The sequence below is a fragment of the Cryptomeria japonica genome, chromosome 5 (assembly GCF_030272615.1).
Source record: "Cryptomeria japonica chromosome 5, Sugi_1.0, whole genome shotgun sequence".
Taxonomy (NCBI): Eukaryota; Viridiplantae; Streptophyta; class Pinopsida; order Cupressales; family Cupressaceae; genus Cryptomeria; species Cryptomeria japonica.
In genome coordinates this window covers 684,397,074-684,541,252 of record NC_081409.1, presented here as the reverse complement: position 1 = coordinate 684,541,252, position 144,179 = coordinate 684,397,074, and the positions used below count along the sequence as shown (strand labels likewise).

Sequence of the window (144,179 nt, the reverse complement as noted above, 5' to 3'; positions counted from 1 at the left end):
AATGCACTAAGGCGGGTGCTAAGCTAGGTGTGAAATTGTACCACCCTAGCAAGTGCGTCCAATTTACGACGCTACAACATTATAAACAGAGAGACACCATTTAACAACGCACCCATAAAATGAAATGATAAATAATGAAGGGGTTTTGAATAATTATAAACAATAATCATTTTTTTTTGCATTCACTGTAATGATTTCGGCATTATAAAAATAAAGAGATGCCATTTAACAATGCACCCATTAACCATTTAACACACACACACATGTGTGTGTGTGTGTGTATGCATATATGTAATGATAAATAATGAAGGGGTTTTGAACAATTATGAACAATAGTCAATTTTTTTCGCATTCACTGTAATGATTTTGGTATTATAAACAGAGAGACGCCATTTAACAGTGCACCCATAAAAGGAAATGATAAATAATGAAGGGGTTTCGAACAATTATGGACAATTATTAATTATTTTTGCATTCACTGTAATGATTTTGGCATTATAAACACAGAGACACCATTTAACAATGCACTCATAAAAAGAAATGATAAATAATGAAGGGGTTTCGAACAATTATGAACAATAATCAATTATTTTTGCATTCACTGTAATGATTTCGACATTATAAACAAAGAGACACCATTTAATAATGCACCCATAAAAAGAAATGATAAATAATGAAGGGGTTTCGAACAATTATGAACAATAATCAATTATTTTCACATTCACTGTAATGATTTCGACATTATAAACAGAGAGACACCATTTAACAGTGCACCCATAAAAGGAAATGATAAATAATGAAGGGGTTTCGAACAATTATGAACAATAATCAATTATTTTCATATTCACTGTAATGATTTCCGCATTATAAACAGAGAGACACCATTTAACAATGCACCCATAAAAAGAAATGATAAATAATGAAGGGGTTTCAAACAATTATGAACAATAATCAATTATTTTCACATTCACTGTAATGATTTCGACATTATAAACAAAGAGACACCATTTAACAACGCACCCATAAAAAGAAATGATAAATAATGAAGGGGTTTCGAACAATTATGAACAATAATCATTTTTTTTTGCATTCACTGTAATGATTTCGGCATTATGAACAAAGAGACACTATTATAAACAAAGAAACACCATTTAATAGTGCAACCAAAAAATGAAATGAAAAATAATGAAGGGGTTTCAAAGTAAATGAAGAGATATTCAATTGTTTTGCCATTCTCTGTCAGGATTTCGACATTATTAAACTATAACAGAGCATTGAAACAAAACCCTAAACCACATACAAAGAAATCATCATAAACAAAGCATAATGCAGTTGCGAAGGAGCAAAACCATCATTGGACATCCAATATGCAAGGAGGAAGTGTGACCGTTACCTAGGAGCAAGTCGACAAGGAGGTTGCAGAGGAGGTCGAGGTTGCAAGTGAAGAAGAGGTTGTAGAGGAGGCCGCCGACAGAGAGATGAGGTTGCGAGTGATGAAAATGCAACTAAAAATCTTCATTTCCCTAAGTTTTTAGGGCAAAAAAGATAGTGGAAGTTCATGCCATGTGGGGCCACCATACCTACGCGGGAAGGGGGTTATGGGTGGTCAAAATGTTTTTTGACCACCCATTTTAAACAATTTTTATATTCATAATATTTTTAATTATATGTATATGATAATTTTTTTAGGTTAATTATGTTTTATAAAAAGGTGAAAAATATATTACTTTTTAGGTATTTTATAAATGGATATTGGCCTTTTGGTGTGCGGGTATTGGTGCAAAAGAGGTCAAGTATTGGACGACACTTTGAAATGACCACTTTTTGACCTTTTGACACATAACAACCCCTAGAGATTGGATCGTTACTACCCAAAAGCCAGATCAATAGGTTTAAGAAGTTAAGTCGCATACAAAGACAACCAAAAAAAAAAATCAAAATTTGATGTATCATTTAGGATCTGTGGGTGCGCGAAGTAAGCTATGACAGCTACTGGTGCTCTTCCCCTAACATATTTCATAAAGGTAGTTTATTGTCATTTTTCATTTGTTTGGACACATGTCAATTGAGTGAATTTTATAACTTTTATATATTTTCTATTAACTAAAAATTGGTTTTAATAGTTTTTATCACAATATTAAAAATAAAAAATATATTTGGTTAAAAATGTAGTACGAGATGTTTATTGTATTTATTATGAGTATATATTTTTAAAAATATATATTTAAATACTTGTATTACACATAAGTACAATGATAAAATTGTAGGTGAGTATCTCCTTCAATTTATCGTATTTGAATTTATTTTTTTGTAAATTTTTTTGAATTTTATAGTTGTATGGACCAATGAGAAGAAAGAAAAATAATTTTTTATAATAATTTTAAATAAAAAATAAACGGCAACTATAAAAATTTTGTCCAACAATTTTAATTTTTTGGAATAAATGGTTAAACTAATAGAAAAATAATAAAATTGAATGAATGCAATAGCATCTTGCCTTGCAAGAACTTATAAGATGGAAATATTGATATTGAAATTTTATGTATTTTGTATGTATTATGTCACTGGAGAAATTATTAATCACTCTTGAAAAATCTTGAATATTATTGTAGTGACATTTAAAAGGGTATTTATAGTTCTCAAACAAAGCAAGTACGATTGTAAGAGTTGTTGATTGGGTAAATTATTTGTTTCATTGTCTTTTTATAAATTGGATACATTGAATGGAGACGCTATGTCATTTTATGTGCTATTGAACTAGTTTTATGCTATCAAAACATTGTCAAATTGAAGAGATAGATGAATTGTATTATATAGTATTTTTTTATCACTACAAACTTAAAGATATTTTAGGTTGTGAAATTTTTAATATGAATTTCAACATAATTCTTCAATATCACATAAACAATTAATGACATACTACTTTAATTAGTTAATTATATTTATTCACTTTTTATTTATATTTTCACATTTATCTTGTTTCTTAACTCTTGTATTAGAGCCTCAATTTTTAGTAGAGGGGTGATGGGTGACTTTTTTGGAAGTTCTATAATGAGAATACTTAATTTAGAGTTTTCTAGTGATGCAAGAGCATCCTTGGTTCTTGGCAATCTTGCATCAACCAAAAACATTTTCTTTCAGTTTGTTTCCTATTTTGCAGTTCAACATTTCTTTCCGCGTTTCTTTGCATTTGATCACCGGATCTCGTGGAGCTTGATTTTGATTGTGGACATGTTCATCTACCTTATCCTAAGTCCACGGGACGTTTGGATCTTTTTTCGGCAATTTATCACTTTCGAAATATGGGATAGTTTTCTAGCTCAGAGCACTGGAATCACCTGGACCTATTTTCTTTTGGCAAATCTTGTAGATTATTTCCGTAGCTTATGGAGCTCAAATTCATTGTTTCTAACATTCCTTGGCTTGTGGTGGACCTTCCCTTAGGTCCGCACTGCATTCTATGGATTTTCCAGAGGGATCTCTTTGGCGGAGGCCGACTTGGTTGTTTACATATTACGTCTTGATTCATCGACTATTGTTTCATCTTGGGCCAATGTAGATCATCCTTGATCATATAAATAAATGTAATCAATCATATAGAAGTGAGTGATTAGAACATAGAAGATAAATATGAAGGTTAGGAGGTTAGGAGTTGGCTCGCATTCTTGCTTGAGTCTGGATATTGTATTTGAGCATGTATGTAATCAGGTCAGTGCATCGAATCTTGCAAGCCCGCATGTTGCCAACAATTTGTAATTGATTTTCATGATATGATACAATCTGTTTCTGCATTGCCTCCATCACATTGAGTTATTTCTGTTGTGTAACTCTTGTTGCATGGTCTAGACTATTCTCCTTGAGGACTCTCCTATTGCGGCTGCGCCAAGTGGTATCATAGTGAGTTTTCGTTTTGGAGATTGCGGAGTCCTATAAGAATTTTGTTGTGGGGTGGCAGATTGCGGGTTTGGCCTGTAGTTGTAGAGGACTAGTGTAACGATGTCGCAAAGAGGAAATGTTAGAGGTGGTGGAGCATGTGGAAATGCAAACCCTCCCGTGATGGAAATTTTAAAAGGAATTTCAACCCGATTGAAGGCTGTTGAAATGGCCTAGAGAAGAGGTCGACGTGTTGAAGATGTGAGTGATGCTGAGAAAGAAGAAGTAGTTAGAGAACAAGGAGAAAATCCACCAACAAATGGCCTGAATGAAGAAAAGTTTATAAGAGAATTGTGTAGAGCGAGTACTAGACCACATTTCAACCCATCAGATTATGATGGCAGGTTGGATTCCGATGAATTACTAGATTGGATCACACAGATGAAAAAGTATTTTGATTTTGGAGTCACCGTTGAAGATAGGAGGGTAAGATATGCTTGCACTAAGTTGAAAGGACATGCATCTCTTTGGTGGGAACATTTGTAGGTAGATAGATATAGAAGAGGTAAAGAGAAGATTAAATCTTCAGAACAGATGGTTAACAAGTTAAAATTAAAGTTTATACACACTGATTATCAAGTGAATATGTTTCAGAAGTTGCAGAATTTGAAGCAGAAGGAATCTAGTGTGAAGGAGTATATTGAAGCATTCTACAAGTTGAATATCAGATCTGGACATATTGATGATGAGATTGAACAAGTTGCTAGGTAGCTGAATGGGTTGCGGATGTCTATAAATGATGAACTCAGTCTAATGAAGTTGTAGAGTGTTGAGGAAGCTTATCAATATGCTCTAAAAGCATAAGAGAATTTGAAAAAAAGACACGAGAAGAAGCAAAGAGGTAGAGGAGGAAGATTTCAGGGAGGAAGATTTCAAAGAGGAAGGACCTATACTAGAGGAAGAGGACCCAGTGCATATCAAAACAAAGACAAGGAAGCTAACAAAGATGGTAGTTCATACCGGAAGGATGACAAAAAAATTTACTGGAAAAGGGAACCTGAGGGTTACCGAAATGAGGGTTATGAAAAGGAAGACAAAAGACAGGATAAGAGAGTGTTTAAAGGAACCTTCTTTAAATGCAGAGGAGAAGGACATTGTGCTTTTGAATGCAAGAAGGCATAAAACAATAAGAGAGCAGCATTGGTGGAAGAACCTACTGGATCAGCTAACAGATCAGAAGATGGAGGATTGTTGGTGATGAGGATATTTTTGTGCCACACCGAAGATGATCGAGAGCCTTTACAAAGGAGGAATTTGTTCAAAACAAGATGTAAGGTAGTTGGTAAGTGTTGTAAAGTTATTATTGGTAGTGGTAGTTTTGATAACCTTGTTTCAGAGGAGATGGTGAATAAGCTAAATTTGTAGAGATTGAAGCACCCTAAGCCTTATCAGATAGCATGGATTCAAGATGGAAATAAGATACTAGTAAGTGAACAATGTTTGGTGAAATTGAAGATTGGATCTTATCATGATGAAGTTTTGTGTGATATTATGTTAATGTATATATCTCATATCGTGTTGGGTATACCCTGGTAGTTTGATAGACAGGCAATACATGATGGGAGGAAGAACATATACACTATTGTTGAAAATGGGATGCAACAGACCTTGTTGCCCTTGTAGGAGCCTCTGAAAAACTTAAGTTTGTACAAGTGCTAAAATTTGTTTGGTGGATGGAAGGAAATTCCTGGATGGGATGGGACATGAGAATGTGTGTTTTGCCTTAGTTCCTAAGAAGACTAACAATCCAAATCATGAAGGAGAACAACCAGAAGAAATAAAGGAGTTGCTAACAGAGTATGGAGACATCAATTCAGATAATGTACCTAATGGATTACCCCCTATGAGGAGTATCATTCATTGCATGGACTTGATTCCCGGAGCTAGTTTTCCTAATAAAGTAGCACACTGAATGACTCCAACAGAGAATGAGGAGCTGAATAGACAAGTATAGGATTTGTTGAGGAAAGGTTTGATTAGGAAAATTAGGAGTCCTTATGTAGTGCTAGCAGTATTATCACCTAAGAAGAATGAACAATGGAGGATGTGTACTGATTCCAAAGAAATAAATAAATCACAATGACGTACAGATTTCCCTTGCCTAGGATGGATGACATAATGGATTGTTTGAGTGGAGCCATATACTACACATAGATAGACTTGAAAAGTGGATACCATCATATCAAAATCAAAGAAGGAGATGAGTGGAAGACAACATTCAAGACAAATGAATTATTGTATGAATGGTTAGTGATGCCTTTTGGATTGACTAATGCACCGAGTACTTTCATGAGGTTGATGAATGAGATATTGAAGAAATTATTGGGTAAGTTTGTTATTGTGTATTTGGATGACATTTTGATTTTCAGTAAGAGCAAGGAAGAACATGTGTTGCATTTGAGACAAGTTTTGCAGAGGTTGAGAGAAGAGAAGTTGTTGATAAACATTAAGAAGTGCAATTTCATGAAGGAAGAGTTAGTCTATTTGGGATTTGTGATATCTGAAGATGGATTGAAGATTTATTCAGAGAAGGTAAGAGCATTTGTTTAATGGCCTACACCAAAAAGCATTGGAGAGGTAAGATCATTTCATGGATTGGCTAGCTTCTACTAGAAGTTTATCAGAAATTTCAGTTCAGTTTGTAGCCCTATGACATAAGCAATTAGAGGAGATAGAAAGGATTTCAAGTGGACAACCGGAGCAAATAAGAGATTTGAATTATTGAAACAAAAGGTGACAGAGCATCTTGTGTTGGCTTTATTGGGTTTTAGCAAAGTATTTCAAGTGGACTGCGATGCAAGTGGGAATGCAATTGGAGCAATGTTAAGTCAAGAAGGAAAACTGGTAGCTTATTTCAATGATAAGTTGAATGATGCAAGGAGGAGATATTCAGTGTATGATCAGGAATTCTATGCCATAGTTCAAGCATTGTTGAAATGGAAAAATCATTTGTTTCCTAAGGAGTTGGTGTTGTATACTGATTGTCAAGCTTTGCAATATTTTAATAGTAAGAGTAAGTTGATTAAGAGACATATGAGATGGGTAGAGTTCTTGCAGAGTTATATCTTTCTTTTGAAGCATAGAAGTGGAAATTTAAATAGAGTTACTGATGCATTAAGTAGAAGGAGGAATGTGCTAAGAGAGATGAGAGTGGAGGTATTGGGTTTTGAAGAATTGAAGAACTTGTATGAGGAAGACCTGGATTTTATAGAACCTTGGAAAGCTTGCAAGGAACTATTTATGGTGGATAGAAGTAAGTGGTTATATTATTTCATTCAAGATGAGATGTTGTTCGGAGGAGTTAAATTGTGTACACCTAGGAATTCTATGAGAGAGAATCTAATAAGGAGAAGAATAGTGGAGGATTAACCAGACACTTTGGCATTGACAAGACAATAGAATTGATTAGTGAGAATTACTTTTGGCCTCAGATTCATAAGAATGTCAGGAAATTTGTACAGAGCTATAGAATTAGTCAACTTGCAAAAGGTAGTAGTTAGAATGTTGGATTGTATAGGCCTTTGACAGTTCCAGAGAGACCTTGGGAGGACATAAGCATGGATTTTATACTTGGATTGCCTAAGAGGAAATGATTCTATATTTGTGGTGGTAGATAGGTTCTCAAAGATGACACATTTCATAACTTGTAAGAAGATAACAAATGTAGTACATGTTGCTGACCTATTTTTCAAGGAAGTGGTGAGATTACATGGATTACCTAAGAGAATAGTTTCAGACAAAGACAGTAAGTTTGTTGGATATTTTTGGAAGACACTTTGGAAGAAGATGAAGAAAAATTTGAAGTTTAGTTCTACTTTTCACCCACAAACTGATGGACAGACAAAATTAGTGAATAGGAGTTTGGGAAATTCGTTGAGATGCTTAGTCAAAGAGAAAACCGAAAGTTGGAACTTGATTCTTGCACAAGCAGAATTTGCCTATAATAATTCATTGAACATGAGTACCAGAAGAACACCTTTTAATATTGTTACTAGAGTACACCCTAGAGGCATGCCAAAATTGAGAGACATCAGTAATGAAGATATATGGAGTGCAAAAGAAGAAAAATTTGCAGAGCATATGAAGATAATACATACTCAGGTCAAATAACATTTTGAAGACATGAACATCAAGTATAACGAGAAAGTAGATGGAAAAAGGAGACAAGGAATTTGAATTTGGAGATGAAGTGATGTTGTATATGAGAAAAGAGATATTTCTAGTTGGAACCTATAATAAGTTGAAGATGAGGAAGTTTGGACCTTGTAAGATCTTGAAGAAATTCAGTTCTGGAAATGCATATGAAGTGGAGTTACTTGATACTTTGGAAATTTCACTTATATTCAAAATTGCAGACCTACATCAGTATCATGAGACAAAATTCAGTGAAGACAGTTTAGCAGACTTGGAGAAACAAATGCCCTAGAAGGAACTAGACTAAATTGAAGACATTTTGGATAGTAAGATTGGGCTTAGTACCCAGAACAACCAATACAGAGAGTATCTTGTGAAATGGAAAGGAAGACCAGTTGAAGATTCATCATGGATTTCTCTAGGATAGAGGTAGACTGTCTTGGTTTTCCTCTAACCCCAACAAAGTGAGGGACTCACTTTTTTTCAACAACACAAGATGTTTGATGCAGAAGCATCCCTAGTTCTTGGCAATCTTGCATCAACCAAAAATATTTTATTTAAGTTTATTTCTTGTTTTGCAGTTGAACATTTCTTTCTGCATTTCTTTACATTTGATCATTGGATCGTGTGGAGCTAGATTTTGATTGTGGACATGTTCATCTACCTTATCCTAAGTTCGTGAGACGTTTGGATCTTTTTTGGGTAAGTTATCGCTTTTGAAATCTGGGATATGACACCCTGTGCTTGATATGATGTAGAGGCCTCATGACCTGCACCCTGGAGAAACAAACATTCAATGTATCAACATGAAAACATAAATAGTCTAGGAGGATAACATGATAACTTAATAGTACAATATCTAGATACAAATTTTATTATACCCCAAAAGGTGTGCCAAGCTGTGTAGGTGTAGATGAAATATTGGCTCGAACATTAGGTGTACTCCTCATCTACATACACCAAACAATTTTAATCAAGCATTAAATTTTATTAAGAAAGTGAGCACTTAATTTATATATCACATACACACACATATGTATACTTGATCAAGATGATCATCCAAGCAAAGAAAACCAACATATGATATGATATGATCATTTGATGCAACAACAGGAAAATCTGAAGTGGATCCAGGATCTAGAGTAGGACCTACTCACATCTGATGACAACTCATACACAAATGTGGCATCGATCACGAAGTGGATGTCATGTGGAAGCTTGCTCATTGAGTTTACCCGAGAGGGCACTCAAAGCACCTAATGTGGAAATCAATGTTGTATGCTCCACATTTGCAGGAATAGTTGGAGCAACATGAGGAAATATTGGTGGATCTGGTAAGGGTGTAATAGTATGTGCCCCTAATCTATGTTGTGGCATGCCACCACCAACACCCTGGAATGACCTAATGTGAAAATAATTGGGTTTTATACCCAATATAAACTCACAGTATAATTTCTTCAAAAAACATTAAGGGACCTCATAACCACAATGTGGTGGATGACCAAAAACCATCCACCACCTATCCCAGAATTGTGTACTCATATGTGGATGCTCACACCACCTAATTTAATTTTTTTGGGGGTAGGAGGCATTTGTTCTCGTGTTCTAGGGTTAATAAAATATGGTAATAAATGTGCTTTGGTAATTTTAAGATCATTTATTTGCTTATTAGTGTATCCATCAACATAAAACTAACACAAATGCTCTCTCCATTTGTGGAATTGATCTAACTATGTATCAACAAATTGAATAGAGTCTACAACAGATTACCTTGAAGCTGCAAACTGTAGAAGATGAGGGGGGGGTGACAAGCTCATTTCAGATTGCATTAATATTTTGTTGTATCACCTCAAGGTTTTCATTTATTCTTTCTCTCAATCGAGCCTCATTTGATCTAGGGGTGGAGGTGGAGGTGGAGGTGGAGGTGGAGGTGGAGGTGGTGGTGGTGGTGGTGGTGGTGGTGGTGGTGGTGGTGGTGGTGGTGGTGGTGGTGGTGGTGGTGGAGGTGGAGGTGGAGGTGGAGGTGGAGATGGAGGGAGTTGAGGTGGGGGATTTTTAAGTAACAAATCATCTATGTCAAAGACATACATGACAAAGATAGCACCTGCATATATATAAATATACATGAATTATATAGAACTCTATGAACAAGAATCTATTTACATTAAAAAATTGCATTTATAAGTAAAACCATACATATACTTATTGAACTCAATATGAAATATAATATACTTATTGAATTGAAACATACATGTACTTATTGAATCTTTAAATCTAAAATTTGAGCACGAAAATTAATCAAAAAATTTCATTGAATCTTCATTTCTATTTTAAATTCAATAATAGATTCATTTCTTGTAAAATGCGTCAACTATTTTTTCATTTATTTTGATTTTGTTTTTTGTAAAAATTTACTAATAACTTGTAGGAATTTATGAGAGAGAGTCATCATCACCTTACATAAGATTCAAGCAAGAGTTTTATGCCTAAGATAATCAATTTGGTTTTATGTTATTTTCTTCTTCAACTCTTGAAGGAATGTGCAATTGTTATCACTCATAATTGATTTTGTGGAGGAGGTAACACTAGCACGAGTATTGACCAAGGCAAATCCCTATTAAGCACAATATTTTCCTCTATTTGGCGTGTTCAAGTGTAGATCATAGGGTCTTAGAATGTAGTAGTGGTGCAAATAGATAGAGGAGATAGTGAAAAGAGATAGTATTTCGAGAACCTAAAACCATAGGCCTATATCACCCAACACTAGTATCCTACTTAATTAGCCCTAGTTTTTTAGGATATATCGAAAATCACCTCTTGCTCTAGTCCATAATATTGGAATCTACAAAAACATGCTTTTAGACTCTACACAATTCCCAACACCTCCATCTTGTGCATTTAGCTCCACATTTATGTCACAAAGATTTTCTATACATTCTATTTCTATATCTTCTACTCTTTTTTTGTACTTCTATTGCATTTTTTTTAGCATTCAATTAAACTTGTTTAATTTATTTTATTTCATTCCATGTATTCAATCAATCCCCAATCACACCCAACACAACACAAAATAGGAAAAGATGTGGATCTAGGACAACACGTCTCTCTCTCTTGTGTACTAAATTCGAGCCCATTCACGCCTTCTTGTGGGTAAGTGCACCAAGATGGTGAACAAAAAAGTGGCCCCATGCAAAAAAAAAAATGAAATTTCTCATAACCTGTGCATGTTCTGGAAATTGAAAAACGTGCTAGGCTTGGAAACACCAAGCCTAGCCAAAAACAATAAGTTCCTCAAAACCCGTATGGGTTTTGAGGAACATTATATTTTATAATTAAAAATCAAAAGTGTATGGGTTTTTAGGAATATTATGTTTTTTAGAAACCCGCGGGTTATGCAGAACTAGAAGTTTTGGCCTTAGTTCTGCATAACCCATACAGGTTATGTAGAACTAGGAACCAAATAGGAAGTGGAGGAGAGAGAGAGAGAGAGAGAGAGAGAGAGAGAGAGAGAGAGAGAGAGAGAGAGAGAGAGAGAGAGAGAGAGAGAGAGAGATTAGGGGAAAGGGGGAGAGAGAAAGATTAGGGGAGTGGGGGAGAGAGAGATTAGGGGAGAGAGGGGGGAGGGGGAGAGATATTAGGGGAGAGAGGGGGGAGGGGGAGAGATATTAGGGGAGAGGGAGAGAGAGAGAGATTAGGGGAAAGGGGGAGAGAGAGAAATATTAGGGGAGAGGGGGAGAGAGAGAGCAGGAGAAGGAAAGGGTGAGAGAAATGAGGTAGAGAGAGAACGAGAAGGAGAAAAGGGTGAGAGACTCGATAGAGAGAGAAGTGTGAGGGGGAGAGAGATGAGATAGAACTCAAGGAGGATAATTATGGATTAGAATAGACATAGACGGTGATGGGAAAGGAAGATGAGAGAGAGAGAGGAAAAGAAGAGAGACATGCATGTATACAAACATATATACATATATCTATATAAATATATGTATATATAACTATAGATATGCATATATACATACATAAACACATATTATATATGTATGTCTATACATATGTGTAGTAAATGCTAAGTTTACAAGCATACATTATTTTGTCTTCATAACCCGTACGGGTTTTGTGAAACACAAAGTAATGGTTTTCATTCTACATAACCTGTACGAGTTATGTAGAATTGTGAATAGTACTTTTTGTTTTTCAAAACCCGTGCGGGTTATGGAGAAATGTGAATAGTAGTTATATAGAATTGTGAATAGTACTTTTTATTTTTCAAAACCTGTGCGGGTTGTGGAGAAATGTGAATAGTACTTTTTATTTTTCAAAACCCATGTGGGTTTTGAATTGGTAAGAGGGTTGGAAAATGACCTTAAGGTTGCAAGCCCATTTTCCCCCCATTTTTGTCTCTTTACACATTTTTTCATCTTCCAACATGATTTCTTGACTTCGTCGTCATCAGGTTTACAAATGATCAAGTGGGTATCTCTAAAATTATCACCATAATCTCACACGTCTTCTTAGTTTTCTGACCATATTTTTTTTCTATTTTTGGACAACATTAGCATATTAAACTTTAATTTTCTTTACCAGTGCCTTGACAGTCCTCATAGACATATGTCTACCATTTTTTTAATAACTTTTTATATACTTGACCAAATTCAAAATAAATTACATATTATTGTTCTCAACTAGATTCTATACACTTTTAAAAAAAGAAGTTTGCATTTTTTATTATTTTTATCCAAGTTATGCCCAGCGCACGAACAGATGCCAAATTTTTTAGGATGTGATCACTTCAAAAAATCATTAAAAAAAAAAAACTCAACGAAAAATTACAAAAAAATACCAAACTTCTATATCTCACTCTCACCTATCATACAACCAAAAGGTTTTGGAAAATACTAAATCTAACTATATATTTTGTATGGCGCACAAAAACAACTATGTTATGTTTTTCTAAAAAATCAAGAACAATTTTTCATGCGCAAGAGGTTGACCCTTTTAATCTTATCCAATTTTAAAAATCTTTCGTATTTTAGAAACTAGATTCAAAGCACTACAATTCTTATTCTTTTCTCAACTCCTAGTTTTTAGTGCACGACCCTCAAATATCTCTTTGAAGTTCAGGTTTACCTTTTTTTTTCACTTATACCTCCCTTTTTGTTCACCATCTTGATGCACTTACCCTTGTAAATGATGTGTATGTGAAAATGAGATTGATTTTAGGTTAATGTACATATTAGTTAGGTTCACTTTTGTTGCATACCATTTTGGTGAACCGAACTAAGCTTGCACTTGAAATCATTCTAATTTTTCTTATATATATTGTGGTGGTTTGTTAGATAGTTAAAAAATTGTGTACTTTGGTTAAGTATCTTAACTTGTATTTGTAAAAGATTATATTTAATTTATATTAAAAACAAAATTTAAACTTATTTGAAATTTTATTTGCATATTTGTCTTGTCATCACTTTCTTCCACTTGATTTCTTTTTAGGAGAACATGTGCGTCCAAAAACTAACACTTTCTTCTAAGTATCATGACCTAATTCTCATAATATAAAATTATTGCTAGAACAAGTTATCAACTAATGGCCTCCCATTCTTTGAGTAGCTCTAGTGTTTAGCCTAAATTTATTAATACCTAAATGGTTTAGGAATTTCAAGAATTCAAGCTTCCTTTTAAATTAATCCCACCTTTCTAACTTCATTGTTCCTTAGACATGGAACACTCTATGCTAAACTTTATTGAAGCTCGAATTCAAATCTAGATAAGTACTTTGCAAGATTCCAATTTTATTTTTTTTATCTTAGAATGATAGATTGAGGGCTCCTCTTATACAAAATCTAATCATATTTTTATCCAATGACTCACACAATGTACAGATGGTGGATACAAATGTTATGTCATCAACTAGTTCCACAATATTTGTTAACAATGTGTCTCTTCAGAACCAAACAAGGACATACGTGCATTCTTCTACTAAAAATCACAGTCATAATTAAGCTTCATTCTACAATTGCAATCTAATTTTTACTTGTCTATTTTTTTCCTTTCTATCGAGAATATGTTTAGAGACAATAGGGAACCATTATGATTATCCTCATAAGTTTGTACTTCTTTAGGTTGTTGAGAAACAATGTTAATAGGAGAAATGGCCAAGGTAATCCATGTGAATTTGTCACTATGTAACCAACTTAAAACTATTCTAGAATGATGTTGAGAAGAATTTGAATATTGGTAAGAGGACTGGGACGCACCATGTGCACTATGACCATTACCTTTTTCCTAACAATTGTGGGAATCATCACACTTATGGGTAATCTTGCATCTATCATGTCAATTCCTTGAATTAGGTGATTAGACCTTATTTGAAGGAGGGGAAGTCAATGTAATTTTAAGTATTATATAAGAGCTACTGATTCAATGGTCAATAAGAACTTGCAAGAGGGTCACCTTAAATGAAATTTTAATAGCTTTCAATTGTATCCACATCAACACATTAGAACATATCATATAATTAGAATACACAGAGAAATGAATAAATTAATAGTGCATCCAAATAAAGAATAAAAAATTTCTCTTTTTAAATACAAAATAAGAACTACAAAAATATACAAGACTTAGATATATTAAGAATAAATTTGGGACTAATCTCCTCTATGAAAAAAAAAATGTTGAGATCCAAAAGTCTTTAAATGAACCATGAATCTAATATATCAGGTTGTTGAGTCATAGGAAAGGCCTAAAAGGTTGCTTATGAGTTTCTACATGCACTAGATAATTAATTTTAATTTTTTTCACTATTTCCATCCTCTTATATTATCATACAAGTTAAAAACTCCTAGGGTTACTCTTAGTGAACTCAAGGGTTTGTATCCCTCTTTTTCCCATGTCTTTTGGTGTCAATAAAGTGAAGATGACTCCAATGGTGAGTGAAGAGTTAAGTAACACAAGGTTATTATCTGGCATCAATGTGAAGATCATTCGTGATGAGATAGTGTAGTTTAGAACAACAAAAATTGAATATATGTTTTTCACAAGTTTTGTTTTTGATTAAGTGAAAAGCAGGTTTTGAAGGGGCCCCAAAACCGTTTACAGAAAGATATAAAATAGATAAAACATTAAAGTCCAGCTAGATAGAGAAAAGCACAAAAAAGAGACAATTGGCAAAGACAAAAAACTAGAAAAAATTGAAAGAAACAAAAGGATGTCAGGGTATGTGCAGATTCATGGTGTGCCAAAACATGCCCTTAAGTGGCAATGAAATTTCAAAAAATCAGAGTTATGCAACTTCACATGAAAATTTGAATAAGTTATGAACATTATTTTTAAAATATGTAAGAAGAGAATCTATAGAAAATTGAATGTAGTTTCTAAGCTACTAGTTGTTTTTTGGAAAAAAAAAATCCTATTTGATGAAAATTTCAAATTTCAATGCAGTGGTACTAAAATTTCAAGAAAAAGATAAGAAGTAGGCGTATGTCTGACCACCCTAATCATAATCAAATCATAATTATTTTTTATAATATTTATAATATAAGTATTAGACTCATGTCCCGATGTGACACATTTTTTTATAATTTTTTATAAAGTAAATAATTATTTATGATTTTTTTACTACAACTTTTCAAAAATTTAGAAACTCCTACGTCTGACCACCTTAACTTGGTCAAAACCTTATGAAATTAATTTTTTTTTAATTTTTCCCTATAGTAGATGAAACATAGGATGTGACACATGTTTTGGATTAAAAAATGTTATACCATTTGAAAGTTATGAGTGTTTTTCAATCAGTCTATCAATCAAGACTTTTGTCAGAATTTAATTAGAAAATAAATTATAATTATTTATTAAAGTCGAAATAAGACAAGTCTTATATTGTTGGAAAGATGAGAATGTTCTTAAAAAACCCTTTTCATTTTTTCAATTTTGGCTATAAAAAAATTCGTCAGCAACCAGTGTAAAGTCTGGAAACTGAAGGAATACTAAAAGACATGTTTTTTCAATTGACTTTCTAGGTTGGTCACTTCGAAGCCAAATCCCAAAGCAAACCCGAGCCAAAATTTCAAATTTGTACAACAGAAATTAGATATCCGATTTTAATAAGTAAATTCAATAACTAAATTTGCACATAATTAATCTATTGTTTATTAATATATTAATATACAATATATTAGTATATGATATTAGGGAGAGGGAGAGGGGGGAGTGGGGGGAGAGAGAGAGAGAGAGAGAGAGAGAGAGAGAGGGTCATATTGTGTCCTATGACCCCTTAGGACACCATATGACCCCTAAAGTGTCAAATTTGTGTATGCAGTATTGGGTCATATTGTGTCCTGTGACCCCTTAGGATACCTTATGACACACTATGACCCATTAGGACACCATATGGTGTCGTTAGGGGTCATATGGTGTCTTAAGGGGTCATAGGATAGCATATGACCCCTAAGGACAACATATGACCCCTTATGACACTATATTGGGTTGTTATGGGTCCTATGGTGTCTTAAGGGGTCATATTGTGTCCTATGACCCCTAAGGACACCATATGACCCCTTATGACACCAAATTGTGTCGTTATGGGTCATATTGTGTCCTAATGGGTCATGTGACCCCTTAAGACACCATATGACCCCTTAAAACACACTATCACCCTTTACGACACTATACGGTGTCATTGTGGGTCATATGACCCCTTATGACACCATATGGTGTCGTTAGGGGTCATATGGTGTCCTAAGGGGTCATGGGATATCATATGCCCCCTAAGGACAACATATGACCCCTTATGATACCATATTGGGTCATTATGGGTCCTATGGTGTCCTGAGGGGTCATATTATGTCCTATGACCCCTTACGATACCAAATTGTGTCGTTATGGATTATATTGTGTCCTAAGGGGTCATATTATGTCATATGAACCCTGAAGACACCATATGACCCCTTAGGATACAATATGACCCTTTATTACACTATACACTATCGTTATGGGTCATATTGTGTCCTACGAAGTCATATTGGGTCCTATGTCCCCTTAAGACAACCAATGACCCCTTACAACACTAAATTGTGTTGTTATGGGTCATATTGTGTCCTAAGGGGTCATATTGTGTCATATGCCCCCTTAAGACACCATATGACCCTTTAGGACACAATATGACCCCTTATGACACCATATTGGGTCGTTATGGGTCCTAAGGGGTCATATGATTCCTCTCCTCTAATCTCTCTCTCCCCCTCTCCCCTAATCTCTCTCTCTCTCTCTCTCTCTCTCTCTCTCTCTCTCTCTCTCTCTCTCTCTCTCTTTCCCTCTCCCCAAATATATATCTCTCTCCCCCTCTCCCCTAATATTTCTCTCTCCCCCTTTCCCCTAATCCCTCTCTCTCTCCCTCTCCCTCTCCCTCTCCCCTAATCTCTCTCCCCCTCCCCCCTCTCTCCCCTAATCTCTCTCTCCCCCACTCCCCTAATCTTTCTCTCTCTCTAAAATAGGAGTACTCAAATCAGATATCCGATTATATCAGATATCTGATTTCTGCCACTTCCATTAATGTGGCAACAGTAAAAAAAAAGTAACAACGGGAATTATTTTTGGGACCCCAAATTTATACATTAAAATCGGATATCCGATTTTTGTAAATAAAAAAGAGCCTTGTGGGCCATTTTGTGGATTCCAATGGCCCACATTCTTCACATTTTGGTTTTTGTCTACAATCACAAATTTTCAGATAGGTTGAGACAAATTTGTGCTTTTGAGAGATTCTTAAAGTCAAATCTTACATTGTCAATCATTTAGGAGCATCTTTGTGGAGGCAAATGGGGAGTAGTAGTTGTCGGAAGTCTAAATGCAAAAGAAAGCTTTCAAATGACCAAATCGAAGTGTATAGAGAAAGAGATAGAGAGGGTCATAGGAGGAGAAGACAAGGTATGTTAAATATTGATAATGTTACTTCAAGTGAAGAGGAAATTGAGTTTGAAAATGTTGAACAAGCTTTTGAAAATGAAAATGTAGATTTTGAAAGTGAAAATGTTGAACATGTTGAAAATGTTGAAAGTGATAATGAAAATGCTCAACATGATGTGAGAATGGAAAGTGAAAATTTGGGAGTTGACAATGAAGGTGTCCATAATTTTGGTGCAAATATGATTTTTTTTGACATTGGAGGTGAAAATGTAGAAACTTTTGATATAGGAGGTGAACATCTGGGAAATTTTGACATTGGAGGTGAAAATGTGGAACACTTTGACATTGAAGGTGGAATTGCTCAACCAAGTGAACAATATGTAACACCTAATTACTTCATAAATGAAGACTCTCTTATGGATGAAAGAAAAATTCCAAATCCAAGACCTTCAAGAACCCCAAAATGGTTACTTGAAATTGATGAGAACATTATTGCGAATCTTGAAGGCAACAAGTCAACAAGAACCATTTAATTGTGGGCAACACAACTTTTTGACCAAAATTTTAGCAATAAGACATTGACCGAGCAATGCCAACTTTTTGTTCAATTGCTAAAGATGATAAAGATGAGATCATTGCTAAATAAATTGAAGATTCATATGAACAAGGAGATGGAGAGAAATTCTATTATTGTCAAAAATCTATTTAATGCTCTCAATTCTATTGGAAAGAATACCAAGGAAAGAGATAAGAGAGTTGCTCGAAGAGTGATTACAACCTCCTTATTAAGCCATCAATTGAGGAAGACTTGTCAAATGAGACAAACTTGTTTTGATTTGAACATAAACCATAAAAATTTGGATAGAGAACTTGTACGAAGACAAAAACTTGACGATCCACTTCAACATGATACATGGGCTTTTGGTGGGAGGCTTCCACATGCTGATAGAAAGTTGACTGACAATGTGAAGGAGGAAATTCAACAATTTTGGCACTCTAATTATAGAGTATCACCCAATGTAAAGGATGTTTTGAAATTAAGAATCGACAACCGAGACTGCACACTGCATCCCAAACATTTCTTGGAATCAAGCCAAACAATGTTGTACAAAAAAATTGTGAAGTACATCCAACTTTGCAAATATCATAAAGGGCCTTCGAATATTTGAAGCCATTTTATTGTGTACCTCTTAAGATTCGTAATACTTGTTGTTGCAAGTACCATGTGGAGTTTTCAATGTACCATGAACTTTTATGCCATATTCATTCTACGATGCATACTAATGAGATGTTGCAGTAGTGTGGTACAATGCTATTTCCGAGATCATCAAGAGACTTGCAAGATCTATTTTTATGCCCTAGAGATGATGGCTGCTATTTCTATAGAAATGATTGTTTGAATGAGAAATGCTCACAATGTGGTGGGTTGTCAAAGTTTATTTCATGTTTTCATGAGGGAAGCAAACGCGAGTTTGGAAATAATTATGTTGAGAAAAAAAGATATGAGACAATGAAATATACTTTGAAGAGTGGAGGTGAAGGTTCTAGATTGGAATTAGTCTCAAGAGAAGTAAGTGTTGCTGATTTTATTTTGGATTTTAAGGAAAATATTTTCTACAAGTATGCAAGGCACACCCATAGGTCTCAGTGGTTGGATCAACATTTCAGGATGTGTAAGAACTCTTTCCCTATTGGCATTATTGTATTGGTGGTTGATTTTGCAGAGAAGTATACATTGCAACCACAGAATGAGGTATAGTCTCAGTACTACAATTCAATAAAAATTGTTATTTTTGTTCACATTACATATAGACATGCTTTTGATAGTACAAAAGAGGACAGGAAGATAATCAGGGAGTATCATTTTTATATGAGTGATGATAGATCACACTCCTCCAAGTATGTGCAACATTCTTTCAAGATTTTTTTTGAGTTCTTGCATGAGAAAGATATTGCAATTGATCGACATCTCATATGGTCAGATAACTATATGGGTCAATTTAAGAATGCCCATATGTTTTATTGGTTGATTCGAATGCATGTAGAGAGGAGTATACCTCATATTGGTATTTTTTTGATGCAGGACATGGGAAGGGGGAGCATGATGGAGTAGGTGCTTGTTTGAAGAGAGCTCTAGTTAAGGAGAAATTGAGGATTTCAGGTGCAAATATCTCTTATTCATGTTCTATTGTTGATTGGTGTAGTTCAACATTGTCACATGGAGGTACTCTTGATTTCGTAGTGACCATATTCTTTTGGTTGGTTGAGGAGGGCACAGTGGGAGATAGATTGGATTGTCAAACAATTAAAGATTCTTCAAAGATGCATTCATTTCTTAGCTCATATGCAAGTACATAGACCATTTGGACATGAGTGTTGGCTTGTTTTTGTCAGAGTTGTGTTTGGTGTGATTGGGATCAGTGTGAGTCAAGTGAGTGGGTTGATACATGGGTTCCACAATATCTAACTCCTTTATCTCAAATAATATCCTTGTCAAACGATGACATGGAAAGTTCACTTGAGTGTGACCATCTATCAGACCTTGTACAACTAGGACATGTTTTTGTAGTTGTTGCACCATAAGGGAATGAAGAGAGATCAAAATATTGGTTGGCACGATGTGTATAGGGAAAATAGAAGCTAACACAACCAGTGACAAATGATGATGGGTTTACATATCCTATAGGTTCAGTTGTTGTTGTGGGAACTTGGTTGCGAGCATACATGATTAGAAAGAATGGCATACTTGCATTTGAAGACTATGAGAGACATAAAACCATTCTCATGTATTCACACCTTATTATAGCTACACATGTCAAGTTGTTGAAGCATCAATAAAAACCAGAGACCAAAGAGCTATGGATAGTGACTACTATTGATCATGAAGCAATGGTGTCTTATTTGTTTTATCATGCATTTCATTTCAAACAATGATCATTAAACCTTGATGTTCAAGTTTGTTACATGTTCATTAAGGATGTGTTCAAAATGCAGATCTATTGATGAACATTTTTTTTTTGCAACACGATTTTTTCCTTGCACATAATAGGTACACTCGATATAGTTCGAAGGGATGTATTTTGCAACACATCTTATTATCATGCATTTGATGAGCATTACAATTTTTGATAATAGACAACACTATTTGACAATTTTTTATGATATAATTATTGCAAAACCTTTATGTTCATGCAAGTCTTTTTGACGATATACAACACTATCACATTATGATTTTTGCATCAAAATAGTGGGTTCACTCGATATAATTCAAAGGGACGTATTTTTACGGTATATAATGCCACCTTTTTATTTATTATCATGCATTTCAATTAAGGTGATTGTCATAAAGCCTTTATGTTCATGCATGCATTTTATGTGTAGACTAATAATTCTTACAAATATAGGTTCATGCTAGATCATTCGTCGTTGACTATTTTACTCTTGGTGATGGTACATATTCCTTGGGGTTATCAATATTTAGCTACTTTTTAAGTTTTCTTTTCAAGAACTGGAAAAATTTATAGCCAAACACAACATTGTATGCTCTGTGTGCATTAATGAGATTAAATTTTGTGTGTAAACACTAAGTCCCTCACTTTGTCAATGTGAATTGATGTAACTTTGTTATGATGATATACAATGTCCATGAGAAAACTGGTTTAGTTATATTGATGATATATAATGTATATGTACATGAGTACATTGGTGTAGTTGTATTGATAATGATGAAAAATCATGTTTGCATATTCGTTGATGGATGTCACATGCAAGTGTAATGGTAATTATGTGTATATAATACATGAAAATATTGATGTTCATTATGTGTCTACAGTGTAATGCTTGTTTATCTATATTTTTTCATCTACTAAAAAAATACTGCCCTAATATAACCGTAGGGAATATTAAAAAATCGAGATAAGATTTTGTAGGAAGCCCTCTTGTGGCCATGTAGGTTCAACCAGATCATTCGCAGGTGCCACAGATTCTAAGTTAGGGCCCATCAAAGTTTAACAATTTTTAGCACTTAGGGCACTCAAGGGATGACGTCGGTAGGGTATGACCTCGAGCGTTCGACTGAGTGGGGGGGAGGGGAAATAGGAGCATGCATAGGGTAAGAATGCCTAAATGGACATGTCAAAATCGACGGTTCGTGATCACAATGAGAAAAATGAGAAATTGGCCACGCAACAACATTTGATTGAATGACACTAACGATTTTTTCACCAATTGAAAAAATGTTGCCTTAATAAAACCATAGAGTATCTTGAAAAACCAAGATAGGGTTTTGTAGGGACCCCTCTCCTAGCCCCGTAGGTTCAAATGGATCATTCATAGGTGCCACAGATTCTGAGTTAGGGTCCGTCAAAGTTTGACAATTTTTAGCACTTAGGGTGCTCAAGGGACGACGCCGGTAGGGTATGACCCCGAGGGTTCGACTGAGTGTGGGGGGCAAAATAGGAGCATACATAGGGTAAGAATTCCTAAATGGACATGTCGGAACCGATGGTTCATGATCACGATGAGAAAAACAAGAAATTAGCCACGCGACAACATTTGATTGAATAAGATTGATGATTTTTTCACCAACTAAAAAATGTTGCCCTAATAAAACCATAGGGAATATTGAAAAATTGAGACAAGATTTTGTAGGAACCCCTCCCATGGCCCTATAGGTTCAAACAGCTCATTCGCAAATGCCACGGATTCCGAGTTAGGGTCTGTCAAAGTTTGACAATTTTTATCACTTAGGGCGCTCAAGGGACGACGCTAGTAGGGTATGACCTCGTGTGTTCGACCAAGTGGGGGGGAAAATAGGAGCATGCATAGGGTAAGAATGCCTAATTGGACATGTCAGAACTGATGGTTCGTGATCATGACGAGAATAATGAGAAATTGGCCATACTACAACATTTGATTGAATGACACTAACAATTTTTTTGCCAATTGAAAAAATGCTTCTCTAATAAAATCATAGGGAATCTTGAAAAACCGAGATAGCCTTTTGTAAGGACCCCTCTCATGGCCCTGTAGGTTCAAACAGATCATTTGCATGTGTCATGGATTCCGAGTTAGCGCCCGTCAAAGTTTGACAATTTTTAGCACTTAGGGCGCTCAAGGGACGATGTTGGTAGGGTATGACCCCAAGCATTCAAACGAGTTGGGGGGGGGGAATATGAGCATGCATAGGGTAAGAATGCCTAATTGGACATATCAGAACTGATGGTTCGTGATCGCAACAAGCAGAACGAGAAATTAGCCACGCGACAACATTTGATTGAATGAGACTGGCGATTTTTTTACTAACTGAAAAAATGCCGCCCTAATAAAACCGTAGGGAATCTTGAAAAACTGAGATGAATAATTTCGACACATGAATCCCCCATTGACAACTTTTTACAACTTTTGAGCAATCTTGAGCAATTTTGCCAATATGAGTAACCTATGACTAGACATAACAAATATTGGTCTAGAAGACCTTATTACATAAAAAATGATTATATTTCACCTTATTTACATTGAGAATCCATCAAAACACTTGTCTTCCAAATTTGACCTCATGGAGGCCTGATGAGCAAGGAGGTCATTAAATTTGGCGAAGTTGCCAAAGGCAACCAAATTTAACACTTACGATTTAGATGAAATGAATTATATATAATCTGAAGATTATACAAACAACACTTACAATGAAATGAAATGAATTGTATTGTTAATTAAATAACCATTATTAACCATTGTTAATTATTGGATTGAAGATTAAAGTTTAAAATGATAACACCATGCATACATGAGCAACAATTTATATGGTCAAATATCAACTAATGTATATATGAAAATTTCAAATGATTACAAGTGTATGTCCATACACAAATATGGCAAAAACACCAACTCAAACAAAATGTATGTCTATATACGTGAATGTATGTCCATATATAAAATATACATGCCAACTAGACATGTAATAATCTCAAAACTATCTATAACATCCTAAGCTACTGATGGATCATCAAAATCAATCCTCTTTGCTGCATTGCTCGGCTCTAAAGGATCCTGCACAAGAAAAAATAAACCACGATTAAGATTAGTTATATTATATAGCTCACATTCGAAAAGTTAACATAAAAATGAACTATAATTGAACTATTCTTGTTTAACTCATCTCCGTGTTTTCTCTTTGGCTTTGGAGGACTCTTGATGTATGTCTTCGGTAGAGGAGGTATGTTTTCAATATTTTCATACACAACCTACATATGTTCACAAACATGACATTGATACAAGTTAGCATATAATTGTTACTAATAATAACATATTATATCTACTAAACACGAAATAAAATAAACACATGTACCCGAGGCATATCTTCTTCTTGTTCTTCTTCATCTTCAGGTATAGTGGATGTAGTCAACAAGGATGTCAAGCCAAGAATTTTTTGTACATATACACAACAAGTATGTGAAACTATCAATCTATGTATCAACATGTTTAATCATTATAAGTTATTTAAACTATTCATTCAAACATATTTGAATTTAATTACCTTTCCCTTGTATCTAGATGCACTACCTGATCTTGAATCGCATAGCCCCGCACTCACGCTACTTGTGCCCTACAAGAGTAAAATAAGATATACATGCAAGTTACTACAATGTGGTGATATCGGCTTTGGATATCTGGACATCCTTGATCTCCTTATAGGACAAGCCATCCACATATTTTTCCCTCATAGAATCTCACCACAAAAGAGCGACATTGTGCTCCTCAGTGATAGTTTCTATACTCTTTATTATGGATGTGAGGGGATCAAACATTGGGTTCAGGCGAGGGATCCTACAATAGACATTTGCAATCCCCCTCAATTGGTTCAAATTTTGTGCAATTAAATCCTGAATTGAGGGGGGGTTTGGCAAAGGAGGGTTTTGTGTAGGAGGGTTTGGTTGTTGTGGTTGTGGTTGATCAATGTTTTCACTATTATCTCCCATTTTTAACCTAATTGAATGTAAACAATTGAATTTAGTTAACAAATTTGAACAATTTTGTATTTGATTTAAAAAAACCTACTTTTCATGAAAAAAACATATTTTGAATGAAAAAACAAATAAAATTTTTAAAAAATGCAAAAATTTGAATGAAAATGATGAAAAACAATAAAAATCCTACCTTTTATTGGATTTTTTGCAAATTTGGGTCACAAAATTGGATATCAGGTCCAACTGAATATTGAATTTGCTTGAATTCACACAACCCATGGGTAAAAAATAACCCATGGGTTGTCATAGCCCTCTTTTATTGTCTCAGAGAAATCGGATATCCGATTTTTATAGTTAGATTATTTTAAAATAATAATATATTATTTAATATATTATTATATTATATAATATTATATTATATAATATTATATAATATGTAATATATAATATAATATTATATTATAATATATTATATATTATATATTATATATTATATATTATATAATATTATATTATATTATATATTACATATTATATAATATATAATATATAATTTATATTTTTAATTTAAAATTACCTATAAAAATCGGATATCCGATTTGCCTAGGCGTTTACCATGCCAAGGTGTACTGACATCTAGGCCAAGCAGAAAGTCAACACTGATTTTCGTGTTTTTAAGTGAGTGGAAAAGGCTATTTTTTTCACATTACCACTTTTTGCCCCCCCATGATCCTACACTAACCCGACATCACAAAAACACTTAAGGGACAACCACGAGCAATAGATCTAAGAAAAGTTTTTGATAAACTCTGCAGCTTCTTGCTCCAACTAGACCATTGGGGCAGCATCACTCTTCAGATCCTCCAGCTCCTTGGCTTGTTGGGTCATCTTCCTCGTACTTTCCCAAGTTCTTTTACCATAACTAGTCGCCCCCCCTTCAAGGGTCATAATCTTATCCTTGGTTATATCAATTGTATTCTTTTCTTGATGGATTTGTTCTAGTTTGTTGATCATAACACTGAAGCTATCGACAAAGGCTCTCAGAATTTTTTGGTTTTTTTCTCCAATTTTCTTCAGGGTATTCTCATGATTGAGTATCCGCTTCTCCAAATCATTTAATCTAGCTTCCACAACCTTAAATTGAGAGCCATACACACCAATGATAGCCTCTGCATTGCTGATGGCCTTTGTCAATTCATTCAGGTAGTTAGGTAGGGTGTTGAGCTTACCTATCCTAACAACTTCCAAGGTATCCACTTTCCTAGAGGATTACTCCTGCTTGTTCTTCAAATTGTCCATCTTCGAATAAACCCACTCAATAACCTTGTAAAACTCCATCAACCTAGTCTTCGCAGTTTACAGCATGGTGATAGGAGAATTTTTGTTGTCTTTGTTGAACTTAGGAAAGACAACAATATTATCCAGGGTCTCCACATTAGCATCAATGGCTTTATCATTGGGAGGCATAGTATCACCTTCTCTCACCGTCTTCCCTTATTCTTCAACATCACCTGTCCATTTATTAGGGTCTAGAGGAGTAGAATGGATATTTAATGTATCATTCCCCTTCTCTGGGATGATATCAATAATAACAGGGCTCCGATTATTTTTCTTCGTAGGTGGTGTGGTAACATAATCACTATCAATCTCCATCCCCTCATCATCTTCTTCAAACCAGTTGTCTTCCTCCCGAACCTTACTCCTATTTCCTTTAACCCCTTTTCCAGCTTTCTTTTTTCCAGACCTAGAAGCCATATCTTTATCCTTCCCCTTACCATAACCTTTAGCAGAGCTAACCCTATCACAACCGTCTTCCCACTCAGTATCAGACCCCTCGTCTTCACTGTCTTCTGAGTTCTCAAACTCATCTTTCAAATCCAAAAGATCAGTGATAGAATGCTACATAGAGGAGGCCTTGACATGGTTGTATAAGAGGAACGTTAACCCTTCATGCATGGGAGGGTTGCTGTTCGGATTTTCTCTAAAATCCTTTATGCTAGTGTTAAGGAGCTAAAAAGGTAGAAGGGTATAGACACCAGATCTTTATGATGAAAATGATTCAAGAGCACAAAGTGATAACCATAAACATGAGAGTATCTACCATCAAGAGTACCATATTGCATGACATCAAATAGAACCCATCTCCATACCTTCTTAATCACCTTCGGCGAGTAGTAGGTCTTGCTGGATTTCACCAACTTGGTTTTCTCAGACTCTTCCTTCAAGAATCGCTTGATGGTTGTCTCTGTAAAACTTTCTGCCTTCCATTGGCATGCCAGTGACTTTCGCGATCATCCCTTAATCAATTTCAACCTTTATTCCGCCTATGGTAATTTTTCCTTCCTTCCATTTCTTCTTGAAAATTTTGGTAAGGGTAGGGGTTTTCCCAACAATTCTCTCCATATACCCTGTCATCTTAGCCATCTCCAATATAGCCCACACTTTCGGCTTATCTTTCCTTTCATCATAGGAGAGCGACTCAATTCTTTTCCTATTACCTCCCAGAGCATCAACTGCCAGATTTTTCCCTTCCTTCACAATACAGAATAGGGCAAAAACAAAGATCAAAGTGCATAGTATGGAAGTCTTCAAAATAGAAATGGGCACCTAGAAAGTGTGCGGGGTCTTGTCCGCATTAAACGCTAGCTCAATCTTTGAGTGCCGCTCTTTCCGATTCATTATGGAAGATTTAATTGATAAGTACATTGTCATCATCCCTTATCACTCTCTCATTTCCATGCACTCTATCATAAATGAGGATGGAACAGGACTCATGAGGATGATCTAGCTCACCACTCCAGTTCATCGTATGATCAACGCAAACAACAATGTTGGTAGCCTAGTCAACCATAGTATTGGTTTCTCTATATTTATGAGAGATAACACACTTCTCGAAAGACTTAATTATCTCCTTTGATTGAGATATAATATTTTTAATGGTCCATGATGGGGAGGATAGACCCTTTAGGCATTTAACAATGTTATTAGAATCTCCCTCAAGCCAAAATTTATTAAATCCCAAAGATTTAGCAAGGGCAATAAGCTTCCATGGCCTTGACTAAGTGGTTGGTTTGGGATCCCATGGGGAATGCCACCGCCACAATACAATAGCCTGCTTCATTTCTTATCACTCTCCCACACCCAGTCAACCTTGGGTTTCCCTTGGCCGCCCCATCAAAATTAGCTTTGATCCAACTAGTTGAAGGAAAATACCACTTACTACTTTCTCTCTTGTCTTTTTTGTCACCTATGTCTATAGAAGCAAAAACATTCCAGTTTTTTAACAAATCCACTTTATCCTTGCTCCTAAAAAGAAGAGGCTTACCATCAGCTTTCAAATTTTCCATAATGACCTGCATAACTTTAGTAAATACCACTTCAGGAGAGGAGATAAACTCTCTGAATATCTTGTTGTTCCTTTCTTTCCAAATTCCCCAAACCACATGAGGCAAGATGAGGTCCCATAGAAGTTTGATGGAGTTGTTCAAGGGAAGGCATCTCGAATTAGTGAAACATTCTTGAATAGAAGCAGGAAAGACCCAATTTATATTCCATAGCTGCAAAATCTGTGACCAAATAGCATGAGAGAAGGGACAATGGATAGCTATATGGTTAACATTCTCTTCCTTATTATGGCAAAGGTAGCACCTATTGGGCAGATGGAAGCCTCTTTTGCAGATGTTATCAGTGTTGAGGATTTTCTTCTGCAAAAGGATCCAAAAAAATATATTGATCTTGGGAATAAGAACACAAATCCAAGCTTTAGACTAGCAAGGGGAAGGCTTAAGAGATTGGGACAACAAAAGAATGACAGAAGCCATCGAATAACTACCAGAAGAAGTACCCGCCCAAATTATTTTATCTTCAAGAAAAGGGTCCACCAAAACAAAATTAAGTGGAATCATAACAAGGTCAAGGGATGGGTCTATAGAGCTCAGATTCACCCAATGGTTATCCCTTTAGTAATCAACCACCTTAGTACCAAATCTGGCCTTGCACACAGGGATAAAGGGAGAAAAATAAACCTTATTGGAGAGGAGGGTCTCCATCAACCAAGTATCCTCCCAGAAATTGACTTTTCTGCCATTACCAATAGTCTATCATTTACCTATTCCAACAACCATTTTAGATTAAACAACGTTATTCCAAATTGTAGATCCAGAAGGGGCTTCATAGGAGTTGAAAAAATATGCTAGAGATGTCTGAGGTTGCATGCATTTGGCTTTCCAGATTTATTTCCATTCACTAATTTTCCCAAACGATCTCCAGATTTATTTGGTGAGAAGGGCTTTATTAATGGTTTTAATGTTTCTCAGACCAAGGCCACCCATTTTTTAGGTCTACAAACTTTGTCCCAGGCTATCAGGGAAATCCTTTTCCTCTCCTTGACCCTTGACCAGAGGAAGGACTTTTGAATCTTTTCAATAGCATCAACAAACTGGGTCAGAATTCTAAGCGGACTTAAAGAAAACATAGGTAAACTCTGGATGGAGGATTTTAATAATTGGATTTTCCCCGCTTGGCTCAAAAGGGCTCCTTTCCAGTCGGCTAATTTTTTGTGGAATCTACCCACCAAGCTACTCCAAAACATCTCAGGAGGCTTTCTGCACATAGGGAGACCCAAGTAGATAGAGGGGAGCAAGTTGACCCGACATTCCAAAATTCTAGCAATTCTTCCTTACCTATCTTCAGGAGTGTTGAGGAAGAAGAGGGAGCTTTTCATTCAGTTAATCAGTTGACCTGAGGCTTGGAAATAGTTATTCAGATTCAATTTTAGGGTCCTGGCTTCCTTGATAGTTGATACACCCATCAACATCGTGTCATCAATAAATCATTGATGGGAGCAGACCCTCTCAGCCGACGAAGGTCTGACACCTTTTAGTTGGCCTTTAGAAACAAGTTTGTTGATATATCTCCCAAACTTTCAGCCAAGATAATGAACAAAATAGGAGATATGGGATCCCCTTGTCCGAGACCCCTTGAAGACCTAAAGAAGGGGGTAGGAGAACCATTGACAATAACCAAAAATGAGGGAGTAGAGATTAGTTGGGAAATCAGCTGAATCACTCTCTCACCAAAACCAAAAGCTTTAAGAATTCTGAGAAGAAAACACCAGTCCACCCGATCATAAGCCTTCGACAGATCAAGTTTTATCAAGAAACCTTGGTTTTTGGAGACTTCCAGGGAGCGAATAACCTCATGGACTGAGATGATGGAGTCCAGAATCTGCCTTCCAAGAATGAAACCGGTATGTTGAGGAGAAATGATATCAGGAAGAATAGAAAGAAATCTAAGGGTGAGAACCTTAGATATAATCTTGTAACAGGAATTGCACAGACTAATCGGTCTAAAAAAACTCCATAGAATCAACACCCTAAGTTTTAGGGATAAGGACCAAAAGAGTGGCATTGATCTCTTTCAAAATCAACTTAGATCCACAAAATTCTTTAACACCCTTAACAATATCTTGGCTAATAATGTGCTAGAACAACTGAAAGAAGAACATTGGGAAGCCATCCGGACCAGGGGCTTTATTACCTTAAAAGGAAATGACCGCTTACTTGATCTCAACATCAGATGGAATAGCAGAGAGAAATTGATTGCGGTCTCTCCCAATCACATTTGGGATAGCAACAAGAAATAAATCTTGTGCACTTTTATCCAGATTGCAGTCAGCCGACAACAGAGACGAGAAGTAGGATCTAGCTTCCTTTCTAATTTCCTCTTCCTCAAAGGACAGGGTCCCCCCTATAGACATTTTTGAGATTCTATTGGCCGCCTTGTTTTTCATGGTCATCATATGAAAGCATCTTGTATTCTTATCTCCTTCCTTAAGCCACAGAGAACGGGAGCGTTGCTTCCAAAATATCTCTTCTTTTTTAATGATATCATGATATTTAGATTAAATCTCATTCTTAGAGGTGATAGAGATCTCATTGTACCCATTAGCTTGGATTTTGGCCTGAATATCTTTTAGATCAAGTTGCATCGCAACTTTAGAGGCAAAGATATCACCAAAAGCTTCCTTATTCCATCTCTTCACCTTTTCCTTCACATGCCTTAACTTTTTGGCCACACAGAACATGGCAGATCTCTCCACTGAAATATTCCACTAATCTTTAATAGCTTCCTCAAGCTTGGGGTGGCTCATCCACATTTTCTCAAATTTGAAGGGGAAATTTCTCCTCCCGTCTGCCACAAAATAAATCAGATAGTGATTCGAACCAATACGAGGAAGAACATTCAAAGAACAGAATTAATGATTGAACCAATCAGTAGAGATAAGGGCCCTGTCAAGTCTCACCTAGATAAGATCAAAGCCAGTTCTTCTATTAGCACCCTGCAGATCCACATCATGGAGTGTTTGATTATCCATGAAGTTCATCAAATCCATTCTACTCTCAAGCTGAGAAGGGATCCCCCCAAATTTCTCATTCTCCTTGAGAGGTGTGTTAAAGTCTCCCATCACTAGCCATCCTTTAGAATTGAATTGAGCTCTGATAGAATCTTTAACTTATTCCAGAATCTGCTTCTTCCAAGTTTTGAATTCGGGGCATAGATATTAGATAAAATCCAAGTAGTCCCATCTTTAATGTGATGAAATATAACAAACATCATATTATTGTCAGGCCAAACTTGATTCCCTTGGACATACTGAAGGTTCCAAAAGAGAACAATATCCCCAGAGGCACCATTCGAGCTACCTACAAAAGCCCCGCAGTTCTTAAACACTTTGTTTTTTCCACTTTATCCTTAGGCATTTTAGTCTCTTGAATTAGAACAATATCAGGTTTAGGATCCTTAACTAAGTTCTTGAGAATCTCCTGTTTATGTAGACCATTAAGTCCGTGAATGTTCGATGAAATAATCTTCATATTCGTTTAAAAGAGCATACCTCATGGATGGTCAAGTGGGTACCATCCACTATATTCTTGTTGGCTTCCAGCTCCCTCATTTGAGTAGTTGATCTCCTTCCTGGCGTTGCTGGGTTTGAACCCACATCAACTTTGGCCCTCCCCCTAGTTTTCACATGATTAGTTCGGGGTGTGGATTTAGAACCCTTTTTTCCTGCTCGCTTTCTCTTTGTGACATCATTGATCTAAATTTCATCATCCACGGGGTTCTAGGCAGGTGCTTTTTGCAAAGCATCAGATTTTCCTTCTTCATCTTCCCATTTAGAGCTTATATTGAGAAGAGAAGTTGTTGGTGATGACGAAAAAGTGGATTTTATGTACTCAACAGACTTTTGGGACTCAGAAGAGGAATTTCCTCCAAGGATATTGCATTGTTGGGCATCTTCAAAGCTGGGATAAGACTCCCCATTATTCGAATCCTTAGTAACAGAGTTCGAATCCTCCTTCACAAGTTTTGTTACCTACAAAATTTTGATCATATTTTCACTTATACATTTATTTGTAGGTTTACATGGAACATTTCTAGGTTATTTCGAAGGTTATTTGTATGTTTACATGGATTGTGTTTGAGATATATGTTTATGAATCCCATTTTATTGTTAAATCAAATCCTAGAATGATTAAGTATCCTAGAGTTTGTAGCAACCACAAATATTTATGCAAAGTAAATATTTAAAATGAAAGGATATCATGAAGGTTTATATGAATGTAAAATTATTATATTATACATATGTGAATGTAAACCCTAATTTATAAACCCTAATTCATGTAAACCCTAATTTATAAAAAAAACTTAAATAATACAAAATACAAGAAAATGAAAAAATGCCAAGTAGGTGATTAATTGCGCAGCTCAGATAGCAATAGGAGGTCGAAAATCAGTGCAAAAAATGGGGCCCCGTTCTAGTTCTTCCTTTTTCACTGCAACTTTGAAGGAGGAAAAATAAAATGGGGAAAATGCTTTTAAGAAATGGGGACTTGTTATGCTTACATATTAGGGCCCCATTATGGAATAGGTCACGGTCATAACAGGGCCCCGTTATGGAATGGGTCGCAGTCATAACTGGGCCCCGTTTTGTTTCTCCTTGGGGACCCGTTTATTTTTGCCTCGGGGCCCCAAAGAAAAATGGGAACCCGTTTTGAATAAAATGGGGGCCCGTTCTTGGCATCACGTCCCCGTTATGGAATGGGTCACGGTCATAACTGGGCCCCGTTTTGTTTCTCCTTGGGGACCCGTTTATTTTTGCCTCAGGGCCCCAAAGAAAAATGGGAACCCATTTTGAATAAAATGGGGGCCCGTTCTTGGCATCATGTTTCCCAATGCACACACTTCCCCCTAAGTGGGACTCATCTTCTTTCAATTAGTAATCTCTAGTCTCTATTTGTTTGTCTCTCTATCTTTGTCTCCCTCACCCCCTCTCTCTATATATCCTTATATCTCTATCTCTCTATCACTCCATTTTAACCATCTACCTCTCTCTCTCTTTGTGTCCCTCTTTATCTCCCTATCTCTCTATCTTTATTTCTCCCTATACCTTTCTATGTCTCACAATCTAAATTTCTCTCCCTCTCCCTCCCTCCCTTTATCCACATCTCTAACTCAATCTTCCTTTCCACCGTCTATTTATAGTCACATCTCACTCTCTCAATCCATCCTTCTCTTTCCCTCTTCATAGACCTTTGTATCTATATCTATTTGTCTCTCTAGCTCTATCTATCCATATTTTTCTTTCTATCTCTCCCTTTATCTCCATCTCATATCTCTCTATCCTTATATTTTTATTTTTATATTATCTCTCCCTCTCTCTATATTTATCTCTTCCATTTCTATGTATACATCTCTCGAGCTCTATCCCCTTCTCTCCACATCTCTCTCCTTCTCCATCTTCATCTCCATCTCCATCTCTATCTTCCTATCTATCTTTTTGCCCCCATCTCTATCTCCTTATCCCTCTCTCTATTTCTCTCTCTCCCTTTGAACTCATGTAATGCAAAAATGTATGCCATAAACAGAACAATTTTTTTTTCTAATTGACCCTCCACACCTATTCAACATACCTATTGTGCACTATAAGGTGCAATTGCTAGTATATATATTTATGTTAAAAATATAAATGTGAGGACTACAAAAAATAACTTAGTAAGATTATTCTACATTAATATTAATAATCTTATTAATATATTAATATTAATATGTACTAGAATAACTATATTAATATATCTATGCATAGTTTAATATAATATTTATGTTAAATATATTAAATCAAAGCTATTATTATAATTTATGTATTTATAATTTAGAATAATATGTTGATTCAATAATTTAGTGATGTGATGATGGAAAATTCTCAATGATGATGGATCATGAAGTGTGATCCCAATTGTTGATTCAAGAAATCCATAACCGAAATCTAAAAATAGTAATAATACGTATCTCATCGATTGTAAAAATCTATTAATATTAATGTTTCATCTTCTCTTTACTATTTACCAATAGAAGTGTAATCAATAATAGTTATTATTTTAATGCTTAGCTAACCATTTTACTCATAGCTTCGAAACTACCATAAAGGCCTTTACATATGCTCACTGCCTTTATTCATGAATGAATGAACAAATGAATGAAAGAATTTTAATGATGTCCACTAGATCAAGCCGTTTAAGAAACCAGAGCTCCAAAAACACATACTATTTCAAATTTTTCTGTAAATCAATTCTTTTATTGTGAATCTTGATCAAAAAATTCATAATTTTGTGAATCTTTGCCTCCTCAAAGACCAAGCTCTCCACCTTCAAATTGTGTTCCGCGAATATCCTCATAAACTAGGATGAGGATAATAGTCCATAGTGGTTGTCCAACGTGGAATTTGAGAAATTTTGTCACGTCTGAGAGAAAAAAGATTAACTACTTTCCCACGCCAATGAGATTTTGATGTGCTCCAACTTTATATATGTGGACAAAAATTGATCATTACAATTGACGGCTGTGAGAGACCATTATCGGATAGTATCAAGTTATATACTTATTTAGACGAGGAGACTGCAAAATTTGTCTACAAAAACGATGTGACGTGATTTTAATTTTCCTTGAAATGTCCTTGTCCGACAAGAAACGATTGACAGGCGAAATTAAAAATAAATAAATTAGTCACAAAATTTTCCACATTCCACGTTTAACTTATTATGATTATATTTAAAAAAATTAATTAATTAAAATATGTAAGTAATATTTTATTCAATAGAAGAAAACGTTTCCTTCACGTTGTCATTACGGTTTAACTAGTTATTCTATAATTAGACATATGAATTCAATTATTGTTGGCATTTTAGCTTGTGAGACAATGATGGTTATGATTCAAATACGAACTAATCAACGATAGAAGTAGGTTTTTGAATTTAATTCAAGTTGTGGCCATCCTTTAGTTAGTTGTTCAAAACTTGTGTATACACAATATAAATTACCATGAGTTTCTCAATTTTAATAATTATGTAATGAAAAATACTTGAATTTAAAACTATGCCTTTTTGATTTCAAAGAATTTGGAAAATCACAAGAATGGTGAAGTAATATCTATATATGAAATGTTGAACACATTATGAAAATAAGTGCATTTGTATTTCCTTGATAAAGAATATTATGGAAATGGGAATACAATTGCATGGATAAATTTTATGGGTCTTTTAACCATCTAAGTGTTAAGGAGATTTTTTTTTAACTATCTAATTACATAATAAAAAATAATTCACAATGGTTTTGAGCATGTATGAAATAAATTTTTAACCATCTAACCATATATCTTTGTTTATCATATGATCATAGTTTCCATCCTTTTTTCAATTGTATTCCCATGACATTGAGTAGAATATTGCACCTACACTTATGTTTAGAGTGGTTTTCATAATAGATAGTTGTTCAACATTTATATTATATTTTGAAGCTTAATTCCCAAACACAAAGAAACCCCAAATCAAGATTTACAACAAATTAAAATTAAGAATATAAACAAGCCCTAGACATTAAACTGCAGAGACAACCCAACAAAAAATAGTCCAATTTACCAAGAAATTAACATTTTCATTTTCATCACTCTCATGAAACCATTCTTTCAATTGCTTTTTAAACTCAACACAACATGGTTCTCTAAAAATGAAGTGTTCAATTTAATGCATTAAAAATATCTTTTGAGGGATTGAAATAGAGAGAAAAAAAAATGCATTATGTTTCAATTATGTTGTGTATTAAAAAATAAAGAATAAAGGGATAAAACATGGATTTTCTTAATATTTTTTTAATTATAATTGAGTTTTCTACACGTACATTCTTAGAAATATACACATATAATGAATTGATGTACGAATAGACCTTCTTACTCATCTTATTCATCAATTGAATCGGTATAGATTTTGTTGATTTTGGACAAGCTCTTTTGGCCTGTAGATAGTTGAATCATGTTATTGTTACTAGACTATCAATATCTTCTATGGACTTGTGAATTGATGCTAGATGAACATTAGCAATGTGTTCCATGAAATGAATAGCATCAATGACTACTATTTGAAGTAGGTCATGGATAAAAAACTCATTTAGGGTTTGAAGTTTCTAAGCATATTGGGCTTTGGGGTACACATATGAACCAACATTCTTAAATTTCTTATGACCTTCAATAATTTTTAGAGATTTTATGCATTCAAACCATAAAAAGCTCAAAATATGCTATTGAAACTATGGCAAGTGACTTAACTCAAGATTTTGCATGGATTGTGTCGTGCTATCAATGATGCCAATGACAATTTTAAAATATTATAAATATTGATAAGATAAAGTAGGTACCATGCAAGATTTGAGTATGATAACCATAGATGTTTGGTGCTTGCTATAGCTAATACAATTGAACCGATGAGAATTTGGTACTCTTGTAGAGATTGTCAAAACAAATGATGATTACTTGTCAAATATGTTGACTCATAGATATGTATAAAACTTGTCAATTATAGAAGTACATGTAGGTGGATAAAGAATAGGAGTTTTTAATACGCTCATGATATTTGAAGAAAATTATGCAACTAAATAGGAAATAACATCAAAGAGGAGATGAACATCCTTAATAGTGTCCTCCAAATTGGTAAGGTAGCACCCACTCAAGAAACAAACTTATATATAAAAATCATATATTCATTAAAATTAGCAGAAAGATTGAACATAAACTTAATGAATAAAAACTTGTAAAAAATGTAAACAATTATGTCGAGAGGCATCTACAATGATATCAAAATGTCCGTAAACAAAAGTTCATTTTTGAAACAATTTGACATGCAAATGACAGGTAATGCATGAAATATGCCATGTTTCAACTTTTGTGAGGGTGTTATTTTATTACTCCAAATAAAATATGTCATGTCCCCTCTTTAGTATGACATGACACTTTACGTGGATTTGCCTATTCCAGACTCTCGTAGGCAGATGGTTGTGATGAGAGAGTCATTTTGGCGTTTATTTGGTGATTGGATGGCTCATTATGCTCTTGGAGACATTATATTTATTATTACTTTTTATTTGGGGCCAAAATGTTATTGAGGTGCACTTTTTATTTTATGAAGTAACTTTTTATCTAAAAAGTGCAATGAGGCTTCTAGAAGATTCTATTATGGATACTTCTAGAAAGTCATGGATACTTCTAGAAAGACTAAGAGGCTTCTAGAAGATTCTATTATGGATACTTCTAGAAAGTTATGGATACTTCTAGAAAGACTAAGAGGCTTCTAGAAGATTCTATTATGTGTATAAATAGACCCCATGGGTCTCTCATTTGGCATCAAAGTCTATTTTCTCTAGTGCATCTACTTGAGCATTTGTGGAGCTTGAAGGTCTGCAAATATCATTGATCTTTGGGAACGATAACTCCCTTAGATTAGCATAACTGAGGAAGTGAAATATCTTCTGAAGGGTTGCGTTATTGGAGATGGTACTTAGCCATTTCATGTTGGATTTCAATTGAAGGTTGATTTGAGGGCTTGTATTTGGTGAATAAGGGTTTTGAATTCATCCCAGTTCAAAATTTGGTACTGCAGCCGCACAGTACGACCCAGGTACGGCCTGCAGCAAGGACAGTATGGTAGTGACAATAGGGCATTCTTGGGACAGTCCAGTCCTCCTTTCATCAACATTTCATAATCGGAGTTCAAGGAGCGATTTCCAGGTTCCATTGCATGGTTTTTGTTGTCAATTTTTATGATAGAAGTGCACAGTTGTAACAGTCATATATGTATTCAGAAAACAGTCCATTGTAATCAGACATTGCTATCTTGTAGTTGGATTGATATAGTAGAGAAGGTGCATTGCAAGGTCATTGTTCATGTGTGATAGTTTATACATTCTCTTGTCATAAATTCAGTGCTCATGTGTAAGAGTTTGTAATAGTCATACATTTTTAGAAAATTAGTCTACTGAACAATGCAATCAGAATTTGGGAAATTCATGATATATTAGCATTGAAGTCCTTGCATGAATATTTAGAGTTTCATTATTGTTTATTGTGTTACATTTCAATATTGGTATTGTTATCTGAATTGTACTTGATGCTCAAAACAACTATCATATTGAAACACTACATCACAAACAAAACAATTCAGTGCATGCCAAGTGTTTGACAAATTGTCTCAGTTCAGATTTGGGGTTTATTAGTGGCCTTTATAGTAAGGGTCATTACAGTGGTATCAGAGCGGTGTTCTTGCCATCCTGTTGGGTAAGAAACATTTATGCATCCATCAGCATTGGGGCATCACAGGTACTACACACGCAGAAGAGCAGCACTAGAGGGTGAAGAGGAGTATAGAAACATTCTTACCATGGGTGAAAGACAGTCACAGAGTCCACCTAGAGTTCCCAGGAATGAGGATGATGAGGCTAGGGACTTTTTCAGAACCATGGCTACTGGACAGCGGGAGATAGTCCAGTCATTGTGTGCTTTGACCACTATGATGGAGAGAGTGGTTCAACCCAGAGTTCAGGAGCAGGGTAGAGTTACACCTGATCATGACAATAGGAGTGTACCAGGTTCACAGGGTGCTCCTAGGCACAGGTCTTGGACAGCGGATAGACCTACTCGTCCTACTTTCCTTAGAGAAGAGGCTCAGGAGGCAGGAGAGGGCGATGTACAAGATGAGTTTCAGGATGATCTTAGAGCTGCTACTGCAGAGTGGCAGGCATTACCACCACATGTACGTGAGTTACTTAATTTTGATCATTACTTGAATCAGAGGAGAGAGCACATGAGGAGTACTCAGCAGAACAGGAGACCTAGAGGCCATGACAGTGAGTTGCAGCGAGCTGCTAGCAAGCTCACTTTACCTTCCTTTGATGGTAGTGGACGGATGACAGCACAGGCATGGATACATAAGTTGGATACCTTCTTAGCATTGAGGCCCATGTCGGAGATAGATGCCATCAGATACGCCACCTTGCATTTGGAGGGCGCAGCTCATGACTGGTGGTCACATGGTATGGTTACTTTACAGCACAACCAGGTGACTTCATACCAGGATTTTGTAGACAGATTGGTGGAGTGTTTTGATAGGAAGGATCCTGAGATATTCTTTCGTGATCTTGCACAGTTGAGACAGATAGGCAGCCTGGAGATGTATATCAGTGAGTTTCAACGGTTGTCAGTTATGGTACAGGATGTATCAGAAAGACGGTTGGTCATACTATTCACTGAGGGATTGTCTGAACCCCTCAAGGGTTGGATCAAGGCATTTGAACCATCGACATTACAGGAGGCCATGAGGAAAGCTCGCAGTATGGAGCTTACAGCACCTTCTAGCAAATTCATCCCTAGGAGTTCTACTTCTTTCAGAGATAATAAGAAGTTTGATAAGGAGAAAGGGAGGAAGGTTGATACCAAGGGGAAATCCACCACACCCTTGGATACTGAGGCACTTAATGACCTACACAGGAAGAAGCTATGCTTCTATTGCAAAGGTCCTTATGACAGGGATCATGATTGTTCGTTGAAGCCTAAGGGGAAGGCCAATAGAGTTATGTGGGCATATTATGAGGACTCAGATTTAGATAGCGCAGTACATGAGGAAGAGCACAGTGACACAGAGCCGGAGGTAGAGGCAGAGGCTACAGAGCCTAAGGATGAGCTGGAGTTACATTTGCAGCAGGCACGCTTGTCCAGTATCTAGCAGGAGGGGTCCTTTAGATTGCGTGGAGTTCTAGCAGGACAGAAGGTGATTGCCCTAGTTGACACAGGTGCTACGCACAATTTCATTGATGCACGATTGGTTGAGCACCGTGGCATTGAGACAGAGGAGTTTGAGGGTCTCCGAGTACAGGTTGCTGATGGTTACACTCTTAAGTGTAATAGGATGATTAGAAACATGCCTCTATGCTTGAACAATTATGAGTTTAAAGTGGATTACCATGTAGTTAACATGGGTGACCTAGACATTTTATTGGGGATGACTTGGTTACATTCATTGGGTGAGGTCACTCTCAGACTCAGAGACATGGAGATTAAGTTTGAGGTTGATGGGAGACAACATGTATTGAGGGCTATCAGAAATAGTGATGTTAGAACTATTTCTTTCAAGCGCATGGAGAGGTTGGTTAGACATGATGGGATTGGATGGGCAGCCATGTGTACTCTCATGCCTACACAGGAGGAGCATCAGAAGGCAAAGTATCACCCTAACATTCAGAGATTGAGAGAACGGTATGATAGGGTGTTCAGTGACATTCCACCTGGTGCACCACCTGACAGGGGAATAGAGCACATCATTGAGCTAGAGGAGGGTGCTAAACCCGTGATGATCACACCATACAGGCATCCTAAGAGACTCAAGGATGAGATTGAGAAAACCATCAAGGAGCTGCTTGAGATGGGGCATATTAGACCGAGCAAGTCTCCTTTTGCTTCTTCAGTAGTGTTGGTGAAGAAGAAGGATGGCTCGTTACGTATGTGCATTGACTATCGGGTGTTGAACAAGAGGACTATTAAGAATAGATACCCTATCCCACGGATTGATGAGCTGATAGATGAGCTTCATGGGGCATGCTACTTCAGCAAGATAGATTTGAGATCAGGATATCATCAGATCAAAGTTAGAGAGCAGGATGTGGAGAAGACGGCATTTAGATGTCATTGTGGACACTTTGAGTTTGTGGTCATGCCATTTGGGTTGACCAATGCACCAGCTACTTTTCAGTCTACGATGAATAAGGTCTTCCATCATCAGTTGAGGAGATTTGTATTGGTTTTCTTCAATGACATTTTGGTATACAGTAGATCATGGCAGGAACATCTTGAGCATCTGGAGACAGTATTAAGCATATTGCAGAAGGAATCCTTGTATGCCAAGGAGTCCAAGTGTGATTTGGGTATGACTGAGCTCTTATATTTAGGACATATTATCAGTGCAGAGGGAGTAAGGATGGATGCTGATAAGATCCGTGCTATAGTAGAGTGGCCTATTCCTGAGAACTTGACACAGTTGAGAGGGTTCCTGGGCCTATGTGGCTTCTACCGCAGATTCGTTAGTGGATACTCACAACATGCAGCCCCTATGACAGATTTGCTGAAGAAGGGGGCCTTTGATTGGACACCGGAGGCACAGACTTGCTTTGACAGGTTCAAGGAGATCATGACCTCATGCCCGGTGTTAGCCTTGCCTGATTTCTCAAAGCCATTTGAGCTTCAATGTGATGCATCCGGTGATGGTATAGGTGCTGTGTTGATGCAGGACAAGCACCCTATTGCATATGAGAGCAGGAAACTCCGTGGTCCAGAGAGATCTTTCAGCATCTATGACAAGGAGATGTTAGCCATCATGCACGCATTGGCTAAGTTTAGACAGTATCTAGTGGGTGGTAAGTTTTGTATTAAAATTGACCACAACAGTTTGAGGCATTTCCTTAGTCAAAGAGATCTCAACGATAGACAACAGAAGTGGGTGAGTAAGCTACAAGCTTACGATTTTGACATATCATATGTGAGAGGGACTCAGAATGTGGTAGCAGATGCATTGTCATGTAGACCACATCTCAGTGCATTGATTGAAATATCAGAGGATTGGAGACATATGATAGTGGCAGAGTATGCTAGAGACCCATGGGCGTCAGGGATAGTTGATGGGTCAGTTATTGATACCCGGTATACACTTGTAGATGATTTGATTATCTACAAGAGCAGGATATTTCTAGTCCCAAGATCGAAGGTGAAGCAATCTATATTAAGGGCTCTTCATGATTCACCTACAGTTGTTCACCCCGGGTACTTCAAGACATATAGACAGGTTCGGGAGCGGTTCACTTGGAAAGGGCTTAAGTCAGATGTTTTGCAGTATGTTCGTGAGTGCCCTATTTGTCAGCAGAACAAACAAGAGCACACCTTTCCAGCTGGGCTCCTACAGCCACTTCCCATTCCAGATCAGAAGTGGGAATGCATATCTATGGACTTCATTACGGGCTTGCCCAAGGCTCAAGGGCATGATTGCATCTACATAGTAGTGGATAGACTGACGAAGTATGCACACTTCTTTCCCATCACTACTACTTACACAGCAGTACAGGTAGCTGAGGTCTTCTTCAGAGGGGTCTTCAGATTGCATGGGATACCCCGCAACATAGTGAGTGACAGGGACAGTAGATTTTTGAGTCACTTTTGGCAAGAGGTATTCAAACTTTGTGGCACTGAACTTACACCTAGCACTAGTTATCACCCACAGACGGATGGACAGACGGAGATAGTGAACAAGTGGGTGGAAGGTTATCTGAGGAATTACGTGGTTGGTCAGCAGAGGGCATGGGTGAGATGGATTCATTTGTGTGAGTATTGTTATAATACCACATTCCACATGTCGATTCAAATGACACCTTTCAGAGCTCTATATGGGTATGATGCGCCTAGCTTCATTGATTTGCTGATGTCTGATGTTAGAGTTCCACGTGCCGAGGATTTGCTTCAGGAGAGCAAGGACATTGTTGATGCTCTCAAGGATAATATGGCCAGGGCATAGAATCAGTACAAGCAGTACGCAGATCAGAAGCGGATTGAGAGGAGTTTTGAGGTTGGTGATATGGTTTACCTCATGCTTCAGCCCTATAGACAGTCTACTCTTAAGAAGAGTGGGTCAGAAAAGCTTAAGCCGCGCTATTATGGGCCTTTTAGGATTATCAGGCGGGTAGGAGAGTTGGCTTATGAGCTTGAGCTTCCAGCAGATAGCAGGGTGCACAATGTGTTCCATGTGTCGCGCCTCAAGAAGGCATTAGGACAGCATGTTGTGCCTTCCATAGTGCTACCACCCTTGGATGATGAGGGGAAGTTGATATTGGTGCTAGAGTCTATTTTGGATAGTAGGGAGAAACAGCTCCGCAGGAGAGTTATCAGGGAGTATTTGGTGAAGTGGAGAGATCTTCCTGTTGAGGATGCCACTTGGGAGACTGAAGCCATTCTGCAGCATCCTGCATTGAGATTGCTTGAGGCCAAGCAATTTCAGGAAGGGCGGACTGTCATGTCCCCTCTTTAGTATGACATGACACTTTACGTGGATTTGCCTATTCCAGACTCTCGTAGGCAGATGGTTGTGATGAGAGAGTCATTTTGGCGTTTATTTGGTGATTGGATGGCTCATTATGCTCTTGGAGACATTATATTTATTATTACTTTTTATTTGGGGCCAAAATGTTATTGAGGTGCAATCTAAAAAGTGCAATGAGGCTTCTAGAAGATTCTATTATGGATACTTCTAGAAAGTCATGGATACTTCTAGAAAGACTAAGAGGCTTCTAGAAGATTATATTATGGATACTTCTAGAAAGTTATGGATACTTCTAGAAAGACTAAGAGGCTTCTAGAAGATTCTATTATGTGTATAAATAGACCCCATGGGTCTCTCATTTGGCATCGAAGTCTATTTTCTCTAGTGCATCTACTTGAGCATTTGTGGAACTTGAAGGTCTGCAAATATCATTGATCTTTGGGAACGATAACTCCCTTAGATTAGCATAACTGAGGAAGTGAAATATCTTCTGAAGGGTTGCGTTATTGGAGATGGTACTCAGCCATTTCATGTTGGATTTCAATTGAAGGTTGATTTGAGGGCTTGTATTTGGTGAATAAGGGTTTTGAATTCATCCCAGTTCAAAATTTGGTACTGCAGCCGCACAGTACGACCCAGGTACGGCCTGCAACAGGGACAGTACGGTAGTGACAACAGGGCATTCTTGGGACAGTCCAGTCCTCCTTTCATCAGCATTTCATAATCGGAGTTCAAGGAGCAATTTCCAGGTTCCATTGCATGGTTTTTGTTGTCAATTTTTATGATAGAAGTGCACAGTTGTAACAGTCATATATGTATTCAGAAAACAGTCCATTGTAATCAGACATTGCTATCTTGTAGTTGTATTGATATAGTAGAGAAGGTGCATTGCAAGGTCATTGTTCATGTGTGATAGTTTATACATTCTCTTGTCATAAATTCAGTGCTCGTGTAGGAGTTTGTAACAGTCATACATTTTTAGAAAATTAGTCTACTGAACAATGCAATCAGAATTTGGGAAATTCATGATATATTAGCATTGAAGTCCTTGCATGAATATTTAGAGTTTCATTATTGTTTATTGTGTTACATTTCAATATTGGTATTGTTATCTGAATTGTACTTGATGCTCAAAACAACTATCATATTGAAACACTACATCACAAACAAAACAATTCAGTGCATGCCAAGTGTTTGACAAATTGTCTCAGTTCAAATTTGGGGTTTATTAGTGGCCTTTATAGTAAGGGTCATTACAAAATAGAACCCTCGCCACTTGTCTTCAGCAAGATTCACAACTTTTTGCATATAGGACTTTAACGGATTTGTATTCTTGGTATTTAGTATTTTAGAAGAACATTTATTTTACAATGATTCTCTTTTATTATAAGATATCTCTTGGCATATTTTACATATATTTTTTAAATATAGATATACTAGTTATACAACTTTTAAAGTTGTAAATGTATGTTTAATTATTAAATTAATAAACTGAACAGTTTAAACAAAGCGCTCAATTAAAAACTAGTTACTGGAATTCCAGCTCGGATATGGAAGACAACCATCCACGTGAGCAATCCAAGGAAGACAACATTCCAAGTGGCAATTAAATCTTATCTAGAAGATCTTTCTTCTCTTCTCAATCTTTCCGTTCTCTTCCTCTGCAGCTTCCTTCTGATTTCGTGGAATTCTTCCCTTCTTATTAGTATGTATGGCTGCCCAGATGCAAGCAAGCTTCTATTCTTTAGCTACTAACATTCTTTCTTCTTTTCCAAGTACTGCAAATGGGGGATTTCTGCCATTACAATCCTCGGGCATCACAATTGCCCATTCGTGACAGAAAAAAATACGACGTTTTCTTGAGTTTTCGGGGTCCCGATGTGAGAAAAACCTTTGCGGATCATCTTTACCAATCTCTCTCCATTGCAGGATTGAATGTCTTTATAGACAGTGAGAAATTGGAAAAGGGTGAAGTAATTGGTATGAGTCTGCAGCAGGCCATTCAAAACTCTACAATCTATATACCCATATTTTCTCCTGATTATGCGACTTCAGTATGGTGCCTCAGGGAGGTCTCCCTGATGTGGCAAATGAAGTCCACAAACGCGCACATTATGATACCTCTCTTTTATAATGTGGAACCCTCACATGTCAGGCATGGAGGAGGCCCATATGCTAAGGCTTTTAATAAACATTGCACTCAAGGTCCGTATCGCCCAGAGGTGATCAAAGGCTGGAGAGATGTGCTGTGTGAAGTCTCTTATTTATCTGGGTGGTCTCTCGTAGAAACGTCCGCCGGGTATTTCTTGTCTTTCATTTCTGCTTTAAGTTTTTAAATCAGAGCCATCTAAGAAATATGAAATTTATGTGTTCTGGAATGTTGCAGGTACGAAGGGAAGCTTGTGAATCAAGTGGTGAAGGACGTTCTCCAGACATTGGATTTCGGAATGCTAGAGGTGGCCCAACACCCTGTGGGACTCATACCTCGCTGTGAGAAGGTGCTACAGTTGTTGAGATTGGGCGATGAGACAAGTGATAGGCTCACCCTTGGTATTTGGGGCATGGGTGGTCTGGGTAAAACCAACCTGTCAAAAGCCCTTTATAACGAGATCCGTCATCTCTTTGAAACTTCCTCTTTTGTATCTAATGTAAAACTTGAGGAATCCCGCAAGGGACCTATAAAATTGCAGCAACAGATCCTCAAGGATCTGTTGAAAACTAAGATAAAGCTGAATGATATTGATCATGGAAATATTGTAATGAGAACTCGTTTGGCTTCCATAAAAGCACTGGTGGTCTTGGATGATGTTGACAATGAGCGACAGTTAGATGCTCTAATGGGTGACTGGTTTGGGAAAGGTAGCAAAATCATCATTACAACCCGAGATAAACGTGTCTTGGAGGTGCGGCAAGTTGATGTGATTTACCCCATGAGAGGACTTGAGCATGCAGAAGCTCTGGAGCTATTCAGTTGGCATGCCTTTCGCAGAGAGCACCCGGAAAAAGGCTTTGAAAATATGACAGAGAGAATTGTGAAAACTTGTTCGGGTCTTCCTCTGTCTTTGAGAATTATAGGCACAGACCTATACAATAGAGATAAGACTAGGTATTGGCCTGAAGTCCTGCACAAACTTGAAAATGTCGGCCACGATGTTGCCTTTGAAACCCTCAAAATCAGTTACGATAATCTAGCCTCTGTAGAGCAACACATCTTCTTAGACATAGCCTGTTTCTTCGTTGAAAGTAAGAGTAGTGACTTCATTGAGAATAGGGCTTTCAGTACAGATTTCTATGTTAGATTCTGGAGTGCTTTTGGGTGTGAGTCTGTGTTTACAAGTCTTAAAACCCTTGAAGAGAAGGCACTCCTTGTAATTCACAAGCACAGACATATTGAGGCCATAGATGATGATGTGGATGAAGACGACTACAGGGGTCAGTACTTTTGGGAATTTTGTATGCATGATCAGATAAGAGACATGGGTAGACGAATAGTCCGAGAGGAATCCTGGAACAACCCAACCAAACGCAGTAGAGTTTGGCGGGAGGAGGACATACGTACTCTAATGACTGCCACGACCATCCAGGTACTGTTCATACTCTTTTACAAACTTTGTAGGAATAACTAGTTGTTTTTATGTTCCAAACGAGGTAAGCTCGAACAATTCCTAATTTCTCGTCAGTCTGGAAAAACGGATTTTTTTGGCTGTGCTTCATAAACTCCACTGGGTTGAAACGTTGCTGAGTGATGTCTTGCTTTCCATCTTAAACAGGAAAACTCAAATATAGAGGGCCTCGTGTGGAGAAAGCGCATGGAGCTTCAGCATTTAGACACTTTGGCACCATTGCAGAAATTAGGTTTCTTGCTATGGTGGGAATTGCAGGTAAAGACCGAGATAAAAAGACTACCTACAAATCTAAAATATCTGGTCTTATCCGAGTGTCAATTGAAGAACTACGATCCCCAGGTCAGTTACTCTCTTCTCAAGTTTTAGTGTAATAAGGACCAAAAAGCAGTATACAAATCATTCTTTGCTTTGTAGGAGTAATATTTTTGGCCATGATCTCATAATCTGACTTTTTGCTCTGATAGATGGCTGGAATAGAGAGCGGTAGTGACCATAATAGATCATCTGTCCTTTCCCCTGTTCTGCCTAAATCCATAGCCAAACTTATATATCTGAGATACCTTGATATGAGCGGTACTAAACAAAGTTGCCTTCCAAATGAAATCTGTGAGCTTCAATGCTTGGAAGAGTTATATTTAAGCAGATGCAGTTTACAGGCCCTGCCTGAAGCTTTTGGAAATCTTATCAAGCTAAAGACATTTGATGTTAGCAACAATTTCTTGTCAGAATTTCCACGAAGTTTTGAATACCTGAAGTCTTTAGTGAATCTAAAGATGGCCTGTAATGAACAACTTGTAGTATTCCCTGCTCTCCCAGAAGGCCTCATCAATCTCAATGCCAGAAGATGCTCAAAATTGCAAGCAATATATTTCGCCAATTATAATAAACTTTTGGAGACTCTTGATTTATCTCACTGTGAAAGTCTTACTCGACTTCAAACACTGCGCCCTTGGAAATCTTTGAGACATCGTAGACTAGACGGATGTAAGAAACTTGATAGATTGGACTCTCTTCCAGAATGCCTCAGATCTCTACACATTTCAGGATGCTTAAGATTGCAGGAAATCTTCTTCAATCCTTTTCCACCACCATCATCAATCCTTTTTCAGCAACTTTGTTTGCAGCCCTCAGATTTAACTTTCAACCGAGCTTTTTTTCTATCCTCAACTGTTAACCCACCTGTTGACCATCCCCTTGTTAACCGACCTATTTTATCATCCCTTGAAGGTGATGCTTTTAACCAACCTGTTTTCCAGTTCTTTGAAGATGATGCTGTTAACCGACCTGATTTCCTGTCCTTAACTTTTAAGCTTTTAACCCACTTATTGTCAAGTCCCTTGAGAATGGTGTTGTTAACCAACCTCTTTTCCAGTCCTTAACTTTTATTACACATCTTGTCCAGTCCCAACATTCTGTACACTCATCAACTTTTAACCCATCTGTTAATTATTCCCTTTCTCATTTACCCTCCCTTGAGGGTGATGCTTTTAACCAACCTGTTTTTCAGTCCTTTTAGGGATGATGCTTTGACTCTTCTTTCTCCGAAAAGAAAGAGCTATGCATGATAGGCTGTGACAGCATTGTTGTTGAAGGTACGCGTTTTCCGCGTTGGTATTTCTCTTCGATTTTTGAGTAGCATCCAAATTCAATAATTCTTCGCTTTCATATTTCCAAACAAAAGATACTGTTTTCTCAAAATAGTGAACTTAATCTCCAGATGTGTTTGAATGATAGGATTTTCGTCATTTGGAGCAATTGGACATGTCACTATCTTCTGAATCAGATGGTGAATCACAACATCTTGTAGGTCAAAAGAATCTCACAGTGCAAAGTTGCATTGTGTGTATCACTTTTCTTTTGGTTTGTGGAAGAAAGCGAGGAGACTGATCATCTTTCACAGGTGTGTGTGCTAATGACATATTTGGACGACGGCTATGGCTCTCAATGGAAGTCCCATCACGCATGAAAGGAGATTGCAGTGGAAAATTTATCATGTTAGTATTCATTTGGGATACAAATCATTTATTAAAGGAGGTACACTATGCGTTGTTCATACTCTCTACATGATCGATTGTTACAACGTGGGAGTGCAGTGTTCGTAAGGCAAGTGGACATTTTCTCCTGGAAGAAAATGCTACTTCTCAAAATGCCATTCAATTTTGGCAACAAAGCAAATTGTTCATTCAATGCCATCTTCATTAATGTCGATGGGATTGAAAGTCGAATTATTAAATTAAGTTTATTATAATAAAATTTGTTTATATATCATGTAGATTGTTGTATGTAAATATTGTGAGAAAAATAACAAGTGTGGAAAATTTGCAAAGAAGAACAATAGTACATAACACACAGATTTATGTGGAAAAACTTGATAAAAATATACTAGTAAAAAACCATGGGAAAATTTTGTCTTTGTATTGATTCTCAAGATTTACAGAGTTACAACAATCTCAAAACTATACATCAAAACATGACTTCGAGCAACCTAAAACAACCAAGTTGTAGAGTCCTACTTGAAGACAACTTACTAAATATAGTACGTATGACTTGCACAGCATGTAAAACACATGTCAAAATTACTATTTATAGAAAGGTTGTTAACAAAACTTTATATTTATAGTAAGTCACACAACTAGTGGGTACTCCATGATGACGCAACCACTACTAGCTAAGATAGCCATGCTGACTCAACCACTGCTAGCTAAGAGTCCAATTTGGACTTCACATTCCAACAAATATAAAATGATCTAAATTCAAATTCTTAATTTTATAGAATATCAAATATAAAAATATAATGAACAAATCACAATAAACTCATATTTATATATAAAGAAATCTTTGAAAAAAAGAGAGAAGAAAATCCACTAGTAATAGAGGCCAAAAGATATTATCACTCTAATATTTGAGTATAGGCCTAGAATTTGACGGCCACCCCTGCCTTCATATGAATTTTTTATGACGGTTTAATAATTCTAATGCCTTTCGTTTTACGTTTTTAAAAAAATGTTAAGTGTCAATTTTTTATAATTTGTGAATAGTTTAATATAAATTCTTTAAGCTTCACAGAATTGAAGTTCTAATAAAATTCAATTGCGATGAAAAAAAATAATTCCATCAAAAAACTTAAAAAAAATAAAAAGCAATGATAAATTAGTAATGCACTAAAAAAATCTTAAACTTGTAAGTTTTTAATTCACACCCAAAAATCTTGTTTATTATAAAAATAGAAACTATTTTAGATTTTTTTATTACAATATTTTCAAAAATCAGAAATGATTATATCTTATCATTTAATTGTTAGAAGTTTCTATATTGATATTTAAGACAATCTTATAAAAAATATTAAAAAATAAATTAACAAAGTTTCTAAATTTATATAAGAAAAAACATACTAAAAATTCATATAAAAAATAATATTAAATTAAAAACAATTATATCTTAATCTTACCATTTTCAAATATTCTAAATAAATTCATATATTTATAATAAACGTTGTAAAATAATATATATTACCTATTATAAATTTTTACGGCTTATTAATAATTGTAAGTGTCATATATACAGTTTGTGGAAAAAATAGTTGTCGATACATACAGTCCACTAATTTTATTAGTTGTAATATACGGTCTAAAAGTGCAAAAACGGCCATATAGCCTGTCAAATTCCAGGCCTGTTTGAGTATAACAAATGTTCTTCTTCAATGCTCAATAACCTATAAAAAAATAGTCTCTTAGATCTATGAACTACATTCTGAGTAATGAGTAAAATTTTACCCCAAAACACATATTTATAACCCTCCAATTTGGTTGCAAAAAATGAAAAGTCACAATCGGAAATGTGAAAATGAAGAGCTACATGTGTCCTTTGACCTTCCCAAACTCTCCCTCCAAAATACATTACCCCACTTGAGAAGATAAGCATACGACTTTTCACCTTTCCACTTTAGAATATGAACTATGATTTTATACCTCAAGCTAGGTACCCTATTTTGTGGGGAATTCAATAGTCACCTGATTATCCTCTCCTCTCCTAGACATCCCTTTGGAATAGATAAAAAATTCATAATTTATTTAATTTACAGTTGCCTTGTTAATCCCACTTTCTATGATGAATATATATACAATAATTTTTTAAGATAAATAATTATTTATCCTTTAATAGCTTACATGTCTATGTACACTTTTCAAAGATGTTAGAATATAAATTATAAATATTTTAACATAATATTAATGAAGTGAATGTTACTTTAATTCTAATAATCTCTCATTTACCATTTAGCTTGTAAATATATCCATTGAAAAATATTTATACACCAAATATTAGGTACATGGCCTTCTTAGACCAAGATAACTTTTTGGTTCTAGTAGGTTTTGGAAGTGAATCTATAATATCTTCTTGAGTGTCAACCTTCTTCATATTAATCTATTTGTTCACAACTATTTCTCACAAAAAGTGATATGGAAGATCAACATGCTTAGTTTGTGCATGATATAGAGTATTCTTAACTAAATAAATTACTAACTAATAGTTAGACCCAAATTCAATTTTCTTACAATCTAAATACATACCTACACTTAGTCTCTATAGTCATACAACCTTCTTAAACACATGAGTAGCAAACATATATTCAACCTCAATAGTAGATAAAACAATTGCGGGTTTCATCTTACCCATCCAACTTATCACACCAATGAATAATGTGGAAACACAACCACTTGTAGACCCTCTACTAAATAAGTCATTGGCCTAATCTGCATCCAAAAATCCTTGTATGTCCAATGTCTTGCTGACACCATTAGAACTATAATAAATCAAACAATATTTAAAAGTACTTGAAAATATTTAAACATCTATTTCACATAATCTTAATGTTCTCGACCCAATTTAGATATAAATCTACTCAAAATCCCACTGCTTGAGTAATATCTAGTCTCATGCATATCATTGCATACACAAGACTTCCAACAAAACTCACAAATGGGATACTATACATATTCTCTAAATCATCTTTGTTCTTAGGAAACATATCAAATATAAGATTCACAACAACAAGTAAATGAATACACATTGGATTATAATCCTTCATATTAGACCTTTGCAATAAACTATTTTAACCTAGTTACTTTTTGATAATCAAAGTGTTCTATTTTCTAGATCTTGCTTGATTTGCAATCAAGAATATATTGTGCTTGTTTGAGATGATTTATACCAAATTCACTTGAAAGTTGGACCTTGAGGAATAGGGATTCCTCCCTTGTCTAATCCCACCTTAGAAATATTGCTCCTTTAGTCATTGGGTCATGCTCTTCATGGTCATCCCTCACTATCCTTCCCTTGTTTGCTAGTGAGATTTCCTAATAAAGCTAAAATACCTTAATAAAAAATAAGGAACTTTAAAGTAATGAAGTGAGAGAATTTTAAAAAAGAATTCATATTTAAATATGAGATGTAATAATAAAAAAGATAAATCTAAAAATAAAGAATGAAATAAGAAATGTTTGAAGCAAACTAGGTTATGTAGGATTGATCAAGTTTACCGAAATGAAATTGTAATGTCATTTGGGTTAACCTAAGCTAAGAAAATATAAAGCATACATATAAGCACAAATAAGCTTAGGTCAACTAATGATAATTGGTGATGAATAACTTGGACAAGTGTATTTTCCATGTTAGGAAAGTAAATTCAAGGAAGATAGTAGTTAACTCTATAACCAAATAATATGTGCAAATCTAGAATATCACAAAAAACAAAACAAAAAAAGATTTTTGGTTTTGAATTAGGATGCTAGTGATATTCACTTTGGATTTTCTATTGGATTTGCACTTTGTTAGAGGGAAAGTTGACTAGTTCAAGAAAATATTGTGATAATAGATTAATCCTCCTTATTGAGATGCATTCTTACATATGATCAGATTCTACTCTTCTATTTCTTGGTGTGCCTTTGTGTTCTTTTCCTTTTGTGATTTCTACAAGATAGGTAGTATGTAAGAATAATTAGAAAGGATGTCATTGTATTACAAGGAGTAAGTTATCCTAGGTCAACCCCTAGAAATGTGAACAAAGTTAAAAAAGACAACAATCAATCTTTCTAAGATGATGTGTCCAAGTTCAATACTTTCTCTAGTTAGTATCTAGGTAGTAGAGCAATTCCATGCCTAATAATAAATTTCTAGTGCTCTTCAACTTGAATAGTTTTGATTATCATTTTGAATTAAGAAAGATTCTTTCGATTCTATTCATAAAAGAATAATGAAAATCTCATCAACATCTTAGAAAAAATCATTGAGATGATTATATTCTTCACAATTAATTTAACAAAATTCAATACTTTCCCATATGAATAGAATATTTAATTATATATAGATCATTTAGTTATATAAGACCGCAGAAACATGGTCTAAAATGACAGAAAAAACCACACACAAGAAGCTTCAGAGCATAAGATTGAACTGTGATGTTTCTTCAAGGTTTAACCGTTGAAATGAAATAAAATCTACCCTTCAACAGTTTCATCGTACACTATCGACATACAAATAGATGTGATGAGAACAGTCACAACACCGCTTTGGGCAAAGACTCCTTGTCTTAAAAGTTCGCTCAGCTCCACATCCTCCTTTACGGCCAAAGCAATATGCTTTCTTCCACCTCCATTCTCTAACTATGCTTATGCTTTTATTTCAAACAAATTCTCTGAGTATGCTTATACTTTTTATTTCAAACAAATTTAGATGCAATAGTAACTCAATTTATAGTAAACGAGGAAGTGCAAGTTTCGCTTACTATTGATCCGTGGGTCGCTGCTCTAACTAATAGAATGTTATCTTGCCTTCAAATTTCTTTCTTATCCGTAGAGGCTGAAATGGAATATATTTATGTCTAGATATAGAAATTGTATTCCCCCCCTGTACAACTGAGGCCTTGGTTTCTTCCACCCAATACTAATTTGAGCAAGGGCGAGCAGGAATTGACTTCAGTTGCACTAAAATTTTTAACCAATAGAATGTTATTTTCTTTTTTTCTTGGATAGTGCAGAAAGTGAACATTCTGTTTATAATTTTTATTAATCATTATATTTCAATATGTAGTCATTACATAAAATAAGGCAGGGCGTTATTTTTAAGAAATGTAAAATAGAAATTTATCAATCTATAATTAAAATTTGTAAGTGTGACTCATGTTTTGTAATTCAATTTTTGAATAATAATGAAGCTGTGTGTGTAAGCGTTGTGTCTGATAACTATTTGATTCTCCCAATACAAGCTCTGTCAAGCCGGTTGCATTGATGAATTAATAGTGTCATTCAGAGTTCTTGTAATGAAGTACATTTGAAGTTCTTGTTGCCATTATATTGTCTTTTTTTTCCTTTACATTCTTGGTTTTTTTTTACAGGAAGTTTGTTATGGGTTTAAAGGTCTTTTTTTATAGGAAGTTTGTTATGGGCTTGATGTTGGCAATTGACACTCTGCTGGTTAAGTTTCATTATATTGTCATTGATGGCAACATGTTTTTGGGTTCAGGCTTCATATGGTATACCAGCAGGCACTTCACAAACTCTACACTGACATCAGCAGGATAGAAGATTTCTTTGGTCACCGACAATACAGGCCGACACGGTATGATAAATGATATTGGTACTGAAGGTCAACACATCTTGGATCCGGCATCGGCAACTTGTTTAATGCTTATTCATTTATGTTATGAGGTTGACATGTATTATGTAATTATATATATCCTTGTAAGCCGACATAAGGCATAAATTTGTATAAGGTATATATAGGATATGCATAGATAGAAAAATGAATGGAATGTATAAGGTTATGGACGTAATGTAATGCGAAATATATCAGAGAGACTATGTATGTGAGGAATTCATTGTTAGGGTTATTCTAGTACTGAGGTTTTGACCGGAATAGACAGAGCTTAAACCGGAACTATATTCTGGCATAGGAGATGCTATACTGAGCAATTCACTATTCTTCGGATTGTAGTATGGATTATTATGTAGTTAGTGAGACTCCTTTTGTGATGAGCAGTGTGCTCTAGGCTGTAATCCTTCCTGCAAGTGCAAGCCTTAACATATATTGTAATATCTCTTCATATGGTCAGTGAATTGATATTGTGGGTCAAAAATCCCACTGTGGTTTTTCCTAATTGAGGTTTTCCATGTATAAATCTGTGTGTTATGGTTCTCATTTATATGTTTGGCTTATTGGTTGCATTACTTTTTTCAATTCTGTCTATACCAGTATATCGGTTGGTGTATGCATGTTTTGTTAAAGCTAAAATCTTTTATTCCGATATAACACTGATTCACCACCCCCCACCCCGCCCCCCCTCTCAGTGTTTTTGGTTTCCAACAATTGGTATCAGAGCCTTGTGCCTCAGAGGAAGTTTAACAGCTTGAGGAAGATCTTGAAACCAGAATCATTGAATATGGCTTTTGAGAAACAGCTTGAGATGGCACTTGAAGATTATGATGCTGAAAGATTGAAGAACTTAAAGTTACAAGATGAGTTGAATTCTGCTAAATAATTTATTCTTGTCCTACAAGAGATATTCTCATTTGTTCAAGCTAGGAGGAAGGAGCTTTTGCAAAATCAAGATGATGAAGATGCACTTAAGGAACAATGTCAGAAATTAAGTTAGGAGAACATGGTTATGAAGAATGAAATGCAAACTATGAGTATCGGGTTATCCAAGGATATTGAGGACAAAAAGAAAAAGGAAGAAAATCTTGTTGTATCCCCGAAGAACATATTTGAAGAATGTGATAGGTTGACTCATAAAAATGAGATATTAAGGTCTAATTTGGTACAAACCCAGAGCAATGAGCAAGAGCTTGAGACAAATGACAGCACTAAGAGATGGTTTAACTACTGCAAGTGAGTACAAAGAAAAATTCAAGATCAGCTCAGCACAGCTTGATGAGTTACTGAAGAGATAGAGGCAGATTGGAGATTCCAGTGGACTCGGATTTGAGCAAGGACAGAGTTCCAGTACTACTAATGAAGATCAAAACCATAAGACATCGGTAAGACAATTCAATGCTTATAAATTCAATGGTAGATGTTTCGTTTGCAATATATTTGGTCACATGGCTAAGCAATGTAGAAACAGAGCAAATTAAAATCTTGATTCTGCTCTCGGTAAATGTTCTAAATGCAATAAAATTGGTCATAAGACAAAAGATTACAGAATGAATGTAAAATGCTATTCTTGTGGAAAATTTGGACATATGGCTGATCAGTGCAGGTCAAGTAATTTCACCAGTTTTAGCAAGGAAATTCAAAAGAACAATGTTACATGTTATGCATGCAATGAAGTCAGACATATTGCTAAGAACTGTAGAAGCAAAAATCCACCAATTAGCAATGGAGGAATAAATGATAAAGGAAAAGAGGAGGTTAATGAAATCCAGCAAGATCATACTCAGAGATAGGCCAGAAAGATTGAAGAGAAATCATTAGATGGGAATGTCCCGGCGGTTACCTATCTGACAGGAGAGGCTGCTCCTACACCTGTAGTAAGCTCATCCAGTAACTAAGGTAGATGCCTTAGGGGTAGGCAAAATTTCATGAAAGATGATGCATATGCCCCTGGAGGAGATTCTGGAAGATGTTCCAGATATTGGAAAGGATTATCCGACATTGATATATTTAGAGTGAGATCTGGTATCATTCACCGGCAGTCATTTATGTCAATAGAAAATTAAGGTTTTCTCGATGGATAAAAGGCCAATCATACTTCATTATTAATCACCCAGCGTTTAGAACAATTTTAGATCAATTCAGAGCCACTTAGTGCAATCAGAAACTATTCAAAGGCAATCAAATTTTATCTTGAACGATCACACTGGCATCTGGAAGGATTTGATAAGAGGTTTTCACCGACAGAGTTCTAAAGGTATTTTTATTGAATCATGGAATCAAGATCATCTTCTGCTCCTATCTTTGTTGCAAATCCAACTATAGTAGAAATTAAGGACCGCCCTAGGACAATTTTCAAACGGTATCCACATGTGACTATGAAGGAAGATTCGGTTGGAGCACTTTCTCGCATCCTGGAGGGAGTGGTATATGTAGAAGATGTTACGGCTTATATTCATTATCATATAGAGGACTTAGGTACCTCAAAAATCAAGGGGATGTATATGAATGAACTCATGGGAGAATCTAGTAAAATCAAACCGACATATAAACACATCGAAGATCTAGGGCTCACTAATATCTTGGATATTCTGAAATTCTAGGATGAGATTGTCAGATATGTACTAAGCAGAGTACATGGGGAATTCATATGGTTGGACCGACCCTACAAAATCACTAAGGAAGCCATTTGGGCAATTACTGGTTTACCATTAATAGGGCAACATCCAAATAAGAAAGTATCAAATGACTTAGTAAGGAAGATAATCGATGCTACATCAAACAAGAGATTAATGAAGGTGAACACTATCACCGACACCGACATCAAATTTGGCAGCATGATCATAGGTTACAAGGTAACTTGGTCTAACTGACTGAATTCAGTCTCTAGTTCATGTATTTTGGTTGCTTATAGAATGATGAGAGAAAATATCGAGTTAGATCTCTGTGACTGGATGCTTGAGGAGTTATTGATCAATTTAGGAAAGATTAAAGGTGAGAAGACGGGCACCTTTCGGTATGGAAATCTGTTAGTGTGCTTAATGTTATACTTTCTAAATGATACCTCTAGTTCTGGAAGGAAGCAATGGACTTTTGACATCCCAGTAAGAAGACAACTTAAGCAATCAATTGCTGCATTGGGAAGTCTTAGAGATGACAAGGTATAGGGTTACTTCAAGGCTTTTCAGAAATCTATGAGGTCTAGAATAAGGATACCTAAGCAAATTATAGAGAAATACTCTACCGACATTTGTTTCATGGTTAAGAAGGATGTGACTCTCATGGAGGCAGTTAAGCCCCGGAAGATTTGGATAGAGGAAATGGGATATGAGGTGGATGCATTAATCCTTGATGCTTATGCAAAAATTATGATAGATGTAGAAATAGATGAAGCAAAAAAACCTTGTGGAACAGCACAACAAAAGACTTTTGAGGTTGAAATTGAGTTCAACCGGAAGAAGAGGGAAAAATAAGAAGGTAAGGCAAGCAAGTTTGTATAAAAGGTTTCTAAGGACATTAAGGCACTCATTGATGTTGTCTCGGAGAAAGGGAGAAAGAGGAAGGATCCGGTAGTTCACATTGAACCTGTGGTTGCAAATTCTGAGACTAATGATGAAACACCTTTAGCTTTCAAAAGGGTTGTAACAAAGAAACCAGAAGAATCTAAAGTGGAACCAAGGAGACAACCGATTAGGAAAGTCACCATCAAAGTATCGACACAGAAGAAGACACCCAAGGCTACACCATCAACTGCATCTGGTACTGCCAGAAGGAGGAAGGAGAGTGACACTGAATTGGCACTAGAGACTGGTAATGTAACAATTATTCCGCTTAAGACTTGTGCTAAAATTGTAGATGAAATAACTAAGGATGGGATGCTGAATAATGTTAAGTCTTATTATGATACATTTATAGTTAATGAACAGAGAGAGGTAGAGGAAGTAACTCTTCTATATTTAGACATCTATAACAAAACATTAATTGAAATAGAAAATCAAATATCGACAGAGCTATACAACATATTAGATGCTAGAAGGTTATCTGCAATGCAAGAAGACAAACACATTAAGATACAAGAACACTTAGCTATATGTGTTACTATAACACCATATGAGATGGAGAAGACAATTGAGGCTACAGATAGGAAAGTATTTAATAACAAACATAGAATAACTAGCCTAATGTTAGGAAGGATGAATGAGATAATAAAGGAAACACAGAAGGATTGGATAAATTTTTTGGGAGAGCATAGAGGATTCTTCACTTCACCAAAGATAAAGACTGACACTGTAGATACATCGGTTGAAGGGAAAGGTAAAGGAATTATGGGTACACCACCCTCAGTTTTGAAGAATATCAAGGTAGTGGAAATTGAGCCAAATGCACAGACAAATACAGAGACACTGGTTAATGCACAAAATATTATACAGGATATTAACATTCAGGACACTTGTCCTCCAGATACTAATGTACAGGTTGAGGATATTGTTCCTAGAGAGGAACCAACAGTTTCACAGACTGCACCAAGTGGTGAAGCCACCGGTGCAAGTGAGGAGGTAATAAAGGATAAATTGATGAATACTAAGAGTGGGGGGGGGGTGAATTAGTATACCTAATAACTTCAATAAACACTTGAATAATTTAATTGCTGACTGGTGAAGAAGGTTAAATAATAACTTGATTAGAACAAAAACAAGCCAGATAGCAAATAAAGCATTCACCCACAAAAGTGCAATCACCATAACACAAGATGTTTTTGACATGGAAACCCAAATGGGAAAAACTATGGTGAGTAAAACTCACAAGTCAACTATCTACAGAATAGTAACCAGACCGCTTAAGGTCTTACAATGTTCTTCACCAGAACAGATCCCGTTAGGAATCCAGATCTCTGTTAGGAGATAAGTCCTGTTAAAGACTACCCTGTTAAAGGATTTCAAATTCACAACTGTGAATCACCTTGTTAGAGGTTTTTACAAAAGGCTTGACTGGGCCTACCTGGTTAAGGGTTTCAAACTTGTCGAAGATATTAGTAATCAACAAGTAAATAATCTAGATAGTAGCACAGAATGCTTGATTAGATCCTTGACAATTCCTTGTTAATGCATTCAAGCATTACTTCGGTCTTCTATGTTTTGCACTCTCAATCTCAGTCATGAGATATCTTTTCTTGATCAAACCTAATCTCTTTACAATAACTTTGCTCACAACAACTTCTATTCACTCTTTTAAAACCCTAGACATGATGTCCTTATATAGGAACTTGATTTCATGTTGGTCCAATAAGATTAGACTGCAATTTCCTAGGTATAGTGCATCTAGACACTTTTGGTAACACGACACAAAAACATCGTCATAGTATCAGTGGATGGTAACTCATCATGCATTACATGTATACCGGTTAATTGCATATACCGATCACCGGTTAACAAGTGAAGACTGGAAAACTGGAACACATTTGTTCTGATCAAAAGATTAATTGCCGCTTGGGGTCTTCGTTCAACTTGAGATCTTCATACCACTTGGGGTCTTCGGTCATACTAAGACCGGTAAGCATTTTCTGCACAATGCTGATAGTCTTCAACAAACAAAAACTATACATTCAATACCGATCAGAACAGCTACCGATTGAGAATAATACATTCATCAAATAAGTGTGTGTCCATCAATGACAATCACAACTAAACATCATCAAAATACCAACAATCTCCCCCTTTGGCATTGATGACAACACTTAGGAAAAATTTTGACATCCAAGTGCTAAAACTACAAAATAAAAATGCCATGAGAAAAATTACTCCCCCTAAGCATATACACTACTTCCTTTGCAAAAATTACAAGTATGTGCAAAGTATTCGTCAAAATTTATAGATAGATACACTACTCCCCCTTTGCCAACAATGACAAAGTAAACGCAAAATATTGCCAGTTTGCATAATGTAAAAAACAAAGTGTGTGTTCATTTCAATAAAGAGTAAAACTTTTCAAAAATAGATTTAAAGTTTTGCAGGAAGTCCTTCATGTTTGAGGACCATGACTCAAGAAGTGAGGCAACAATTTCACTCTCGGTCTTCATTTGGAAGGCTAATTCTTCCATTGCATCTATGGTGCTCAGCTCTTGTGTCACAGAGATAGCTTCTAAGTTCATAAAGCATTTCCGAAGTACCTGCAATTTAGGCAATAGGAGCAACTAAAGCTCCTACAAATCTCAAGTCTGATTGCAGATCTCTGAGTCAGGATTAGCAATCTGATGCTGATACTAATGAACAGTGTGTCCATAGGTTGTGAACGGATCATAGGGTAGTTTGAAGTTGTCGATGTACTTCTGTAACTCCATTTGTAATTGTTTCTTCTGCTTTAGAGCATCTTCACAAAATAGGTGCGGTTGACAAATTTTACTCAAGAGTAGGTGACCTTCACCCATAGCTGACCTTATATCATCTTTTTGTTTAAGCAATTTTGATCGGTCATCATTCATGTGTTGTACTAAGGCAACTGCGAGTGCCTTTTCATGGCTTTTCTTTGCAGTGGCATGGGCAACATCTTCAAGACATTGTACCTGGTCATCGACTACTATGCAAAGAAGTTTGAGCTTAGCCAACGAGGAGTAGGTACTGGGGAGATTAGTACCAGGGATTATATTGGAGAGGGTGTCAATGACAAACTGAATGACATCTTGTTCTTTCTTTTTCCTTAGTTCTTCCAATATTTCCTGTTCTAATTGAATGCTTCGTAGTAGCTCAGTTTCATCAGTCGATTGGGTCAGACAGGTAAGAGTCAAACTAGTGGAACTGGTGGAATCAACTTGCTTGGCTTGATCTCCAGTTGCCTTAGGAATCTTTGCTCCTTCTTTGGCCTTGACCTCCGCTTGTCTTTTCTTCTCCTCTTCTTCTTTTTCTTGAACTACCTTGGCTACCTCCTCCTCTTATTTCTTCCTCTCTTCTTCTCTCTGTTTCTCCTCTTCCTTCTTCTTCTTTTCCTCTTCTTCCTTTTTATTCTTCTCCTCTTCTTCCTTTTTCTTCTTCTTTTCCTCTTCTTCCTTCTTCTTCTTTTCCTCTTCTTCCTGTCTCTTCTTTTCTTGTTGCGCTTTTTCCGCTTGCTCTTTCTCTTGTTTTTCTTTCTCGGCTTTCGCTTTTTCAAGTTTCTCATTTTTTGCTTTCTCTTTCTGTTCTTTCTCTAGTTTTTCTTTTTCAACTTCCTCCTTATCTGGAGTGGTATCCTCCATATCTAGTGCATCAACATCAATGGGGTCATTTTGTTCTACTATTCTTTCACCCATACTGTCAAAGGCTTCATCGGGGATGGTTGTGGATAGATCAGGTTCTTGTTCAGCCAGCTGATTAGCTTCGTATGCTTTTTGCATGTTGACAACAGTTTTCACCTTCAAATGGGTGTCTTTTTCCATTTCAGAATCTTTGCCTTCGAGTAGCTGAAGTCTTCTTCTTCGCATGAAGAAAATGCCTTTGTTCTTGTCAATAATGCCAAACAATTCAGAACTAGAGAATCTGGAAAGTATTGAGAAAAAACTTTCTCCTTGATGTCTTGCTCGTTTTCAATGGCAATGCGCCATTTGTTGTCCAAAGAATCATACAAAGATTTAGATGTAACAGATTTAATCTCAGAAGGTGACTAATCATTTATACACAGATATTTAATGAGTTCTTGTTCAACATCTTCCTTTTCATTATCACTGAAATCATCAAAATAGTCTTTTAAATCATCAAGAACTTTTCTTCTAATATTCTTTATGGTCCTTTGACAATGTGTCATAGGTTTGTAAGAAGAAATATCTAATTTTACTGGTGTAGAGATTGTAGGTACATTACCGATTGACTTCATTTTCTTAGTAGATTGCCTTGTCTTCTTTACTTCTACATCTGATTCAGAGTCTTCTGGATTTGGTGAGTTGTTCCTGGTTTTCCTTGTCCGTTTGAGTACTTTTGCTGGAACAGCCTCCGGTTTCTTTTTGGCAAGTGACCTTTTGGTCACTTTGGGTTTAGCAGCACATGTAACCAGTGTCGATGTTGATGGCACTGCTTTGCCTTTTATCTCCTTTGGTACCTCACTGGATTTGATTCTCTTTAAATAAGTACTAGTCCTCTTCTTTTTGGGTTCCAGTGGTGAAGCTAGTAGGGTTGAGGCATATCCTGTCAATATATCATTTACCACCTCATAGCCTATAGGCCCAACTACATCTTTTTTGGGTTCGACTGCTTCCATTATGCATTCATCTGTTTTGATGGTGAAACAGATGTCATCTTCATATTTCTTAACTGAATCACCAGATATTATCATTCTCTGGTTCATTCATAGTTTGAATTCATCAAAATACCTATTCAAAGTCTCTGAATATGTAGTTCCTACTGCTTGCAGACTCTCCTTTATTTATCTGGTAACTGGTAGATCAGTTGACCATTCAACATCACCGACTCCAAGAAAGTAACTTTGAAAGTAGAAAAATAGACCAATAAGTAGTTGACCAAACTTAAACCTCTAAGTTTTATCTGATTTGATCGACTTTGGGTTATCTATGAGTTGTTTTTGCATACAGGTACATAGATCACATTCTGCATTTTCCTTCATCATTCTGTAAGCTGCATGCACCGCAGCCGAAGGAACATAATTCATTCTTCTAGCATAGAATATTCTGTATCCAATTACCATACATGCATATTTTACCAAATCATCTCTAATGGTGTTGACAGTCATTCCTCTTTGGTCACTCACTGAACCAGTGAGCTCCGTTGCTTTAGATTTAGGTATTATTCGAAGAACGGGCACTTCCCCACTATTGCAAAATCTGGTCACAACATGGATTGCCTCTGATGTAATGTCATGACTTCGTTCAAGGTACATCTTGTCACCATGAACCCTACTGAGGATGATCCTGATGTGTTCCTTGGTAAATTCTTCGAGAAAGTAAACTGCATTATGCAATTGCTTCTTCTCTATTATGCTATATTCAGGTTTAAACTTTTTATCCTCTCCATAGAGAAGACTCAGCTAGGAGTGTATTACTAGGGACCCTAGGTCTTCTAGTTTGCAGTCAATATATCTCGAAACATTGCCTTCAACAATGACTCTGACGAGAATTTGAGATAAGGCATTATATCTCATCTTAAGAAGCTCAGGTGTGTCCTTAGGTTCAGTAGAACTAGAGGTGACATTAGATGCAGATGCCATATTAAACGGATTTCAAATGACAAGAATGTTTCAACGAGAAATACCTTTATTCTCCGAGCTTAGGGTTTGTTGATGACGAGAGAAACACACTTCTCCGGACGCTAGATTACCACTTTGACTTACACACTGATAGTATGAAGTGGTTGCAAGATTTTGTGCAAGATTCCTTTTTGAATTCTTTCGAATGCGAGATGGATTGCTCTGGTTGTGCTTCTCAGGTTAAACAACGTTTCTCAAAAACTAGGTAAGTAGAAATGATGATAAAAGTCACTTTTAAACATGATCCCACCTACCATAATAAATGCACCACTATTAGGGTTCCAAACCCTAATTTTACTTTTTACCACTTCAGTTCTTCTATCAGTTGACAAGTAACAACTATCGATAAAGGTGTTTTACCGATATACTCCAGGGGTTTCTAAATATTTATACTGATATGTTCCCCCTAAGCTTTTTGAAGCTCAGTTTGCTGATTCAGGGATTCTCACACTTGGTGTGGAAACTGGTTCATCATACAGCTTCACTTCAGATTTCTTTTTCTAGGTTTTGTCCATATCCGCCTGAACGGTTTCAACATCAATCTTCCCTTCAGTGTTGATCGATATGTATCCCGATGGATTCTTTCTCAGTCTACATGCTCTGGCGGTGTGTCCCGGTTTGTTGCAGTGATAGCATACCATTCAAGGTGTTCTCCATGGTCTGGTATTTACATTTCCATTCTTCCTTCTGCATGTTGTAGCAGTGTGACCACTACCATGACAGATTAGACAGGTTGCTCTCCAACTAGTTGCCGCTACCCAACAATTTGACCGATGGTCATGGGTTCTGTATTGGTTTGGTTTCCAATTCATAGGAGGTTTAGGGACAACTCCATTGGATCTTGGTAGATAATTCCCAGAGTTGTTCATAACTGACCTACACTCAAAATCTCTATGCCCAAACTTGTTGCATGTATAATAGTGACCATTAAAACTACCAGGTCTAGCCACATTATTTTGAAAATAAGGAAAATTATTGTAAGGCTTGCTCCTACATACATTGGTAGTATGTCCTTCCTTGAGACAGTTAAAGAAAACAGGTTTAAACTTTTGCTTACCTTTACTTTCGTTGTTTTCCTTAGGTGTTGATTGCTTCTCTAGTGCAACATTCTTGGTTCCAGAGGTCTCACCTTCCTCGTATCTAGAGAAACCAAGTCTAGTAGTATCCTTTTATGGCTTTACTGATTCTATCTTTTTCTCTAGCTTGATAGTACTCCGGTTGAACTTAGCAAGTATTTCTTTTGTCTCAACAAGTTCCTTGGAAAGAGCATCATTGGTCTTCACCAAGGTTTCATTTTGAGAGATAGCTGCATTCGGTTTAGCTTGCATTTCTTCTTTCTCTTCTTTACCCTCCTGCAGATAGGTGATAATGGTATCGACTTTTGGCTTTAATTTAAAGATCTCATGCTCCTTGTCCTTTACCAGATCTTTGACTTTTCTTCTGTTTTCGAGTTCCTGACTCATCCTGATAGTTAGTCCTTCTAACTCCCTCCTTAGGTTAGTTTTGGATTCATTTAATTTCTCCACTTCTCCAACTAGGGCATCCATGTCTGCTTCATTAGAAGAGTTATTTTTGGTAATTTCCATCAACTGCTCAACAAGATCTCTTCTCTTAGCTAAAGAGGCTTTAAACTTGATCTTGAGTTCATCATAGGCTTTCTTAGATTCAGCCAAACGGTGAGTGAGTTCCCTCATGCTGTATTCTCCCATATCTCCTTTCAATTGGTTAGACTTATGGAAATGTTGGCTCTGATACCAATTGATGAATACTAAGAGGGGGGTGAATTAGTATACCTAATAACTTTAATAAACACTTGAACAATTTAACTGTTGACTGGTGAAGCAGGTTAAACAATAACTTGATTAGAACAAAAACAAGCCAGATAGCAAATAAATCATTCACCCACAAAAGTGCAATCACCATAGCACAAGATGTTTTTGATGTGGAAACCCAAATGGGAAAACCACGGTGAGTAAAACTCACAAGTCAACTATCTATAGAATAGTAACCAGACCGGTTAAGGTTAGACCGGTTAAGGTCTTACAATGTTATTCATCAAAACAAATCCTGTTAGGAATCCAGATCTTTGTTAGGAGATAAGTCCTGTTAAAGACTACCCTGCTAAAGGATTTCAAATTCACAATTGTGAATCACCTTGTTAGAGGTTTTTACAAAAGGCTTGACTGGGCCTACCTAGTTAAGGGTTTCAAACTTGTCAAAGATTTTAGTAATCAACAAGTAAATGATCTAGATAGTAGCATAGAATGCTTGATTAGATCCTTGAGAATTCCTTGTTAATGCATTCAAGCATTACTTCAGTCTTCTATGTTTTGCACTCTCAATCTCAGTCATGAGATATCTTTTCTTGATCAGACCTAATCTCTTTACAACAACTTCACTCACAACAACTTCTATTCACTCTTTTAAAACCCTAGACATGATGTCCTTATATAGGAACTTGATTTCATGTCGGTCCAATAAGACTAGATTGCAATTTCCTAGGTACAGTGCATCTAGACACTTTTGGTAACACAACACAAAAACATCGCCATAGTGTTAGTGGATGGTAACTCATCACGCATTACATGTATACCGATTAATTACATATACCGATCACCGGTTAACAAGTGAAGACTGGAAAATTGGAACATAGTTGTTCTGATCAAAAGATTAATTGTCGCTCGGGGTCTTCGTTCATCTTGAGATCTTCATACCACTTGGGGTCTTCAGTCATACTAAGACTGGTAAGCATTTTCTGCACAACACCGATAGTCTTGAACAAACAAAGACTATACATTCAATACTGGTCAGAACAACTGTCAGTTGAGAATAATGCATTCATCAAATAAGTGTGTGTCTATCAATGACAATCACAACTAAACATCATCAAAATACCAACATAAATCACCAAAGAAAACAGGGGAATCTAGTAGGGAACCAGTTGTTGACACATCATTATTGACAATTGACACTTCTCTAGTGAAAAAGAAAAACATCACAGAGACGAGTCCCACAGAACTGATGATGATGGTTGCTCAAAAACTGATGAAGGAAGGAACCATAGACAAAGGGATTATAGATCAATCCATAACTGTTTTGCACAGATTGATCCCGAAATGTAAGATTGAGAATGAAGTGAGCCCTTTCAGCAATCTTAAGATAATAAGAGAACACATCTCTAAATATTTTCAATCATTACAGCAGATCTCTAACCGTCTAGCACTTGAAAAATTCACTTTGGCTAAGAAAGCCACTTTTGATCAGATCATTGACAGAGAGAAGAAAAAGATTGAGAAGTTAATTTTGATAGAAAAATATTTGAAACAAAGTACTAATATATACAGGGTATGTTGCAATATAGAAATTATTACAACAAAAGTGGATGAAAAGATAAAAGAGGTATAGGACAAAATTGCTAATATTGCTAACTCTTTTGATGGACTAATTTCACTGACCACATCTATAGACGGACAAATTTTAACTTTGGAGAATCAAATTTTTGCTTTTGAAAAAGAAAGAGATAAGATCATTCAGAGAGCCATAAGTCTCGGAGGTTTGGTGAGTCCAATATTGGATTCGCTTGGTGTTAATAAGAGGGAATGCATGGATATACTTGGTAAGCCCACACCAGCAGAAGTTAATGAGAAAGAATCACTTGCATATTTACTGAGTGGAGTTGTATCTATCTCTGGCACACTCAAAACCAGTTGGGATACTTATGTGGAGTTATTAGAGAAAGCTTACCCGGAAATCTTGAAATTGGTCAAGCTCCGGTAAGACATTTTTTTTGGGAGATATTCAGTGTACAATTATCATTCTTTGACATTTCTTTTTACAATCTTTGGGCATTGATGTCAAAGGGGGAGTAGTATACATGTGAAAAAGAATGAAAGGTTGCATAGTGAAAAAGAAAGAAGGGTTGCATACATTAAAGGGAGTTACATAGTTCTTGGAATTTTGGAGTATTTGAGCATTTTGCATATTCAGCTCAGGGGGAGCAGGGCAAGATGAAATCAGCAGTTGAAACCATGACCAATTTTCACATGAGTGTTGCCATCAATGCCAAAGGGGAGATTGTTGGCAATTGACACTCTACTGGTTAAGTTTCATTATGTTGTCATTGATAGCAACATGTTTTTTAGTTTAGGGTTCATATGGTATACCGACAGGCACTTCACAGACTCTACACCGGCACCAACACTGGCAGGATAGAAGATTTCTTTAGTCACCGACAATGCAGGCCGACATGGTATGATAAAGGATATCGGTATTGAAGGCCGACACATCTTGGATCCAACATCGGCAACTTGTTTAATGCTTATTCATTTATGTTATGAGGTCAACATGTATTATGTAATTATATATATCCTTGTAAGCCGACATAAGGCATAAATTTGTATAGGGTATATATAGGATATGCATAGATAAAAAAATGAATGGAATGTATAAGGTTATGGATGTAATGTAATGCTCTTATCTCTTTCTTTTTCAAAAGCAAGAGATAAGCTTTATCTCTTGCTTTTGAAAAAGAAAGAGATAAAATCATTCGGAGAGCCAGAAGCCTCAGAGGTTTGGTGAGTCCAAGATTGGTTTCACTTGGTGTTCATAAGAGGGAATGCATGGATATACTTGGTAAGCCCACACCAACAGAAGTTAATGAGAAAGAATCACTTGCATATTTACTGAGTGGATTTATATCTATCTCTGGCACACTCAAAACCGGTTGGGATACTTATGTGGAGTTATTAGAGAAAGCTTACCCGGAAATCTTGAAATTGGTCAAGCTTCGGTAAGACATTTTTTTTGGGAGATATTCAGTGTACAGTTATCATTCTTTGACATTTCTTTTTACAATATTTGGGCATTGATGTCAAAGGGGGAGTGGTATACATGTGAAAAAGAATGAAAGGTTGCATAGTGAAAAAGAATGAAGGGTTGCATACAGTAGAGGGAGTTACAGTTTTCTTGGAATTTTGGAGTATTTGAGCATTTTTCATATTCAACTCAGGGGGAGCAGGGCAGGATGAAATCAGCAGTTGAAACCATGACTAATTTTCACATGAATTTTGCCATCAATTCCAAAGGGGAGATTGTTGGCAATTGACACTCTATTGGTTAAGTTTCATTATGTTGTCATTGATGGCAACATGTTTTTTGGTTCAGGCTTCATATGGTATACCGACAGGCACATCACAGACTCTACACCAGCATCGGCACCTGCACCGGCACCGGCGCCTGCACTGGCACCGATAGGATAGAAGATTTCTTTGGTCACCGACAATGCAGGCCGACACTGTATGATAAAGGATATCGGTATTGAAGGCTGACGCATCTTGGATCCGGCATCGGCAACTTGTTTAATTCTTATTCATTTATGTTATGAGGCCGACATGTATTATGTAATTATATATATCCTTGTAAGCCGACATAAGGCATAAATTTGTATAGGGTATATATAGGATATGCATAGATTAAAAAATGAGTGGAATGTATAAGGTTATGGATGTAATGTAATGCGAAATATATCAGAGAGACTATGTATGTGAAGAATTCATTATAAGGGTTATTCCGGTGCTGAGGTTTTGACCAGAACAGACAGAGCTTAAATCAAAACTGTATTCTAGCATAGGAGATTCTATACTGAGCAATTCACTGTTCTTTGGATTGTAGTCTGGATTATTATGTAGTCAGTGAGACTCCTTTTGTGATGAGCAGTGTGCTCTAGGCTATAAGCCTTCCTGCAAGTGCAGGCCCCAACATATATTGTAATATCTCTTCATATGGCCAGTGAATTGATATTGTGGGTCACAAATCCCACCATGGTTTTTCCTCATTGAGGTTTTCCACGTATAAATTTACATGTTATGGTTCTCATTTATATGTTTGGCTTATTGGTTGCATTACTTCTATCAATTCTATCTATACCAGTATACCGGTTGGTGTATGTATGTTTTGTTAAAGCTAAAATCTTTTATTCTGGTATAACACTGATTCACCCCCCCCCCCCCCCCCCCCCTCTCAGTGTTATTGGTTTCCAGCATTTGAATGTCTGTTCAAGGGTAGAAGACTGAATGTATCTGTTCGTGTTTTGATATCAAAGTATGAATATGTGTTTTGGTATTTATTTATGTTTTGCAACCCCCAAGTTAGGGGAACCCATGGTCAAGGACACTACCTTCAAACCTCTAACTATCAATGGAAAGCCCTAGAACCTTTGTCGTCCTGTATCAACATTAATTTTCTAATACTAATTTTTTTTATCATTGCATTGTAAGGTTGAGATACCATTTTTTAACATTTGATTCACCTAAAAGTTTTTATATCACTTTGAAACTATTTTATTTACTATATTAAGGACGTAAATTTAATGCCACATATTTTTGAAATATTATGTATATTATCAAATTTAACATTTTGATGTGTGAATGGTTGTTAAATTTAAGATAAAAGATGAGAACTTTTGATAATATGCTTAGTCCATTACACTCAACCACTTGCTTCCATTGAAGAATACCTCTAGACATTTATTAATATATAGATCTATTTCAATTGATGATTATGACTTGAGAAATTTAGATTTAATATATAACTATATTCAAATAACTTTGATTTTGGATAAATAAATATAGATAGAGAATTGCAATAATATATCTTTTTTTTAAAAGTTGAAGGTTGATATGGTTATTTAATTAAACAAAATATTTCATAATCAAATTCAAAATAAAAATTTAAGATTTAGATAGTGAATTCTATAATGGATTCCTTCACTATTTTCTTTGTTGTCAAATATGATTGTACATAGGTTTTTCATGATTTAGCACAATTTTATCTCTTATGTTTCTCAACCTTCGAAGCTTCCACTCTTATGTTGCTATCTAATTTAGTGCCTATATAATTTTATAAATACCTTTCAATTTTTTTCTACTAGGCTTTAGGTGTGGAATCTCCATAACCTTTAGTTTAACATATATTATGATTTTTTTAATCCTCAAAATTATAACTGTGAATGAATGCATTATAACTAAACTCTAGCATATGTTTACATCATGCCAATTTCTATCATATGGTTTAATATTTTTCATTACTTTCAATAATGAGATACTTAATGAGATAATATCCAAAGATGATTTTCTTCTAACCTTATATCAATTTTTGAATATAACATCTTAGATGTGAAATTGTAATACTTTACTAGACAAGACAATTTAGAATAATCTAATTTTAGGAAGGAACCATCTTGGAGACTAAAAGGCGAGTTTGAGTAGGCATGAAATTCTCATGAGAATGAGTTTTCATTGGGGGCATAATCTCACCTACAATGTAGACAAACCTGGCAAAATTAAAATGAGTTAGACCTTATATGAACCTTTAGGGCTGAAATGAGTAAATTTGTGGAATTTTTTTAGGCTTTCAAGTTATATGAGTAAATATATTAAATTGAACACCAAATGAGTCATCTCAAGGAAATATTATACTAGTAAAAAAATGATGAAGAATCCTCTTTTCTACTTTATTATAAGAAAGTTTAGATAAAATTCAAAGGGTGGAATAGAAGTTGAAATTTTGGATACAAATTTTATTATCAAAATATTGCAGTAATTTGATTGTCAGAGTCTATAGTATTAAGGATCAAATTTGTGCATAGTCTAATAATTTTTATAAAAATAATTGGAAATATTAAATATGATATTTCCTTTTGTAATGGTGAAAAACTAGGGTTTCCGCCACTAGATGTAGTAAAATCGCTAATTTTTACATATGTATCACTACATAAGGGAAAGAGGAATTTGATAGATCTAAATTTTGATCAAATTCCATGGGTTTTATATTTACCTCTTTTTTCCCTTTAATTTGAATTGATTTTATTAATAATGTTGAAATTAGGGTAAATGTGTTGAAATTGAAGCAATTATGCATAAGCATTGAGCTACAATCATCAAACAAAGCCACAAACCTAGATCTAAGCAATATATGAGTGTTCAGATCTATTCCCAAAAGATCATTTCTAATTTTCAAGACTAGAATGCCCATTGCTCTGGTCCTCAAAAAATTTCTTCATCCAAAGGGAAACATGTCCATCTCTATGAATAATGTTGATCTTGAAAATTGTAGCATCGTACATATTCCTACACATAGTAGAGAAGGGGAAATGGTTGGGAATAGGGGTTTGTCATAGGTCAAACCTCGATTTTGGAATTGACCACGAAATAGAATTGAAATGTAAATGAAAAATTGTAATGGGAATGATTTCCTTTTTAGAGAAATGTTGAAAATGTTTGAAACACTAATGATATACCTTTTTATGAAGTTTTGTTTGTCTTCACAAGGAATTAGGGTTTAATGTACATAGTCTTCATAAAACATAGAACATGAATGTCATCTCCAATGCTTGAATCTTGACTTCTCTTTTGGTCCAATACTTGATTGAAGACCGATTGCTTTCTCACTTGAATTTGAATGCTTGATTGCTTAATTAATACATGTGATTTCAAATGGATTGGGATCAAAATGAGAGGGGTAGACCTCATTTTATACATTCTTGGTTGAAAAACAACTTAATTTTTTGACATGAGCTGACACAGAGTCTAGGTTCTCACTCATTTCAAGTTACCATTGTGAGGCCCTAAAATAGGTCTTGATTGGGAGGACCAGAGCATGGTCGCTATGATCTTGACCAATCAGGGACTCATAATTTTGTGGGAGAAAGTGAATATGTTGAAAATATTGAGTTTAGTGCATGGTGTGAGCAAAATCAGGGCCCCAATCAAGCCTCGAGAGATGTATCCCAAGGTGACAACCCAAATGAGGAAAAAATTGTAAGGGAGTACAATTTAGGATGCTACACCTTTACCTTGGGGATTTATGCTAGTAGTAGACATAGAGAATGTTATTTTTTATTAAGCAAAGAAGGGCCCTAATCTAATACAGTTAATAGCCGAACACAACCAACCAAAAAATAACCACTAGAACAAATTAGCTAGTGGCACAAAACAACCATTAGAATGTACATATAAAAAAAAATAGATCAAGTACCACTAGAGTATGTAAGCCAAACATAATTGTTAAAGAAATTAACTAACCATCAAAGTATATAAGTGGCACGCAAACCATATAAGATCATAAATACAAGTCTTAGAGAAACCACCATAAACTAAAGAAAACCTATAACTAAGCTCAGATAAAAAACTAAAAAACCCTGGATCAACAACCTTTTTCTTTTGGTATTTAATAGGAACCCAATTACTTTATATGATGCAAAGATTCTTCTTCTAGTAGAGAAAGGGGAATGAACCTGAGCTTGGGTATTTTCATGAGTCTCTTGTTCTTTCAAAGTTCCCATCTCCTACACCACAATATCATCCTTAAATTCCTCTATATAGGTTTTCTCATCATAGCACTTTGACTCTTTACTATTTTCATCATACTCTAGGAGGAATTATTCTTTAAATGGTGTCTCAAGATCCTCTTATTCTTTAGTTTTTTCTTTGGTTTATATATCTTTATCTTTGAGTCTTGCAGACCTTCAACTCCCCTACACAGTGTCCTATTTGGCTAAGTCTTTTTGTTGAACCTCTCCAACATTCGTCTCCTTCTCTATAGTATCCATTTTAATAATAAATTTTTTAGATTTATAATAAAAATCCATCTTTGTAGATTTAGACCCCCTAGGTTTAGGGCCTATAGATTTTCATTCTTCTAGGGTTAGCTTGAGGATTTCATCATCCTCCATCACCATACAAGGATTATCAACTTTCTTTACTTTTTTTCTAGAGGAGCTAGGCTTTTTAGGAGTATGTACCTTATCAGATCACTTTTTGTAGAGATAGGAGTCGCATTAGGTTAATCATTTTGAGTAAAGAGCCTATTGCTCTTAGGGGTGAGGTTGGATACATATATATACAATGCAAAAATTAGGCCCTAGTGTAATAGGGGATTAGCTTCGTTAACTTCAATAATAGCACACAATGAGGTGAACAAGAAGAATGGAATGTTGATAAACTCTTTGTGTCTAATGTGGTTAAGAATGGGAAAGTGATACCCATGAATGGTTTTGTAAGGACCTTGTAAAGTTGAATGGTAGAGTTATATGTATGAATAAATACTTAATAAGTACAAGGAATGTTTGTGTAAACATGATATAAATTCAATTCAAACTAACACAAGAATACATACCTTGATTTTCTCCAAAGCTCACACATGTGGTTGTATAAGAGGCACCAATGAAACAATCAATGAAGACATCAACCAATAATTTCCAAAATTCAAGGGATTTCATTTCCCCCCCAACTTAATCTCATACTACAAAAGCATGAGGGAATTAGGATAATCCAAGGAATCAAGAAATACAATGATATAACAACACCTTGAGCCTTTTTTCAATGAATGCTCATCTTAAGATAAAGAATCAAGAGTGAAAAAGATACAAATATTAATGCCTTGATCCTTATCAATGAACAATCATTATTGTGTATAAGTATATCATTGTAGTAATATATCCTTGTCAATGTTTAGTATGATCATTAATGCATTCAAACCCATCTAATTGTGCTTGAGAATAAAATCAATTATCGGTGGGCCTAAATCAATAAGTATGTGAGGAATACGTAATTTTACCATAGGCCTCCAAAGATCTATATAGTTGAGAGTAAAAATATTAAAAGATAGATCTTGTAGGCTTTCATTTGTTATCTCACACAATTCTTGAATCATTAATGCACATAGTTCAACATATCCCTTTGAAAGATTAATTTGAGCACACACATTTTTTATCACAATAGTAAAATTAGACTCAAATTGAATTGTTCGTTTATGTGTGTGAATTCCTTCTAAAGTTTGTGATTCGCTAAATAGAAAAGAAGAACTAAATTGATTATTGTTCAATTGATCATATTGTTCTTCTAATTCAATAAAATCAAAATCACATCCGTGAGTTGCATCAATATATTTCAATTGTGAGTCACCAATTCCAAGCACATTCTCAGAATGTAAAGAGATCCATGAATTTGCATTATTATATGCAGTTTCAACCACCTTATTATGTAATGTTTTATTAGGCATCATGGTTTCCTTTGGTGGATATGTGGAAGCGTATTGTACATGATATGAATCAAATAATAAAAGTGGTAAGAATTGTCGTGGCTATAGAGTGGGTGGGATTAAGTAGGATGGGTATAATGGAGATGGTAATGATGGATATTGTGAGAATTCATTTTCCCATTTACCATACATAGTAGGTGAAGAAGCATTATGTGAAGAAACATACTGTCTTTTTAATCCAATAGAATGATAAACCATGTTAGCATCACTAACCATACCTTGATCTTCCCAATTTGATGCATGAAGTTGCCCTTGAATTATGAAGAGTTCTTGTGCATTTGCACCTTTGTCATGTTGAGGGTCACTTTCAATTGGTATCTTTGTCACCGCATCTTCTTGATAAGCTTGGTGTGTGCACTTAGCTTCTTCCTTGCAACAATCAGAACAACAAATGGTCAAATTTTCATTCTCACAATTCCATTGTTCTAAAAATTCATCAATTATATGTTCTTTCTCATCTATAGAAATAAAATTTGTAGATGCCTGTGACAATGGTAATAGAATATCAAGATAATTTATGTTACATTCATTAGAAAGAGAAACTATAAAATCATCACCTTGATTTGACACAAGTTCCCCACCAATTTCCTTTTTGGTTTTTAAATTTAAAAGCGGGGGTCTAGATTCTTCATTTGTGAAGCACTTTTCTCCCAAAATTGATGCATTTGGACTCCCTTGAAAATGCAACATTTTTGTGCTATTTCTTCACACTTGCTGATTTCTATTGATTCACTCACAACAATGAGTGTGGATACATAAATGATTCTTAATTTCTAAGATCTACCTACAAACTCAAACAATGCATCTATATGATTTAAACAATGCAAATCAAGAGTAGTCACTCAGGCGAGGTCGACAGTCGTGTGAGCTTTCTTCCTAATGCATTGGTCCTAACTCAACTCACAAAGCTAACAGGCCTTTAATACCTCTCCCCGGCAACGACGCCAAAAATGATAGGCCAAAACTAGGGCAAAGAATAAGAAAGATTTAATACTTTATAATGAATTTTAGTTCGGTCTATATGTGTCAATCCAGGGATCGTAATCTTGTGAAAGGTGTCGTCGCTATCTGCACAAGGGTTGTAGGTAGCAAGCTGAGTGGGAATGAAATGCAGCTAGAAAATAAACGTATGACAATTCAAAATAATTCTGGTAACAGGAACTATCACTTCCTGACAACAGAAACTGAATAGACAATAAATTATAAAACAAACAATTTATTAATAATTGACAAACCTTCTCATCAAATCAATAATACTAATCAAACTTTAATAAAATCTTACAAACAAAACTCAAATCATAATCATTTTATCAAACTAAACTAATGAAATTTAAATCACACAACTGTTAAAGTTTAAAACTGAAAATAAATAACACACAAAAAATAAAATATCACCGAGCTTCCCGAGGAGTGGGCCCTTTTTCCTGGTTTGCATGGTAGAAGAAATGAATGCCTTCTATTATTTTTCAAATGCTTTTCTCCACCAATAATATATTTTTGCAGCCCTATTTTATAGCATTTGATTCTATTCTCTTGCCACTTCTTTTGGAATTATTTGTGGCTTGTGGGTTGGCATAAAACAAGCCACAAATATAGCAATTTGTTGTGCCACAAAAATAGGCATTCTTTTGGCCAATGTACATCACAATTTTATTAGTTGCAACAACAAATAATATATACTATTTCATGCCATATGAGCATGAAAATAAATTATTTGTTGTTATAACAAAATTACATATTTAGCACAACAAATTTAATTACATAAGAATAGATAAATGGCTGAAATTATTTGTTGCCAAGTGTAAGCAAGTGACATAAGAATTTTGTTCTTTCCTCCTCCAATAGCATGTTGCAAATTATTTTCCAAAGCTAAAATGACAATGCTTGTTAGTAAATAAAATCTAACATTTATTATTCAAGTATTTTATCTAAAAACCAAATTAAATATTACTTATATATTAAATCATATGCAACATAGAATGGGAAATTGGTATATAAATGGAATATGGAAATGAATATGAAGGCAAATGTAAGGATAATATATGGCATAAAATGAAACATAATTGGCTCTCATCAGCAAACAGTTGCCTCTTAATGCCAAATTCTTCACAATACTTGTTGAATTCACCGGAAGTGAATTCCCCTCCTTGATTAGTTCTGAGACACTTGATCCTTTTACCGCTTTCCTTCTCCACTAATGCTCTGAAAGATTTGAACTTCACAAAGGCTTCAGACTTGTATTTCAAGAATGTGACCCACATCATTCTTGAGCAGTCATTAGCGAGAATCATGAAGTATCTATCACCCTGCACACTTCTAGTTTTCATAGGACCACACAAATCGGTATGCACAAGATCAAGCAAGTTGTCAGCAGTGAAAGATTTACCTTTAAAGGTTGAGGAAGACATTTTCCCCAATTGACACTCTCTGCACAAGGTATTATCCAGTTTTCTTAGCACCGGCAACCCTCTAACTGCCTTGATCTTACTAGCCTTCACAATGTTATCAAAGTTTACATGGTAGAGTCTCCTATGCCATATCCTGCTATCATCAAACTTAGCCATAAGACATGTACTTATATTTGCATTCAAATGAAATAGGTTACCTTTGGTTTGCATGTCAGTGGCCACCAATTCACCATCTTTTCCTTTGATTCTGCAGATTCTATTCTTGAATTCCAGGGTGAGGCCACTGTCATTCAGCTGGGCAACACTCAGAAGGTTGTGTCTGAGACCATCAACCCAATACACATTTTCAGCAGTACTCTTTCCATTCAGAGAGATGGACACTTTTCCTTTAACCATACATGGTGCATCATTGCCAAAATGAACCACACCACCATCATACTCTTCCAAGGATAGAAACTTGCTCCGGTCACCAGTCATATGGTGTGAGAAACCACTGTCAATAATCCACTCATTGGAATTATCAAAGCGGGAGACAAGAGCCTTCTTGTCTGACACATCTTCCTTTACAACAACAAACACAATGTCTTCATTCTCTTCATCTTCCGATTCCTCATCTGTGACACCTTCATCAACTGCAACAAAACAGTTTCTTCGGTTTCCTTCTTTGAATTTCCTGAATCTTTCCGGTTTATCCTTGTTGTCACTATTAGGATAGTTCATAGCAATATGTCCTATCCAGTTACATGAAAAACATTTCAAAGGGATCTTACCTCTGTATTTACTGGTTCCTTTTGGAAATTTCCTGGCAAGAAGAGCTTCAAATTCCATCAGAAACTCCTCATCATCCATTACTCTGCTCTGTCTTGTTTCACCACTAGTGCTTGCTTCTTTTCCTTTCCTGGATGGTATAGCAGAAGCTCTAAAAGTTGATTCAGTCTTTTGAACACTGCCATCAAAACTATTTAGCTCATAGGCTGTCAACTTTGCTATGATAGAGTCCAAGGATACCTTAGTCTTGTCTATTGATCTCAGCTCCTGAATAGCAGCAACCCTTATTGCATAGACCGACAATAGGGATCTCAAGACTTTGCTTACCATAGTGAAATCTTCCATTTTACCACCTGCACTCTTGATATCTCCGACAACAGTTTTGATTCTAATACCATACTGTTGAATGGTTTCACCTTCAACCATTCGCATGTCTTCAAACTTTCCTCTAAGGCTTTCTTCCTTAGCTTGTTTTACATGCTCATCACCTCCATAGATATTTTCAAGAGCATCCCATACCTCTTTGGGATTCACCTTATCTTGGACATCAATGAACTCAATATCAGATAAACTACTGATTAGGGCTTCCATGACTTGCCCATTCTCTTGTATCTCTCTCTTTTGATCATTGGTGAGAGTACCGGTAGGGTTAACATAGGGATTCTCAACATAGCTCCAGTGTTGAGCACCCATGCTTCTGATGTATATCTTCTTTTTGTCTTTCCATATACTAAAATTTTCTTTGTTAAACTTTGGACCTTCCCTCTTCATCATTACAACAGGATCTTTCCCTCAAGCGGTTAAGCTTACAACACAGAGGACCTGGAGGATGCTCTGATACCAATTGATAACTTAATGATAAATGAATAGTGCCAAACCAGTACTGAGAGGGGGGGGTGAATCAGTACAGGCAAAAACTCAACCTTAAATTGGTTTGTCAACTAACACTTATGCACTGATAGATAAACAATAGCACCGGTCCTTCAACAGAGTTCAACCAACAAAACCCAGTGTAACTAAGACGAGCAAAGACCGGTTGACACTTATCTTCTCATATAATCTAACTCTTCATTCCCATTTCACTCTAATGCATGAACAGGCAATCTACCATCAAAGATGTACATATTACAGCAAGATCAACATGCATCACCACTTAATCAGAAAATAATCATAACATCACACATGACACACATATTTTTCACGTGGAAACCCAACTAGGAAAAACCACGATGGGGATGAATACCCACAAGCTTGCTTTTGAACTCTTTGGAAGTCCCCTCTATTAGGAGCCTTGTCCGGTTAAAGACAGATACAATAGGTTCTGTTAGGAACCGATCCTATTAGGGATCACCCAGTTAAGGGATGGTTTCAATACTCGATTAAGGGTTAAACCCTATTAAGGGTACCTTGTTAGAGGATTTCAAGAACTCAATAGCTAAAGGATATCAATGACTCAGTAGCTTCGAGTTACCCTGTTAGAGGATTTTCAACAAGCCGGTTAAGGCTACCCTGTTAGGGGATTTCACAACTGTTGAAGTAGTTAAAGATCAACAGGTATATCAATGACTTGATAATAGCACTCAATGCCAATGTAGATCCGCTTAAGCTCCTCTTCACCTTCTGCACTTACATTCTACAGATATGACTTTTCTCCTCTGGTTTGGCAAGAATCACGTATCTCTTCTCTTAGATACACACACAAAACTTTTGCCAACAAAAACTGAAAGAATCACAACATCGACCTTATAGGACAACAGACAGGTTGGTAGCATAAACCCTAAACCCTAGACCTATTAGGTTAAGGAATTCAAACGATTCAATCCTAACCATTGATCATATTGTATTGAATGCAACATTCTTGATCCAATCTCAAGACATTCTCCATCATTCATCTTCCACCGATTTCATGGCGGCTGATAACCCATCACACGTTATCACCGTTTACAGACTTCGCACATTCCCGAGGTAGATAGGAACACTCTTCTTTATGCAAGATCCTTCACGCACACAAGGCTTATGTGGCAACACTATCTGTTCTTCGTTATCATGTTAACTTCATCACATAAAGATCACCGTTGAGTCACACAGGCTTAAGATACTCCAACCGGAAATCCTGAAGTGGAAACTACCTACCAACCGATAGTCATACAATGCTTCCATGTGTCGGTTCCCATGACTACATGTCGGTTCACCTTGAACAAATATATCGCTTTACTTTGGCATATATACCGGTTCTCACATATGTCGGTTCTCTCTTCATATCACATATTGACATCAATGACAACATACAATATCATTATGTCCTCATACCGGTTCACATAATGCCAACACAATATTCATAAGGAGTTTTATCCTTACCTCTCTTTACCAATATCCAGTTCATAGTGTAGACAGTTGTGCTGACAGCTTCTCTCCAAAACATTTTTGCTACTCCTTGTATTAGCATTGTTCTAGCAACTTCAATAATTGACTGATTGTTCCTCTCTGCAATACCATTCTATTGTGGTGTCCTCGGTGCAGAAAGTTGCCTCTTAATTCCATTGTCTTCACAATATCTAGTGAATTCCTTTGAAGTAAATTCACCTCCTTGATTAGTCCTCAGACACTGTATCTTCTTACCACTTTCCTTTTCAGCTAAGGCCCTAAATTCCTTGAACTTACTAAAGGCTTTTGTTTTGTCCTTCAAGAATGTGACCCACATCATTCTTGAGAAATCATCAATGAAGATGATAAAATATCTATCACCTTGAATACTTTTTGTCCTTATTGGTCCACAGAGATGTGTATGAACCAAATCTAACAAATGTTCTTCTGAGAAATATTTTCTCTTATAAGTTGAGGATGTCAACTTTCCTAAATGATATTCCTTGCACAGAGCATTCACCGGTTTGTCCAACAGAGGAAAACCTCTTACCGACTTGGACTTACTGACTTTGACAATGTTCTCAAAATCTATATGACAAAATCTTCGATGCCAAAGCCAACTATCATCTACTTTAGCAATTAAATAGTTGTTGACTTTAGGATTCAGGTGAAACAGATTACCTTTTGTCTGCTTGCCGATTGCAATTAGTTCACCTTTGCTCCCATAGATTTTGCACATTCCATTCTTGAATTCCAATGGATAACCTCTGTCATTGAGTTAAGGTACACTCAAAAGATTGTGCTTTAATCCTTCAACCCATTAGACATCATCTGTACTGCTCTTTCCATTAAGAGAAATGGTTCCCTTTCCTTTTACCATGCAGGGTGAGTCATTTCCAAATCTCACAACTCCTCCATCAAATTCCTTCAAAGTAAGAAATTTACTCTGATCACCGGTCATGTGTTGTGAACAACCACTATCTATGATCCAATCATCAGAACTATCCATGCGAGAAAATTATTCCTTCTGATTAGATGTCTCCTCTTTAATGGCAACAAAGACAATGTCTTCATTATCATCTCCCTCAGATTCCTCATCAGTGATACCACCATCAACTACAATGAGATGATCTCTTTTGCCTTTTCCTTTGTACTTCTCCCGCTTATGCTCATTGTCACCATTAGAACAATTAGCTGCAATGTGTCCAATATTGTTACATGCAAAACACTTCAAAGGTAATTTACCTTTGTACTTATCGGTACCTCTAGGTAACCACTTGGCCAACAATGCTTCAAGCTCGATTAGACTGTCTTCATCATCAACTTCTTTGCTGGATCTAGACTCATAACTATGGCTGACATCTCTGCTTTTCCTCATAGGTGGGTTATAAACTGAAGCTCTAAATGCAGATTTGGATTTATGAGCAGTACCATCATAGCCATTTAATTCAAATGCAATAAGCTTACCAATGATGGAGTCAAGAGTTACCTTAGTTTTATCAATAGACTTTAGCTCCTGAATGGCTGCAACTCGGATAGCGTAGACTAGTAGAAGGGCTCTCAACACCTTACTAACCATTGTGGCATCCTCCACTTTACCACCAAAACTCTTGATCTCACCAACTATCTCCTTGATCCTCTGACCATACTGTTGAATATTCTCACCTTCACCCATCTGCATGTCATCAAATTTACCTCTCAGACTCTCTTCTTTGGCAATCTTCACATGCTTATCACTGCTATAGATCTCCTCAAGTTTCTTCCACACCTCATAAGAAGTCTCTATACCATGGACATCAACATACTCTGAATCAGACAAAGAACTAATAATGGCCTCCAATGCTTGATTATTCTCTTGTTGTTCTTTCTTTTTATCATCAAACATAGTCCCACTAGGTGCAACATATTGAGTAACAACATGTTCCCAGTATTGACTACCTAGACTCTTGATATAGATTTTCATTCTATCACTCCAAATTCGATAGTTTTCCCTATTAAACTTCAGACCTTCTTTCTTCATCATGTTCTTTTAGATCTTTACCTCAAGTTGTTAGGCTTAGACACTAGAGGACCTGAAATTCTCTGATACCAATTGATGGTATGATGAATCAATAAGGATCTGGACAGTTACTGAGAGGGGGGGGTGAATCAGTAGATAGAAAACTGACTAACCTTTGTCAAAACTCAAAAACAACCTCCCAAGTCAAACTTTGAACTGAGTAGTTCAAACACTGAACTATCAAATGCAATATCACTATCAAGTATACCGGTTGACTGTCATAACAAAATAACAGTATAACAACTCTGAAACTCTCAAAACCTTTAACCAAAACATCCAAATACTTTACTGACAAAAGTAAAAGCACATTTTAGATTACTGTCGATCATCTTTTCATATCTAAGTGGATTTAACAGTTAAGCAAATTAACCATAGCAAACATAACCACAAAAACATTCACCACTTGACACAATGATTTTGATGTGGAAACCCAAATGGGAAAAACCACGGTGGGGATGAATACCCACAAGTATTCTAAACTCTTCTGAAGTTTGCCCTGTAAGGAACCAAGCCTGTTAAAGCTTTACAAAAAGTCATGTTAAGAACCTGGATTCTGTTAGGGACCACCCGGTTAAGGGATTGACTATAATGCCCTATTAGAAGCAATACCCTGTTAGGAGTAACCTCAGTAGAGGATTTGAAATCCAAGCTAATGGATCACCTGGTTAGAGGATTTAGATAGCACCAAGCCTGTTAAATCTTACCTTGTTAAGGGATTTGACTGTTGTAATTGTTAGAGAACAACAAGGGTTTGTCGATCTGGTAAATAGAACTACTCTGCTTGATTAGATCATTTTCATGCTCCTATCTGCCTTCACACATAGTGCAGATACACCTTTTGGTTCGACAACCAATCACTCTTACACTCAACCAAAATTGCCAACACTACAACAAAACAACTCATCGACCTTATAAGCAAAACAACATGTCGGTAACACATCACAAACCTAAGATCTCATAGAGATTACAAACAAATTGATTCAAGTATGACCGTTGGATTACATAGAAATCATTGCACATGATTCAAGACAACCTCGATCGCTCCTTGATCACCGCTTCATCGATCCCTGTAACTCATCACACGGTTTCCACTTCATGCAATGTATTCACTCATTCCCAAGATAAAACTGTTATCTCTATGCGCCAAAAACCATTTGAAACTCTTCACATACAACATGCATATGTGGCATAATAATTACCGTTCATCATTTGATCATAAACCAATACAACTGATTCACCAAGCTCCATCGGTTAGAGTTTGGCACATCAACAGGTAGGGTTACCGGTTAATCTCACTGCTTCTCAAGTAATATCGGTTTCCTTCACTAACTCACCTACCGGTTGCAAAACAACATCATTACCGGTTATAATTGACATCAATGACAACATAATAGTTCATCAATGCAATCTTATGAATGCAAATGCCAACAATATATGTATGTGTGTGAGTGTGTATGTATATATTAATGTGAATGTATATATTTATGTGTATGCATATATTTATGTGTATAAGTATGTATGTATGTATGTATGTACACATACACATAAACATACACATACACAAACACACATAATAACAATGATATCCATTATCAATTCATCGATCAAGGATATAATATTTGAGACTATCTTCAAAGGTTCGATTAAAAGTCTAATAAAAACATGATAAAAACAATGGTATTCTTCTGCATATCTTCAAATGTTGACAAGAAGAAGTCGGTCAAAGATCCATCCCATCTTCATGGGCTTCCGCTATATATGGTAATGTTTCATACAAACATATCAACCATCTGTTGTGCATTTGTTCAACATTATTTATTTTTTGATCTAACATGTTCTGTTCATTCAATCTAAACCTATTCATAGGTTTCAATCAAGAATAAATATTTGATCAGATACCACAAATGAAGTTCTATTCTTCTGTATAACCCGATACAAGTCATTCCAAAGGTTTGAATAGTACTTATAATGAAGATTGCATCTCATAAAAAATTCACAAACTTAATACCTTGGTTCAAAAATTGAGTATGCTATATGCATATATCTAATCAATAAGATCATGTATCATTGGCATATGTTTTCTATGTATATTCATAAACTGATTAATGCATTCAAATTGAATGTTGATTTGATATCAATGACAAACTAGTGCAACAAAAAGATGTGTCATATGAATAAACACCCATGATTAGACTATCCTCTATAATTCAATGATCCACAAGTTATGTTGTGGATGTACAATTATCAAGAATTGCTTTGGGGACACATAGCATGAAAATGTGGCAATGTTAGAAATGTAAGAAAAAAAGCTCTCATGATGTATGATACTCTAGAAACTGTTAGAGGTATCACAATCAGATCAAAAGTCTTAAGACTAAGTATAAAACAAGATCCAAATTTTATAATATTTTCATTTTCGATTTTCTCTTCCTGACGAGTAGAATGACATCGTCCTCGTAGATGAAAATTACAAGTCTCCGAAATCAGAAGGAGAGCGGAAAGATTCATGCCAAGAAAATCTCCATCAAAAACTTGCAAATTTGAACCTAGTTTAGTTAGAATGTATCTGTCAAAGAAAAATCTAACATACAATGTTATGGCCTGTGTTGACTTTTTTATTTATTTAAAAAGCTCCCCGAATTTCACGTTGCACAAATACTACCTATGTTACCGTCCTACCTACCCTATTTGTTGGTACTGTCTATCCACACATCAAAGGTATCTTTCACCATCTTAATTAATTAATTAAACATTATAATATAATATCTTAAATTTTAATAATAATGAATAAATAAAGTCAAATGTATACTCTAATGTTTGGTAGATATTACTTCATTTATACATCATAGAAATTCGTCATTCATATGAATAAAATAAGATTTTTGATAGACTTTATGTTAATCAAGAAAATGTATTTCTAGATTAATTTTTTGATGAATAGGCATTCCATTAAATTAAGTACAAAGTATACACTATTCACAAAAAAATGTGGGAGGAAAAGATCACTCCCCGAGAGTCACACGGGTTCAGCCCGGAAACAACAAGCCAGCTTAAATGCCATAAACATAAAAAATAAAAATAAAAATAAATAAAAAGAAAAAGAAAAGCCTAAATGGCTAGAGCAGTAGTAGAGGAAGGAGACGGGAGATCTAAATCATCTTTTTAACAAAAAAAAAGTGGGAGGAAAATTTACTTTGAGGTTAATTTAGAGGTCCAATATAATTGTTAAATTTTAAATTAATATTATTGAGACTATTTCTTTCACCATCTTAATTAATTAATTAAACATTATAATATTATATCTTAAACTTTAATAATAATGAATAAATAAAGTCAACTCCAATGTTTGGTAGATATTACTTCATTTATACATCATAGAAATTCGTCATTCATATGAATAAAATAAGATTTTTGACAGACTTTATGTTAATCAAGAAAATGTATTTTGAGATTAATTTTTTGATGAATAGGCATTCCATTAAATTAAGTACAAAGTATACACTATTCACAAAAAAAAGTGGGAGGAAAAGATCACTCCCCGAGAGTCACACGGGCCCAGCCCGGAAACAACAAGCTAGCTTAAATGCCATAAACATAAAAAAAAAAAAGAAAAAAAAAAAAGCCTAAATGGCTAGAGCATTAGTAGAGGAAGGAGGCAGGAGATCTAAATCATCTTTTTTACAAAAAAAAAGTGGGAGGAAAATTTACTTTGAGGTTAATTTAGAGGTCCAATATAATTGTTAAATTTTAAATTAATATTATTGAGACTATTTAATAGAGAATTGCATATGAGTAAATTCAATTAGGGTTCACTTGGTCATTGATGTGATGTTAATGTTGACTATTGTGATATTGTGAAAAAGATCTAGAAATTGAAATTCAAAATTCAATTGATGATGAGAGATAATAGAAAAATGGAATTTGAGCTTTCTAGAGAATTGATTATGCATATGGCCTAGTTTACCTAACTTGATTGACCCAAGATGCATGATTATTTTTAGAACTCTTGTTGATTGTAAAATCATGTACATCATTGACTGTGCTTATATCTAAGAAAGGCGATGGTAAGAAATACATTACATAGTAGATCATATAAATCAATTATTCATGAAATCCAATCCATCCAACAAGATCATCTAAATATGGTCATGTTTGAGAACTTGGACAAAGTCTTGTGATCTAGGTCAATGATAGTTTGAACTGAGGAATTTAACTATATATAGGAGTGAGGTGAGTGAGTGCACCAAAAATGACAAAATGGATGTTATAAATGTACATTAATGACATGTATGGATTTAATTGCATAAAAGATAAGAGGTAAAAGAGTGAGGTATCCACTTATCTAGGTATGCCTACCTCCTTCCCCCCACTTTAGTGTGCATGAAATATAAATAAGAATGCATGCTAAAGTAGAAATAAAATGAATTTTGATCATAAAGAGGATATAAGTTTTATAGATTTTGGAAATATGAGCAACCAAAACAACTTTGTGCTCCCTTTGTCTTCTATATGCAATAAATGTTTATTAAACCTATCATATTATTGAAGGAAATATAATTAGTAGTAATATGCCCCTATTGAATTATTTGTTTTAAGAAGGAGAGCCCACAATTTGAGGAATGAGAGAAAAATGAAAATGATACTATGCCAAGAAATCATGAACAATAACCAAGAATTTAATATGTAAAGGCAAAACTATGTTTGAAAAACTAAGTATAAGTGATAAAAGAAAAAATAAGCATGGAATGCACATGTAAGATGTACTTCGCTGTCTAGATAGAAGTGATATGGAAAATGCCTCCAACCTTTTTTTCTTAATAAGAGAAATAATGGGCATATAAAACCTACAAAAAGTAGCAAGCTCAAGTAAAAGCATAAAAATAACATGAAATGACATGTGGAAATATGATAACAACTAAGAAAATTCAATTGATATAGATGAGAAGAGAATTTGAATTAATTAACAATGTCAATGTACTGGGTCTATCATAATGGGACCAAAAAATTTGCCTTGCATAAATGAATGCCAACATGGTCAAGGACTAGCCTCTATAATGTCATGATCCATAAGTGATGGCACTATGGACAATGATCAAGCTTATTTTCTGCACACAAGAAGCATACAAATGTGGATTTTTTTTTCTAAGAAGTATGTTGTGATCTTGTCAATATTAGCTTTGGCTATGGAGATAGCCATGTAAGATGAAGAGAGCTAAAATAAATCACCAAAAGAAAGTCAATATGAATTAATAATGTTATTTTATTTATGGATGCAATATGCTAAATAGAACAATAATGTACATACAATAAAAACTAGGTGAATGAGTATATATAAACTAAGTAAGAAGTAGGAGATTGAATATTAAAAAAAGAAGGATATTAACTCTAGAATATTATTAAATGCAAACTCCACACACATTAATTACTCATTCAAATGAATCTAAGTAAGCTTAGTTAAAAGTGTAGAAAAAATGTAAATAAGAAAATAAAAGCCTACATTACTACCCCATTTGAGAATAACTTATGTGTGTGAAAAGATGGGTCCCAAAAATGTGTATCTTAAGGAGGTACCATTGTACAATGATGATTCCCTCAAAAGTAAAAGGATAAGCATGATTAAAAAGCAACACTCGCCACCTCAAAAGTGAGAAGCATAAAATCTCATGCAAGGCAAAATCCCTTGGGTATAATAGAAAAAGGAAGAGAGACCACATATCCCTTGCTTAAGCCTCCTATGCCAAATGTTATCCTCAACAATTAATGCTAAATATGGTCTAGGATCATTGAACAATGTTCCTTCCCTTGGAAAGAAATAAGGCCACAGATTTATGGAGAAGATCTTAGTTCATTATTAAAATAATCCAATATAAGAAAAGTCATTATAACTTAAGAAATGAACAACAGACAAAAGTGTTTAGGTACTAATAACTAGTGCAAGTATACTCGACACTAGTGAAACACAAAGTGGAATAGATCATAAATATTTTTTAAATAATTAAAATAGGTTATAATACTAAAAGTATAAGTTGTTGGAATCAATGAACACTAAGAGGGGTGGGAGTGAATCAGTGTTCTACAATTCACAAATTTATTAAATTGATTCTTAAACCCTCAGATGCATAAGAATGAAAGTGAAGTGCAGAAACATAAACCAATCAACCACAAAACCATAACACCGGAATTTTTACATGGAAACCCAGAAAGGGAAAAACCATGGTGGGGTTTGAACCCACAATATTATTATACTTTGATCGGGAGTATGATAATATTAAAAAAAGGGGAATGCACTTGCATTCAAGCTCACTGCCTAGAGCTCAATGCTCAAATACAAAAGAGGGCTACAACCCAAAGGACTCACTATCCTACAAATGATTGCAAAGGATTATAATAATGTATGAACTAAAGAATAGCATCTACTAATGCCAAATAATAGTTCTAGTTAGACACAATCTGATTGTCTTCCTATGTTCTACTTATCTACTCTATTTTGTTGCATAGTCATATACCGGAGCATCAAATCTGCATACTAATGCTCATTTTCTCATCACATATCAGTATTCACATATCTACCACATATCTACTATGTCAAAATGATCAAACAAGTTGATCTTATATATCCGCATTAACAAAACAAATCAATTCCCATGTTGGCTTCCAAAAACCACATAACATGTAACATGAAACATGTAACCAACAAGTCGGCTTAATGCATCCACAAATCCATATGCAGACCTAGATTATAACAAGATTCACATATGTTGGCTCAATCTCCTCAAACTCGAAACCGATCACCAAAATCATCCCAAGGATTACGGATCACACGTTACATCAAAATAGCTCTATTCTTCCTAAATTACCAGTTATCGAACCTTCAATCTTGCTCATGAATCAACACTGAATATCAGGATTACAAAATAAGTTGCCTCGAACCTTGAATCATTTGCCTCTATTACTGCAACTAAATTTATACAACCAAAATCAAGATCTACACACTGTACTCATACTTTGTCGGTTACTGCATTCCACCTTCCAAACTTATGCCAAATGATAATACAACTTCCAGTAAATCAAATCTACGTGCACACGAGATATAATTTCTAAACTGAGTTGCCATCATTGACAACTCCTAAGAATTTCTCATACATCAATCTTCATTGGAACAGTGTCTCTTGCCAACAATCTCCCCCTTTAGCATTGATGGCAACACTATGAAAAATGGCACTGCATACTCAAAGTTGCAAAACTTCAAAACTTCAAAAATCTCCAAGACTCTACAAACTCAACAAGCTCCCCCTAAGGATTTGCATCATTTTTCACTTTGCTCTTTCCCCCTTTGATAGCAATGCCAAAGATAGGAACCCACCAAAATTTATATACAAGGATATATACAGTTACTTACAAAAACTTGAAAATATCTGCAAAAATTATTTTTAGGGACAGTAGGTGGTCATCCCAAACCTTCTTCAAATTCTACAAAATATTGATCAGACCACTAAGAAGATAGGCATGCATCTTTATCCTCTTTGATCTGCTATAACACTCTTGTTCAGAGTAGTCATTGCATCTTGCTTACTGTTGATCAATGTATCTATCTAGGGAGTGATAAGGCTTCTAACTTCTCCCACACTACCTAAAATTTTGTCCTTTTCCTAATTCAAACTCTTGATCTTATCCAATATACTAATAACTTGGGCTTAAAAATTGCTAGCTAGGACTAATTGAGTTACGTATGATTGAGATATGCTAGCTAGCTACCCTTCACACTCTTTTATTTTCTTGTCAATGCCAATGGTAAACTTAGGCAAAATTAGACATGACATATATTTGACCGCCTTCATCTAATGCATCTTGTATTCTTTTCATAGCAGTTCTCAAACTCACCCTATCTTCTTCAATCATCTTCAAAATTATCCTCAACCTCATAGCATTAAACTGAGTCAAAACTTTAGTGTTTGTTGCTTTCTCCAAAGACACAAAATGAGATTCTACTGCATTGAGAATGCTTCTAATCTTACCAGAGGGAGTATTAGTTGGATCTGGTTTAAAGGATGGAAATTTTTTCTCCAATACATCTTTTTCCATGGAAATCACCTCTTTATCTTCGGAGTGATGCTTGAGTAAGTTCTCACTTGCCTTAGCTTGTGCGAGAGCTGCAAGCTTTAGTGCTTTAACTGGAGAAAGTAAACTCTGATCTATAGGCCCTTGAGTGAAATCATCTGAGTTGGTGACAATCTATTTTCCCTTGTTAGTATCTCTTGCCACAGTCATTGGAGCCTAATCATCCTTCTCTTCTCCTTTCTCCTTCTCTTCCACCTCTACACTTGCATCTTTTACAACATATTCACCCTTTTTATCATCAACCTCTCCCTTTTCTTCATAAACTCTTCCAATCTCCTCAACTTCTTTCTCAGAGTCAACACTTATCACTATAGGATTTTGTCCAGCTTCACTAGAGTCATTTACCCTAGTAGCATTAGTATCATCTGCAACTATGGTTTGTTCATTTGACTACACTATCAGAGTGGCTTTCTCAGTTGTTTGATCTTTTTGCACATTAGGAATGCTTGCATGCACTTCAGGAATGGATGTATCATGTGACTGCTCTTCCGGTTGAGTGACATCTTGTGTCGTATTTGCATCATATCTGTGCTCTTTCAAAAAAAATCTCAAAATTGCTTCGATCTCTTTGGTCACTTCATCTATTTTCTCAAGCATGATTTTATTAACTCTCTTCTTGCTTCTGAATCTATCCTTTGCAAGCTTTAACAATCTATCAACCTCAGCTTTAGAAATTATAGAAGACAAGTTGGCTAATACATATTCCATTTTTCTTCCATCCTCTAAGTTGGTTGTATGCCTTCTGGCATCCAAAATATCGTACAATACCTTTAGAATCATAGATGAAAGCTCTATCAAGGCTTTTCTATAAACATTCATATACTGTACAACTGCTTCCTCTATAGCTTTATGATCATTATCATCTTAGTTTTCATAATATACAGGCACATTCTTCAAATCACCTTCCTTTATCACTTCATCAATTATTTCATTTAATGTCATTGGGGGCACAACATCATAAGTACCTTCTACCTTGTCATACTTTAAAGCTTCATCCAATTCATAATTTTGCTTCTTGCTTGCTTTGGCTCTACTGAATAGCTCAACTTTTGTCCTGGGCTTTGGCCGGATTGGCTCAACCAGATTGAGGCTTCTTCACTACCCTAGCATAGGTAATTGTCTCCTTCACCTCTTTCACCACTTCATCATACTCTATCTCTACATCTTCAGCAGTGGTTGCAACATATTCCCTTTGTGGCTTCTCCTTCTTCCTCTTCTCAACTCCACCGGTTGACTTGGCTTTTGGCTTGGGTGGAGGGGCAGGCTCCTGAGCACCTGAGGTAGGTGATGACTTGGTTCTCCTTGGCTTGATTGGCTTGGGAAGAGTGGAGGCTGGTTTTGTCTTCTTAGGCTTTACCATGTCCTCCTCCTTAAGAATGTTCTATTCCCTAGCCCTTTGAAAAACTTCTTTTGTTATTCCCATTTGTTCTGCAAGCTCTACAACTTCTTTTATGACCTTCCTCTTTCTTGCAGGCTCAGTAAATTTATTGTGGAGGTCTAGATCCTTCTCCTTATAAGTACCAAACCTCTCTTCTTACTCATCTACAGGTTTACTCAACAGGTGTTGAGCATATGCATCAAGAGTGTTTCCATCTACTTCATACCCCATGGGCATGATCCAAACGGTTCTTGGTTCTACTGCCTCCATGTGGCATTGATCTTTGTCTACCATGAAACATATGATATCTTCATAGTTTTCAACAATGTCTTTTGGGATCCTCTGTTTGCTTTGCATCATCACCTGAAATGATTTGAAGTAACCCCACAAAGTAGATTTTTGTGTTACTATATCACCTAATCCTTGCAAACCTTCTTCAATTTGTATTGCTACCGATTTATCATAAGCCCACTATAATTTTCCTATATCGGGGATTTCATTCAAAAAGTAAAGTGCCAAACAAACAATGAAGGAACCAAACTTGAAAAAATGTTTCTTATCTTGTTTGATCTTCTTTAGGTTTCTCATTAATTTACTAAGAAGCGCTCCATGCATATCATATCTCTTGTCCTCCTTGAGTATCTAATAGGCTGCATAGATTGCAATACCAGATATTGAATTTTGTCTGCTGAACTGATACACCTTATATCCTATCACCATCGAAGAAAATCTCACATCATGTTCAATGAGATCACTTATTGTCATTGACTAACTGTCATGCTAGGATCCAGTAACCTCTTCCACCGTTGTTTTCTTGACATTTCTCTAACTGGGGATCTCACTGGTTGCATTCAAATAGGTTACGCTTGAATGGATTGCTTTTTGATCTTATGAGGTCTATCTATCCATAGAAACTCATCATGGATTTGGCTCAATACATACCTGACCCATTCGGATTCATCGAAAACCAGAAAATGAACAAACTGGATAAAATCCTTGTCTTGCACTGATTTGAATTCAAGCTTCAGATTCCCCATTCCATCCATCATATGCTTGGTATATTATGATAGCATGTCTGCATTCCCAAGCTCTTAGATATTATAGTGTGTATTCCCTAATATCCTCATTGTGCAACACACCATACAACACAAAAGAAAATGCTCCTTTCAGATCATCTTCGACCAATTTGAATGGATGTTTTTGAACACTAGCCTTGCTCTTTTAGTGATTTCTACTACCAACGGAGTTTAGACACCAGATGCAGATGTCTTTTCGAAAATAGGGTATGAAGAATAGATAGAATACAGATAAATACCTTTTCAATCTCAACCAGGTGCTAGAAATCACTGTCAGATCATTTCAAGATCTGTTTTCGCTACTTAATCTGGTTTGCCTCGCTCTCCTGCTCTTTCTCTTTGTTTGTAATGTAAAGAATGACTGATAGAAATTCCTTTTTATCCTCTAAAAACCTAATTTTAATTTGTAATAAATGCACAACCCTAAAGGCTTTCTGGATACCCTATTTCTTTAAGAATTCATCACCAAATTCTTAGATAGGCATGCAATCTTCTAGATATCAATTGCACAACTAATCTTGATCATCTGTAACCTTCCTCAGCCGGTTATAGATCTCCAAAAGGGGATTTTAAAGATCTACGTGAAAAGCTTCCCCCTAAGTCCCAACTGCCCTAGTTACCAAATGAGGTTCTGACACCAAAATCGAGTGTGGAGCCATTTTGTGCATTTGAATCTTCCTTCTTAACCCACGTCTTCTTATGCTACTCTCTGACCTCTTCAAACTTCTCTATGCCTTTCTCATCTGATTTGTTCTTGTCTACCGAAGCATTCTTGCTCGCATTCTTTCTTCTGCAATGTGACCGGATTTGTTGCATGCATAGCAAACAACATTTCCTTGCATAGTCCTGAAATTCATCTAATTTGGTCTCATCCTGCATTGGTTAGAAATGTGTCCAAACATTCCACAAGCATAACATCTCTTATTTTGGAAATTATTCATCACTCCTCTGCACATGTTTGATTTATAACTGATGTTGTTGTATTTGAAACATTGACTGGTAAATGTAAGACCATTATTTATCATCCTATTTCTACATTGATTTTCTATATGACCGAATTTATTCCAAAAAAATGTCTTTTTCTTTCTCTTTCTTATTCATCTCTGCATTCTGACAAGTCCATTAATTCTTCTCTTTCTCTTTCTTATTCATCTTTGCATTCTGACACTTCCATTATTTCTTCTACAGTTTTTTAAATTTTATCAGATCAATTTTGTGTTTTCCACTCAACTTTCAAAGATAATTATGTTTATCCTTATGTAAAATCAACACCAACACAACCATTGGAAAATTTAAAAATTTATAGAATGATTATTGCATGATGACTATCATTTCAAATGAAGATTTATTTCATAAAAAGATTACAACAGAACCTAATGCAGTGAAAAATACATCCTCGTACAATACAATAAAACAAGTGAGAAAGAAGACCAACATCCTACATAATCAAAGCCAAAATATTGGCTCAATATTTCTAAAAGGGCATTCCATAGGCATAAAGCTAAAGTATGTCACTTTGCATGAAGAAAGCCACAAATTGTTTTAAGTATTTGCTTCATTAATTAAATATGACAGTTTGGCTGATTCGACTCCGGGATGATAATGAATCATCTTGCATTGCTTTAAGTGCAAGATTGAAAAAGCATCAACCGTTGGATTTTCCAGAAAATCCTTTCACCGCCAGTTGAGTTATGACCTTCTAAACGGTCCATTAGAATAGGCATCTTCCCTGCATCGTGACTCTCTCCCTTTCCCACCGGTATTAGCTTTATTTAATGCATCAATCTTCTAGTGTACATAAAGTGAAATTTACTTTTGGTAGAAGCTTGCAACATTTTGGAAACCAAGCAAAAAGTAAATTTAGTTATTTGGCATTTAGGAAAGATTCACTTAGCATCTAAATAATAGCACTCCAAATTAAATTAGATCAAATTTTTTATTTTTTTAAATAATATTTAATTTAAATAAAATTAAAAATATTTTATCTCAATTTAAAATTATGTATTAATTTTTTTATAAATTTTATTTATATTAAATTTTTGAAATTTGATTTTAGTTTTTTATATATAAAAGATAATATTTTAGTTTAATAATTTTCATATAAAATTTTTAAAAATATTTTATTAAATCTATAAGTTCATATTTTTTAGATTTAATTTGTTCAATTTTTTATTATGTTTATGTTTAATTTAATAATAATTGATAATATTAAGTTTAGTTTTTACCCGAAACCTATTCACATATGCTATTGATATTCAAATAGCAAAACCTGTGAAGAAAATAAATCATCGATAGACTATTGGTTAGTAATGCTTGTGGTACATGGAATATGCTACAGACAAAATACAAATATTTTTCTATGGACTCTATGTTTCTATGTGAAAATGCCATGCCACATGAGACATCTTTTTTATGTTGGGCAAACATATTCTAACCTAATGGGACTATCCACATAGTCCCCCATATGACAAGTCATGCAATGGAATCATAATAATGATTTGGAGCAATTGCTTTTTCCATTTGTAAAACTTCCTACCATTTTGTAGTCCACATTTTTGTGTTACAGTTGAAGCATTTAGAAATCCATTTTTTGTTTCAAGCACACATTTCTTTGAAGTATGATGCACTTTCCTTGTATGCTTCAATTTGTTAGCAAAATTTCTTCCTTTGTACATATTTTTAGCATTTTTTTTGTTCTTTTGATGAAATTATAGAAAAAATGTGATGCCATGTCTTCTAAAAAATTTGGTTGTCATTTTCATCTGTTTTTTTGGCTTTTCTTTAATTTTTTTTTTTGACAGGTGGATGTTTTAATGTCTAAAAACATGCAAAAAATAGTTTTAACTTGAATCTATTTTTTTCTTTATAGAGATCGTTACACTTCTATTTATTATTTTAGTCATAGAATTTGCTTTATTTGCATTTATTTTTGAAAGCTGAATAAATAAATTAAGGATATATATTATTTTATCAATGCATTTATAATCATTTTTTAGAATTTTAAAAATAATTATATAGATCATGTTTTATGATTTGTCATTTAATGAGGTTAGACATGAACTGATTAGAAATGGTTTATTATTCTATTAAAATTATTACCATTGATCCAAAGATTTATCAAAGGTATACCCACTATACTAGGTGTCAACCTATGTCAACATCTTCGTTGATGTGTTAGTTATAAATTGGCCCATGCATCTTCACACAGATATTCTCATATACTTGCAAGATTTAATTGTCATATCTCTATCTCTCTCCTAATATCTCTTTATCTCTCACCATCTCCCTTCCTATCTCATATCTTTCCCTCTATCTCTATCTCTAACTCTTTATCACTCTATATCACAATCTCTCTCTTTCTATCTATCCTCCTATCCCACTATACATATTTGTCTCTCTAGCTCTATCTCTCCATTTCTTTCTTTTGTCTTTCCTTCTATCTCTATTTCATTATCTCTCCATCTCTATCTACCCTTATATCTCTCTCTTTCTCTATATATCACTTCCTATATCTATCTGTATCTTTCTATCTCTCCCTCTATATATTTATCTCTTCCATATATATCTATTCCTCTCCTCTCTCTCTTTCTCTCTCCATATCATGTCCATATTCCTCTCCTTCTCCATTTCAATCTCAATCTCTATCTCTATGTTCCTCAATCTCTATCTTGTTACCCCTCTATATCTCCCACTATCTTCCTCTCTCCTTATTGCAAACATAACATGATCCTATTGGTAATGGAGCTTGATATTGTTCTCAATTGAAATGTTTCATTTCAATCATGTTTGGATCCATGCAAGTGGATGTATAATTGATTTGAAGCTATCACTTATCTATTTGAGACTTTTGTTAAATGACCTACCAATTTGTCTCATGCATTACACAAATGCATGCAAAAAATAGACCAATTATTTATTTAAATTGACCTTCCATAACTATTCGGCATACCCATTGCAATGGGTACGCCGAATAGGTATGGGAGGTCAATTAGGAAAAAAATTGGTCTATTATTTGCATACAACAGTATAGTACATGAGATCAATTGAGACAATTTAGAAAATAATTTTGCTTTTACAATGAAGGTAGTAGTGGGGAAGTGATAGTAAGATAAGGAAGACAATCACGATTCATTATGAATAGGCTCATGTTATGTTTGCAATAGGGAGAGACATAAAGATATATAAATATAGGAAGAGATAGAGGATTGAATAGTGAGAGAGAGATGGAGAGAGGGGTAGGGAGATAGATTTAGGGGATAGAGATATAGAGGGAGATGGATATTTTGAGATGGAGAAGGATATGTAGAGAAGGAGAGGGAGAGACAAAGAGAGAGGAGAGAAGGATGTATAGAAATAGAAGAGATAAATAAATATTAGAAAGAGAGAAATATAAATATAGATATAGGAGGTGATAGAGAGATAGAGGGTGATATGGAGGAGGAAATAGTGAGAACTTAAGCTAAAAAGGTAAAGATATATCAATATAGAGGAATAGGGAGATGGAGAGGGAAAGAGGGAGACATGTCTAGAGATACATGAGGAGATGGAAGAAAAAATATTGAGGTAAAGAGCTATAGAGGTAAAGATATACAGTTGCAAAAGTCTAGGCAGAGGCATAGGAAGAGAGAGGGAGACATATGTAGAGATAGAGGGGGAGATAAGAAGATGGAGGGGGAGATGAAGATAGAGGGAAAGAGGAAGGGGGAGATTAATATATAGAGGTAAAGAGAGGTAGAAAGAGAGAGACAAGGAGAGAGAAAGAGGAAGTGATCTAGATATATGAGAAGATGAAGAGAGTGAGATAGATACATGTGGGAAGAAAAGATGAGAGAGAGATAGAGGATAGGGAGGGATTCACACACACACACACACACACACACACACAAGAGTATGGTTAGAGAGATTCTGATAAATAGAGAGGTGGAGATAAAGTGATATATATAGTGAGAGAGAGGTATGGAGAGGGTTAGAGAATAAGTTGAAGAGATAGGCAGATAGAGGAAGAAAGATATGGATGGAAAGATATATATATAGAGAGAGAGAGAGATGTTGATGTACATAAAAGTAATAAAGAGTGAGAGGTATAGAGATCAAAACCAAAGGCAATTTAATGATCATTAAGGAAAAACACTTTGACAAATTTGAGTTTTGACACTTGGGTGAATAATCAAAGTATAAGGGGGAACATTACCTTTTGAACATACAAACACATTGAAACTATCTTGGATTAAGTTTAATTGATGAAAAAGTAAGACAGGTGCAAAAAATAGGCATTATAAGATTTTATGAATTTTGAGGGTTACAAATCTAAGCATTAATGATTACCATGATTAAAGTTCACATATTATTTACTAAAAACCTAAAAATTAAATAAAACATTAAATATTTTGTGTAGCGTACACATAGACTAAAAATTGACTTGGAAAGCAACACTTATTTAAATATTTATATTAATAATAATAAAATTTAAACATTAAAAGTAATCCTAATTAATGTTTTGCTTTGAAATTATTTAAAATATATTTTTTACTTATTTTTATTGTTTAAACTAATTATTTATTATATTATTATATTTCTTTAAGAAATGAATAAATTTAAAAACCTAAAAGTATGAAGTAAATATCAATAGTTCTTGAGTAAACAATATAAATAAAGAAAAATCATTCTTATCATCATGATTATAAAGTAAAACAAAATAATTTTAAAAATAAATAAATTTAAATAATTTAATATGTTAAAATTAAATACATTTATTCATGATATATTTTTTGTATCAACTTTATATTCAACAATAAAATAAATTCTAAATTTATCCAATCAATAGAACAATTATTTTATCCCATGATTAATACAATGATTAATAACGAATTGTATATTTATAATATATATTTTATATAATATTTTATTATAACACTTATCTTTATAATTATTTATTTTTCATTTTCGATTTAATATAATTAATTTTATAAACATATACAATATAAAACATGTTTAATTGTATGAGTTTGTATTGCACATTCTGATATATATTATAAATTTATGGTTGAAAAATTATTAAAAAACATACTTGCAATAGAATAATTAAAATATTTAAATATACATTTAATTTCAAGTTTTTTCATCCAATCATTAAATACATTATGTTACTACATCTTTTAATAAAAAAATACTTAATATTTATTGTAAGATAAAAATCTACTAAATTGTAGAAGGTGAGTTATTTCTTGTACAATCCTTGATAATATTTAATATTAAATTAAATTTAAATAAATTGATATATTATATAATTAATAAAATTATCATAATATAAATAATAATATTATTAACTTCTTAAAATTTAATATTATTATTATTTCAAAAAATAAAAAAATTCTATTATCTTACTGCAAGTAAAAGATATAATAATTATTTTTTTAAAGTATTAAATTAATTTGATTAATTTGATATACTCTTAATTTCTAAGCAACCAACATTTCAGGTCACAATACGTAAACCATCATATTGTTTAGCATTTAGCTTTTTATTTCCCTTATCTTTTCATTTATCTCTTCTATTTTCTCCTTTCAATTGTCCCCCCCTTTTAACTATTACTTCAAATATTTTTTGATTTCTTTTATTCATGTTGAGTTTTCTTTTATTTTCTCTTACTTTGAACTTTGTGCCCCTTCTTATTTCCACATGCCATCTATTTAATCAAACTAAGTCTACTTACTTTCATTTTTCTTGCTTTCTTACATTGTGATGATGGTTCATATAGTGTGCCCTGAAATATTGATGCAAAAATTCTTTACATAGTTGAATCCAGAAAATTTCTCATACAATCTATCATGAATTGTAGAAATGTAATAAATTTAATCTTTTAATACAATTAAAAATAAATTAATCTGAATTTAATAATATCTTATTTATAATAATAAATAAAATGACATACAATATATAATAATAAATATAATTATAATATAAAATTTATATAAATTAAATTGTAAATCAATAATAATATTTAAATTTAAAAAAATTGTAATAAAAATTTATAAATATAAAACCTTATTTTAAATCTTGTGTATAATCAAACCCCTTCAATTGTGGAACTTCTGCTAAAAAAAGTTCATAATTCAAGTTTTAATTCAATTTTTCATTGCTTATCCCATCCAATTATTTTAAATTTTTTCATTATTCCTCTAGCACAAATATAAAACACAGGCAATGAGATTCTCATGCCTCATATTAATGCATAGTGGCTTCACTAACTCTCATTTGGATGACTACACCGAAGGCATCTCTTTCTATGGAATGGACGAGCTAAAATTTACAAATTGACGGTTCACACTCTCTAAGAAGTGTGCAAGACGATTGAACACATTTCTGTCGTTGATTTTGTAGGCATCATTTCTTATTTCTCGTCGGTCAATAAATGTTACCGGTTTATATTTCCTTAGGTCAACAACATTTCCAAACTGTTCTCGTGGTCTATGCTCCAACCTGAAATCGCGTCCAATCTATCTACTCACTCGAAAATCGATATGAGAAGCGGTAAGTGACTTGACATGTTAGTGTCAAACCGTACGAAATGTTTGGTGTAATAAGCATCATATTGTTGTTCTCGTGGTCTGTGCTCCGACCTGAAATCCTGTCCAATCTATCTACTCACTCGAAAATCAATACGAGAAGCAGTAAGTGACTTGACATGTCAGTGTCAAACCGTATGAAATGTTTGGTGTAATAAGCATCATATTGCTATTCTCGTGGTCTGTGCTCCGACTTGAAATCCCGTCCAATCTATCTACTCACTCGAAAATCAATACGAGAAGCGGTAAGTGACTTGACATGTCAGTGTCAAACCATACGAAATGTTTGGTGTAATAAGCATCATATTGCTATTCTCGTGGTCTATGCTCCGACCTGAAATCCCGTCCAATCTATCTACTCACTCGAAAATCGATACGAGAAGCGGTAAGTGACTTGACATGTCAGTGTCAAACTGTACAAAATGTTTGGTGTAATAAGCATCATATTTTATAAGCACAGTACCATTCTCAAGCCGCAAAAAAATTCTGATGCCAGTTTGCAATTTTTTATCAAATTTTCAAGCGATGGCAAATGCTTCTGGCATCCACTTCTGTCCGCTTGCCCACACCGCTTATTATGCCAAGCAATGAGGCATCAAAGGTAATGATTTTTCATAAGAACTCTAGTTCAAATTATCCTCTGACATTGATATTAATATATTGATCTCTTATTATGTCGAAGGCATATGAAATGCACAGCCTGTAATAAGAAATCTACGGTTAAAATTGCTCTGTAGCTCAGCAAGATGATTGAAATCATCTGAGTCGTCCATTTTTCTTTTCTACCATTCACCGTTCATGTGTACAGATAGACGTACTGTACAGTTTTCGGTTGTCATCTAATTTTTGTTGACTTCCCAAGCTCACGTATGCTGTAAACTAATCCGCTTTCAACTTCCACTTCCCTACCTATGCCATAAAAATATTAATTTCCTCTTTAGCCATTGCGTATTGCACACATGTGACCGACTTTCTTCTTGCTTCCCTAAATATATATGTGGTTGACGTTTTAAGTCAAAAACTTAACCTTTTTCATTTATTTATTTTTTAAACATCTTTTAAAAAAAAATTTACTCATACTATGTATATGTAGATATAGTAACTAGCAATTGCACTTGTGGCGTGCAATGGGTACGCCGAAAAGGTTTGGAAAGTTAATTAGGAAAAAAATGAATTTATGGTTTGTATACATGTGTGTAGTACATGAGGTCAATTAGTGGGCCCTTTAGCAAATGATGGTGTGTGTGCAAGAAAGGTTTCAATGGAGAAATAATAGCTTCAAATAAACTAAGGATCCACTTACAGGGATCCAAAGATGACTGAAATGATAATCAAGCTCATGTTATGTTTGCAATAGAGATAGAGAGGGAGAAATAGAGTTGAGAAAAGTAATAGAGAGATGGGCTAAGAAGATAAATATGGAGATGGAGGGGAGAGGAGTAGATAGAAATGGAAGAGATAAATGTATAGAGATAGAGAGCTGGAGAGATAAAAATAGATGGAGATGTAGGGAGAGGTATTTGGGGAGATAAAGATAGAGAGAGATAGGGAGATAGAGAGATATAGAGGAAGCATGAGATATAAAGGAAGTAGGAGAGGGAGAGAGAGAGTATAGATCATGAGATAGAGGGAGTGAGATAGATAGAGGAGGGGGACAAAATGAGAGATAGATCAATAGATAGAGAGGGAGAGGGTAGGGAGAGAGGGATATATATAGATAGAGAGTGATATAGAGAGATAGTAAGAGATATAGAGATAGAGATATAGATATGGATATAATCTATTGAACAATTCGTCTAATCAACTAACTTTTGGAATTCAGTCCTTTTTTATACAAGATAATGATAAGCAATCGTAAATTAAGAAAATTTTTGCTTCAAGATGTAATCAAGACTTCAAATTTTAAATTATTTAAATTATTTATTACTCTTTTGTGAAGGTACATTATATGCAAGTTAGTATATTAAGAGGCATATTCTTTGGTGTCTATATAGATGATTATATACAAGCAGAAAATGGAACTTAATTATCTAACAACTCTATAATTTGTTTGTCATTTTTGTCATACATCTAAATCAAGAAACATCAATTCTACCATTCAAATTTTGTCAAATATTGATATCATTGTTTCACGATTCTCCAAGTCTTGCTTTATAGAGTTTTTGTTTGGAACCAAAGAAATTATGTGTCATTGAAATGAGGAGGTTTCCCTTCAAATATCAACTACTCATTCAAAGAAATATCAAGGCTTAGAATAAACTTTTAATTTAACTATTAAAGGCTTTGTCTAGCAAAGTTGATTTGCAAAGTCTCAGTTTAGAAAGGTGGAGAATTTTTAAGGGAAGGATTCACATTAAAAGAAAATAGTTCTAAACTCAACTAAGATGGACACAACACAATTACGAGGCAATTATAAAACACTAAATTTAAAGATTGAATTTTCAAATGATACAATGTCTACAATTCAATATTAGTCTATGAGACTCAAGTCTATGATACAAGATAAGAAGTATCAAGATTACCTAGGAAAGGGAAATTATTGCCTTGACAAAAGAAAGGAATTGAAAAATATTAGTACAACCATATATGACTGGTTCATTCACTAAATTGCAATAAATTATATCACCATAAATATATGTGTCAAAGAATTTGTCAACTTGGGGAAAAGAGAGAATACATCTCGACTCTCAACTATTAGCAAATATCTTGTTCCTAAATGATTATCAAAGATGCAATTTTAGAGAATGATTTCACTAGTAGAGACACTTGGGGAATAGAGAGAAAACATCTCCAACTTGACTCTCAACTATTAGTAAATCTTTTGTTCCTAAATGATTATCAAATATGCAATTTTAGGGAATGATTTCATTAGTAGTGACTATACAATGACTATCAATACCATTAATTTTTTATTTCATTCTAAAATAATTATATTTTTATTTGTTAAATGAAGGCATTGATTTTGTGGATTTACCTATAGGCATTTTCAGTTGGGGTTGTAAAAAGTCATGGAGGTGTAAACTAACTCAACATAGCATCATTTTGATATCTCTCAAAAGTTCAAGTCCTCTAGTGCAATAGAAGAAGTGGTAGCTTTGAAGTGTTTGTCTTTCCATCTTTAATGTATCTGGATTACTTAGTTAAAAATCTATAAAGTTGAAAGTGTGGATTCTATATGGATGCTTTTCTTACTTTTTGAATTTTTTTCCTTTTCTTATTTTTTAAAAATTTTAATAGGAAATATGAAATTTGAAAGAAAACACAAAGAATATTTGTTAGGTTCTTTCAAATGATCTTATCTTCTCTTAGTTATTATCTCTTCACTAATTTTTTTATCATATTTTTATATACTATAGGTATCATAAATTTCTAAGTAATCTTCAATAGAAAGTAAAAATTTGGAGTGAAAATAAAATCACTACTTTAATTATATAGGAGATATTAAAAAACGATATTACCATAAAAAAATTGTCTTCTTTTTTAAGAAATTAATTATTAAATTTCAAAGATAATAAATTTAAAAATAAGAAATAAAAAAAAAAATATGTAGGAGTTCAACTTTCAAATCTTAAATTATAACTACTACTACTTTAAAAGAAGATTCATAATTTGAATGTTTGTAACAAATTTGTATTTAATTTTATAAATTATTTTGATTAGAATTGAATTGTTGATTGAGATAAACGATTCTTACAATAAAAAAATTTATAAATAGAAATTTGACCAAAAATATATTATCTAAAACACCTATATAAAAACTTAAATTCCTTGTAAATAATGAATTAATTTATACATAATATTTTAAATTATGATTATATATAATTTTATATTAGAAAAGAGTGATTGCAATATTTGGTTATATGATAAAATAGGATTGCCATATAATGGAAGTTAAAAGCTTTTGAAGACAGTATTTGTTACCTGGTGTGAAGGCACTAAAAAGGAAATAAGTCCAAAGCACGTAGTGGAGAGACTGGAGTAACATGACATTTTGAATAAAGTGAAAAAAAAGAAATTTGAATAAAGTCAAATTATATAATAACTTTAAGTATGAGATCGCATCTTTTGTTGCCACATCTTATATACACTGCATGCCTTCCAAGCATCATCTGCATGTATTCCAGGTATCATTGTTGCCTTAGCATTTGATAGCCTTTGTTTGATGGAAAGAAAGACAGAAGAAAAAAGGTTGTGTTTAGAGAGTAATTTAGTTTGCAAAAGAAAGACAATCAAGTCTTCTTGTTTTATTTTGCAGAGATAACTTCCATACCATGCATTATCATCTAGTGAATTCTCTGTAAATTTGATGCATTTGATCGCATATAAGGATCCAAAATCTTCTCCAAAGAATCATTCCTATCTCTTCTTACACCCTTAGCTCTTTTAAGCAAATGCAATTGTCCTGAGCAATGCTATATTTAATAACTTGTGCTAAAACAGAGGCTTTGGAAGAGGTTATCGATATACATCAAAGTGCAGTTGAAAATGGATTTTTTTATCAAATGTAGTAGTTGCAAGTGCTCTAGTATACATGTATGCAATATGTAGAAGTATTAATAAAGTGCACAACAATTCCATAACCTTTCCCAGCATTCTCCTTGCCTAAGATTTTTCCAAAAGGACTTCTATCAAAGGATAACAGTAGAGTATTGTTATAGTTGCAACCTCACCGGTAGACACATGCAAATGTGGAATCTTACTCAGGTACATGAATTGTTTGGCAGAATGCCTCTGAAGATTGCAATGATTGCAAGAGTCGCACAAAATGGAATTAAGAAACTTCCAAGCAAATGAATTGACGGGCACAAGCCAAATTCTGCATACTCTACTAGCAAATTCTCACGGTCTTAGAGCAGGGTACGAGGTTAACATGTGCGGCTCCCAAGAGCGGAGGGTATCAGCCCAAGATAGTGAGTGAATTGGGAGATCACTGTCTGAGAGAAAGAAAGGGGTTTGTGGTTAGAAGTAGACCAATAAGGGGAGAAGGGGAGGTGAATCAACCCATTAAGCACAAACAATTGGGTTTAACCAGAGACAGGGGACAAAGAATTAAAGAGAAAGAGCTTTGTATACTGAAAGGGGTCAAATGAAAGGTCGTGCATGTAAGTTTTATTTTGCAGGTTTGATGTGAAGAAAGTTAAAGTTCTTGTTGCAATCTAGTATTAAATTGTAGCGGTTGTTGGTGATTTGAGTTTTGAAATTGTAAAGCAAGAAGTTTGTCACAACTCCACATAAACTGTTACTTTAGAATTTTTATTTATATGTTCAAAGGCTTATTTAAAGTTCAGATCATAGCACCCTCTTTTTCTAGTATCTAAAAGTTTATACTAGGGATTCTAAAACTTGTATTCATCTCCTTTATATTTGTAATCATTCTTAAACCTGTATTTATAAGGAACTTTGGTCGTGAGTTCAACAATTTTGATGCATGCATTTTTTCAACCGTACATACAATCACCAGCAATGCACAAATCGGAATGGAGATGACTGCAAATTCTTTGTATGAAGATGGAAACAATAAACGAGAAAAGGAAAGATCAACTTGTTTGCAGAGCGAGCCAGGTACTGGTTTTATATTGCCATAGCTTTTCAGTAACAATACCATTAAAACTATAATTATTGCTATTTATGTTTTGTCCTTTTTTGGCTGACCGATACACAGATGAGTAGATACAACCCACGTGAAGATCAAAAGCCCATGCAACTTTAAATGCATCCACCAACATTTTTGGGAAATGCATCCACCAACTATTGCTATTTATGATTTTTCATAAGAACTCTAGTTCAAATTGTCCTCTGACATTGATATTAATATATTGATCTCTTATTACGCCGAAGGCATATGAAATGCACAGCCTGTAATAAGAAATCTACAGTTAAAATTGCTCTGTAGCTCAGCAAGATGATTGAAATCATCTGAGCCGTCCATTTTTCTTTTCTACCATTCACTGTTCACACGTACAGATAGGCGTACTGTACTGTTTTCGGTTGTCATCTAATTTTTGTTGATTGCCCAAGCTCACGTATGCTGTAAACTAATCCGCTTTCAACTTCCACTTCCCTACCTATGTCATAAAAATATTAATTTCCTCTTTAGCCATTGCGTATTGCACACATGTGACCGACTTTCTTCTCGCTTCCCTAAATATATATGTGGCTGACGTTTTTAGTCAAAAACTTAACCTTTTTCATTTAATTTTTTTTTAAACATCTAATAAATTTGTTTTTACTCATACTATGTATATGTAGATATAGTAAAAATAATGAACAATTGTATATTCAATTTTTATATTATTATTATTATTATATTTTTGTGTTTTTTGAATTATTTTAATTATTATATTATAATATGTTTATATAAAAATTAATTTAAATATATATTGAATGATTTTTTAAAAAAAAATTAATACATATGTAAATAGTATGTTTTCAATAAAAATATATATTTTAAATTATTTAATAATTTAATATAATACACATGTAAATAGTATGTTTTCAATAAAAATATCTATTTTAAATTATTTATTAATTTAATATTTTAAGTATTAACTATTAATTTTTAAAATTGTTATTTTTTTAATATTTACATTTCAATATACTATAGCTTTGTATTTAGTTTTTAACTATAATTTTTAATTTTAATTTTAATTTGAAATTTGTTTTAATGATCTATGTCTTTTTATGAAATTATACATAATAATTAAAAGTTATTCTAGAATTAATTTAATCTTTAATTATTTAAATTTTTACTCTATTGTTATTGATATTTCAATTATAATAAATTTAAAAATTACTTTTACCCTTTTCTATTATTTATTAATTTAACAAGTTTAATATTTTTATTTGAAATCTCATATATTTTGACTTTGTATTTATTTATTTTATTTTAAATTTTAAATTTGTAATTAAGTTTGATTTTTTATTGATTTATATCTTCTATGATAATTATTAAAAGTTACTAGAATTAAAATAATTTATAATTATTTGTCTTATTAAAATATTAATCAAAGTATAATAATTATATTTTGAATTTTTAGTTCTATAATAAAGTAAATTTCGAACTACAAAATCTAAATTAAAAGTTATAGAGTGAAAGACTCTCTCTCTCTCTCTCTCTCTCTCTCTCTCTCTCTCTCTCTCTCTCTCTCTCTCTCTCTCTCTCTCTCTCTCTCTCTCTCTCTCTCTCTCTCTAAAGTTATATTCCTCTCTCCATCTCCCCCTCTATTTATAACATTTTATATCTTTACATTTCTATCTCCCCATCTCCCCTCTCATTGTCTCTATCTTTCTATCTCCATTCTATTCTACCTCTCCCTCTCTTCCCCTCTCTCATCATCACTCAAACTTTCTATATATCTCTACTTCTCTACTATCATCTCTCCCTTTCTATCTCTATCACCTAACCTATCACTCACACACACACTTTGTGTTTCTCCCTCCCTATTTCTACTTTTATATCTCCTTCTCACTCAAACACATAGACTCCTTATTTCTCCTTCCCTCGTCCTCTAGATTACTTGTCTCTATTACATCCTTTACCTCATATTATTCTCTCTCTCTCTCTCTCTCTCTCTCTCTCTCTCTCTCTCTCTCTCTCTCTCTCTCTCTCTCTCTCTCTCTCTCTCTCTCTCTCTCTCTCTCTCTCTCCATTTCTCTTTCTCTCTTTATATTCCACTTTCTATCTCTCGGTTTATTTATCACTTCCTACATATTTACCTTTCTATATCCCCAACTTCCCCTCTCATTATCTCCCTCTTTCTATGTCCATTCAACTCCCTCTCCCTATTCATCTCTCCTTCCATCTCTCACTCTTTATATATTTCTCTCTCTCACCCCTCTATCTTTCCCAAGTTAGATCTATCCCTCCATCTCTCCTATTTATCCTCGTCCCTCCCTCTTTCTATCCCTATCTCTCTCTCCCTCTATACTTATCACTCCTTTCTATATCTATCTACTTCTCTTTTTATGCTTTATTTATCACTTCCTACATATTTACCTTTCTATCTCCCCATCTTCCCCTCTCATTGTCTCCCTCTTTCTATCTTCATTCAACTCCCTCTCCCTATTCATCTCTCCTTCCATCTCTCACTCTTTATATATTTCTCTCTCTCACCCCACTATCTTTCCCAAGTTAGATCTATCCCTCCATCTCTCCTTTTTATCCTCATCCCTCCCTCTTTATATTCCCATCTCTCTCTCTCTTCCTCTATACTTATCACTCCTTTCTATATCTATCTACAGTTTCTCTTTCTTTTCTCTCTTTCTATTTTTATATATTTGTCTCCCTCTCCATCCCTCTCTCCATATCTCCTTATCTTTTCCCTCTCTATCTCTCCCTATATACTTCTCTCTATTACTTGTCTTTGCCGCCTTGTTTCTATCTAACTTTGGTTGAGCCTCTATCTCTATCTCTCTATATCTCCCCCCTCTCTTTATCTATATCTAATCATATCTCTCTATTTCTTTATCCTTCCTTTGTTTCTATCTATATCTCTCTACCTCTACCCCCCTATCGCCCTATCTCTCTTTGTGTTCCTCTCTATCTATTTCTATCTCCCTCTTTTTATATCACTCCCACTCTCCTTTATCTCCAACTACATTTATATCTTCCTCTCTATCTCTCTCTCTTCTCCCATCTCTTACAAACACACACAGTCTCTCTTTGTGTTCCTCTCTATCTATTTCTATCTCCCTCTTTTTATATCACTCCCTCTCTCCTTTATCTCCAACTCCATTTATATCTCCCTCTCTACCTCTCTCTCTTCTCCTATCTCTTACAAACACACACAAAGTCTATTTTTTTATCTCTCTCGCTCTTACACACACACACACACACACACTTCCTAATTCTCCCTAGGTATCTCTAACTATCTTTCCCCTCTCTGTCTCTATCTATCTTTCCCCTCTCCATATTCGTGTTTGTCTCTCTATATATTTATCTCTCTATTTATCTACATCTCCCTCCTCTCTCTATCCCTTTCTATCAATATATTTCTCTACCTCTATTTCACTATCTTTCTATCTATTTCCCTATTTAGATTTATCTCTCTATAGCACCTCTCCCTCTCCCTCTATATTTTGAGCTAGTTATCCCTTTCTTCCCCCCTCTCTCCCCCCTCTTCTACCTATCTTTTTCCCTTTCTATCCCTCGATCTCTCACATCTCTTTATATCCCCACATATCTCTCTTCCTCACTCCTTCCCTACCCTCTATCCCTCCTCTACTTCTCTTTACTTTTTAGTCTCCATGTCTCTCACCCTCTCTATTTCTCCTTATATCTATATCTCTCTATCTCCTCTATCCCTCCTCTACTTCTCTTTACTTTTTAGTCTCCATGTCTCTCACCCTCTCGATTTCTCCTTATATCTATGTAAAGTGGAAAATCGAACCCTAGGTGTTCCCCCACTCCAAGGAGAGAGAAAGGAGGTCACTAGGATTGACGGTTTTCACTTAGGAGAGACTTTACATTCAAAAGAGGGGTTGAAACTCACAAGATCCAATCCCACACAATACAAGATTGAATTCTAAATGAGTTTCAAGGGTTGAGACAACAAGGATACCCTCTTTTGTAAAGAATGTAGATAGAAGGATTGAACTAGGAGTGTATGTAAAAGTAGGAAAGATTCGCTTGTAGACGGAGATAAGGACACGAGATGAAGCTACGGACCTGAAATTAGTAGTAAAATGTTGAGACGATGCTGTCCTGCAAGTTTGAGCGAAAGTTGACGGGACGATGGCTCCTGGAGTGCACACGGTCCTCCGAAAAATCCACGAAATGAAAGGGGATCTGTTCGTCTCTGCACAAGGATTCCAGATCTTCAATTACAGCCGCATACCTGCAACCTACACATAGAAAAGAGAGGACGATTGGGGGGTTAGGGATTAGGGGTTTGCCTTCAGGTCAAACCCCAATTTTGGAATTAACCAAGAAATGAGAATGTTGTAAATGTAAATGTTTGTAATGTAATCAACTACTGATACCTTGTTGTAAGAATGTTTGTATTCTTACATGCGAAGGTGTAATTATGTTGTGTGTTTCAGGTGATCTCCTCTTCAATGGTTGAATCCTTGTCTTGAATGCAACACCTAGCCTTGAATGGAGACCTAGAATGCTCAATTGCTTGAAGGAATACTTGAATGTTTGAATGTTTGAATGTTTTAATGTTTTAATGTTTGCCTCTCGCTTCCGCCTCTTGCACATATATGTTTTTCCTCCTCCTTTTTTCTGCGAGGGGAAATGTAGTTTATATACTTGTCAATTAGGGTTAGGAGACTAATATTTCTGACCTTGGGCCGACCTAGGAGCATTATTTTCCAAATTGCAAACTTGAAGACCCGATGCCCAACAAGAGATCGGGCCCAAAATAGGGCCAGGGACTAGGGCGTTGGGTGCCATGGTCCTGAGGGACCAAGGCTAGGCGCCATGGTCCCACCTCCCAGGACAGCAGGGTGCAAGGAGGATTGGGCCAAGGTGCAGAAAGATGCAGTTTTTGATGTCGCAAACAGGTTTCGGGGTCTCCATTCAGGTTCAACATTGCGCCGCCATCATGAAGACCCAAATGCAGTCGAAATTGCAAGTGTTGCAATTTTATGATGCTACATTTAGCCCACACTTTAGCGGGAGTATAAGCGTACGCCCATACTTCCGGTAAAGTACAAGGAAACAACATTGAAAGACTTTCACCACGTCAAGGAGGCAAGATACACCAAGCCCCCAGTGGACTAAGAATCTTACGACTTCGATTGACAAAGTAAAAGGGAAGATCGCGAGGGAGAACTGTGACTGTCAATAGTAAGGTTCCCTCACTATGAGTCATTCAAGAAAAATACCAAAAATTTTCAAGGCAAAGCTAAGTTCGCCAAAAAAATTTCAAGAATCTTGAAGAGATATGAACAGAGTGTATGCCCCCTACGTTAAAGCAATCGCACATGCCTCATCGGGGGTGATTGCTTTAAGGTAGTGATACACATAAGAAATGAGAAGGGAAAGGAGCATGTTATCACAAAGATTTAGCCCCCAAGTGTGAGATAAACCCAAGGATAATAGACACAAAACACAAATCACGAGGTGACTTTGCTTTCCTTGGGGTCAGTATGTTGTATGATAATTCATGTATATCATATGTATGTATGCATAATTGTTCTTCATTCCCCAATCAAGGAAGGTCACCTAGAAGAAGGGAACACATGTGTCTTTTGAGTCAACATGAGAGAGACCAAAAGAGATCTCAATGTTTTGCATCGTCCTCAAGTAGACAACACTAAGGACAACAAATAGAAGAATGAGAATAACACATAGAAGAAGTAACAAAAGATATGAAGAGAGGAGGAGAGAGTCTGCTATGCTAATGAACTAGTCTAGCACGTCATCCACCCCCCAATCTTGCTGATCAATATTTCAGGAAGGCAGGAAACACGCTAGAGGAGGAACATCCAACACAGCAGATGGAGCTATCACAAGATCCAAACAAGGGCTATGTTCATGTTCCAAGCCACGTTGTTCTTGTCTAGGAGCTAAGATAAGTGCTTTAGAAAATTCGTTAGATAAATGGTTATCAATATCAACATATTCATATTCACTATCAAAAGGAAGAGAAGTAACATTTTCATCATGAATAACATTTTCATCTATATCATCATCAAGATTTATAAAAATAGGATCTTTAACTCGCACATGATCAAAACCATCATGCATCTTATGCTTGGGAGATTTTGGCTCAATTTTCGGCTGAGGAGAAAATGGAATAATACTAGCTGAAGGTGTTTTTGGGGATTGCAAAGTTTGAGAAGCAGTTGCACGAGCTCTAAGACGATGCTTTCATCGGCGTTCACGCACAGAATGATTTCGTCTAGTCTTAGTAGGAAGTTGAAAAGATTGAGGAGGAGGAATGTTCTCATCCTTATCACTTGGGTGTTTAGGTTGTGGTCTCTTGGGTTGGATAATAGGAGAAGAGGAAGGTCTCTTCTCTTTATAAGAGGAAGGAGGAGGAACTACTCCATATAAAGGAGGAATATTTGGTTTAGGAAGGAGACCAAGTCCATCATGACAAGGAGGTATAGGTCTACTTTTAGAAAGTTTATTAGACATAGACATAGTCACATCCATAGGAATGGGTTGGAAATCTTCTTGAGGAAAGACATTAGTTTTATCTTTCAAAGGAAGAACTTCCTTCTCAAGAACGATAGGAATATCAAGTTTGGGTGTTCGAGGTTCACTTAGAGATAGGATCATATCTTTTTTCCACTTTTGATAAGATTTGAAAATATGATCACTTCGCGGTGGAAGAGATTGGAATTGTTTAGGCCAAAAATAATCAATAGGAACGCTAGAAGTTCTTTCAGCTTGTTTAAAGAGATTATGATTGACAGTAACAACTTCACCATTATGGGGAAATTTCAAACACTTGTGAATAGGAGAAGCAATAGCTTTCATGGAAGATAGCCAAGGATAGCCTAGCTTCACACGAAATTGTTCAGATGATGGAATAATAGCAAAGCTCACATCAAGGGATTTGTTATGGACCTCAATAGGTAATGTAATAGAACCAATTGCAGGAGAAGAAAATGCATCAAATAATTTCACAACCACATTTGTTTTGTCATAGATCACTTGATTCAATTGCAAAGTAAAAAGAAATTCTTCAATAATGACATTAACCATGCAAGAAGGATCAATAAGCACTCCACGACAAGGTGTATTCTTGACTTTTGCAACTATATATAAAGGACCATCAGGTGCCCTGATAGTTTCACTGGAATCAAATGTGATGGAAGGTTCTTTAGGGATTTTCTGCTGCTCTACAAAGTTAATCACATTCGGAGTCATAGACACAAGACCATCAGGTGAGAAAGAGGAATCATTAGTCTCAATCACATTAGAGGTATGAGAAGGTAATGGATCAGTAAAAATCTTAAGATTTTGGTTAGGAAGAGCTACATATGTGTTGCCTTTATCATTCACACCAGAAACAGAGATAGTATTATTATCAATCAAATCTTGAATTTTACCCTTTAAAGCAAAACATTTTTCAGTATCATGCCCAGGTTGACGATGAAATTGACAAAAAGATTTGTTATCAAAATAGGGTGAATTAATCTTTGCAGGATCTATTTGCTTTATAGGAGGGAGAGTAAGCACATTTTGTTCCAATAACTTATTCATAATACTATGCAATGATTCATTCAAAGGAGTAAACTCTCTTTCTTTCTTGAAAAACTTAGAAATAGGAGGCACACCTGATGCTGCATTCACATTGTTGTTGGTGATGTTTTCATTGAACTTAATGAACCCTCTGTTCGGTTTAAACTTCCCAAATGGTTGTTGACTACTATCACCCTTATCACTTGGAGCCATAGGATTTGCTTGTTCCATTTGACTCACAATCAGTTGATAATTGTGAAGAGTTGCACACAACTGTTGGAAAGAAGTAAACTCAGAAAACAGAAGCTTTTCTCTAATATCTTTTTGTAAATTAGAAATAAAGATTCTTTGAATATCATTGTCAGGTACTGGAAAAGAAATTTGAGCACACAAATGCTTATATCTACCAATGAAATCAGTCACTTTTTCTTTAACACCTTGTTTACAATGCATTAAATCAATCAAAGTAACTTTAGGACTTATATTGTTTTGAAATTGTTGAATAAAAGCATTTGCAAGTTGTTGGAAAGAAGTAATAGAATAGGAAGGCAACAAGCAATACCATTGTAGAGCCTTATCTCTTAATGTTCTAGTAAACAGTTTTGCAAGCAACCTTTGGTCATGAGCAAAATCGGTACATATTGTTTGAAAGGTCTTAACATGTGTTAGAGGATCACCTTTACCATTATAAAGCTCCAACTGCGGGATTTCAACATGCTTGGGGGGGATAGCTCGAACAATGTCAAGAGAAAGTGGGCTCGCAACATCAAATGTGGGCACACTAAACTTAGACCGATTCATAAAGGCAATTTGTTGCTGTAATGAAGAGACAGTTTGTGCAAGATTGTTAATAGTCGCTTCAGTCGAAGAGTTCATATTAGACATGTTAGATTGTGATGGAGGTATTATGTTATTGAAAGAAGGTGTTGATTAAGAGTAAGGTGGCGGGACACTATGATAGTTAGTCATAGGAGATGATTGGAAAAAAGGAGCACTACAAGGAGGAATGGAATGGTTGAATGAATTGCCCCCTTGCGTCATGTTCATTTGTGGAGATGTAATAGGGACACTCATTGAAGGAATGAATGAAGAAGTCAGATTGAATGAAGGAAGAGGGTTGATTGAAGAAGAAGGATTGCCCCCATGACTGGTGATCATAGGTGGAATGTTTTGTATTGAAGTAGTCATTATGTTTCATGTAAAAGTAGGTATACTAGCAATAGAAGTTGTTAAAGGAATAAAATGATTGACTTGAGTAGGAGGTTGTGTATAACCTAAAGTTTCGGCACAACTCTTCATAGGCATCACATTCGAATCCACAATGTGTACAATACTACGCAAAATATCAATTCCATTCTTATCACTTTGAACCATACGTTTTAGACCCTCAATTAATGAAAGAGCTTGACTATCGGGGTATTCTTGAGACATCCATTGCTGAAAATCATCAAATTGGTTACCCAATTTTGAAAGTTGTTCTGCAGAAACCTCATGGAGAGCTTCTTCATCATTAAGAGGATTAGAGGAATTACCCATGTCCTCGTTAAAAAGGCCATTCAAATTAGGTTCCATCTCCTCGGTAATTAAACCTTGGAAAGACTTAATTCTAAGGCTTCGTCTAATGGGAATAGTGTAAGTAGGGCTTATTGTTGTAAAACTCATGCACTAGAGAGAGAGAGAAGATTTTGAATTTTGAAAATAAAGTTGGCAAAATTGAACAATGAGATAATGATTATCCAATTTGAACTTTGTGAAAGAAGAGGGAAACACAACTTCCAAGAAAGGTAGGCACAATTGAAAATTAGGGCCAAGGGGGGTAGCTCTTAATTTTAATTGTTATCTTGAAAATTGAAATCTTAAATTTTGAATTTATTTTTGAATTTAGAGGTAGAAAATTTTAATAAAATCAGCCAATCTCCTAGATTTAAGCTGTTAAATGCAATCATGACAATCTCCCGAAATTTCGAAAAAAATGTCGGGGACCGTGGCGAACGGAGTGCACACGATCCTCGCAACTTTTTTCGAAATTTTCAGGGATGAAGGTTATGATGATTTTAAAGCTAATCTGAAAAAATTGAGTGATTTTACGATCTGTAGATAGGCCAAATTAAAATTGCAATCTCAAAATTGAACCCTACCAAGATTGTTTGAAAAATGCAAAATTTGAATTTTGAAAAAGAGAGGGAAACTGAAATTTTGAGTTTTATGATTTTAGAGGGAATACTAAAAGCAATGCAAGCTTTGAAATTTAAAAATTGACTCAATTTCATGCAAAATTCAATTTTGAAAGCGGAAATCAAAGTTGTTGCAATTAAACATTTAATTTCAAAAGTCACAAACTGCAAAAACTTGAATAAAGCACTGAAACTTTGAATGAATGCCAACACACTTTTCAGATTTAGGACAGTAAGAAACACAATTTTGACACGAAATTTCAATTTCAACAATTTTTTGAATGATTATAAGCCTTAATCCAAGCAATCACTAGACCAACTTTGACTTTAATTTTGAAAGTGTTAGAATTGATGAAATCGGCCAAGATTTTGGATTCTAGCAAAAAAATACAATAAGATCTAGCTCTCGAAATTTCAGAAAAAATGTCGGGGACAATGGCGCTCGGGGTGCACACGGTCCTCGCAACTTTTTTCAAAATTTTCAGGGATGAGAGATATTATGATTTTGTTGCGGAATCCAAAGTTACAGCCGATTTGGAGGTGTTCTGATCAGTGAAATCATCGGTCAAAGGTTGAATCAAGAGGGTTTTAAAAATTAGGGTTTTGACACTTAACCACCTAATTTTCAGAATTAAAGCACAAATATGAATTGACAATTTGCAATAAAAGGGTAGATCTGAAACAAGCATTAACAATTAAACATTTCACAAGCTCAATTTAGGGTTTTTATGCAATTAACCTCTAAAATTTGCAAAACATCAAACATGGAAATGTAATTAAGGAAGCAAATTTTTTTCAGATCTAAGCATGAATAATCAGAATTAGGATGTTCACATCGGGTTCACCAAAATGTAAAACGGAAAATCGAACCCTAGGTGTTCCCCCACTCCAAGGAGAGAGAAAGGAGGTCACTAGGATTGACAGTTTTCACTTAGGAGAGACTTTACATTCAAAAGAGGGGTTGAAACTCACAAGATCCAATCCCACACAATGCAAGATTGAATTCTAAATGAGTTTCAAGGGTTGAGACAGCAAGGATACCCTCTGTTGTAAAGAATGTAGATAGAAGGATTGAACTAGGAGTGTATGTAAAAGTAGGAAAGATTTGCTTGTAGACAGAGATAGGGACACGGGATGAAGCTACGGACCTGAAATTAGTAGTAAAATGTTGAGATGATGTTGTCCTGCAAGTTTGAGCGAAAGTTGACGGGACGATGGCGCTCGGAGTGCACACGGTCCTCCGAAAAATCCACAAAACGAAAGGGGATATGTTCGTCTCTGCACAAGGATTCCAGATCTTCAATTACAGCTACGTACTTGCAACCTACACACAGAAAAGAGAGGACGATTGGGGGGTTAGGGATTAGGGGTTTGCCTTCAGGTCAAACCCCGGTTTTGGAATTAACCAAGAAATGAGAATGCTGTAAATGTAAATGTTTGTAATGTAATCAAGTACTGATACCTTGTTGTAAGAATGTTTGTATTCTTACATGTGAAGGTGTAATGATGTTGTGTGTTGTAGGTGATCTCCTCTTCAATGGTTGAATCCTTGTCTTGAATGCAACACCTAGCCTTGAATGGAGACCTAGAATGCTCAATTGCTTGAATGTTTGAATGTTTGAATGTTTGAATGTTTGAATGTTTGCCTCTCGCTTTCGCCTCTTGCACATATATGTTTTTCCTCCTCCTTTTTCTGGGAGGGGAAATGTAGTTTATATACTTGTCAATTAGGGTTAGGAGACTGATTTTTTCGATCTTAGGTCGACCTAGGAGCATTATTTTCCAAATTGCAAACTTGAAGACCCGATGCCCAACAAGAGATCGGGCCCAAAATAGGGCCAGGGACCAGGGCGCTAGGCGCCATGGTCCCACCTCCCGGGACAGCAGGGTGCAAGGAGGATCAGGCCAAGGTGCAGAAAGATGCAGTTTTTGATGTCGCAAACAGGTTTCAGGGTCTCCATTCAAGTTCAACGTTACGCCGCCATCGTGAAGACCCAAATGCAGTCGAAATTGCAAGTGTCGCAATTTTACGATGCTACAATCTATATCTCTCTATCTCTATATTTAACCATATAATTTATCTCTATCTCTCCCTCTCCCTCATCCTCTGTATATATTTATATTTTCCTCTTTATCTCCCCATCTCTATCTCTCCATATTTATCTCTCCCTCCTCATCTCTCTATATCTTTATCTATTTGTCTCCCTCTGCCTCTCTCACTCTATCTTCCTTTCCCCCCTCTATATCTATAAATGTCTCCCGCTATGTCTATATATGTACATCTCCAGGATCTTCCTATACCTCTATATCTATTTCTTTTTCTATCTCTCCCTCTCTATATTATTTTTCTCATATATATGTATCCCACTCTCTCTCTCTCATCTCTCCCTCTCCTCTCGATCTTCATCTTTATCTCCATATTCATCTCTATCTCTATCTCTATCTCTATCTCCTTACCCATCTCTCTCACACTCTTCCCTCCCTCTAACTCTATTTATTTTCATCCATGTATCTCCACTCCCTATTGGAAACATAATATGGGAGATGGAGCCTTCTTATCTTCCTAATTTAGAGGGTAACATGATCTTGTTGGCAATTAAGCCCGACTATCTTCCTAATCCAAATGTTTTATTTAAATCATGTTTAAATCCCTCGAAGTGAATACAAAGCTGATTTGAAGCTATCACTTTTGCATTGATCCCATGTATTACACAAATGTATGCCCAAAAAAAAAAAAAACATATCAAATTGACCCACCATACCTTTTCGGCGTACCCATTGATTGCTAGTTTAAATATAAAATGAATAAACTGAATCGTTCAAACTCTCATTGCTAGAATTCTTCCTGGATGTGGGAGACAAATATCCAATCACACAATTACACGAAGACATAGGAATAGTTCAAGTTTATCTAGAAGATCTTTTTTTAACTTTCGCGCTCTTCCTCTGCTACTTCGTTCTGATTTCGTACGATATTTCCTTTCTACTCACTTTTTATTGGTATGTCTGGCTGCCCAGCTATAAGCAAGCTTCTTGCTTATTGCTTTCATCATTCGAGTGCTGCAAATGGAGAACTTCAGCCCTTACAAACCTCAGTCATGGCACTTGCCTATTCGTGAGAGAAAAATATACGACGTTTTCTTGAGTTTTCGGGGTACCGATGTGAGAAAAACCTTGGTCGATCATCTTCACCGATCTCTCTCCTCTGCAGGATTGAATGTCTTTATAGACAGTGAGAAGTTGGAAAAGGGTGAAAATATTGGAAAGAGTCTGCAGCAGGCCATTCAAAACTCTACCATCTATATACCCATCTTTTCTCCTGATTATGCGAGTTCTGTATGGTGCCTCAGGGAGGTTTCACTTATGTGGGAAATCAAGTCCAGTACAAGCTCCCATATTATGATACCTCTTTTTTATAACGTGGAACCGTCACATGTCAGGCATGTAGGAGGTCCATACGCTGAGGCTTTCAATAAACACCAGACTCAAGATCGCAATCAATTTTATGTGATCCAAGGCTGGAGAGATGTGCTGCGTAAAGTCTCTTCTTTATCTGGCTGGTCTCTCCAGGAAACTTCCGCCGGGTACTTCTCGTTTTTCATCTATGTGTTGTATTTTTAATCATAGGCATCTAAGAAATAAAAATATCATGTGTTCTGGAATGTCGCAGGTACGAAGGGAAGCTTGTGGATCAAGTGGTGAAGGACGTTCTTCAGTCATTGGATTTCGGAATGCGAGCGGTGGCCGAACACCCTGTGGGACTCATTCCTCGATCTGAGGAAGTGATACAGTTGCTGAAATTGGGCGATGACACAATTAGTAGTCTGACCTTCGGTATTTGGGGCATGCCGGGTTTGGGTATAACGAACCTGTCAAAATCCCTGCACAACGAAATCCGTCACCTGTTTGAAGCTTCGTCTTTTGTATCTAATATAAAACGTGAGGACTCCCTCCATGGTCTTATAAAATTGCAGCAGCAGATCCTCAAGGATCTCTTGAAAACTAAGATAAAGATGAATGATATAGATCATGGAAAGATTCTGATGAGGAATCGTTTGGCTTCCTTAAAAGCACTGGTGATCTTGGATGATGTTGACAATGAGCGACAGTTGGATGCTCTGATGGGTGACTGGTTTGGAAAAGGTACCAGAATCATCATTACGACCCAGAATAAGCGTGTCTTGGAGGTGCGGCAAGTTGATGTGATTTACCCCATGAGAGGACTTGAGCTTGCCGAAGCTGTAGATTTATTCAGTTGGCATGCCTTTCGCAGAGAGCAGCCGGAGAGAGGTTATGAAAATATGACGGAGAGAATTGTGAAAATTTGTTCGGGTCTTCCTCTGTCCTTGGAGATTATAGGCACAGACCTCTACAATAGAGACAAGACTAGGTATTGGCCTGAAGTCCTACACAAACTCGAAACCGTCGGCCACGATTCTGTCTTTAAAACTCTCAAAATTAGTTACGATAATCTATCCCCTGTAGAGCAACACATCTTCTTAGATATAGCTTGCTTCTTCGTTGAAATTAAGAGTAGCGACTTCATTCAGAATAGGGTTTTCAGTACCGATTTTTATGTTAGATTCTGGAGTGCTTTTGGGTGCGATTCTGTGTTTACAAGCCTTAAAACTCTTGAAGAGAAGGCACTCATTGTAGTGCATGAGCGCAGATATATTGAGGCCGTAGATGATGATGCAGATGAAGAGGAGCACACGGGTGAGTACTTCTGTGAATTTTCTATGCATGAGCAGATAAGAGATATGGGTAGACGAATTGTCCGAGAGGAATCGTGGAACGACCCAACTAACCGCAGTAGAGTTTGGCTGAAGGAGGACATATGTACTCTAATGCAGGCTCCTACTACCATCCTGGTACTCTTCATTGTCCCTTCAAAACATTCTATGAATAAGTTGTTTGTAGGTTTTGTATTTAATTTTCAAATCTAAAATCAAATACAAATGGGCGCGGGTTGTAAAGCGGTTTTGTTTTTTTCAAATGGGATGTACTTGGTGGGTCGGAAGGTTTATGGACTCTGTTCTGTCACAGACATTTTGGGAAAACAGAGTGCATTTTGTTTTAGTCACTGCAATTAAAACCTTGCTTAGATTTGTAGAATCACGTATAATTTTCTGCTGTTTTTAGTCTTCAAGCGGGAGTGCAGATCCGAATAGCCTGGATCATAAGCTCAACTGGGTTGAAACATTGCTAAGCGGTGCTCTGCCTTTCATTTTGAACAGGAAAACAGCAATATAGAGGGCCTCATGTGGAGAAGGCGCATGGAGCTTCAGCATATACACAGTTTGGCACCATTGCAGAAATTAGGTTTCTTGCTTTGGTGGGACTTGCAGGTAAAGACTCAGATAGAAAGACTACCTACAAACCTAAAATATCTGGTCTTATCCGACTGTCACTTAAACGACAACAACGCCCAGGTCAGTTACTCTCTGCTCAAATTTTAATGTAAATTGAGCCAAAAAACAGTATACAAATCATTCTTTGCTTGTAGGGATGATATTTGTCTCACTACACTTTTTGCTCTGGTAGATGGCTGGAATAGAGTGCGGTAGTGACCATAATGGATCGTCTTTACTTTCCCCTGTTCTGCCTGAATCCATAGCCCAACCCAAATCTCTGAGATACATTGATATGAGCGGCACCAAACAGACCTTTCTTCCTAACGAGATCTGTGAACTTCACTGTTTGGAAGAGCTGTATTTAAGCAGATGTAGTTTAGAGGCCCTGCCTGAAACTTTTGGAAATCTTATCAGGTTAAAGTTTCTTGATGTTAGTAACAATTTCTTGTCAGAATTTCCATCAAGCTTTCGAAGGCTTGTATCCTTAGTGAATCTAGAGATGGCCCAGAATGAACAACTTGTAGTATTTCCCACGCTTCCAGAAAACCTGACAGCTCTCAATGCCAGAGGATGCTCAAAGTTGCAATCAATATCAGTCGAGAATGATATGAAACGTTTGAAGACTATGGATTTATCTCACTGCAAAAGTCTTACTGCGCTTTCAACACTGCTGGGGTGCACATCTCTGAGATATTTAAGACTAGACGGATGTAAGGAACTTGATAAATTGGACCCTCTTCCAGAATGTCTCGTGTCTCTAAGCGTTTCTGGATGCACAAAGTTGCAGAATGTCTTCTTCAACGTTGTTCGAATTATTTTAAGTCGCGGTATCGGATCTATTTCAACGTTATCGTTCGATGGTGCGCTGTCTCGTCCTCTTCCTCCTCCTGCTTCGCTGCCTCCGCCGCCTCTTCATCCAGTTTTTCCTGTTCATCCTCCTGAAATTGAAGAGCTATGCATGATAGGCTGTGACAACATTCGATTGCATATTTACCAGTTGTTGAGGGTACGTATTTTCCATATCGGTTTTTCTCTCCAATATTTTTGTGTGGCATCTTTATAGTGTCCAAATTCGCTAATCCTTCTCTTTGAAATATAAACTGTTGGCACCATCCGTAAATTTCCTATACTTTTCATGATTCGCTTGAGAACTACATATAGAGAACTGCATTCTTGCAAACTATAAGAAACTAAAATTAGAATTTTTGCAAAACTAAAGATAATCTCAGTAAGGATATTTTTACATATACGGCATGGTTTTGTTATTAATTCTCATTGCTATCTTTAGTAATCTAAGTCTAGTTTCGGAATCTCATTGAATGATTCAAGACTTCTATATAGAGAGAATTTGTAATGCAATTATTTATTTATTTAATTGTTTTTTATTTTTTTCTATGGTCATCTTATCTTTGATCTCATGATCAAGAAGGTTCTTATATCAATTGAGTAAATAAACACACACAAATTGTTCAAAAGAAGATTTTCTAGTCATTCAATTGGTTTTGTATTCTTTGCCTCTGATCTTTTAAGATCAATTGATATTTAATCATGTGATCAAAAATATGTATAATCAATTTAAATGAATAAAATGATTTATTGAACATTTTATGTGTTTATTTTATTTTCTTCAATTGATATTAGAACAGGTTTAATGAGGTTATCCGGATCAAGAGTTTTCAAAAACATGTGGAGGTGAATGATACCAATCAAAAGATCCAGCGCTACCAGAAGGATCGCTGAGTGGATTGGGCATCGTTTAATTGATCGGAGGAAAATCTGCCAAAAAATTTAGGTTGCAGCAAGGGAGCTGTAGGCCAAAAAATTTGCCTATTTTAAATGTAGTCGTTGAACATAGAAGCCGCTAGAAGTAAGATAAAGTAGTTTGATGGATACTCTGTATAAAGAATCAAGTGTTGCCTACAACCATGGGAAAGAGATCACTACTTTTATTTTAGGCCAGCTCAACTGCCATGCAAGGAGAGTGCCCAAATGGCAGTCTATATAAATTTCCCAGAGTCAAAGTAGATTGTACAAGAAAGTCAATATCCAAGCAAAAAAACATTCTATGAGATTTGCAAAGAAGTTGTTGCCATATTGCAGCTAATTTTTTTAATGAAGAAATCTCAGTTTGCACAAGGGAAGCTGCCATAGGAGATTGTCCAAGATCACAAGTTGTTTTTTGTGATATTTTTCGAGTTAGGTAAGCTGCACACATTGAAAGGAAAAAGCATTTTCAATGAAATCAAAACCTGTAATCATTGCAGAAACCACCTCTTAAAACATTTATGTGTTCGACACATTTTTATATTTCTTATTTCAAGAGACCCAATTTCTAGAGGCCATAACTTTTGAACCTGGAGTCCAATTGATGAGCCATTTAAAATGCTGAAAATCTTGCAATGTTCTCTATCAAGCTATAACCTATGCTAGGTATAGACACTTTTAGGTTGTTTTAGAGCTTCTAAAGCCCTCAAAATTGACTTTGAAACTTTCATTCATAACTTCAAAAACAAAAACTTTAATATCTTCAAATTTAGACATGATCTTGCGATGAAACTTTCCTAGCAACCTTATCTAGTCAAATCAAACATTTGGGGAAAATTTTGGACCAATCCGTACTCAAATTAAAAATTACTAAAAATAGTAACATTATATATATCTGAGTGTGTGTGTGTAAGATTGAGACACCATTTTCCAAACACTTATAGCTTTGTGGAGTTGGACTCTGCTCTACTAAAAGAGTACTTAACAAAATATGAAATCTGACATCATATAGAAAAATAGATCAGCTACAAAGTAGGGGAAGATAGCATTAAATAATAATTTCAACACTACCCATAGAACGTGCGAATCCCTTATATGGTATGATGTCTAGGTCGTAGAAGATCCAAATAAATCTAAGAAAGATAGCTTTCTTCATTGTATGTCTTACTAAAGAGATTAATTGTCAATACGAAGGATTTTAGGGTGCCTATACTATTAAGGTAGTTAGGATTACAATCTCCGACACTTCCTCTTAATCTCAACTACTAATTCCAATTTCATTTTAAATGTTCAAATTCTAGAGATCAAACCTAAAAAATTCCATGATGTTGTCAAGATGCTCTAACCATGAACTCTAGCCATTTTGGTTGCCAGTCCATCTTAGGTTCAAGTGTGAAACACTTATTTTTCAACACCTCCCATAGAGTCACACTATGGGTGCTCAAGGATCCTTGTTTAAGTGGGCTCTGTTATCCTAAAACATGCTTACACAAATACCAAATGTTATAGAATACAACCATATTGTCTCCTTAATCCATTAACAATTTTACTTACATTTTCACAACCTTAGGCAACTGGTATCCTCCTCTCATCCTCTAATCTACAAAGTTTAAGAATACTCTTCTACACAATTTTTTAATTTCCTCTCAATCTAAACATGTACACATGTAGCCTCCTCATTTTTTCTATGCTCTACCAAACCAACTTCAAAATGGACAACAACGACAAAACAAAACATTCCATAACATCTTATGCTCAGGGTATTTTGAGACTGATTTTCTTTCACCAAAGAACAAACTTCATTCTCAAGCAACAAACAAATCATTTCTTCTCTTCAAGCATTCTAGATCTACAAGAAATAAACCTTTGATCCAATAGTTTTAGCTATACATTGGTCATTTCCTCCTTCGTCCATGATTCTGAAAAATTTCAAGCTCTTTTTATGGGCACTTTAACAGTGCCTCACTTTTAATTGCTTTGACTAGGTGATAATTCTTGGCATGGTTTGCACCCTCTTGCAATTATCTTTTTAAGCTTCAACTAGTGACTTCAAGACAACATCATCTCATTTTGCAATGGGATGATTTGAATCTTGTGATCTATCCTTTTGCATGTTGTATATCTCTCTTCCTAACATCAAACACTTCCTTCAACGATGCACGATTTTCTTTGATCTGACATGGCTAGGAGTTGACATCTTTAAAACTTTCAATCTCCTTTGGCATCTCATTTGGTATCTTCAAAAATTAGTGTGCTACAACTCTGCAAAGACCCTTTGACTTCATCTATGGTTGGGATAAATTCGCCTTTCAAATAATCTACTTTTGGCTTCAACAATGATTTTCTTTTTTGGCTTCAACAATGATTTTCTTTGATATGACATGGCTAGGAGTTGACATCTTTAAAACTTGCAATCTCCTTTGGCATCTCATTTGGTATCTTCAAAAATCAGTGTGCTACAACTCTGCAAAGACCCTTTGACTTCATCTATGGTTGGGATAAATTCCACTTTCAAATAATGATAGTCCCAAAGATATTGAGAGGGAGAGGGGAGTGAATCAGTATCTAACTGGTTAATAGATTTTCTGACCTTATTAGGTATTTTGCATTCCAAAATAATGTACCAGTAAACACGAATTAATGCAGTAAATATGAACAATAAAGACAACATAGAAAGCACACCATAACACAAGATTTTTGGCGAGGAAACTCGGTGTGGGAAAAACCTCGGTGGGATTTGTGACCCACAATATTCACTCACTGGCCAATGAATGGATATTACTTACAATGAGGTGCCTACACATGCAAGAAGGCCAATTTCCTAGAGCTCACTACTCAAATACAAAAGGAAGTCTCACTGACTTACAAAATGGATTATAAGAATCCAATATAATGTACTGCTACAATAGCATCTGCTATGCCAGGTTCAACACCGGTTTAAGCTCATACAATAACCATAAACCCTTCTACAAAATCTGCCTTAATATTCGTTCTACATATCCATCATATCTATCCTCTATCATATATGTCAAAATGATCTACAAGATCTCATACTTATATATGAGTCTTATTACAATATGCCATGTCGGCTTACAAAAAGATATTATAATTAAATAAAAAATACAATAATCAAAATCCTGTCGGCTAGGGTGTCGGTATGCATTGTTGTCACTGTCGGTGAACTATCTGTTGGTGTAGAGTCTATCGGTGTCGGTGCCTACCGGTGCCATAAGATTGCAAGGTTGCCATCAATGACAACACCTTCAACTACCATTAGAGTGTGCAATGCCATCAAATTATTTTTAGTGTCTTTATGAAATTTTTGCTTGCTTTCTTGTTGACCGTAACTGTTGCAACAATTTTTTTGGCCCATATTTTTGGTGATTTCTTCAAACTAGCCAACTTGGGGCTCTAGGATTTGAACTTCTTTTTTTAATTTTCATCTTCTTCCTTATGGAAATACCTTTACTTCTCTAATCACATAGGTCTTTGCTAACTTTCTTTAAACTTGGCATCTTTTTCTTGCACTTTGACCACTAAACAACTTCATACAAACTCATCGATTTAAATTCTTCAGGTCTTTTGAAAGTAGGAACTCTCCTTAGATCATTAACTATGAGATTAAAACATTTTCTTTTTCTATAAGTATTGTGCATTCATATATTAAAAATATAAACCGATTTATAAAATGGAGTTGTTTCTCCCTTATCAAACTTAAAGAAAATAAGGCAATCCCCTGTTTCTAGATGGTAATAAATTGTTATTGTTGTTTGCTACAACCATATCAAAAAAATCTGCACTTTTTGTTTTTCACATTCATTGCTTTGCCAAAATATTTCCTGTGTTTTCAAACTTCAACCTACTACAAAATGATTGCCTTCATCTATTTGTAGGTCCAATAAGAGAGAAATAAATAGCAAAAAACATTAACTGCAGCTGTGTTGCATTTAATTCTATGTCTTTATGTCTATCATGGAAAATCTTTCAAAGATTAAAATTTAGAATTTTTAATTCAAAACTACCCTGTATGATTGAAAATGGAGGGAGACAAACAGAAGATGAGTTGATCAAGTAAAGTCTCAAAAATGGTAGTAGATGGTTGGAGTAGGAGAGCTAGCAATCAAGTTGACCCTCAAAAGGAGGAGATTGAAGTCAAAAAGAAGATCTGACATCCCCTACCAAGTTTGAAGCCACCTTTGAAAATGTTAAGCCCTTGATTCATGAGGAAGTTAAACCAAATCAAAGCCTTTGAAAGTGTCATAGTGTTTTGTCAACAAGCATTGAAGCCCTCTACAAGAGGAGTAAAAGTATTGTTGGTGTGCCCAAGAGCCTATGTTGCAAGTGAAAACTTCAAACCTCCACCAAGCAATGAGAAGAAACCACAAGCCATTTCACTAGTCAATGTACACAATGAGTAGGTATAACCACCCAGGCACAAAAAATGATATACCTAACTTGTTAGCTAATATACAACTATGCATCTAGAAAAAATCTATTTTCTAGGTAAACTTGAGAGTATGTACACGGTTAGAAATGCATTCACCAACACCCCACTTAAGTGTAATGTAGGGAGAAATATGCAAGAGATGCAATCAACGAATGAAAATGCAATATGAGAAGCATTGTGGGTCCCAACCACATTGCTATATTAGGTACCCATGTACAACTAAAATACAATGGAATGCAAATCTCTCACAAATGGAGAAAAGGAGGAAAATCTTGTGGGAGAAAACTCATCTCTAAAAGAGGGAACAAAAAATTGTTGAAAAGAAAAGTGAAAGGAAGGAGGACTCCTCAAGACCTCTCAAGGACTGCTTCCTTCATGAAGATACAATTGATGTCCCCCCAATAGGAGGAAAGGTTAGAGACTATGTAGCCCCCAATATTGAATAATCACCTCCAAGAATGGTAAGTGTTTGTTCAAACAAAACATGATCCAATGCTTACAAAAAACTTGTCTCCCCTTAGGAAGAAACAAAACCATATATAGATGTAGGGATGTTTATCATTTTGGATATGCAAAGAAATATGGAAGCATGAAGAATGAAAATGTCTCTAAAATTTTATTAGGTGTTTCCTTGTCCATGAAAGATGATGATGTCACACTCCAATTTGACAAACAATAAGGTGAGAAACTAGAACTATGTGGAAAAAGATATGGAAAAAGGTCCAAAGATGAAGATTATGTGACAACAAGAATGCAATGGTTGTCATCAAAGAGGAGAAATAGCTCCTGAAATATGTCCTCCAAATCTAAAATGTGAGACTTCACAAACAATGAACCAATTCCTAGAAAATAGGAATTCCAATCAGGAAGACAAATAAATAGCTCATGCTATGAATGAATAACAATGTGTCCTCCAGCTAGGTCTAAAATACAATGATGTTCCTTCTCATCAGAAAAAATTAAAGTCTCAAGTGAAGGTAGATCAACTACCTTTGATGAAGAATTAAGAACCTTGGAAGAAACCTCAACCTCATCTAAAGTCTCAAAATTATCCAAGGTATAAAATTGCATAATAATAGTATAACTGTCGAGAGACACATTGAAATCAGAAAGGATGAAGAGACACATTGAAGAATGAAGAGACACACTACAAACTGAAAGAGGATCTTCTCGGAATGGCTAAGAATCATAGTCACCATATAAATCCCAAATTGTAGTCCAAAGAGCACAAGGACACTCAAAACTAAAAATAGAGACTAAGATATTATCATCTGCATGCATATCAATATTTCCTAGGAGATGATCTCTCTTACAATGCCAAGAAAATAGCTTACTAGGTATGCTAGGTAGAGGAGCTGGATCATACAAAAATGGCAAAAAGATAAGCCTTTAGAGATGGGTGATGATTCCATTTCTCCATTTAACATAGTTCCCCTTCTTCGAAATAATTAGAGATGAATGAAAAGAAAAACAATTTTTGACTATAATGATTATTCAAAATATGCTCAAAAATAAATCTATCACAATGGAAACTTCAAAAAATAGCCTATACGGCTAAAAAATAATTGTTATTTGGGCCTGTTATTTGGGCCAACAATGTTAATTGAATGGGGTAGACAAGGTAAACCTGTAGCCAACTGGGTGTGGGGGACTGATAAGAAATGACGTTGGCTATTGTATTGCGGCGGTGGCACTCACCATGGGATCACAAACTAAACACTTAGCTGAGGCCATGGCTGCTTACCAAACCCTTGCCCTTGTTAAATCATTGGGATTTAGTAAAGTTTGGCTCGAGGGAGATTCTAACAACATTTTTCAATTCCTAAAGGGTTTATCCTCTCCATCATAGGCCATAAAAAATATCATATCTCAAGCTAAGGAGATAATTAAGTCTTTCGAGCAGTGTGTTGTATCTCACAATTATAGAGAAACCAACACTATGGCTGATTAGGCGGCCAACATGGCTATCCGTGTTGATCACATGATGAGTTGGAGAGGTGAGCTGGATCCTCCTCATGAGGCCCGTGCCTTCCTCATTTATGATAGAGTGCATGGTTATGAGGGAGTGATAAGAAATAATGACAACGTACTTATCAATGCAAATGACCATAATGAATCGGAAAGAGCGGCACTGGAAGATTGAGTTAGCATTTAATGCAGACAAGAATCCACATGCTTTGTGGTTGCCCATTTCTATTTTGAATACCTTCCTTCTCTGCAATTTGATCTCTACTTTTGCCCTGTTCTACATTGTGAAGGAAAGGAATAATTTGGTAGTTGATGTCATGGGAGGTAATAGGAAAATAATTGAGTCGCTCTCATGTGATGAATGGAAAGATAAGCCGAAGGCATGGGCTATTCTAGAAATGACCAAGATGACAGGGTATATGGAGATAATTGTTGGGAAAAACCCTACCATTACCAAAATTTTCAAGAAGAATTGCAAAGATGGAAAAATTACCATAGGAGGAAGAAAGGTTGAAATTGACAAAGGGATGATTGCGGAAGTCACTAGCATGTCGATGGGAGGCAAAAATTTTTACAGAGATAAAAATCTTACAAAGGCTACTGTCAAGCGATTCTCAAAGGAGGAGTCTGAGAAAACCAAATTGGTGAAATCCAGCAAGACTTACTACTTGCCGAAGGTGATAAAGAAGGTATGGAGATGGGTTTTCTTTTTTTTCATGCAATATGTTACTCTTCATGGTAGATACTTTCATGTCTATGGTTATCACTTTGTGCTTCTGAATCATTTTCACCATAAAGATTTGGTGTCTATACCCTTCTATCTATTTATCTCCCTTAACACTAGCATTAAGGATTTTAGGGCTAATTCGGATAGTAACCCTCCCATGCATGAAGGGTTCATGTTGCTTTTATACAACCATGTCAAGGCCTCCTATGTGCAACATTCTATCACCGAGCTTTCAGATTTGGATGATGAGTCTGAGAACTTAGAAGACAGTGAAGATGAGGGGTCTGATACTAAGTGGGAAGATGATGGTGATAGGATTGCCTCTGCTAAAGGTTCTAGCAAGGGGAAGGACAAAGATATGGCTTCTGGGTCTGGAAAAAAGAAAGATGGAAAAGGGGTTAAAGGAAAAAGGAGTAAGGTTTAGGAGGAGGACAGTTGGCTTGAAGATGATGAAGAGGATGATGAGGGGATGGAGACTGATAGTGATTATGTTACCCCACTGCCTAAGAAGAAAAATAAGCGGAGCCTTGTCATCACTGATATCAGCCCAGAAAAAGGGAATGATTCTCTAAATGTCCAACCCAATCCTCTAGACCCCAATAAAAAGACATATGATGTTGAAGAAGATGGGAAGACGGTGAAGGAAGGTGATACTCTACCTCCCAATGACAAAACTATTGGTGCTAATGTGGACACCCTGGATAATACTGCTCCAAAGTTCAACATTGATAGCAAAAACTCTCCTATTACCATGCTGAATACTACAAAGAGTGGGATGATGGAGTTCTACAAGGTTATTGATTTGGTCTATTCAAAGATGGATAGTTTGAAGAACAAGCAAGAGGATTCATCTAAGAAAGTGGATACCTTAGAAGTTGTTGGAACAGGTAAGCTCAGTACCCTGCCCAACTACCTGAATGAATTGAGAAAAGCCATCAGTGATCTAGAGGCTATCAATGGTGCATATGGCTCTCAATTTAAGGTTGTGGAGGCTAAATTCAATGATTTAGAGAAGCGGGTACTCAATCATGAGAACACCCTGAAGAAAATTGGAGAACAAAGCCAAAAAATTCTGAAAGCCTCTGTCGATAGCTTCAGTGTGATGATTAGAAAACTGGAACAAATCCATCAGGAAAAAACACAATTGATACTACCGAGGATAAGGTTCCGACTCTTGAAGGGGAGACTATTGGTCATAGCAAAAGAACTTGAGCAAGTACTAGGAAGATGACCCAGCATGCCAAGGAGCTGGAGGAACTGAAGATCGTTGTTGCCTCTATGGTCCACCTGGAGCAAGAAGCAGTGAAGCTTATCATAAACCTTTCTTAGGTCCGTTGCTTGTGGTTGTCTCTTAGTTGTTTATGTGTTGTCCCTTTGCTTTTTTTGGCTTCTTGTTGGCTTTTTGTATTAGCCAGCTATCTCTTTTTTGTGTTTTTCTCCATCTAGCTGGTCTTTAATGTCTTATCTTTTGATTATCTCTTTGTAAAAGGGTTTCGGGGCCCCTTCAAAACCTGATTTTCACTTAATAAAAAACAATGTTAATTGACCATGAAATCATGTCACTGAGGATCAAATATTGGTCAACATACCTTCGCAAAATATATTAGCCTGGGCCTATATATCAACATACCTTCACAAAACATATTAGGGACCTATAGATCAACATACCTTCGCAAAACATAGTAGGGGCCTATAGATCAATATACCTTCACAATAAATATTGATCAACATACCTTTGCAATAAATACTAATCAACATACCTTCACAAACCATATTAGGGGCATATAGATCAACATATTAGGGGCCTATAGGGCAGATTGTTGGCAAGTACCCGCACCAAATTAGCTAGCAATCACCACCAAGAGACAAGTCACCAATCAAATACACACGCATGAGAAGGTTGACCATGTAAGGATTGCTCATGATTACATGTAGGAGGAACAGGCTATATAAAGCCTCTAAAGACTTGTTGCAAGGACAATGTGGGACTAAAATAACCCAATTATTGTGCTCATGCTTCAACACAATGAAGACGAGCCCACCACTTTGTTGCACCTCTAATGATAACCACAATTATAGAAACAAAATGCTCAACCTCCTGTGATGAAAAAACTGATCACATAGATCTATGCAAAATATTGCACATATAGAAGATGAAGCTTGAGTGAGTGAAAATGAGCCTGATGTCCACACTATGTAGAAAACAATCTACCTCAAAATGGTTCTACAATAAAACTATACATTTAATGAAGAAGAAACTCCGCACATTCCACCTTCCTTCACGGGCCCACGCATAGGTCACCCTAGCTTGATAGTTGGCTAAGACTAACTCCATGTCTCCATGCAACTAATTATGAGCATTTTTTTGCTTAAATTTAAGCAGTTGGAGTGTTCCCATGTAAAATTCTAATTAGAGAGAAATGATTAATTGGAATCTTTCCCTATTTTAGTGGAGCAAAACTATTTAAAAATTGAAAAAAAGACATGTGGCTTCACCATTCTTTTTCCTCTCCTTTTTATTTGCCTATAAATTTTATTTGTAAGAATTTTTAATAATAATTTTATTTACAAAATGATTTAAGAAGATTGCATAAAAATAAACTTTACTATCGATGAGACCACTTGCTACTCACTACTACTAGCAACATGGAACCTATAGAGTGAAGTCACAACCTAAAGAAAAATTCGCATCCTCCTTTCTCCCAAATAGATCAGCCAAGGAATGATGTGGCCACTCTTCAAACACGAATCCGGCTAGTAGAACTGTGCCTAAATTGCAATCCGTACACAGATCACAGACACATACATAGAGAAGAACACAATCCTGATCTCTCAGAAGCCGCCTCAAACAAACTGCCAGCCAAGATCTACCAAAGAAGCTTGGACAAAGGAAATATGATGCCCTGGATAGAAAATAATGAAACACCCGATCAAAACATTCCTATGCAAATCGCTTCAACTCTGCCTACGGGCCCACCAACTGATGCCTCCTCTTTGCAAAATGAACCCTAAATGCCCAAATATTTTGCAAACAACTTTATGCAAATATTGCATCTAGAAAAAAAATAAACCAATGAGAAATGAGTGTGCAAAATGTGTGGGGAAAGCCTGAGGAGTAGAGAACAGTTCGATCATAGAAGAAAGCCTCCACAGATGGAAAACTCTCTCCAAGCTCCATGATGCAAAAGCCAAGCTGAAACCCATGGATATATCACAATCAATGGAATGCCAAACTACGGGCCAAGAACAAAAGATGATGCCCGATCAAATCCTGTCAATAATACTGATAGCCATAACAAATCCAAGCTCACCAAATTGTAGAAAAATAACATCTGCAAAACAAAAATGGCCTCCAAAAAAAATTCACCTCAACGTAACAATAAATCTCCCAGCATGGATCTATAACTAAAATGGAACAATAAAACTAGAGGGAAAAAAATCATTTTTTTCCAAATGCCAATAGCAAACAATCGTTAAATGAATCTTCAAGAAAGGAAGGAGCTGCAGTCACAGTCGCTTTGATACAATGTTGACGCACCCAAGAATCTGTGATGCAAGCCAAAACCTCAAACCTCCATCAAATAATGAGAAACAACTACAAGCTATTTCACTGGTCAAAATACACAATACATCGATGATGAGAATGAGATGTTTACAATGTACAGATCTCTTGCTTAGAAAGGAGAATTCGGGAGGGTAGTGTACAAACAATGAGGACAAATGTCTCAATCATGAAAAAAAAGTAAGTATAACTACTCAGACAAAAAAATTGATATATCTAATTTGATAACTAATATACAACTATGCATCTAGAAGGATTCTATTTCCCAAGTAAATTAAGAGTGTGTGCATGGTTAAAAACGATTACACCAACAAACATGATCAATGAAGGAGTGGCAGTGAAAATAGAGATTGTTGCATACTGCATTGCATTAGGAAAAAATTGGAGCAATTCATGGTTGGAATTAATTCCATGTTTCTTTGCGGCTGTTTATCAACATTTTCTGCTTAAAGCAGTGAGAGTGTGCTTATGTAAAATTTAAATTAGGCAAAAAAGATAAATTGGAATCTTCCCCTATTTCAGTGGAGCCACAGCTGCTTAAAAGTTGAAAATAGTTGAAAATAAGCTTTGACAAAAAGGGGGCTAGAAATAAGCAGAAAACAGACATGTGGTTTTATCATATTTGTTTCCTCTCTTTTCTATTTGCCTATAATTTTACCTACAATTTTTATTTGCAAACCTATTACTAATAATTTCACCTACAATAATGATTTAACATGATTGCATAAAAGTAAGCAGCCATTTTACTTTCCATGGGGCCACCTGCTCCACAAATTACTCCTAAAAAAATTGAGCAACTACTGCTACTGCTAGCCAAAATAAGCTAAGCAGCAGCATGAGAACATACCCTACGAGAAAGAATGTTTGCACCATCTATAATTTCTCTCTGCTTCGTATGATTTGCATGAGAACTACACGTGGAGAACTGTAGTGTTGCAAGCTAAAGCATAGTTTTCTAAATTTAGAGTTTTGCAAAACTGAAGATAATATCAGTTAGGATATTTCTACATGTATTGCATGATTTTGTTATTAGCTCTTATTTCTATCTTTAATAATCTAACTGTAATTTCTAAATCTCACCAAACAATTGAAGACCTCTCTATAATAATTCAAGACTTCTATAAAGCGAGGCAATTTGTAATGCAATTAGTTTCTGATTTCTATGATCGGTTGACCATTATCTCATGATCAAGGAAGTTTTATAATTCAATTGAATGAATAGAAAATCTGCTTTTGAATAATTTGTGCGTGTTTATTTTAATTTTCTTCCTCAACACCATTTATAAAATATTCTCTTCCCAAATATACATTTGAAGACGCAAAATTTGAGATGTTAAAAAATAATGAACAATATAGATAAGCATTCAAAAACCAAATTCACAGTTTCTACGACACCGTAATGTTGATCCCCTGATTTGTTTGAAATATAGGATTTTCATCGTTTGAAGAGACTGGATTTGTCGGTATCTTCTGAAATGGTTGGTGAATCGCAACCTCTTGTAGGCCAAAAGAATCTCACACTGCAATCCGGCATTTTATGTGTAGCAGCTTTCTTTTTCTTTGTCGTAGAAAGGGAGGAGAATGTCCGTCTTCCACAGATGGATGTGCTAATGACAGTTTTCAACGAAATTAATGGCTCCCTACATTCTAAAACTTTTGAAGTCCCTCCGCGCAGGAAGGGAGATGACAGTAGAAGATCTATCATACGAATCTGCATTTGGGATCATATAAGAAATGCTCCCCAGCGTACAGCAAGCTGTTCATACTCTGTTCAAGATCGATTGTCACAACAAGGGGATCCGGTGTTCCTAAGGCATGTGGAATTTCTTCCCTTGAAAGGAGCTGCTCTTTGTGAAAATGTCATACATTTTCTACAGTCGTGGGGATTATTGTCGGCTTCCAATGACGTACAATTGAAGGAGTGCGGAAAATAAATTCAAGGATATAGATTGCATGTTTTTACCAAAATAGTTACAGTATACTTATTATATAGAAAACATAATTGAGGGTATTACATGAACTAATTATAAAAAATAGTTTACAATAAAATTGAAAGGGGAGTTCTGATCAAAGCCGCCCGCAGCATATTCTTGTACTTTGTCTGCGAGTATTTAAAAGTTTGGTTTGATTTTTGAAATTGTAATTGTTAAAAAATCATTGTTTACATATTTGAAAATATTACAGGGTTTATATTTTTCCTCTCATGTTTTATTTTCTAATTTTGATTTTATAATATGTATTTAAGACTAAGAGTGAATTAAATGAAATTTGTTTAGCTGATATACATTGAATCTTATTATTAGTTTTTTTATGGTTGTAACAATAGAATGTGAGTTGAAAGGTTGCAATTTATATAAGTATTAGAAAAGGAGTAGTATGGTGTAACAATTTTACTCATTAATTATCATTGTATTAATTGGATAAATAAATAAAATGTTCAATTAGGATAACTTTGTTTATTAATGAGCAAAATTCAACGTGAGGGGAAAATTAAACTATAGCATGTCTAATATGGCAAGAGGGAAAATCTTTGAGTGGCCAATCCAAAAAAGATTTTTATTATCAGAAATAACAATTTACCCTCTAACTTACATCAATATTATATTTTTTTAGTTACCTTACTTATTCATTACATGGTTCTCACAATAGCTTGTTCTTCATTTTGTAACTTTTTAAAGAAATTTGTTGGTATAATTACACATTTAATAGTTCTTACTATACATTTATTACACCATAGAATAAAATTATTTCTAGTAATTGTTTATTTAGGATTAGTTATGGTTGTATTTTTCTAGAGCATGAGGTTTTATCCTCTTAGGTTTTCCAATACCTCATTTTGGATAAGATTACCTTATTCATCAAGAGTTACACTTTTTGGAGAGTTATTTGTCATTCTCTATTTCATTATATTTTTTCAAAATGTAAATTTACTATATTTATTATATATATTCAATCAATCAAATAAGTAAGAATTGTTCACTTCATTTTAAGGTTTTGTTATTTTTAAGTAGCTAGGTTGTTATAAATAACATTAAGGCATTATTCATAGGTATTATTTTCTATGATAAAATCTTACATAACATTAGAGTAAGTTTTAAATTAGACTAATGCTTAGTTAGTGAATTTTTGTGTGAATGTTACAACATATGAAAGCTTGACATTATCTCTTAATCATCCACTACAAGTTTTAGCCTTTGTTTTCCATTAATTTGGACAACTTATGACATATTTAGGTTGTTTCTATTGAGACAAGGGACTAAAATTAGGGTTTAATTAGCCATTTTTTTAAAATAATGAAATGTGAACTTTGACAAAAGATTTGAAATGCTTAATTTCAAAATTTCAAAATGTTTTACTAAAAAGAATTATATAATTTCAATTGTATTTTTGTAAACCATAAAATTTATTGCAAATGATGAAGTTTAAATACATTAAATAGCTATGCTATATGAGGTATTTACAAGTTTGTGGTGCCTTAAATGAATCAAGATAGGGAAGTGATAGCCATTGACCATTACAAATTTCTCCTCCAAAGTGAAATATTTTAATCAAACGATAACTAATAGTTCCCTATGGGATTGACAACTCTTCTCTGCAAAATTCATTCTTGAATCTTTTTAGTCATTCTCGATCCTCTAAGAAAAGAAAGATATAGTCCTCATATGCTTGCTTTTGACTTAATTGGGTAACTTTCTCTCCATCACAACTTAGCCTAGTGACTTGAGAAATAAGTTCCTCCAAAATCTCCATTCTAACACCCCCAACCACCAATCTACTATTTTTCTAGCTATTCATGAATTGTGATGATAGGTATTCATCACCACCCTTCATAATTTTGAAGAATGGAGTTATTTCCCCTATTGAAAATGTCCCAAACTTGAGCATTTTTCTTAAGAGGCATATGAAGTGGGCTCAATTTTCAACCTCTAGCCTCCCGTAACTGTAACTCTTCTACACCTAACAATAGAAAACTTGACACTACCAAGATGTTGTTGAACACAACACATGACTAAGAGTAGGGGAGGGGGGTGAATTAGTCTAGACCTCAAAAAAATTTACTTTTGATCTTCTTATGGCTCTTGTAGAGGATTAATAAACTGAAATAAATGAGATATCTTGATCATGAAACTATCCTTGAACACATCTAACCACAAAAATTATCTCAATTATCTTCTTAACTATCTTTTGCACTTCTCAAATATCAAATAAACTTTCTCATTAATCATATATACTTCACATCAATTGACATCCATCCCATTACTCAACTCATACATCCACACTCCTATTTATACAAGATAATTCACTAAAACCCTAAACTAGGTCAGCCATAGACAAAATATATAATATTACACAAATTGGACCACTCAAACCTATAACATCAAATGTGGTCCAATATATGAGATATAAAGGACCCAAACACATCATAACACAATATTTCCAATCGATTCCAAAGAATTGCACATGCTAAGACATCCTCCAAGGTCAACACCAAGTGAAATGTGCAGATAAGCAATGTAGCATGCCAACCAATCAGCCCAAAATTATGCTCAAATGTGCACAACTTGATGTGGATCTACACATGACATGGTGAGACCCATATCAACATCAAAACTCAAACACAAAAATATGTATGGACAAAAAAGGCATGAATTAAATAATATACATCACCTCAGTCAGTTGGAACCCAAATCAATTGACAGTACTGAACTTAGAACATCAAAAGTTTACTTCTAGATCAAACCATGACTAGAAAATTGAATTGGAAGACTGCAAAAATCAAATAAAAATATCCTCCAAGACACAACATTGAAAACCACATATTAGAGAACCACCAAGTACTCTTTGGACTAGTTTTAACAGACATTCCACTATCAGAAAGAAAAAAAACTAAGTCAACCATCTAAGTACCAGAGAACCTATAAACTTGATAGTACAATACAAACATCATAAAAATTATATCAAGAACTTCTAGATCAAACCATGACTAGAAAATTGAATTGGAAGACTGCAAAAATCAAATAAAAATATCCTCCAAGACACAACATTGAAAACCACATATTAGAGAACCACCAAGTACTCTTTGGACTAGTTTTAACAGACATTCCACTATCAGAAAGAAAAAAAACTAAGTCAACCATCTAAGTACCAGAGAACCTATAAACTTGATAGTACAATACAAACATCATAAAAATTATATCAAGAACTTCTAGATCAAACCATGACTAGAAAATTGAATTGGAAGACTGCAAAAATCAAATAAAAATATCCTCCAAGACACAACATTGAAAACCACATATTAGAGAACCACCAAGTACTCTTTGGACTAGTTTTAACAGACATTCCACTATCAGAAAGAAAAAAAACTAAGTCAACCATCTAAGTACCAGAGAACCTATAAACTTGATAGTACAATACAAACATCATAAAAATTATATCAAGAACCACAATATATAATCTTTAGATATCAGAGGAATACAATATATACTTTCACAAAAACATTAAATACTCTTTCATGTATAAATACTATTTCCTACATATTGAACCTTTTACTATGGGCCAACCTTCTGAAAATACCTCATACTTAATCAATGGAATTACTAGACAACTCTATAACATCAGAACATACTTTTTTCTAACTATCTGTAATACATAGTGACATTAATGACAATGCAAGACAAGTTGACATCAATGGCAATGCAACAAGTCATTTGCAACAAATGGTGACATCAATGACAACACAAGACAATTTGACATCAATGACAAAATAACACAAAAATTCATGTTTCCAACATTCTCCCCCTTTTTCATTGATGGAAACACTTGTGTGTATCACTAGGAACCAACAACAAAGATAATTAAACTCAAACTATATATCTCTCATCCTTTGACATCAAGGACAAAGGGCACTATTCTATTATATATCTCTCATCCTTTGACATCAAGGACAAAGGGCACTATTCTATTTATTCTTTCCCGCTTTGACATCAAGGACAATAGATGCAAATTTAATAACTTTTCCTTGTATTAAAACTATTTCCCCCAATGAGCACACCACTATAGACACTAATACATTTGGCCTAAAATTCCGACGGAGGTTTCCGACGGAGGTTTCCAACGGAGAAGGTATATTGTGATCAAATTTGATTTTTTTTTGAAAAAATGCCCGCTTTCATCGGAATTCCGATGATAATGCAACATTTGGTTTCGACGAAGAAGGAATTAGCAATGACATTTGTGTTTTTTTAGAAAAAGTGCCTGCGTTCGTCAAAATTCTGATGACCGCGAGCATTACTTAAAAAAAAAAGAAAAGACCAAGTCATTTCATAAATCCTGCCTCTTCATCCCATCGACCTCTGCCATTACAAAATCCCGCCTCTTTGTCTTGCCTCTGCCATTACAAAATCCCGCCTCTTCATCTCACCTTTGCCATTACAAAATACCAACTATACTACTAGTGCTCTAGCCGCGGAATGAAGTGGTTCCTCCCATGCCGATTCCGGCAAAAGAATCCGGATCGATTACGCGCTCAAGAAGTTGCGGTGGGGGTCTAGTAAGTCGAGAAGTTATTGTTGGGCCATCCCCCGATGAACACAAAGGAGGGAGGCGGACATAGGTTCCCTATGCTGGTTTAATCGTTGCAAGAATGTGTTTGTCAGGGCGGCCATTTCAATTATCATCATTTCACTCTAAATTGGGCATTACAAGATCCGGTTGAAGAAAAAAGGTAGGGTATAATCAGCAAATTCATTGTTATACATATTCAAATATTTAGATTCAAAGTTTATTATAGATTTATCAGATTAATTGCCAATAACAGAGATGGTGAGAGGTTTCCGTAATATGATATGATCGATTTAAAAGAAGAATTTCTTACAAGACCTAAACCGTTGAACAATCCTACAATCATGTATTAATTAAACACTGCATTTTAAATAATGAACAATATAGTAAGCCTGAAACATATTAACACTACTTTCCATATTTAAAATATATCCTAATTAAGGAGAGGGATGACCTAAACTTGCGTGATCGAGTACCATTATGTAAAATATATCCTAATTATGGATGTTGGTATATATGGTTGTGATAGAAAATCCCCGCTGCAGAACCATGAGAGCACCGTGTAGTGATCAAGTGCTATTTTTTGTCAGTGTTTTGGAAGGGAGCATAAGTGTACCATTAGGAAGGTGGTATAAAATGGAAGTTGAGAGGTATAAGGTTATGAGGTGTGGGTTAGGATAAGATAGGGAGGTAAGTGATGAAGGATGTAATAGTGAAAGAGTAAGTTAGGATATGTTAGGGGTTTGGAAGGTAGGAAAGTGAATGGGGGGAGATAAAAGGATGTGAAGGATGGAATGGGGTTAGGTAGGTGAAGTAAAAGTAAGTGTGTATGAGGTTAAGGTTTAGGATAGGATGTAGGAAAGTGGAGGAGGTTAAGATAGGGGATATGAAAGGTAGATGGAAGGTAATAATGATAGGAAGTGAGGTAAAGGTTATGAGGTGTGGGTTAGAAAATAAGGTGTAGGAAATGGAAGGAAGGGTCATATCACTTTGAGAGTTTTCACCAAGATGAGTAGCCCGAGTATGGACCTCAAATCTTACAAGCCATGAGGATCCACTTGTAGTAGAGGAGCATATACTTGCATCTTGGGAGCTTATTAGGAGTTCACCTTGAATTTGGGGAATACACATAGAGGAGATAGAATATTGATCAATACACATTACCTAGCCTCATCATGCATAAATAAAAGAGGTACAGACTATAGCAAGAACATAACATGAGCCAAAGGATCATATTCGAGAGTTACTTCATCTCCAATCCTCTACATTTTTAAGATCCACAAATGGGGTTGAGGATAAGTCTTGGTTACTTAGCTTGGACTTATGCTTTGGGTTGCATCTATATGTGAGCAACCTAAAGGCATAATTTTCAATGCAATTTTTGACAGGACTTGCTTCCACCTTGTGGTACTGGGAGGATAAAATGCACCAACTCACATTGGAAACCCTCTCCAGATACCATTTTGAAGTGCTTCAAAGTGTGTTCTATTTCAAAATATTTTTGACAAAGATGCATAGATGAGTTTCACAATTTACATAATAACGTTTCATAGTGGCTCAACATGAGAGTTAGTTTCTGGAGTTCTTGTAGTTTGTAGATTACATTCAAGACAAGTTACTTGTCAATTATTTCATTAGGGGTGGAAAGCCCAAAATTTCAGTTTTCCTACACATGGCCAATCCAAATAACTTTAGGGTTGCTATGGCAAAGTCTCTTATGGAAAAGGAGGTACATGGGAGGACACAAGACGCATGAGAGAAGTTTGTAACCTTGATGAAGGGACTAAAGTGTCCATAGGCCTCCCCATCCTTCAAAGGATAATTTAGACTTACTATATGATTTACAAAGAAAAACCCAATAGTATCAATATTAGGGACAAAGGTTTAGAGCATAGTAGGGGCCATAGGGTAGTCACATGTGACCATCATAGACACAAGGATATTTTAGGTATGCGAGACTATAGGGCTATCAAGCTAGGCCTTCTATGACTCAACAACCTTTTAGGGGAGAATCTAGTGTTTTTAGTAGTTAGGATCTTCTAATTATGCTGGGGCCTAGCCAACATAGGGTTATATGAGAGGCACATTTTATGTATATGTTAGTATCAGACAGAGAGTGCCCACAAGGTTTTAGAGTAGGTGGACACCATCCTAGGATGTCAAAGTAGATAGTTGATATGTGGGTCTTTACCCTCCCAACCACTCAACATATACCACCATGGGTCTTTACCCTCCCAAACACACAAAGGTCAAAGGAAGATTCATCGCTGCAACACTCACTTTTTGTGACAGTCTCAAGCACTTAGGACAGTCACTCCTTTCATGGCCATTCTTCTTCACACAACACTCTATAATATTAATTATGATGATAGGGTACCTCCTTAAACCTTCCACCAACACCTAACTCAATACCAAACTCTTTCCCAATCTCGCTAATGGACTAATTAACTCAACTCACTATGAAATTGTGACGGTCAATGCAAGGTTTATGACAGTAGTAATTAGGATCTTCTAATTATTGTGGGGCCTAGCCAACATAGGGTTATATGAGACAGGGGTAAGTTCAACAGTGATGTGTATTAGATTGTCATCAAAGTTTCATGTTAGTGTTACTTTGTATCAACATTAACCACGTACTGTCATGGGAATCAACTAATAGACAACATAGATATTTATCATCAACCTCCTTTTTTTCACCAAAGGGATAAAAATTTATTAAACACAATGAGAATTACAGAGCAAGAAAGTAGATACATAACCTAATCTAATCTCCATTTGCATAACTTAAGAAGGTAGATACAACTAAATAATCTTGAAAGAATTGCATATGAAGGGCACTATTAGAAAATAACTTATGTACCATGCCAGTCTATGTAGCTACTACTAATTATTGCATAGAAATAGATACATGTGTTAGAATGTGTTGAAATAGTAGCTAGCTTGAATAGGACATACCCTATAAATGTAACTTGTAATTTGGTTTGACCCTAATTGGGTGATGTAACTTGTGGTCCTATATTGAATGTAACTTGTAGATAGGGTGATGTAACTTGTGGTCCTATATTGAATGTAACTTGTAATTTGGTTTGAATGTAACCAAGGATAAATATTCAAAAAGTATAATAATTACACTAATACATATATCACTCTCATGCCTTCCTTAATTTGATATAAGGTCCCTATATCCTATTAATGCATGATAGCCTCGGTAAGTTGATAAATAATTGAATGAGAGATAAATGAAGTCTCTCATTCAATCATCTATCCTATCAATAAACTATGATGAAGACTTCAAGCTATTGTTCCTTCATTTGATCGATGATCATTTTTAAATTTGTATATATTCAACCATACTTGAAAAGTTCAATCAATGCTTAACTACCGATAATCATCGGTTGTAAATCTTATAGCACAGAATACCGATTGGTATTGGTTTACATTAAAACCAATGTAGTCTGATTAATATTGGTTAACATATTAACTATGAACACTGATTGTTATTGGGCTTAACCAATGCATTCTGATTAATATCGGTTAATATATTAACTGTGAACAATGATTGTTATCGGGCTTAACTAATACATACCGATTAGTATCGGTTGTCTTGCATATGATAGACATGTAGATTAAGTATCAGGTGGTTTGTTAAGTGATATATACACTGATGAAATATTTGGGCATAAAATAGATGAAATGCATTCCATACTACTGCTGCACAATATTTTGGTCGATGATATTTTTAAAATAGTAAAGGAAGGTGTATGGAACT

General features: G+C 35.3%; 1 protein-coding gene across 5 annotated transcripts; it reads left to right on the top strand.

Annotated features, from left to right (window-relative positions):
- The first annotated feature begins 45,047 nt into the window (after positions 1–45,047).
- LOC131040753 (disease resistance protein Roq1) lies at positions 45,048–135,934 on the top strand. 5 transcript variants are annotated; one of them, XM_057973708.2, is made up of 6 exons: positions 119,024–119,611; positions 119,698–120,417; positions 120,697–120,898; positions 121,265–121,459; positions 121,572–122,387; positions 135,280–135,934. In XM_057973708.2, exons 1-6 carry the CDS (start codon positions 119,094–119,096, stop codon positions 135,781–135,783), a joined length of 2,955 nt encoding a protein of 984 aa, XP_057829691.2. In that variant the 5' UTR covers positions 119,024–119,093; the 3' UTR covers positions 135,784–135,934. The 5 variants fall into 5 exon arrangements, 4 of the variants coding, with proteins under 4 accessions (XP_059077589.1, XP_057829691.2, XP_057829690.2 ...); XR_009372690.1 differs by lacking the exons at positions 119,024–119,611; positions 119,698–120,417; positions 120,697–120,898; ... (1 more) ...; positions 121,572–122,387; positions 135,280–135,934 and adding exons at positions 45,048–45,683; positions 45,771–46,968; positions 47,155–47,349; positions 47,475–48,602; positions 48,745–49,255; XM_059221606.1 differs by lacking the exon at positions 119,024–119,611 and adding an exon at positions 45,048–45,683 and having other exon boundaries at positions 119,698–120,898.
- The last annotated feature ends 8,245 nt before the right edge of the window (positions 135,935–144,179 follow it).

Excerpts from the sequence above, each read along its gene's own strand:
- LOC131040753 (XM_057973707.2), top strand. The coding sequence starts at position 119,094 with ATGGAGAACTTCAGCCCTTACAAACCTCAGTCATGGCACTTGCCTATT. Across the intron at positions 120,899-121,264 it reads AGGCTCCTACTACCATCCTG|GAAAACAGCAATATAGAGGG; the intron begins GTACTCTTCATT and ends CATTTTGAACAG. Across the intron at positions 122,388-135,279 it reads ATATTTACCAGTTGTTGAGG|GATTTTCATCGTTTGAAGAG; the intron begins GTACGTATTTTC and ends TTTGAAATATAG.